The sequence below is a fragment of the Mobula birostris genome, chromosome 28 (genome assembly GCF_030028105.1).
Source record: "Mobula birostris isolate sMobBir1 chromosome 28, sMobBir1.hap1, whole genome shotgun sequence".
Lineage (NCBI taxonomy): Eukaryota > Metazoa > Chordata > Chondrichthyes > Myliobatiformes > Myliobatidae > Mobula > Mobula birostris.
In genome coordinates, this window is record NC_092397.1 from 39,446,805 (window position 1) to 39,590,983 (window position 144,179).

Sequence of the window (144,179 nt, forward strand, 5' to 3'; positions counted from 1 at the left end):
GTGTTCCCATCCCAGGCTGTGATGCAGCCAGCCATGGATGATAAAAAAAAAAAATGGGAGGCCTATGTAGGAGGGAGGGATGGAATGATCTTGGAGTAGGCGTAACAGTGGGCTGAAAGGCCTGTATAGTGTTAATGTGTTCTTGGATTGTTATAACATCTGTTGAGATTTGGATGAAAACTCAGATGAATTTGCAAAGAGCATGTTTTTTTTTGACAAGGACCAGCAGGCACCCGAGTGGTTGGATGGTACCCTGTAAACTGTGCGATTCCTTAGTGCTGAAAGGCGTGTGAGAGAGTGAGTGTGTTGATTTCTGAAGTTTTGTTCTTGCCGCTGAGATGTAGCAGGTGGTAGAGAGGAAAAGGCAGGAATTGATCCAGAGGAGGAACCGATGGATCTTGCAGCATTAACAGAACTAATTTTCATAAAGACGTTATACACTAAAGAGCAGTAGGCTCTCCCCTGTCCTCTGTCTCAATGTCTGTCTATCATAAAGTACTGTGCAAAAGTCTTGGGCACTTTCAAAAATAAATTCTGTAAAGCAAAGATGCATTCAAAAATCATCTTAATGTGACATGGGCGATCGTGGTCTTTCCGTGACCGTGATTGTTCTTGGCAAATTTTTCTACACAAGTGGTTTGCCATTGTCTCCTTCTGGGCAGTGTCTTTACAAGATCCCAGCCATTATCAATACTCGTCAGAGATTGTCTGCCTGGCGTCAGTGGTCACATAACCAGGACTTGTGATCTGCACTGGCTGCTCGTACGACCATCCACCACCTGCTTCACATCACCCTGATCGGGGGCTAAGCAGGTGCTACACCTTGCCCAAGGGTGACCCGCAGGCTAGCAGAGGGAAGGAGCACCTTACACCTCCTTTGGTAGGCACGTATCCCCACCCTGTCACCCAAAGTAATGAAATTAAGTTTCTAAATATCAAATTACCATAAAGTAAACAGTAAGTAAAAACCTAAATCAAAATATTTGTGTGACCACCCTTTGCCTTTTCAAACTGCATCAGTTCTCTGAGGTATGCTGTCATGCAGTTTATAAGAAAGCCAGCTGGTCCGTTGTTCCCAGCATCTGGGACTTACCACGGTTCTTCTGCAGACTTTGGCTGTCTCGCTTGCTTCTGTCTCCAGGTGATTCCAGAGAGCCTCGGTGATGTTGAGATCAGGGCTCTGTGGAGGCTAAACCATATTTATTTTTTAAAAGATTGAGGGTGACTCAGACCTTTGCACAGTACTGTAGACCTGCATTTATAAGGTTAATGTATCAAATGTAAAATACATTTTTGTTATGGATTTATTGTTTATATTAAAATTTAAAAATTTAGTCTGTGTTAATTCTCTGCCTGTGGTGGGTGGAGGGGTGAAGAAATCCAATGGGTACATCTGTACATCTGCAAATCTCTAATCAGCCAATCATGTGGCAGCAACTCAATGCATAAAAGCATGCAGACAGTCAAGAGGTTCAGTTGTTCAGCCCAGACATCAGAATGGGGGAGGAAATATGATCTAACTGACTGTTGGTGCCAGACGGGGTGGTTTGAGTATCTCAGAAACTGCTGATTTGGGATTTTCACACACAACAGTCTCTAGAGTTTACAGAAAATAGTGCAAAAAAATCCAGTGAGTGGCAGTTCTGTGGGTGAAAACACCTTGTTAATGAGAGAGGTCAGAGGAGAATGGCCAGACTGGTTCAAGCTGATAGTAACTCAAATAACCACACGTTACAACAGTGGTGTGCAGAAGAGCATCTCTGAACACACAGCACGTTGAACCCTAAAGTGGGTGGGCTACAGCAGCAGAAGGCCACACTGGGTTCCACTTCTGTAACCAATAAAGTGGCTGTTTGGCCTCTGGATCTTCCCCTTCCCCCACTCCATTGAGAAGATGTCCAGGCTCAGAGCTAATAGGATCAGTATCCCACCCAGACCACTACATTCCTTGTCCCTCTCCCAACTTAAATGCCTCCACACTGTGGGGCTTTGGCCACTTCGCCATTCCTGCGCTCCTGTCCACACAGTTGCAAGCTACCTGGTGGACAAGTAGGGTGATGAATTCGTGAAATTTGCCACCACAGACGGCTGTGGGGGGTAAGTCCAGGTTCAAGTTGAGTCGTCCTTCAACCATACGTGAATACAGACAAATGGAACAGTGTTACTCTGGGCCAAGGTGCACAACACAGAACCAACAGTCACACACAGCACATATGAGACAGCAAACATATCTAAGATACCAGTAAATGCAATCACACAAAAGTAATATAGTTCAAGTCCCTGGGTCCATGAATCTTGCAGCAGTCTGCAGTTGAACACAATTCATCTTGTCTTCTGCTGAACGAACACTGGGGGGGGGGGGGGGGGGGGGGAGGGCAGCACTGACTCCAGCCCGGACTGTCTCCTGTAGATTGCACCAACCAACCCCCAATACCTCTTCCCTGGGTGGCTGTCAACAGGTGACACGGCAGCTTGGGGCCCAGTCCTTGCTACGACCGAGGCCAGGTAGCTCCCCTGCCAATAAATCAGCGAGTCGGACTTTCAGCATTCCACATTAACAATGTCCAACAGACAATCACTCGCTGTTAGACTGCACACTGCCTTTGCGTACCGACGCCCCTCTGACATTGTCATTATGTCCTTGGGTATATTTAAAATGAAGGTTGATTGGTTCTTGGATCATAGAACAGTACAGCACAGGAACGAGCCCTTTGGCCTGCAGTGTTGTGTCTACCCAGCTCAAAAGCCAATCAAAAACACCCAAAAGCTAATCTCTCCCTCCTACACCATGTCCATGTCCCTCCATCTTCCTTATGAGCCTATCCAAACATCTCTTAAAAGCCTCGAGTGTATCATACCAGGCAGTGCATCCCAGGCACCCACCCCTCACATCGCCTTTCAAATTACCCTCCCTCACCTTCATTGCATGATATTAGTCATTTCAACCCTGAGAAACTCTCTGTCTACGCCTCTCGTAATCTTGTAAACCTCTATCAGATCTCCCCTCAGCCTCCGACGCTCCAGAGAAAACAACCCAAGTTTATCCAGCCTCCCGTGATGGTGCACCCTCAAAACCAGGCAACACCCTGGTAAGCCTCTTCAACACCCTCTCCAAAGCCTCAACTTCCTCCCTACAGTGGGACGACCAGACCAGATGTGGCCTAACCAGAGTTTTATAAAGCTACAACGTGTATTACTAAGGGTTATGGGGAGAAGGCAGGAGAATGGGGTTGAGCAGGATAATAAATCGGCCATGATGGATTGGCAGAGCAGACTCGATGGGCCGAATGGACTAATTCTGCTCCTTTGTCTTGTTGTCTTAGTATAATGTCCAAGGCTTCACTTATGTGGCTGCATTTGAAATATTGATTACCCGCTATAGGAAAGATGCCATTAGGTTGGAAAGACTGCAGAGAAGATTTTGGAGGACTTAGCCAGGATTATAGAAGGAGGTTGAGAAGGTTGGACTTCATTCTCTGGCATGTAGGAGACTGAGAACCAGAATGTGGTTTATGGTCACTGACACGTGCCATGAGCTTTGTTGTTATGCCGTGCAGGATGGGTTCGACTGCTATTCTTTGAAGTTTATAGAAGTGAGGGGTAATGTTAGCAAAGCATCTCAGACCCTGAGGGGGACAATGTGGAGAGAGATGTGGAGATGTTGCCACCCGTGGGAGAGTCTCAGACGAGAGGATGTCATCAGAGGATTAGGGGATAGTCACCTCAAGTTGAGGTGTGGAGGTGTGATCTTTGAACTTCCCTGTCCCAGAGATTCATGACTGTAGGTAATTAGAATCAGAATCAGGTTCATTTTCACTGACATGAAATATGTTGCTTTGTGGCAGCAGTGCTAAAAAACGCTGGAGGAACTCAGCAGGCCAGGCAGCATCTATGGAAATTGGTGCAGTTAGCATTTCGGGCTGAGACCCTTCATCAGGAAGGGGAAGAAGCTGTTCCTGAATCATTAGGTGTGTGCCTTCAGACTCCTGTACCTCCTCCCTGATGGTAGCAATGAGAAGGGGGCATGTCCTGGGTGGTGGGGGTCCTCAATGATGGATGTCCTGGATGCTGGGAAGGCTTCAGCCCATGCTGGAGCTGGCCAAGTCTACAAGCTTCTGCCCATGCTGGAGCTGGCCAAGTCTATAAGTTTCTGAAGGGGTGATCTTATTAAGGGGTATAGATAGGCTGGAAGCACATCATGTTTTTCTCCCCAGGGTCGGGGAATCGAGAAGTAGGGGGCAGAGTCTAAAGGTGAGGGCGGAGAAAAGGTGGTCGATATTTGGAATGAGGCATGAGAGGAAGCAGCTGAGGCAAGTATTGACAACATTGAAAAGGCACTCGGACAGGAGAAGGTTATGGACCAAGCGCAGGCAAATGGGACTCGATAGATACTGAATCTTGGTCAGCACGGACAAGTTAGTCTGAGGAGTCTGCTTCTGTGCTGCGAGACCCCATGAACTGAAATTCTCCTGCCTAGATTCCCCATCCCTAATCAAACCCTCCTATCATTCTCCTGGCAGCAGTTCATCTGAAGGGTATGGCTGGCTCCTGGGACAACGTATCCCAGCAATGCCTCCATAGTATTGGAATCTTGGACTCCAGCTCACTGACTCCCTTGAGCAATGGACTCTTACTGCAGAGGTGGACACTTGGGTTCCAGCATCAGCTGCCACACACTAACTGCATATTTAATTCTTTAAAATTAAAGTTATGTAGTTGGTCTCACCCACTGTTCCCTCTAAGCTGAGCAGGTGCACAGCCGCACGGTAACTGAAATGCTCCCGCGCACATAGCCTTTGTTGCTGTGCAGGTGGAATTTTCTTTTATATAGCATTAATATCATTTTGAAATCTATGTTAATACAATTGTGAAATATGCCTGTAATTAATTTTGTGTTAATGAATATAATCCGTAAATTTGCTGAATGATAAAAGTACAATGACCTTTGGAACATTTTAGAGCTTCAACATATTTACATTGTCAGTGTTGCAAGTTACAACACTGTTACAAATTGTAACAATAAACACAGAATGGAAGTCGATAGTTCATTATTAATAAACCGCTGGCCGGCTGAATGCCAACGCCACCTAGTCAAAACATTTTATTTTTGTCATTGTGCCTGCAGTTGGTTTGTCAGTGTGACATTGTTTACTTGTGTTGTGAGTTGTGGTTTGTGTTCGTTTGATGTGCATATTACCAAAAACAACACATTTAAAGTACCGCGCATTTTTCCTGCTCAGAGCAATGGTTGGTCCGTGCTGCAGCAAAACAAATTAGAGGGAATGTTGTTTTCAACTCACTGAACCCTTTCAGTCACCAGAGTTCATACCTTCAGAACACTTGAATTAGAGAGGATAGCATGCCCTCCGAAACCAGTGAAAACCCTCCCATAAAGCCCTTCTGCCCAAATCGTCTGTATTGAACTATTATTCCCCCCACTCCCATTGATCTGAACCCAGACCATGTCCCTCCATACTCCTCCCATCCATGTACCCATCCAAACTTCTCTTAGAGAAGGCAAGACAGCGGCTATACTTCATTAGGAGTTTGAAGAAATTTGGCATGTCAACATTAAAGGCATCCGTTAGTCTTGCTAGACCATGGATCTGCGCCTGGAAAGTCTTCACTCTCCAGGGCGCAGACCTGGGCAAGGTTGTATGGAAGACCGGAAGTTGCCCATGCTGCAAGTCTCCCCTCTCCATGCCACCGATGTTGTCCAAGGGAAGGGCATTAGGACCCATACAGCTTGGCACCGGTGTCGTCGCAGAGCAATGTGCGGCTAAGTACCTTACTCAAGGACACAACATGCCAAGGCTCGAACTAACAACCTTCAGATCACTAGACGAACGTCTTAACCACTTGGCCACGTATTAGGGTATTGCAGAGTAAATGCATTGGGGTATTACAGAGGTAATGTATTGGGGATGGGAGGATTAATGTATTGGGGTGTTACAAGGTCAATGAATTGGGTGTTACAGGGTTAATGTATTGGGATATTGCAGAGTAAATGCATTGAATTGAATTGACTTTATTTCTTACATCCTTCACATACATGAGGAATGAAAACCTTTACGTTACGTCTCCATCTGAATATGCAATGTGCAAATTATAGTAATTTGTAATAAATAGTATAGCAAATAGAATAGTTTTTGTAATAATACAGTAAGATATACAACAGAACAGTCAATACAACATCAAAATACAGTTGTGTCAACATGAATTAATCAGTCTGATGGCCTGGTGGAAGAAGCTGTCCCGGAGCCTGTTGGTCCTGGCTTTTATGCTGCGGGACTGTTTCTCGGATGGTAACAACTGGAACAGTTTGTGGTTGGAGTGACTTGGGTCCCCAATGATCCTTTGGGCTCTTTTCTCACACCTGTCTTTGTAAATGTCCTGAATCATGGGAAGTTCACAACTACAGATGTGCTGGGCTGTCTGCACCACTCTCTGCAGAGTCCTGCGATTGAGGGAGGTACAGTTCCCATACCAGGCAGTGATGCAGCCAGTCAGGATGCTCTCAATTGTGCCCCTGTAGAAAGTTCGTAGGATTTGGGGGCCCACACCAAACTTCCTCAACTGTCTGAGGTGAAAGAGGTGCTGCTGAGCCTTTTTCACCACTCAGCTGGTGTGTACAGACCACGTGAGATCCTCAGTGATGTGGATGCCGAGGAACTTATAGCTGTTCACCCTCTCAACCCCAGATCCACTATGTCAATAGAGGTTAGCCCGTCTCCATTCCTCCTGTAATACACAACCAGCTTCTTTATTCCTGCGACATTGACGCAGGGGTTGTTTTCTTGACACCACTGTGTCAGAGAGATGATTTCTTCCCTGTCGGCCACCTCATTATTATTTGAGATAAGGCCAATCAATGTAGTATCATCAGCAAATTTAATTAGCAGATTGGAGCTGTGGGTGGTGGCAGTCATAAATATACAGGTAGTAAAGAAGGGGGCTTAGTGCACAGCCCTGAGGGGTTCCTGTATTGAGAGTCAGGTGGGTAGAGGTGAGGGAGCCCACTCTTACCACCTGCCGGCAATCCGACAGGAAGTCCAGGATCCAGCTGCACAAGACAGGGGGAAGGCCGAGGTCTCTGAGCTTCTTGTCAAGCCTGGAATGCTGAACTGTAGTCCAAGAACAGCATTCTCAGACCAGCATCCTTTTTCTCCAGGTGTGTAAGGACGGTGTGTAGAGCAGTGACTATTGCGTCATCTGTCGATCGGTTGTGTCAGTAGGCAAACTATAGGGGGTCAGTCTGGGTGGTAGCAAGTTGCAGATGTAGTCCTTGACCAGCCTCTCAAAGCATTTCCTTATTATTGAGGTGAGTGCGACAGACACCAGTTGTTCAGACATGTTACCTTGATCTTTTTAGGTACATGATCAAAGCAGGAGGGCACTCTACACTGGGAGAGGAAGATTGGGGTGTTACAAGATTAGTGTATTGTGGATGAGGGGATTAATGGGTATTGCAGGGTTGATGGATTGGGTATTACAGGGTTAATCTAATGGGAATGAGAGGGTTAATGTATCGGTATCACAGGGTTACTATATTGGCAATGAAAGGGTTAATGTATCAGGTGTTACAGGGTTAATTGTATTAGGGATGAGAGGGTTAATGTATTGGGGATGAGAGCATTAATGTATTGGGGTGTTACAAGGTTAATGTATCGGGGATGAGAGGATTAATGTATCAGCTATTACAGGGTTAATATAGTGGGGATGAAGGGGTTAATGTATTGGGTGTTACAGTGTTAGTTGTATTGGGGATGAGAGGGTTTGTGTGTTGGGGATGAGAGGGTTAATGTATGAGGATGAGAGTTAATATATTGAGGTAACGCAGGGTTAGTGTATTGGGAATGAGGGGGTTAACATACTGGGGTATTACAAAGTTATTGCATAGCGGCTCTGCACAGTGACGGGGTATTACAGGGTTAATGCTTTGGGACGAAGGTCTAATGCTCTGAGGTATTGCAGGGTTAATGTATAGGTGTATTACATAGTTATGTAGTGTTACAGGGTTAATGCACTGGAGATGAAGAAGTTAATGTACTGGGGCATCACAGGGTTAATGCATTGGGACTGAGAGGGTTAATGCCTTGTGCTGTTGCAGGGATAATGTATTGAGGAAGGTGTTTGAGGTATAGCAGGGTCAATGTGAGCGTTGATGTACTGGCGAATGGGGAGATATGGAGATGAAGCTGTAGGGGATGGGAGAGTTAAGCTACTCAGTTTGAGAATAACAGGTTGAGTTGGGGAAGGGCGTCTGTGGTGAGGGGCTTCACCCATGGCTGGCACTCTCTCCTGCCTGCAGAGACAAGTGTGAGTGCTGGTCGAAGACTGCAGTGGTCAGCCAGCCCTGGCCAGGTCATGCCAAGGGGCCACAGAGCCCTGAGAAAAGTCAGTCTCAAGTGCTCTTAAGGGAAAAAAAAATAATTCATCGGAAACAAAAAAGTCCAGAAGCCCAAATGCACCTCATTTACGAAAAGTCGAAGCGCAGCGGTTGAGCGGGGAAAAATTCCCATGCTGACTAGATGAAGGTGCAAAGCAGCCCAGAGTATCAGACTGGTATTGTACCTCAAGGACGTCAGCGATTACAGCTTCCTCTCAAGATCAAGAGCTGCAGCTGGAGCTCAACTACCTGCCCACCAGCAAACGCCTCCTCGCATCCTGTTTTGACGAGCTTTCCAGTAAGTTACCTCGATGAGAATTTTGGGCGCTTAGGAAATGGCAGATGTGACATCGCCTTTCTACTGCATAAATTCCACTCCCTCAGACCGGTTGTTTACAGACCGGCAGCGGCAAAGTGTGTCCAACTGCCTGGGGCTTTTTCTGCACAGAATAGCAACACAGTGCAAAACATCCTTCAGGTCAGCTGGAGTATTGTGTCCACTAGGCTTTAACATAGAACATAGAATAGTAGAGCACAGTACAGGCCCTTCGGCCCACAATGTCGTGCTGACCCTTAAACCCTGCCTCCCATATAACCCCCCACCTTAAATTCCTCCATATAATATGATATATGTGTACAGTACCTGAAATACATCTTATGGAAATGTTTGTTTGATGATGAAATTCAATAAAAAATAAATTACAAAAAAAAAATTCCTCCATATACCTGTCTAGTAGTCTCTTAAATTTCACTAGTGTATCTGCCTCCACCACTGACTCAGGCAGTACATTCCACGCACCAACCACTCTCTGAGTAAAAAACCTTCCTCTAATATCCCCCTTGAACTTCCCACCCCTTACCTTAAAGCCATGTCCTCTTGTATTGAGCAGTGGTGCCCTGGGGAAGAGGCGCTGGCTATCCACTCTATCTATTCCTCTTATTATCTTGTACACCTCTATCATGTCTCCTCTCATCCTCCTTCTCTCCAAAGGGTAAAGCCCTAGCTCCCTTAATCTCTAAATAAAAGAAGGGCAGATTTGAACGAGCTATACAAAATTATGAGTGGTGTCCAAGCAGGCTGGGTGAGGCTACAACTAGAGGTCATGGGTTAAGGGTGAAAGGGGAACATCTTCACTCAGAGGGTGGTGACAGTTAGGGTCGAGCTGCATGCCCAAGTGGCGGGTGGGGGACTGACTTCAACATTTCAGAGACGGGTCAGGTGGCGGGGTGGAGATACGCCTCAGTAAAGACGCTCCTTCCCTCCGCTGGCCTGCAGGTCACCCATGGGCAAGGTGGAGCTCCTGCTTACCTCCCCTACCCCCGGTCAGGGTGACGTGAAGCCGTGGGAGCAGGTGGTGGGTGGTCGTATGAGCAGCCAGTGCAGATCGCAAGTCCTGGTTATGTGACCACTGACACCAGGCAGACAATCTCTGACGAGTATTGATAATGGCTGGGGTCACCCATCTTGTAAAGACACTGCCCAGAAGAAGGCAATGGCAAACCACTTCTGTAGAAAACTTTGTCAAGAACAGTCAAAAACCATGATTGCCTATGTCATATGACTTGGCACATAATGATGATGTCAAATGACATGGCGCATAATGATGAGTATGGAGGGCTAAGGTCGATGGAACTAGGCAGGTTAACAGTTTGACATGGACTAGATGGGCTGAAGGGCCTGTTTCAGTGCTGTGACTCTGTGGCATGAAGATCCCGGAGAGGCTGACCAGAACGGTTCAGAGGTTAAGGCAGTTCAGCACCAGGGCCGGACAGGCGAAGCTGGGCTGAAAGAGGGAAGATTGGGCACAAGTCTGACAGAGGTGGACCAGATGGGAACTGGTTTAGACAGGGGAGATAGAGGGAAGTCATTCTCATGGTTCAGGTACTAGAGGGGTTGGGATGGATGCAAAAGATTCATCAAACTAGAAGCATAATGGGAGGAAAACCTTTTCACGGATGTAGGTAGGATCTGGAACTCAAATGCTTGTTTGTAGAGATAACGGGTACACAGGCAGAAACACTGGAGATCGTGCAAATGCTGGAAATCCAGGGCAACACACACACACACACACACACACACACACACTTACATACAGCAACACAAACACACACACTTACGTACAGAAACATAAACACACAAACACACACACACACTTACATACAGAAACACAAACACACCCACACACACACTTACATACAGAAACACTCACACACCCACACACACTTACATACAGAAACACACACACACACTTACATACAGAAACACAAACACACACACACACAGACACACTTACATACAGAAACACAAACACACACACACACAGACACACTTACATACAGAAACACAAACACACACACACCCACACACACTTACATACAGAAACACAAACACACACACACACAGACACACTTACATACAGAAACACAAACACACACACACTTACATACAGAAACACAAACACACACATACACAGACACACTTACATACAGAAACACAAACACACACACACACACACACACTTACATACAGAAATACACACACACACACACAGACACACTTACATACAGAAACACAAACACACACACACACACACACACACACTTACATACAGAAACACACACACACACACACACACACACACACACTTACATACAGAAACACACACACACACACACATACAGAAACACAAACACACGGACACAGACACACACACTTAATGTTTCAAAGTTTCAAACTAAATTTATTATCAAAATACATACAGTTCTGTGCAAAAGTCTTAGACACATATATATAGCTGGGGTACTGTTGTAATTTTATGTATTCCACTGTACTGCTGCCACAAAAAAAAGTGTCATGACATATGTGAGTGATGATAAACCTGATTCTGATCTGGGTCTCTATTGTGGACTGAGAGTGGGAAGGGGGCAGGGAGAGGGGAATCATGGTTGGGAAAAGGGGACGGGAGAGGGGAGGGAGCGGGAAGCACCAGAGAGACATTCTGTAATGATCAATAAACCAATTGTTTGGAATCAAATGACCTTGCCTGGTGTCTCAGGGCTGGGTGTGTCTGTATCCACCTCTGACACTCCTTCTCTGCCACCTGTCCCACACCCCTCCCACAGTGCCCCACCCTCACCATTCCTGACATCCTTTGCTCCCACCAGATTTACGAACTCGCTCTCCGCTCCACGTTGACAAACACAGGACTGTGTGAAGGTCTCAGCCTCCTAAGCTGTATATGTGTGCCTGAGTCTTGTACGTCACCATATTCTACCCTGAGATTGTCTTCTCGCAGAGCTTCTCAGGAAAATAAAGTGTCATTTATGAAAAACTATACATAAACAAACACTGACAAAAAATGAATGTGCAAAAGACAAACTGTGCAAAAATAAGAAAGTACATAACTAATACTGAGAACATGAGTGGTAGAGTCCTTGAGAGTCAGTCTGTAGGTTGTGGAATCAGTTCAGAGTTGAGGTTATCCCCTCTGGTTCAGGCGCCTGATGGTTGAGGGTAATAACTGTTCCTGAACCTGGTGGTGTGGGACCTGAGGCTCCTGTACCTCCTTCCTGATGGAATCAGTTCAGAGTTGAGGTTATCCTCACTGGTTCAGGAGCCTGATGGTTGAGGGGTAATAACTGTTCCTGAACGTGGTGGTGTGGGACCTGAGGCTCCTGTACCTCCTTCCCGATGGAATCAGTTCAGAGTTGCGGTTATCCCCTCTGGTTCAGGATCTTGATGGTTGAGGGTAATAAATGTCCCTGAACCTGGTGGTGTGGGACCTGAGGCTCCTGTACCTCCTTCCCGATGGAATCAGTTCAGAGTTGAGGTTATCCTCACTGGTTCAGGAGCCTGATGGTTGAGGGTAATAAATGTCCCTGAACCTGGTGGTGTGGGTCCTGAGGCTCCTGTACCTCCTTCCCAATGGAATCAGTTCAGAGTTGAGGTTATCCCCTCTGGTTCAGGAGCCTGATGGTTGAGGGGTAATAACTGTTCCTGAACCTGGTGGTGTGGGTCCTGAGGCTCCTGTACCTCCTTCCTGATGGAATCAGTTTAGAGTTGAGGTTATCCTCACTGGTTCAGGAGCCTGATGGGTGAGGGGTAATAACTGTTCCTGAACCTGGTGGTGTGGGTCCTGAGGCTCCTGTATCTCCTTCCTGATGGAATCAGTTCAGAGTTGAGGTTATCCTCACTGGTTCAGGAGCCTGATGGGTGAGGGGTAATAACTGTTCCTGAACCTGGTGGTGTGGGACCTGAGGCTCCTGTACCTCCTTCCCGGTGGAATCAGTTCAGAGTTGAGGTTATCCCCTCTGGTTCAGGAGCCTGATGGTTGAGGGGTAATAAGTGTTCCTGAACCTGGTGGTGTGGGTCCTGAGGCTCCTGTACCTCCTTCCTGATGGAATCAGTTCAGAGTTGAGGTTATCCTCACTGGTTCAGGAGCCTGATGGGTGAGGGGTAATAACTGTTCCTGAACCTGGTGGTGTGGGACCTGAGGCTCCTGTACCTCCTTCCCGATGGAATCAGTTCAGAGTTGAGGTTATCCCCTCTGGTTCAGGAGCCTGATGGTTGAGGGGTAATAACTGTCCCTGAACCTGGTGGTGTGGGACCTGAGGCTCCTGTACCTCCTTCCCGATGGAGGAAATGCTGGAGGTCATCAGCAGGTCAGGTACCATCCATGGAGGGAAGTCAAACAGTTGACATTTTGGGCTGAGACTGTTCATCAGGCCTGTGGGGAACAGGAGGCCTATGATCCTTTCACCAGGAAACACGGAGCTCTCTTACTTAACTTACGTGAGAACAAAAGAAGGCTCTTTCTGCTGCCAATAGCCCTTCCTCCGGTGATTCTATCATATTGTGTAAGAGTATAAGATCGTAGGACACAGGAGCAGAATCAGGCCATTCAGCCCATTGAGTCTGCCCCACTATTCTATCATGGCTGATTTATTTTCCCTCTCAACCCCATTCCCCTGCCTTCTCCCCATAACATTTGATGCCCTGACTAATCAAGAACTTATCAGCTTCCACTTTAACTCTCCCCAGTGGCTTGGCCAACATCTCCATGTGTGGCAATGAATTCCACTGATTCACAATCCTCTGGTTCAAGAAATTCCTCCTCATCTCTGTCCAGAAGGGATGTTCTTCCGTTCTGAGACTGTGCCTTTTGCTCCTGGAAACCCCCCCCCCCACTGTTGGAAACATCCTCCCCACATCCACTCCACCTGGCCCTTCCAATATTTGATTGGTTTCAATGAGATCCCCACTCATTCTTCTAAACTCCAACCAGTGCAGGTCCAGAGCCATCGTGTGATTTGCAGGATCATTGTCATGAACTTCCTCCGTACCCTCTCCAATCCCAGCCCTTCTTCTCTTAGATAAGAGGCCCAAAATGCTCATGATTTATACAGTGCCTTGACCCCCTGTAAATCCACTCAGTGGCCACTTTATTAGGTACACCCGTACACCTGCTTGTTAATGCAGATATCTCATCAGACAATCACAAGGCAGCAACTCAATGCATTAAAGCATGCAGACACAGTCAAGAGGTTCAGTTGTTTAGACCAAACATCAGAATGGGGAAGAAATGTGATCTGAGTGACTTTGACTGTAGGAATGATTGTTGGTGCCAGATGGGGTGGTTTGAGTATCTCAGAAACCGCTGATCTCCTGGGATTTTCACGCACAGTTTACAGAGAATGGTGTGAAAAACCAAAAAAACACAGCCAGTGGGCAGCAGTTCTGTGTTAATGAGAGAGGTCAGAGGAGAATGGCCAGACTGGTTCAAGCTGACAGTAACTCAAATAACCACACGTTACAACAGTGGTGTGCGGACGGACAGCTTTGAACGCAAAACGCGTCGGAGCTTGAAGTGGACGGGCCACAGAAGCGGAAGACCATGAACATACACTCAGTGGCCGCTTTATTAGGGACAGGAGGGACCTAGTGAACTGGCGGCTGAGTGTTTTCCTAGATTAAAGACAGGCTGGAATACCTTGTGAACCTTTTAAACTAGTTCCCTTTGACAAATCGCTGCCTCGGTAGGTTCTGTGGAAATGCCATCATTTCCGTTTGGCATTGCATAGGCTCTGCCTGACCCGCTGAGTGATCCAATCATCCTCTTGCCTAACGCACACAGAATGGTGGAGGAAAGCAGCAGGTCGGGCAGCGCCGGTAGGGACGAATAACCGGCCTTCATCGTGACTCCCGAGCTCCTCCATCACCTTGTGCGTGTTACTCTGGGTTTTCTGCACCTGCAGAAGCTCTCGAACTGGGCACCTCGCTTAGCGCGACGATATGACAGCTCGCCGGGCGCCGGGCTTCGGGACCTCCCCGTGGAATACGTGGGTTTCCCCCCGGGCACTCCGGCTTCTTCCCACAGTCCAAAGATGAACCGGGACGGATGAATGGTGGTGGCAAATCGTCCCGTGGGTTAAAATCGGAAGTTGCTGGGCGGCGCGACTTGCGGGTCTGGAAGGGCCTTCATCCGGAATACAAGGTGTTGCCCCTCCGCCAGAGTCCGATGATGAGCTGGATGCCGTTAGCAGACGCGGTGATAACGACGCCAAGCAGCGCCTCGGAGAGGCCGGTGTCCTCCGGTGCCCTGCTGTTCCCCATAGCACGACTGGAGACGAGAAGCCGAGAGAATGAGTGAAATGTTGATTTAAATAAAATATACCTTGGCCTGATCTACTAAGATCCCTAAGGAAGTGTCTGGTTGTCTGTACAGAGTCACGCCAAAGACAACGACGCTAACGAACACGTCGAACGAGTGCGGAATGTTCCCAGACGTTAGCTCTACAAGTGGGGACGCCCGTCTTAATAAATGTTGTTGTAAATAAGTTGCAACTGAGGTTAAAGGAAAATATTTACTGTTAATTGTGTGAATGAGAGACTTCGGTAAAAGTTCGAGTGTCTTAACACAGAATCCTCGAGCCAATCAAAGTAAACTTAACGAAGGTAAACAGGCGGCGCCGGGAGACCCGCATTACAGACAGCGAGTCGCTGAGTCCCTTCAACTTTCCGAGAGTGGTCGTGGGTGTTGGTCTCCTGCGGTAGTTCAGGTGGCGGGGTGGAGGTACGCCTCTACCAAAGGCGCTCCTTCCTGCAGGTCACCCTTGGGCAAGGTGTGGCACCTGCTCAGCCCCCGATCAGGGTGACGTGAAGCCGTGGGATCAGGTGGTGAATGGTCGTATGAGCAACCGGTGCAGATCACAAGTCCTGGGTATGTGACCACTGACGCCAGGCAGACAATCTCTGATAGTGGCTGGGGTCACCCGTCCTGTGAGGATGATTTCCCCAGAAGAAGGCAGTGGCAATCCACTTCTGTAGAAAAATTGACCAAGAACGATCACCCACGTCATACGGCATGAAGCATAACGAAGAAGTCAACAATGACGATGAATACAGGACTGAAGACGTTGTATTTGAATGTGTGTAGTGTACGGAATAAGGTAGATGACCTTGTACTGCAGTTAGAGATTGGCAGGTATGATGTTGTGGGCATCACTGAGTTGTGGCTGAAGGAAGATCATAGTTGGAGCTTAAATCTAAGGATACATCTTGTATCGAAAACACAGGCAGCTAGGCAAAGGGGGAGGCATGAGTGTGGGTAAAAAACCAAATCAAATCCTTAGAAAGAGGTAATATAGCATCTTATAGGCATCTGTTAGTCTCATGAGACCATGGATTTGCACCTTAGAAGGTTTCCAGGGTGCAGGCCTGGGCAATGTTGTATGGAAGACCAGCAGTTACCCATGCTACAAGTCTCCCCTCTCCACAACACCGATGTTGTCCAAGGGAAGGGCACTAGGACCCATACAGCTTGGCACCGGTGTCATCGCAGAGCAATGTGTGGTTAAGTACCTTACTCAAGGACACAACACGCTGCCTCAGCCAAGGCTCGAACTAGCAACCTTCAGATCACTAGACGAACACCTTAACCACTTGGCCATGTGCCAACATATGGCATCAGAAGAGGCAGAATTGTTGTGGGTAGAGCTAAGGAACTGCAAAGGTAAAAAAGACTCTGATGGGAGTTTTATACAGGCTTCCAGGATGTGGGCAACAAATTACAATGGGAGATAGAAAAGATATGTAAAAAGAGCAATGTTGCATTAGTCATGGGGGATGTCAATATACAGATAGATTGGGAAAATTAGGTTGGTGCTGGATCTCAAGCGGGGGAATTTGTAGAATGGCTTTTTAGAGCAGCTCACAGGGAAATCAACTATTCTGGATTGGGTGTTGTGTAAGGACCCAGATTTGATCAGGGAGCTTAAGGTAATGGAACCCTTGGGGGACAGTGATTGTAATATGATAGAATTTACACTGCAAGTTGAGAAGGAGAAGCTAAAGTCAGATGTATCAGTATTACAGTGGAGTAAAATGAATTAGAGAGGCATGATCGAGATGCTGGCCAAAGCTGATTGGATGGGGACACCAGCAGGGATGACAGCAGAACAACGACGACTGGAGTTTATGGGGGCAATTCAGAAGTTGCAGGATAGATACATCCCATAGAAGAAGTATTCTAAGGACAAGATGACACAACTGTCACTGAGAAGGGAAATCAAAGTCAATGTAAAAGCCAGAGAGAAGGCATATAATTACAGCAAAAATAAGTGGGAAGATGGGGAAACTTTTAAAAACCAACAGAAGGCAACTAAAAAGTCAAAAAGAGGGAAAAGGTGGAATACAAAAGTAAGTGAGCCTCAAAGAGGATCCTGAAAGATAGACTGTACATAGAGTAAAGGGTGGTGAGGTAGATATCAGACCGCTGGAAAACGACACTGGAGAGGTAGTAATGGGAGACAAGGAATTGGCAAATGAACTGAAGGAGTATATTGCATCAGTCTTCACTGTGGAAGCCACTAGCGGTATGCTGGAAGTTCAAATGTGTCAGGGGGTAGAGGTAAGTGAAGTTGCCATTACTAAGGAGAAGGTGCTTGGGAAGCTGACTGGTCTGAAGGTGGATAAGTCACTTAGTCCTAATGGACTACAGCCCAATGTTCTGAACAAGGTGGCCAAAGAGATTGTGGAGGCATTGGTAATGATCTTTCAAGAATTCTGGAATGGTTCTGGAGGACTGGAAAATTACAAATGTGTCTCCACTCTTTAAAAAGGGAGGGAGGCAGAAGAAAGGAAATTATAGGTCAATTAACCTGATTTAGTAGTTGGGAAAATGTTGGAATTCATTATGAAGGATGAGATTTCAGTTTACAGACAAGCTCCCACTGCTAAATAAATGCTCTTCATGGCGTGCGTCTCAAACAGCCTCTGACAACCAAGTCCAGCTCCTGACCTTCACATGTGGCACAGTTCTCAGGCCCGGCGGAGCTGCTCTCACTGACAGGAGAAGGGGCAAAGGCGGGCCACTGGTGCTCCGGGCAGATGGGGCTCGTTAACCACAGATGGCAGCTCATCTAGGAGAGGGAAACTCCGATTTCAAACCTCCGCTGCCTTGCGGCTATACCCGCTCACGGGAAAGGCTTTGGGAGTAAACCCCAAGGAAAATCCGGAGTCAGGGTCCCGAAGGCGTCTGACTGCTGTACCCAGCACCGAAGCGGCAACTCCTGCGATGCTGCTGGGACCAAACTGTACTGACTCTCGTCGTTCCTTTGGGCCTGTCATCAGCACGGAGAGCGGGGTCCCACTGCATGGGCAACAGACGGATCTCCATATCAACTCTGCCCTGGCTTGTGCCCTAGAGAGGCCATAACCAGTGACTACCAGAGGCGCAGTACATGGTAAAATAGGCTGTAGTCAGCATGGTTTCCTCAAGGGGGAGTCTTGCCTGACCAGTCTGTTGGAATTCTTTAAAGAAATAACAGTGGATGTTGTTCATTTGGAATTGAGAAGGAAATGGATCAGTCATGATGGAATAGTAGAGAAATCTCGATGGGCCAAATGGCCTAATTTTGCTCCTATATCTGATTGTCCTACATGAGGTTTGGGATTCCCTCCTGGAGAGGTGGGCATGCTTGGGGAAAGGGGGAGGTTAAAGGTCAGGAAAGGGGCGTGGAGACTTCAGTGGGCGGGGTCTGTGGGGAGGGGCTGAGCGTTCCTGATTGACGGCAGGGGGCGGAGCCTGTGCGCGGCCTGGTTCAGGGCAAGGGGCGGGGCTCAGGGCTGATACATGACGGACAGCAGTGGGCGGGGCTAATGGCCAGCCTGGACGGGCGGCCGAGGGGCGGGGCCGGGGGCGGGGCTTGTGGTCGGCCGCGCTCCCTCAGCGGAGTCGGCGGGAAATTTTAAATGGCGGCGCTGCGCTGAGGTTCCGCGGGTTTGAAGTAGATGTCTTGTCTTTCCTCCCCTCCCACCCTCATTCGGCCGGGTCCAGGCGCTAGCGCCGAGTAAGTGGGCCCTGGTGTGGGTTTGGTAGCTGTGAGTCTGGACACCCTGAGGACCAGGTCCTGCCCATGCCCGGGGGGCCTGGTCTGATGTGGACACATTAAAACTGAGGGAGAAATAGCCCCCGGGAGGGGGGGAATAGGGTAAGGGTGGGCACTGGGTGTGGTTTAAGGCCCCCGGGGTAAGGCTGGGCTTTGTAATGGGTATAGGCCCTCTGGAATAAGGATGGGTATTGAGATGTGGTAAAAAGCCCCATGGAGTGAGGCTTGGCACTGGGATGAGATATAAGGAGTGCTACAGACTGGCTAGGTACTGAGGTGGAGTATAAGGCCCTCTGAGGTGAGGTTGGGCACTGGGAAGGGGTAAGATACCCCCTGGGTTAAGGCTGGGCTCTCGGATAGTGTATGTCTCCCTTGGGCACTGGGATGGGGTGTAAATCCCCTGAGGTAAGGCTGGGCCATGGGATAGGGTAGGCTGGGCACATCTGACAGGGTGTAAGGGCTAGGTTCTGCCTGGGCTGGTTTCTTCACACTTAACTCTGGAGTTCAGGTTGATGCCTTGTACCTCTGAGCGGATTGGGCCCTCGACCAATGCACAGTTTCGTGATGGCCTCAGGTGGATGTGGGCACCGTGGACTTTTGAGATAAGATTGGGCATTATGAGCCCTAGGTAGATTTGGGTAATGTTAATGTCTCTTTCCTGTCTCCTTGTAGTAACGGCATAATGGGTTTGAAAGCCTTCATGTACCCTCTGCCAGAGACACGGTTGATCCATGCGGGGAGGACCGTTTACAAACTCAAAATGCGATACAGTCACCACATCAGGTAAGCTCACTGAAAAACACTGGCCCAAACCATCAAATGGTTGTTAATTTTTTGGCTTTCAGGGTGCATACCAACCCTGAAGTCAATGAGGAAGTCTGCATTTGCTAGAAATCCAAAGCAACTAGGTTGCCTCCAACCCGATTTCATGAATATCAATTTTTCCTTCTGGCAAAAAAACCCCACTTCCCTCACCTTCCCCTCTTCTTCTATTCTGCACATTGGTCTCTTACTTCTTCTCACCTGCCTATCACCACTGTGGGTCCCCTCTTCCTTCCCTTTCTCCTACGGTCCACTCTTCTGTCCCATCAGATTCCTTCCTCTCCAGCCCTTCACCTTTCCCACCCACCCGGCTTTACCCATCATCTTCTAGCTACCCGCCTTCCCCTCACCCCCACCTTTTTATTCTAGCGCCTTCCCCCTTCCTTTCCAGATCTCAAGAAGGGTCTCAGCTCAAAAAGTCAACTGTTTATTCATTTCCGTTGATGCTGACTGACCTGCTAAGTTCCTCCAGCATCTTGTGTGTTTTGCAGTTGAAGTTGAGTTTATTGTCATATGCGCAAGTGCAATGAAAAACTTACTTGCAGCAGCACCATGGGCACGTATCAGCTCCTGCCTGAGAGACAACTAGGATCCGCTCCAATTTGCCCACCTGGGCAACAGGTCCGCAGCAGATGCCACCTCATTGGCTCTTGACTCAATCCTGGAACATCAGGACAGCAAAGATACATACATCAGGATTCAGTATTCAATACCATCATCCCTTTAAAACTAATCAATATGCTCGAAGACCTCAATACTTCCTTGTGCAATTGGATCCTGGACTTCCTCCTTTGCAGACCCCAGTCAGTTACGATTGGCAAAAGCATCTCCTCCACGATCTCCATCAGCACAGGCTGTGTGCTTAGCCCCCAGCTCTACTCGCTGTACACTTCGGACTGTGTGGCGAAGCACAGCATATTCAAGTTTGCTGATGACACAAACATCGTGGACTGAGTCAGAGGTGGTGATGAATCAGCAAATAGGAGGGAGACTGAAAACCTGGCTGAGCGGTGTCGTAACAACACCCTCTTACTCAATGTCGGCAAGACCAAGGAACTGATTGTAGACTTCGCAAGAGGGAAACCAGAGGTCCATCACCTCCTCGGAAGATCAGAGGTGGAGAGGGTTAGCAACTTTAAATTCCTGGATGCTACACTTTCAGAGGACCTGTCCTGGACCCAGCACATAAGTGTAGTTGCAAAGAGAGCACGGCAGTTCCTCTACTTCCTTCGGAGTTTGCAGAGAAGTGGCGTGACATCTGAGACTATGACTAACTTTATAGTTGTGTAGTGGGAGAGTGTATTGACTGGCCTGGAATGGAAACTCTGACAAAAAGTAGTGGATTTGGCCCAGTCCATCACAGGTAAAGTCCTCCCAACCGTTGAGCACATCTACACGAAACACTATCACAGGAAAGCTGCATCCATTATCAGGGACCCCCACCACCGAGGCCAGGCTCGTTTCTCGCTGCTGTCATCAGGGAGGAGGTACAGGTGCCTCAGGACTCACATGACCAGGTTCAAGAATGGTTACTACACACGACCATCAGACTCTTGACTAAAGGGGATAATTACACTCAACTTCACTTGCCCAATCATTGAGATGTTTCCACAACCTAGGGACCTTCATTTATTGCTATTTACTTATATTTGCATTTGCACGGTGTTGCCTTCTGCAATCTGGTTGATCTTTCATTGATCCTGTTATAGTTATTACTCTATAGATTTGCTGAGGGTGCGCTCCGGAAATTGAATCTCAGGGTGACTTGTATGTACAGGTCCACAATCCCTTATCCAAAATTCTGAAATTAAAAGCTCCGAAAACTGAAATTTTTTTTGCCGACAGCTGATGTCACTCAGCTGTTGGCGAAAAAAACTTCATTTGCTGTTCGCTGTGTGCTCACTGTTGACTTTGTGCTCAATTTCACTGTGAAAATGTCAAAAAGAGCTGCAGATACCCCTATGGGTAACAATGAGAACAAGAGAAGGAAGCATCTATCACGATCAATAACGCAGAAAATGGAGTTATTGCAGAAGCTGAGCGTGGTGTATCTGTGCGGCACCTTACTGAAGAATATGGTGTCAGAACTGCTACTGTATATGATTTAAAGAAACAAAGACAAGTTACTGAAGTTTTATAGTGACAATGATGACCATAAACTAATGAAAGATAGGAAAACAATGCATAGGGCAAAAAATGAAGATCTTGACTGTGTGTTGATTGAGTGGATTAGACAAAGAAGAAGCGATGTACGCCGCATGTTGATCATGAAACAAACTAGAATATACCATGAAGAACTGAACATTGACGGTGAGTGTCAGTATTCAGAGGGTTGGCTGCAGAAATTTAAGAAGTGTCATCGTGTAAAATATCTGAAAATCTGTGGTGGAAGAAGCTTCTGCTGATCACGAAGCAGCTGAAAATTACGTTGACGAATTTGCCAAGATAATCTCTGATGAAGACCTGAACAAATTTATAGTGCTGATGAAACAGCTTTGTACTGGCACTACCTTCCTAGAAAAACATTAACAATGGCTGATGAGGGAGCACCAACAGGTTTTAAGGATGCTAAGGACAGGTTAACTATTCTTGGGTGTGCCAATGCAGCAGGCACACACAAGGTGAAGTTGGCAGTGATTGGATAAAGCCAACATCCGAGATGTCTGAAAGCTGTACGCAATTTACCTGTGCATTATTATGCAAACAAGAAAGCATGGGTAACCCGAGAAATGTTTTCTGACTGGTTCAATAACCACTTTGTACCAGCGGCACGAGCTCATTGCAGGCAAGCTGGGCTGGAAGAAAACTGTAAAGTTTTATTGCTCCTGACAACTACTCCGCACATCCCCCTGCCGAACTTCTTGTGAAAGGTGATGTTTTCGCAGTTTACTTGCCCCCCACCCCACCCCCGCCCCCAGGGTGACATCTATTTGGCATCAGCCTTGTGACCAAGGAATTTTACGCTCCATGAAGAACAAGTATAAAGACTATTTTTTGAATTGTATGCTTTCTGCAGTCAACAGAGGAGTAGAAATCCAAGACTTCCTGAAAGAGTTCAATGTTAAGGATGCCATTTACGCAGTTGCTAATGCTGGGAATGATGTTGATAGATTAACATTAACAAATGCTTGGCACAGACTTTGGCCTACAACGATGTTTGATGTAAACGAACCTACAGATCAAGACTTTGAAGGATTTCGTGTCACTAGTGAGAAGATGATGATATCAAACCTCGTAACTTACACTAAAATGTTAACGAACAAAAGTGTAAATAAGTTAGAGGAAGCTGACATCGAAGAAACGCTGAACAGTGACAATGATGCACCTGTTGTGTATTCCTTGAGTGATGGAGAAATTGCTGAAATGGTGTTAAGTACAGATAATCATGAAGATAGTAGTGATGATGATGACATAGTGAGCACAGGTGAGAAAAGCCCCATAGACAATATGGTGAAAATGTGTGATCAGTTAATTGCTGGCCTTGAACAACGTGCATTTATCAGTGAGCGAGAGATTATGGCAGTTTACTTAGTTAAAGAGAGATTGCTTAGGCATAAATCTATGTTAATGAGACAGATGACACTTGGAGAAGTCTTTCAAAAATGTTGTCTGTCGTAGTGCTGCTTCACAACTTGAGAATCCTATTCCTGGCCCATCAGGTACCTGTAGAGTACTTAGCTTTGTTTGCCAGAAGTAATGCAACTTAACTAGCTTAGTTTGAACCTGTATATGTCCTATAGTATTTAAGTTATTTACCATGTGTTTGATTCGGTTCGTTTGAAGCTGTATATTTTTATGTTTTATTGAATGTTTAATAAAACTGTAATAGTATTTGTAGTCTTTATTTATCCCACTTAACTATATGTTTTGTGTTCACTGTTGACTTTGTGTTTAATTTCACTGTGAAAATGTCAAAAAGAGCGTGGATCGGGAAAACCCGGAAGTTCTCTCTCCAGCACACGTTGTTTGAGCATGCATAGACTTTTTTTCTTGTCAGTATTCCCTAAACAATACAGTATAACAACTATTGACATAGCATTTACATCGTATTAGGTATTATAAGTAATCTAGAGATGATATAAAGTATACGGGAGGATGTGCGTAGGTCCGGAGCTCTCCCGGGTCGTAAAGTCCACCCGCACTGAGACAGGTTAATTATCAATATAATCATCAATTTTCTTAAATCCAAAAGCTTCTGAATTCTGAAATGCAACCGGCCCCAAGAATTTGGGATAAGGAATTGTGCACCTGTACTTTGATAATAAATTCACTTTGAACGTAGCATTGGATACACAACATTCACAAGAAACATTAATTAACAGCATAAATTATGTGAGGAAAAACACAAATTAGAACAAAAAAGAGCCTTTGGTAATACAAAATGGTCATTGTGCCTCTTCTCGTTACTGCCATTGGGCTGACAGTACTCATTCAACAATTGGGATGTTTCTCTGCCTACACCATCAGGTTATTGTGTGGCCCATGAACATTACCTCTTTACTGCAGTATGTATTTTTGTACTTTATATTAATTGTACTTCTTATGTACTGCTACCACAAAACAATAAATTTCACCTTATGCTTAGTAGTTAGCGCGACACTGTTACGACTTGGGGTGTTGGAGTTTGGAGTTCTATTCTGGTGTCGTCTGTAAGGAATCAGGTTTAATATCACCGGCATATGACAAGTGTCCTTGAGCAAGGCACTTAATCACACGGTGCTCTGCGACGACACCGGTGCCAAGCTGTATGGGTCCTAATGCCCTTCCCTTGGACAACATCGATGTCATGGAGAGGGGAGACTTGCAGCATGGGCAACTGCTGGTCTTCCATACAACCTTGCCCAGGCCTGTGCCCTGGAGAGTGAAGACTTTCCAGGCGCGGATCCATGGTCTCGCAAGACTAATGGAGGACGTGATATTTGTTAACTTTACAGCAGCAGTACTATAATAGAGAGAGAAAAAAGCTGTGAATTACAGTAAATAACATGTAGACACAGACACACACAATAGTTAAATAAGTACTGCAAAAAAGTAGTGAGGTGGTGTGGTGGGTTCAATATCCACTCTGAAATCTGACGGCAGAGGGGAAGGAGCTGTTCCTGAATTGTTCAGCGTGTGCCTCCTGTCCGAATATCCACTCTGAAATCTGACGGCAGAGGGGAAGGAGCTGTTCCTGAATTGTTCATCGTGTGCCTCCTGTCCGAATATCCACTCTGAAATCTGACAGCAGAGGGGAAGGAGCTGTTCCTGAATTGTTCATCGTGTGCCTCCTGTCCGAATATCCACTCTGAAATCTGACGGCAGAGGGGAAGGAGCTGTTCCTGAATTGTTCATCGTGTGCCTCCTGTCCGAATATCCACTCTGAAATCTGACAGCAGAGGGGAAGGAGCTGTTCCTGAATTGTTCAGCGTGTGCTTCCTGTCCGAAGGTAACAATGGGAAGTGGGCATGTCTTGGGTGGTGGGGGTCCTTAATGATGGGCGCTGCCGTTTTGATGGAGCTGACTAAGTTTAGGACTCTCTGCATCTTACTTTGATCCTGTGCCGTAGTGCCCCCATACTAGAGAGTGATGTAGCCTGTTAGAATGCTCTCCACTGTACTACTGTAGAAGTTTGCAAGTGTTTAGGTGACATACCAAATCTCCTCAAACTCCTAATGAAGTATAACCACTGACTTGCCTTCTTTATAGCTGCATCAATATGTTGGGTCTGGGTTAGGTCCTCAGAGATACTAACACCCAGGAACTTGAAATTTCTCACTCTCTCCACTACTGATCCCTCTATGAGGACTGGTGTGTGTTCCCTCATCTTACCCTACAATCAGTTCTTTGGTCTTGCTGATGTTGAGTGCAAGGTTGTTGCTGCCTCACCACTCCACTAGCTGATGTATCTGGCTCCTGTACACCCTCTGGTCACCACCTGTACACCCTCTGGTCACCATCTGGCTCCTGTACACCCTCTGGTCACCATCTGAGATTCTGCCAACAATGGTTGTATCATCAGCAAATTTATAGATGGCATTTGAGCTGTGCCTGGCCGCACAGTCTGCACCTCCTCCCCGTAGAATGTGTGGGTTTTCTCCGGGCGCCCCAGTTTCCTCCCATGGTTCAAAGACGTACTGGTTAGTGGTTGGTCATTGTAAATTGCCCCCACCCGATTACGCTGGAAATTAATTTGGGTTGCTGGGCGGAGTGGCTCGAGGGGCCAGAAGGGTCTGTTCCATGCTGTACCTCTACAGAGATAAAAAAAAAAAAAGAACCATAAGTCATTAGAACAATTCTGACTCTGATCCTGAGGCAGCAATGAGTTCGGTAGGCTGGCTCAACAATGACCGAGTTATTGAAAGAGCTGAGAAAAATGAAAGTGACAGCAATCCGAAAGCAAAATGCAGAAACTCTGAAAATACTGGAAGCACTCAGCAGGTTAGACAGCAATTCTGAGGATGGAAGTAGACGAATGCTTCAAGTCAATGGTTCCTTTTATCAATGGATGAACCATGGCAACCTTAATTGGGTAACCTGTCAAGAAAAAAAAGTATAAATTCAATGCACAAAATCAGTCTCAGTGTGGTTTTCATGCTCGAATGACAGGAATTACCCAACTCTATCTGGCTGTGGTGTTGTCATCATGCACGGTTAATAATGAAAAAAGCACTGTCAGATGGAATGGAAAAGTGAACACCATTTCTCTCTCTCTTTTTAACTTCATTTTATATTTTTATTATACATGCAACGGAAACTTAACTAGGTACACTTGCTCGTTAATGTAAATATCCAATCAGCCAATCATGTGGCAGCAACCCAGTGCATAAGAGCATGCAGACACGGTCAAGAGGTTCAGTTGTTGTTCAGACCAAACATCAGAATGGGGAAGAAATTTGATCCAAGTGACTTTGGCCGTGGAAGGATTGTTGGTGCCAGACGGGGTGGGATTTTCACACACAGCAGAATCTAGAGTTATAGAGAATGGTTTGAAAAAGTGCAGAAAACATTTGGTGAGTGAATATGTGTTGTTAATAAGAGAGGTGAGAGGAGAATGTTCAAACTGTTTCAAGCTGACAGAAAGGCAACAGTAACAAGTAATCACAGGGTACAACAGTGGAGTGCAGAACACACAACACATCGAACCTTGAAGTGGATGGGCTACAGCAGTAGAAGACCATGAGCGTACACTCAGTGGCTGCTTTATTAGATATAGGAGGTAGCGAATAAAGTGGCCACTGCGTGTATTTTCTTGTGGATGGGCGGTTGTTCTAGAAAGTAATGGCGGGCTGTGCAGGTGGTAGAAAGTTACAGAACCTGGTAGTGGAGCAGGGATAGAGTTGTGGGGCTGTGAAGGGCAAATGTCCATAAGACCATAAGACAAAGGAGCAGAAGTAGGCCATTTGGCCCATCAAGTCTGCTCCGCCATTTTATCATGAGCTGATTCATTCTCCCATTCAGTCCCACTCCCCCGCTTTCTCACGGTAACCTTTGATGCCCTGGCTACTCAGATACCTATCAATCTCTGCCTTAAATACACCCAATGACTTGGTCTCCACTGCTGCCCATGGCAACAAATTCCATAGATTCACCACCCTCTGACTAAAAAAATTTCTTCGCATTTCTGTTCTGAAAGGGCGTCCTTCAATCCTGAAGTCATGCCCTCTCGTACTAGACTCCCCCATCATGGGAAACAACTTTGCCACATCCACTCTGTCCATGCCTTTTAACATTCGAAATGTTTCTCTGAGGTCTCCCCTCATTCTTCTAAACTCCAAGGAATACAGTCCAAGAGCGGACAAACGTTCCTCATATGTTAACCCTCTCATTCCCGGAATCATTCTAGTGAATCTTCTCTGTACCCTCTCCAACGTCAGCACATCTTTTCTTAAATAAGGAGACCAAAACTGCCCACAGTACTTCAAGTGAGATCTCACCAGCACCTTATAGAGCCTCAACATCACATCCCTGCTCCTATACTCTATTCCTCTAGAAATGAATGCCAACATTGCATTCGCCTTCTTCACTACCGACTCAACCTGGAGGTTAACTTTAAGGGAATCCTGTACGAGGACTCCCAAGTCCCGTTGCATCTCAGAACTCTGAATTCTTTCCCCATTTAAATAATAGTCTGCCCGTTTATTTTTTCTGCCAAAGTGCATAACCATACACTTTCCAACATTGTACTTCATTTGCCACTTCTTTGCCCATTCTTCCAATCTATCCAAGTCTCTCTGCAGACTCTCCGTTTCCTCAGCACTACCTATCTTCACCTATCTTCGTATCGTCAGCAAACTTAGCCACAAAGCCATCTATTCCATAATCCAAATTGTTGATGTACAATGTAAAAAGAAGCGGCCCCAACACTGATCCCTGTGGAACACCACTGGTAACCATCAGCCAACCAGAATAGGATCCCTTTATTCCCACTCTCTGTTTCCTGCCAATCAGCCAACGCTCTATCCACGTATGTAACTTTCCTGTAATTCCATGGGCTCTTATCTTGTTAAGCAGCCTCATGTGTGGCACCTTGTCAAAGGCCTTCTGAAAATCCAAATATACAACATCCACTGCATCTCCCTTGTCTTGCCTACTGGTAATTTCCTCAAAAAATTATCAGGCAGGATTTTCCTTTAAGAAATCCATGCTGAGTTCTGCCTATCTTGTCATATGCCTCCAGGTACTCTGTAACCTCATCCTTGACAATCGACTCCAACAACTTCCCAACCACCGACGTCAAGCTAACAGGTCTCTAATTTCCTTTTTGCTTCCTTGCCCCCTTCTTAAATAGCGGAGTGACATTTGCAATCTTCCAGTCCTCCGGAACCATGCCAGAATCTATCGACTTTTGAAAGATCATCGCTAATGCCTCCGCAATCTCCACAGCTACTTCCTTCAGAACACGAGGGTGCATTCCATCTGGTCCAGGAGATTTATCAACCTTTAGCCTATTCAGCTTCCTGAGTACTTTCTCTGTCATAATTGTGACTGCGCACACTTCTCTTCCCTGCCACCCTTGAGTGTCTGATATCCTGCTGTCTTCCTCAGTGAAGACTGATGCAAAATACTTGTTCAGTTCCTCTGCCATCTCCTCATCTCCCATTACAATTTCTCCAGTATCATTTTCTATCCGTCCTATATCTACTCTCACCTGTCTTTTACTCTTTATATACTTGAAAAAGCTTTTAGTATCCTCTTTGATATTATTTGCTAGTTTCCTTTCATAGTTAATCTTTTCTCTCTTAATGACCTTCTTGGTTTCCTTTTGTAAGGTTTTAAAAACTTCCCAATCCTCTGTCTTCCCACTAATTTTTGCTTCCTTGTATGCCCTCTCTTTTGCTTTAACTTTGGCTTTGACTTCTCTTGTCAACCACGATTGCATCCTTTTTCCACTCGAAAATTTCTTCTTTTTTGGAATATACCTGTCTTGCACATTCCTTATTTTTTGCATAAACTCCAGCCACTGCTGCTCTGCCATCTTTCCCGCCAGTGTCTCTTTCCAGTCAACTTTGGCCAGTTCCTCTCTCATGCCACTGTAATTTCCTTTACTCCACTGAAACACCGACACATCAGATTTCGGCTTCTCTTTTTCTAATTTCACAGTGAACTCAATCATGTTATGATCACTGCCTCCTAAGAGTTCCTTCACCTCAATCTCTCCAATCACCTCCGGTTCATTACACAATACCCAATCCAGTACAGCCGATCCCCTAGTGGGCTCAACAACAAGCTGTTCTAAAAAGCCATCTCGCAGACATTCTACAAATTCTCTCTCTTGAGATCCAGTGCCGACCTGATTTTTCCAATCTACTCGCATGTTAAAATCCCCGACAATTATCATAACACTGCCCTTCTGACAAGCCTTTTCTATTTCCAGTTGTAATTTGTAGTCCACATCCCTGCAGCTGATTGGAGGCCTATAAATAACTGCCATCAGGGTCCTTTTACCCCTGCTATTACTTAGCTCAACCCATAAAGATTCTGCACCTTCCGATCCTATATCACCTCTTTCTAATGATTTAATATCATTTCTTACCAATAAAGCCACGCCTCCTTCTCTGCCGACCTTCCTATCCTTCCGATACACCGTGTATCCTTGGACGTTCAGCTCCCAGAGACATGCATCCTTTAGCCAGGTCTCAGTGATGGCCACAATATCATACCTGCCAATCTGTAGCTGTACAACAAGATCATCCACCTTATTCCTTATGCTGCGTGCATTTAAGTACTCCATACATTTAAATCCATACTCAGCGCAGGTGTCCCTGTACACAATTCCTGCAGCTTGGTTGTGCTGTTCAGTGTATGCTATCCCTGCCTGCATCTTGCACCCTGCTATTATGTGCTGGATGGTTTCAGTGGGTTCTTTAACAGCCTGGGTCTTGTCTGGTGTGGTTGACCCCTGCTTCTAATGCTCCTGTGCTCAGATCCTGTCCTTGTGCAGCCATGAGCAGTACCTCTGTGCTGTCCCTTAGCCCTGCCATTTCCAGCCATTGGGAGGCCTTTCTTATGTCAGCCACCTCTGATATCTGGCAATGGTACATCCCGTGCAGGGGCTTGTCCTGCCATGGCCTTTGGTCCTCTGGCTCTGCTTCACCCACTTCCATTTCCATGTCCCCTGCCTGCTGTCTGAGGTGTTCTCCCAGCAGGCCGTCCTCATGGGCCACCTTCCTGACCTACTCATGGATGTTTCACATTTCTTCCAGGACTGTGGCCTTGGCACTTCCAAGTCCCCATCCTCCTTTATTCCATTGGGTGTGCAGTCGCTCGACATTGGACTTTGGATGGAATCTCCATGTATCCTTAGTAGATTCTGGGACTTGATGTCAACGGCTTCTAGTTCCAGTTCGGTCCTTGGCCAGCACACTATTGCGGCTGGGTATCTGATGACTGGTAGATCCAATGCGTTGATGGTTCTGATCTTGTTCTTCCCATTCAGCTGTCTCACTCTTTGGAGATACTTGGATGTTGCAGCCTTCCTTGTGTCCTCTTTCCATGCACCTGCAGGATCCCCAAGTATGTGTAGCCATCCTGTTCATCTGGTATGTGGTCTTCAGGTATCTCGACTCTTCAGTCTTGATGAGTTTGCCTCTTTTCCAGTCCAAGTGACATCTGGATGTCACTGGACATCAGGTGGATCAGTCAGTCAATGTCTCTTTCATTCCTGGCATATAGCTTGATGTCATCCATGATGGCTGATGGTCACTCCACTCTTGAATCTGTACCCATATCCACTCTTTGAGATGCTCTGGCTCAGGGATCGGGTTCAAACCTATGCAGAAAGGCTGTGGGGATGGTGTATCACTCTGGTATACTCCACATCTGACGGTCACTTGTGCTTCGAGTTAACTTCTAGCATGGGCCATTGAGTTCTTGATGAAGGTCTTTCGTGTCTTGTTGACAGAGGCAGGAATTCCAGGACCCATGTGTGGGGCACTGAGTCGTATGCTGTCTGGTAGTCATTCCAGGCTGTATTTGGGTTGGTTTGCCTGGTCTGGAGTCTTGCAAGACTGTTTTGTTGGTGTTTGAAGCCTCTGGTTCCAATACCAATCCCCCTCTGAGCAGGGCTCAGGAATTTACACATATTCCTTCAGCTTGGTGGCTAAGATGCCTGACAGGAGCTTCCATGTTGTTGCCAGGCAGGTAATATGCCGGTAGTTTGAAGGTGTTACTCCTTTTGAGGATCCTTGAGTTAATCAGTCAGGGCGGGAGCCCACTTCAAGCAGCGGGTTCATTTGAGCTGCCAGTCGTGTATGTAATGCTGTTAGCTTCTTCAGCCAATGGGTGTGGATCATGTCAGGCCCAGTTCTTCATACTTGCTACCCGTTGCTGTCGTTGGCGCTCTAATATTGTTATGCTACCATGCTGTACACTCTCTTGAATTACTTCATGTTCAGAATGAACACAATACCCGAGTCTCCACAGCCTCCAAATATTCATCTTCAAGTAAATAAATTTCTCCTCATCTCAGTTCTGAACAGCCAGCCCTTTATTCTGAGGCTGTGGAGCTAGGGTACACAGTACTATATTTATCAACATGGAGCGGAGAGTGAGTTTGTAAATCTGGCGGGAGTGAAGGATGTTGGGGATGGTGAGGGTGGGGCACCGTGGGAGGGGTGAGGGACAGGTGGCAGAGGAAATGTGTCAGTGGGTGAGTCAGGGCATTGGAGCCATGCTGTTGTAAGAATAGAGCAGGGGGCTAAACATGCAGCCCCAAGGAGGAGAGGAGGTTTCCATTCCGTACTGATTGTGTTCTCCCAGTGAGGGAGTGGAAGATCCAATTGCAGAGGGAGATACAGAGGCCCAGGTTTCGGAGCTTGATAATAAGATTTGAGGGGATGATGGTGTTGAATGTTGTGCTGTAGTCAATGTTTGTGTTGTCCAGCAAGACAGCCACTGCTGTAGACCTATGGTAATAGGTGAATTGAAGCTGGTCCAAGTCCTTGCTGGGACAGGAGTAGATCTGAGCCGTAACCAACCGCTCAGAGCACTTCATCACAATGACGTAAGCACAACCAGACGGTAGCTCTTGATGCAAGTCACTATTAGAAAAGATGCTATCCTGAAGCAGGCCTTAGGAGAGAGAGGTTAAAGATGTGTCTGAACACTCCAGACAGTTGGCCAGTGCAGGTTTTTAAACACTCGAGACCAAGGACACCATCAAACCTTGATACCCTCCTGAAGAATGTCCAAGACTGAGATGACGGGGTTATCGGGTACCGAGGGGGCTCATGCAAGTGTATTGTTATTCACCCGATCAAAGGGACTAGGTTCATCAGAGAGGGATGCTTCATCGCCATTTGTGATATTCACTCCCACCTTGCAAACCAGAAGGTAGATGAGATTCCTAAAGATGGGCTTGGCAACAGCAGAGCGGTGGAGTCGCGGGCAGAAAAGTTAGAGTGGTGACAGGTAACTCAAGGCTTAGGGTCCACTCTCCAGATTCAACCAAAATTGCTCTGCAAGGCTGCCCCTAATCTGTGCGTGGTTTCAGGAGACCACAGTGCTCCTTCATCTTGGGTCCCTGATATCAGTAAGGGATGAGATAAGAGCATGGAAAAATACCTGGAGAAGAGGGAGTTGGGGAGTTGGTGAAGAGGGAAGAGCATTCTGATCACTATGAACCGAAGTTATTGACTTCTCTGCCAAGAGAAATAGATGCTTACTTTTCACCTTGTCTAGGCTTCCCATAATTTCATACATGTCCATCTCTGTCACATCTGCCCAAAAGAAAACAACTGTGCAAAAATCTTGGGCACATACAGTGCCTATAAAAAGTATTCAACCCCCCCCCCCACCCCAGAAGTTTTCTTGTTTTAACGTTTTACAGTATTGAACCACAGGGGATTTAATTTGACTTTTTTTTTAACACTGATCAACAGAAAAAGACTCATTTGTGTCAAAGTGAAAACAGATCTGTGCAAAGTGATCTAAATTAATTACAAATATATAATATAAAATTATTGATTGCACACCTGGAGTATTGTGTGCAGTTTTGGTCCCCTAATCTGAGGAAAGACATCCTTGCCATAGAGGGAGTACAGAGAAGGTTCACCAGATTGATTCCTGGGATGGCAGGACTTTCATATGAAGAAAGACTGGATGAACTGGGCTTGTACTCGTTGGAATTTAGAAGATTATGGGGGGATCTGATTGAAACGTATAAGATCCTAAAAGGATTGGACAGGCTAGATGCAGGAAGATTGTTCCCGATGTTGGGGAAGTCCAGAACGAGGGGTCACAGTTTGAGGATAAAGGGGAAGCCTTTTAAGACCGAGATTAGGAAAAACTTCTTCACACAGAGAGTGGTGAATCTGTGGAATTCTCTGCCACAGGAAACAGTTGAGGCCAGTTCATTGGCTATATTTAAGAGGGAGTTAGATATGGCCCTTGTGGCTACGGGGGTCAGGGGTTATGGAGGGAAGGCTGGGGCGGGGTTCTGAGTTGGATGATCAGCCATGATCATAATAAATGGCGGTGCAGGCTCGAAGGGCCGAGTGGCCTACTCCTGCACCTATTTTCTATGTTTCTATGTTAAGTATTCACCTCCTTTAATATGACACACCAAATCATCACTGGTGCAGCCAATTGGTCTTAGAGGTCACATAATCAGTTGAATGGAGATCACTGTGTGCAGTCAAGGAGTTTCAATTGATTGTAGTAAAAATACACCTGTATTTGGAAGGTCCGACTGCTGGTGAGTCAGTATCCCAGCAAAAACTACACCACAAAGACAAAGGAACACTCTAATCAAATCCGCGAAAAGGTTATTGGAAAGCACAAGTCGGAGATGGATACAAGAAAATTTCCAAGTCACTGAATACTCCTTGGAGAACAGTTAAGTCAGTCATCAAGAAATGGAAAGAATATGGCACAGGTGTAAATCTGCCTAGAGCAGGCCGTCCTCAAAAACTGAAGGGGGCTAGTGAAGGAGGCCATCAGAATCAGGTATGTGACGTGAAATTTGTTAACTTAGCAGCAGCTGTTCAATGCAATACATAATAGCAAAGAGAAAAAAATAATAAATAAAATAAAACACAATAATAATAAACAAACACGTAAACCAATTACGTACATTGAATAGATTAAAAAAGCATGCAAAAACATAAATACTGTATATTAAAGAAAAGTGAGGTAGTGTCCAAAGCTTCAATGCCCGTTTGGGAAATGGGTGGCAGAGGTGAAGAAGCTGTTCCTGAATCACTGAGTGTGTCCCTTCAGGTTTCTGTACCTCCTACCTGATGGTAACAGTGAGAAAAGGGCATGCCCTGAGTGCTGGAGGTCCTTAATAATGGGCGCTGCTTTTCTGAAACACTGCTCCTTGAAGATGTCCTGGGTACTTTGAGACCTATGACAATTCCAGAGGAGTTACAAGCCTCAGAGGCTGAGATGCAAGAGACTGCACATACAATTGTTGCCTGGGTGCTTCACCAGTCGCAGCTTTATGGGAGAGTAGCAAACAGAAGGCCACTCTTGAAAAATACTCACATGAAATCTCGGCTGGAGTTTGCCAGAAATCAGCTGGAAGAAGGTTCTTTGGCTGATAAAACCAAAATTGAGCTTCTTGGCCATCAGACTAAATGCTATATTTGCCGTAAGCCAAACACTGCACATCATCAAAAACACACCATCCCCACCGTGAAGCATGGTGGTGGCTGCATCATGTTGTGGGGATGCTTCACTGCAGCAGGCCCTGGAAGGCTTGTGAAGGTAGAAGGTAAAATGAATGCAGCAAAATACAGGGAAATCCTGGAGGGAAAACCTGATGCAGTCTGCAAGAGAACTGCGACTTGGGAGAAGATTTGTTTTTCAACAAGCCAAAGCTACACAGGAATGGCTTATAAAACAACAAAATTAATGCCCTGGAGTGGCCAAGTCAGAGTCCCGACCTCAATCCAATTGAAAATTTGTGGCTAGACTTGAAAAGAGCTGTTCACGCACGATGCCCATGCAATCTGACAGAACTTGAGCAGTTTTGTAAAGAAGAATGGGGGAAAACTGCAGTGTCCAGAAGTGCAAAGCTGACAGAGACCTATCCACACAGACTCAAGGCTGTAATTGTTGTCAAAGGTGCATCTACTAAATACCGACTTGAAGGGGGTGAGTAATTATGCAATTATTATGTGTTTAATAATTGTGATAACTTTGTAGAAATCCGTTTTCACTTTGACACAAAAGAGTCTTTTCTGTTGATCAGTGTCAAAAAAGCCAACTTAAATCCACTGTGAGTCAATGTTGTAAAACATTAAAACATAAGAACTTTCAAGGGGGTGAATACTTTTTATAGGCATTGTATATATGGCTAAGTCGTCTAAGACTTTTACGCAGTACTATAGTAATTTTATGTATTGCGCTGTATTGCTGCCCCAAAAAAAAAACAAATTTCATGACATATGTGAGTGATGATAAACCTGATCCTGATATGTGGACTGAGAGTGGGAAGGGGGCAGGGAGAGGGGAATCATGGTTGGGAAAAGGGGAAGGGAGAGGGGAGGGAGCGGGAAGCACCAGAGGGACATTCTGTAATGATCAATAAACCAATTGTTTGGAATCAAATGATCTTGCCTGATGTCTCAGAGCTGGATGTGTCTGAACTCTCTCCACCCACTCACCCCTGACACATTTCCTCTGCCACCTGTCCCTCACCCCTCCCACGGCGCCCCACCCTCACCATCCCCAACATCCTTCACTCCCGCCAGATTTACAAACTCACTCTCCGCTCCATGTTGATAAATATAGTACTGTGTACCCTAGCTCCACAGCCTCAGAATAAAGGGCTGGCTGTTCAGAACTGAGATGAGGAGAAATTTATTTACTTGAAGATGAATATTTGGAGACTGTGGAGACTCGAGTATTGTGTTCATTCTGAACATGAAGTAATTGAAGAGAGTGTACAGCATGGTAGCAGAACAATATTAGAGCGCCAACGACACAGGTTCAATACCCGCCATCATCCCACTGTCTGTAAGGACTTTGCACACTCTCCCCGTGACTGTGTGGGTTTCCAAAGACCTACAGTTACTAGGTTAATCGGTCTCATGGGTGTAATTGGGCTCACAGGGCCAGAAGGTCCTGTTACCGTGCTGTCTCTCTGAATCAGGGGTTCACGGACCCCTTACTTAATGGTATTGGTGCATGGCATAAAAAAGGTTACTCTAATAAAATTGTGCAGGGAGTTCTGGAAGAGGGTGTCGTAGTTGAAGATCTGTCTGGAGAAGGGTCAATGAGCTAGATGGCTAATTTCATCTGCTCCCTTTCCAAATCTTGGTGACCAATATCTCTGGCTCTTGAGAGCCTGTTGGTACACACAGAGTGCTGCGGTAAGGCAAATTGATTCTTTATAGTTCTCACAGGACATGACACCATTGATGTTGTGAGGTTTGCCCTTGTGAGAGTCCTGACTCAGGCAGTACAGCTTGTGGATCAGGAGCTGGTCACTTGGAGAGTCCTGACCCAGGCAGTACAGTTTGTGGATCAGGAGCTGGTCACCCGGAGAGTCCTGACCCAGGCAGTACAGCGTGTGGGTAAGGAGCTGGTCACTTGGGGAGTCCTGACCCAGGCAGTACAGCTTGTGGGTAAGGAGCTGGTCACTTGGAGAGTCCTGACCCAGGCAGTACAGCTTGTGGGTAAGGAGCTGGTCACTTGGAGAGTCCTGACCCAGGCAGTACAGTTTGTGGATCAGAAGCTGGTCACTTGGAGAGTCCTGACCCAGGCAGTACAGTTTGTGGATCAGGAGCTGGTCACCCGGAGAGTCCTGACCCAGGCAGTACAGCGTGTGGGTAAGGAGCTGGTCACTTGGGGAGTCCTGACCCAGGCAGTACAGCATGTGGGTAAGGAGCTGGTCACTTGGAGAGTCCTGACCCAGGCAGTACAGCTTGTGGGTAAGGAGCTGGTCACTTGGAGAGCCCTGATCCAGGCAGTACAGTTTGTGGATCAGGAGCTGGTCACCCGGAGAGTCCTGACCCAGGCAGTACAGTTTGTGGATCAAGAGCTGGTCACCCGGAGAGTCCTGACCCAGGCAGTACAGCATGTGGGTAAGGAGCTGGTCACTTGGGGAGTCCTGACCCAGGCAGTACAGCGTGTGGGTAAGGAGCTGGTCACTTGGAGAGTCCTGACCCAGGCAGTACAGCTTGTGGGTAAGGAGCTGGTCACTTGGAGAGCCCTGACCCAGGCAGTACAGTTTGTGGATCAGGAGCTGGTCACCCGGAGAGTCCTGACCCAGGCAGTACAGTTTGTGGATCAGGAGCTGGTCACCCGGAGAGTCCTGACCCAGGCAGTACAGCTTGTGGGTAAGGAGCTGGTCACTTGGAGAGCCCTGACCCAGGCAGTACAGTTTGTGGATCAGGAGCTGGTCACTTGGAGAGTCCTGACCCAGGCAGTACAGTTTATGGATCAGGAGCTGGTCACTTGGAGAGTCCTGAGCCAGGCAGTACAGCTTGTGGGTAAGGAGCTGGTTACTTGGAGAGCCCTGACCCAAACAGTACAGCTTGTGGGTTGGGAGCTGGTCACTTGGAGAGTCCTGACCCAGGCAGTACAGTTTGTGGATCAGGAGCTGGTCACTTGGAGAGTCCTAACCCAGGCAGTACAGCTTGTGGGTCAGGAGCTGGTCACTTGGAGAGTCCTGTCCCAGGTAATACAGATTATGGATCAGGAGCTGGTCACTAGGAGAGTCCTGACCCAGGTAATACAGATTATGGATCAGGAGCTGGTCAGTTGGAAAGTCCTGACCAGGTAATACAGATTATAGATCAGGAGCTGGTCACTTGGAGAGTCCTGACCCAGGTAATACAGCGTGTGGGTAAGGAGCTGGTCACTAGGAGAGTCCTGACCCAGGTAATACAGATTATGGATCAGGAGCTGGTCACTAGGAGAGTCCTGACCCAGGTAATACAGATTATGGATCAGGAGCTGGTCACGAGGAGAGTCCTGACCCAGGTAATACAGATTATGGATCAGGAGCTGGTCAGTGGAAAGTCCTGTCCCAGGTAATACAGATTATAGATCAGGAGCTGGTCACTTGGAGAGTCCTGACCCAGGTAATACAGCGTGTGGGTAAGCAGCTGGTCACTTGGAACTGACAGTAAGGGAAAGATTTTCACAAAAATGTGAATTTCTCTATGGAAGCTCAATTAGTGTGGATGTTAAAGATTCACGTCGATAGATTTTGGTCCTGAAGGACTCAGAATCAGAATCCAGTTTATTATCACACACATATGTCGCAAAACCTGCTGTTTTGAGACAAACGTACAATGGAATACACAGAAAGGTTACAAAAATAAATAGATAAATAGTGCAGAAAAAGAGCAAAATAGTGAGGTGGTGCTCACGGATCATTCTGGAATCTTGTGCAGAGGGGAAGAAGCTGTTCCCCAAACATTGAGTGTGTGTCTTCAGGCTCCTGTACCTCCTTCCTGATGGTAGCAATGAGAAGAGGGCCTGTCCCAGACGGTGAGGGCCCTTTGTGATGGTGCCACCTTCAGGAGGCACCACCTTTTGAAGACGTCCTTGATGGTGGGGAGGACTGTGTCCATAATGGAGCTAGCTGTGTGTACAGCTTTTTCTTTCAGTTCTGTGCATTGGAGCCTCCACAGCAAGCAGTCAGAATCCACAGTACGTCTGTAAAAAGTCTTTCATGTCACAGCAAATCTCTTCAAATGCTACATGAAGTATAGCCACTGTCAAGCCTTCTTCTAAGGTAGGATTGAATAGGATCCAGACTTGCTGGGCCACATGGACTTGTCCTCTTATTCCTCTAGCTGCTTTTCCAGAGCCACACCCCTCCCCGTATGTCATCCTGGAACAGACTTGAACCGGAGGTGATTGGAGAGATTGGTAATATCTGAGGAAGGCTATGTTTGTCATGAAGGACCCTCACCATTTGGGACACCTGTCTTCTCGATAGAGCCATTAGACAGGATGTACTGGAGCCTGAAGACTCACATCTCAAGGTTCAACAACAGCTTCTTCAACGGACCAGAAAAACACAAATTCTAATTCGGACTACTCAACTTGCACTAATATCATGTTTATTTTTGTATATTCTGTCGTGAAAGTTATGTGTGACTTACCATGAGTGCCGCCGTGGTGTAGCAGTTAGCACAGCTCAGGGCGTTCCGGAGTCCGGAGTTCGATTCCGGTACTGTTCCGTAAGGAGTCTCTGTACGTCATCCCCGTGGGACGTGGGGGCTTTCTCACACAGTCCAAAAGCGTACCGGGTAGGTTAACTAGTTATTGTGAACTGTCCTGTGATTTGGTTAGTCTTAATCGGTGTTGTGCGGTTGCTGGGGCGGGGCAGCTCGAAGGGCCAATGTATCGCTAAATAAACAAAGTATAACTTATGTTAGTTGAAGTTTATGGAAATTATGTCATGTTTGTAATGCACACTACTTCTGCGGTAAAAAGCCAGCTTTCATGCCATTTATACTCATCGAGTTTATGGTCCTACACACATCTATACACAGGTGCAATGCAAATCTTACCTGCAGCCACGTCACAGGTACAGAGCAGTATTCAGAAGAGAAGCAGAAACTACACACAATTTTTACAAGAAAGAACACAATTAAAACAAAGAGAGTCCATTTTAATGTAAAGAGTTGCCAAACTGTAGTGATTAGGGCTGTGTTGGTGGGTTCAAGAACCAAATGGTTGAAGGGAAGTAGCTGTACTTGTGCTGTGGGATTTCAGGCTTCTGTGCTTTCTGCCCAGTGGAGACCCTTCAGATGAAGAGGAATTAACAGTCGATGTTTCAGACCGAGTCATTTCAGATGAAGAGGAATTAACAGTCGACGTTTCAGACCGAGTCATTTCAGATGAAGAGGAATTAACAGGCAATGCTTTGCACCGAGACCCTTGACTGTTCATTCCTCTCCTTGGATGTTGCTTGACCTGCTGAGTCCCTCTAGCATTCTTTGTGTGTTACACTTCACGGCAATCCGGTTCACACCCCATCGGAGATATTCCCTTGTACCATACATCCCTTCCCCACCCTCTGTCCAATTTAAACCTAATTTGTTTGCTCTCTCTCCCAGCTCTGAAAAAGGGAGTTTTAATCCCCGCCCCTGGCATTGTTTCTCTGCCCCCTGTCCCACACCCCTCCTGCGGCGCCCCACCCTCACCATTCCCAACATCCTTTGCTCCCACCGGATTTACAAGCTCGCTCTCCGCTCCACATTGATAAATACAATACTGTGCAAAGGTCTTAGGCACCCGAGCCATAAATAAATAAATAAATATTTATCTATCTATCTATTTATCCATCTCCTTTTTGTTTTGACTGTCAAATCAATGAAATAGGGTTCCCAGATTTAGTGATAAAATTCCATCAGACCGCATGTTAGAAGCAGCCAATGAAACACCACTCACAATTGCGATCTCCAATGTAACGGAGACCTATAACCTGATACATGCATTGGCAGCAGCAGTCCTAGAAATGCTGGGCTACAAAATGAAATACAGTGGAGAGTACTGTTATAACCCCCCCTCCCCCAGAGACAATGATAGGAAACCAAGATGAAAATCACAAGGGCAGAGGTCAGCAGACTGACTGAGCTTCGGAAAGGTGTGAATATCAAAGTCTCATATCAGCTGCTAAGAAAGTACAGAAGAGGTATGTCTATAGCTGAAGTCCTGGAAACTGCCAAGCACCAGTTAGCAGCTCTGGCTACCAGACCACAGAGGTACACTAAGGACGCAAAGGCCAAGCGAATAAATGCCCTCTTCTCCAGCGAACCAGGAAAAGTATTTGCACAGTTCCAGAGCAACAACACACTAGTACCTGAACCAACCAAAACAGCAACTGAGGAGTACGGGAAGAGTATATGGGAGAAAGAAGCATCAGATAACTCCAGTGCCCAGTGGCTGAAAGACTGACAAGCAGGCCTCTGCAATCTCCCAGGGGAAGAACCAGTCACCATCACAGCACCGTGTCCAGCAAAGGGTAGCAAGTATGAAGAAATGGGCCTGACATGATCCACACCCATTGGCTGAAGAAGCTAACAGCATTACATACACGACTGGCAGCTCAAATGAACCCGCTGCTTGAAGTGGGCTCCCGCCCTGACTGATTAACTCAAGGATCCTCAAAAGGAGTAACACCTTCAAACTACCAGCATATTACCTGCCTGGCAACAACATGGAAGCTCCTGTCAGGCATCTTAGCCACCAAGCTGAAGGAATATGTGTAAATTCCTGAGCCCTGCTCAGAGGGGGATTGGTATTGGAACCAGAGGCTTCAAACACCAACAAAACAGTCTTGCGAGACTCCAGACCAGGCAAACCAACCCAAATACAGCCTGGAATGACTACCAGACAGCATACGACTCAGTGCCCCACACATGGGTCCTGGAATTCCTGCCTCTGTCAACAAGACACGAAAGACCTTCATCAAGAACTCAATGGCCCATGCTAGAAGTTAACTCGAAGCACAAGTGACCGTCAGATGTGGAGTATACCAGGGTGATACACCATCCCCACAGCCTTTCTGCATAGGTTTGAACCCGATCCTTGAGCCAGAGCATCTCAAAGAGTGGATATGGGTACAGATTCAAGAGTGGAGTGACCATCAGCCATCATGGATGACATCAAGCTATATGCCAGGAATGAAAGAGACATTGACTGACTGATCCACCTGATGTCCAGTGACATCCGGATGTCACTTGGACTGGAAAAGAGGCAAACTCATCAAGACTGAAGAGTCGAGATACCTGAAGACCACATACCAGATGAACAGGATGGCTACACATACTTGGGGATCCTGCAGATGCATGGAAAGAGGACACAAGGAAGGCTGCAACATCCAAGTATCTCCAAAGAGTGAGACAGCTGAATGGGAAGAACAAGATCAGAACCATCAACGCATTTGATCTACCAGTCATCAGATACCCAGCCGCAATAGTGTGCTGGCCAAGGACCGAACTGGAACTAGAAACCGTTGACATCAAGTCCCAGAATCTACTAAGGATACATGGAGATTCCATCCAAAGTCCAACGTCGAGTGACTGCACACCCAATGGAATAAAGGAGGATGGGGACTTGGAAGTGCCAAGGCCACAGTCCTGGATGAAATGTGAAACATCCATGAGTAGGTCAGGAAGGTGGCCCATGAGGACGGCCTGCTGGGAGAACACCTCAGACAGCAGGCAGGGGACATGGAAATGGAAGTGGGTGAAGCAGAGCCAGAGGACCAAAGGCCATGGCAGGACAAGCCTCTGCACGGGATGTACCATCGCCAAATATCAGAGGTGGCTGACATAAGAAAGGCCTCCCAATGGCTGGAAATGGCAGGGCTAAGGGACAGCACAGAGGTACTGCTCATGGCTGCACAAGGACAGGAGCTGAGCACAGGAGCATTAGAAGCAGGGGTCAATCACACCAGACAAGACCCAGGCTGTTAAAGAACCCACTGAAACCATCCAGCACATAATAGCAGGGTGCAAGATGCAGGCAGGGATAGCATACACTGAACAGCACAACCAAGCTGCAGGAATTGTGTACAGGGACACCTGCGCTGAGTATGGATTTAAATGTATGGAGTACTTAAATGCACGCAGCATAAGGAATAAGGTGGATGATCTTGTTGTACAGCTACAGATTGGCAGGTATGATATTGTGGCCATCACTGAGACCTGGCTAAAGGATGCATGTCTCTGGGAGCTGAACGTCCAAGGATACACGGTGTATCGGAAGGATAGGAAGGTAGGCAGAGAAGGAGGCGTGGCTTTATTGGTAAGAAATGATATTAAATCATTAGAAAGAGGTGATATAGGATCGGAAGGTGCAGAATCTTTATGGGTTGAGCTAAGGAATAGCAGGGGTAAAAGGACCCTGATGGCAGTTATTTATAGGCCTCCAATCAGCTGCAGGGATGTGGACTACAAATTACAACTGGAAATAGAAAAGGCTTGTCAGAAGGGCAGTGTTATGATAATTGTCGGGGATTTTAACATGCGAGTAGATTGGAAAAATCAGGTCGGCACTGGATCTCAAGAGAGAGAATTTGTAGAATGTCTGCGAGATGGCTTTTTAGAACAGCTTGTTGTTGAGCCCACTAGGGGATCGGCTGTACTGGATTGGATATTGTGTAATGAACCGGAGGTGATTGGAGAGATTGAGGTGAAGGAACTCTTAGGAGGCAGTGATCATAACATGATTGAGTTCACTGTGAAATTAGAAAAAGAGAAGCCGAAATCTGATGTGTCAGTGTTTCAGTGGAGTAAAGGAAATTACAGTGGCATGAGAGAGGAACTGGCCAAAGTTGACTGGAAAGAGACACTGGCGGGAAAGATGGCAGAGCAGCAGTGGCTGGAGTTTATGCAAAAAATAAGGAATGTGCAAGACAGGTATATTCCAAAAAAGAAGAAATTTTCGAGTGGAAAAAGGATGCAATCGTGGTTGACAAGAGAAGTCAAAGCCAAAGTTAAAGCAAAGGAGAGGGCATACAAGGAAGCAAAAATTAGTGGGAAGACAGAGGATTGGGAAGTTTTTAAAACCTTACAAAAGGAAACCAAGAAGGTCATTAAGAGAGAAAAGATTAACTATGAAAGGAAACTAGCAAATAATATCAAAGAGGATACTAAAAGCTTTTTCAAGTATATAAAGAGTAAAAGACAGGTGAGAGTAGATATAGGACGGATAGAAAATGATACCGGAGAAATTGTAATGGGAGATGAGGAGATGGCAGAGGAACTGAACAAGTATTTTGCATCAGTCTTCACTGAGGAAGACAGCAGGATACCGGACACTCAAGGGTGGCAGGGAAGAGAAGTGTGCGCAGTCACAATTACGACAGAGAAAGTACTCAGGAAGCTGAATAGGCTAAAGGTTGATAAATCTCCTGGACCAGATGGAATGCACCCTCGTGTTCTGAAGGAAGTAGCTGTGGAGATTGCGGAGGCATTAGCAATGATCTTTCAAAAGTCGATAGATTCTGGCGTGGTTCCGGAAGACTGGAAGATTGCAAATGTCACTCCGCTATTTAAGAAGGGGGCAAGGAAGCAAAAAGGAAATTATAGACCTGTTAGCTTGACGTCGGTGGTTGGGAAGTTGTTGGAGTCGATTGTCAAGGATGAGGTTACAGAGTACCTGGAGGCATATGACAAGATAGGCAGAACTCAGCATGGATTCCTTAAGGGAAAATTCTGCCTGACAAACCTATTACAATTTTTTGAGGAAATTACCAGTAGGCAAGACAAGGGAGATGCAGTGGATGTTGTATATTTGGATTTTCAGAAGGCCTTTGACAAGGTGCCACACATGAGGCTACTTAACAAGATAAGAGCCCATGGAATTACGGGAAAGTTACATACGTGGATAGAGCGTTGGCTGATTGGCAGGAAACAGAGAGTGGGAATAAAGGGATCCTATTCTGGTTGGTTGCCGGTTACCAGTGGTGTTCCACAGGGATCAGTGTTGGGGCCGCTTCTTTTTACATTGTACATCAACAATCTGGATTATGGAATAGATGGCTTTGTGGCTAAGTTTGCAGACGATACGAAGATAGGTGGAGGGGCCGGTAGTGCCGAGGAAACGGAGAGTCTGCAGAGAGACTTGGATAGATTGGAAGAATGGGCAGAGAAGTGGCAAATGAAGTACAGTGTTGGAAAGTGTCTGGTTATACACTTTGGCAGAAAAAATAAACGGGCAGACTATTATTTAAATGGGGAAAGAATTCAAAGTTCTGAGATGCAACGGGACTTGGGAGTCCTCGTACAGGATTCCCTTAAAGTTAACCTCCAGGTTGAGTCGGTAGTGAAGAAGGCGAATGCAATGTTGGCATTCATTTCTAGAGGAATAGAGTATAGGAGCAGGGATGTGATGTTGAGGTTCTATAAGGCGCTGGTGAGACCTGACTTGGAGTACTGTGGGCAGTTTTGGTCTCCTTATTTAAGAAAGGATGTGCTGACATTGGAGAGGGTACAGAGAAGATTCACTAGAATGATTCTGGGAATGAGAGGGTTAACATATGAGGAACGTTTGTCCGCTCTTGGACAGTATTCCTTGGAGTTTAGAAGAATGAAGGGAGACCACATAGAAACATTTCAAATGTTAAAAGGCATGGACAGAGTGGATGTGGCAAAGTTGTTTCCCATGATGGGGGAGTCTAGTACGAGAGGGCATGACTTCAGGATTGAAGGGCGCCCTTTCAGAACAGAAATGCGAAGAAATTTTTTTAGTCAGAGGGTGGTGAATCTATGGAATTTGTTGCCACGGGCAGCAGTGGAGGCCAAGTCGTTGGGCGTATTTAAGGCAGAGATTGATAGGTATCTGAGTAGCCAGGGCATCAAAGGTTATGGTGAGAAGGCGGGGCAGTGGGACTAAATAGGATAAGATGGATCAGCTCATGATAAAATGGCGGAGCAGACTCGATGGGCCGAATGACCTACTTCTGCTCCTTTGTCTTATGGTCTTATGGATTGGACACTCCCAAGTCCAAATGGGAAACACCCGAGAAGGTCGTGGAGAATGACAGAGCTAAGATCCTGTGGGACTTCCAGATACAGACTGATAAGCAGGTACTGGCCAGCCAACCAGACATAGTAACACTGGACAAGCAACAGAAGAAAGCAATGGTAAAAGGTGTGGCAATCCCAAATGACAGTAACGTCAGGAAGAAAGAATATGAGAAGCTGGAGAAGTACCAGGGCTTGAACGAGCAGATAGAAAGGATGTGGAAGGTTAAAGCCAGTGTAATCCCAGTGGATATAGGAGCACTTGGAGCTGTGACACCTGGACTGGGAGAGTGGCTCCAACGAATCCCAGAACAACATCTGAGATCTTCGTTCCGAAGAGCGCACTAGTAGGAACGGCAAGGATACTGTACTGAACCCTCAAGCTCCCAGGCTTCTGGTAGAGGACCCAAGATTGAGGGAAAATACACATACACACCACCCACCAGGGGTGAGAAATTTAAACGTGTCTGAGACAGTATTAGTTGCTGCATGGCTGACGTTTGTATTATTGTACTATTCTGTTATCTGGATAAGGGCTATAATCTGGGAATGAGACCTGAACTCAAGTTTAATTTTTCAACGGGTGTGTTCCAAACATAAATTAAAGCCGTTAAGACAAAGTGGTTTGTATAGGGAGCGTGGGAGTTAAATTCATTGCATTAAATGTTGCTCATCTAAGGCAGAGGTTAGATCGTTTGACCACTATCCTCATGTTCTCTTGCACTGTTTATACAATATGCAAATGTAAACCGGTATAATTTGCAACTTTTGTTGAATAAATGAGTCATCCCAATCTTGTACATGGTCGCTTCGATTTTTATGCTATTTAACGATGTTTTCTTTTTTAATTTCATGGTATACAGTCCTGTGCAAAAGTCTTCGGCACATATATATAACCAGGGTGCCGAAGACTTTTGCACAGTACTGTAGTAATTTTATGTATTGCACTGTACTGCCATTGCAAAAAAGAAGCAAATTTCATGACACGTGTGAGTGATGATAAACCTGATTCTGATATGGGTCTGCATTGTGGACTGAGAGTGGGAAGGGGGCAGGGAGAGGGGAATCATGGTTGGGAAAAGGGGAAGGGAGAGGGGAGGGAGCAGGAAGCATCAGAGAGATGTTCTGTAATGATCAATAAACCAATTGTTTGGAATCAAATGACCTTGCCTGTTGTCTCAGGGCTGGATGTGTCTGCATCCACGCCACCCCGCACCTTTGGCACTCCTTCTCTGCCACCTGCGCCTCACCCCTCCCACGGCGCCCAACCCTCACCATTCCCAGCATCCTTTGCTCCTGCCAGATTTACAAACTCACTCTCCGCTCCACGTTGACAAATACAGTACTGAGCCAAAGTCTTAGACATCCTAGCAATACATATGTGCCTAAGACTTTTGCACAGGAATGTACATTAATTATATAAATACATTTTTTGACTTCTGCATTAGATGTGGAGTTACCTGGTATCACTAATTCAAAACTTTTCCATTTTTACAGAGAAGACTTGGGAATCAACAGAGAGCAAGTTGGACAAGAGTTAGAGGTATGTTCAAAATATTTTGGCAAACAAATATTTAAATTTGATAGATGGTATTTCTTTGATAATTAACAAGGTGAATGCCAGACCCCCACTGCATGGGAAGGTGGAAGTATTGACATAGTTGATAGTGGCCGAGAAATCCAATCTCAAAACTGGAAAGTCTATCCACCTTCCACAGGGCACAGTAACTGAATTAGGCCATTCAGCACATCAAGTCTGCTTTGCCATTCGATCCTGGGCTAATTCATTATCTCTCTCAACCCTTTTCTCCCCATAATCTCTTACACCCTGACAAATCAAAAATCTAATAACCTCCGCTTTAAATGTACCCAGTGACTTGGCACCCACGGCCATCTGTGACAAGGAATTCCACAGATCTCCCCCCGTTGGCTAAGTAAAAATTCCACCTCGTCTCTGTTCTAAATGGGTATCCCTCTATTCTAAAACGGTGCCTTAAGGTCCTTGACTCTCCACTATAGGGAACACCCTCTCCACATTCACTCTATCTGCGCCCTCTGATCCTGGACTCCCCCACCACAGGGAACATCCTCTCCACATCCACTCTATCTGTGTCCTCTGGTCGTAGATTTCCCCCACTATAGGAAACATCCTCTCCACATCCACTGTATCTGTGCTCTCTGGTCCTGGACATCCCCACTATAGGAAACATCCTCTCCTCGTCCACTCTGTCTGTGTCCTTTGATCCTAGACTCCCCCACTGCATGAAACATCCTCTCCACATCCACTCTGTCTGGGTCCTGTGGTCCTAGACTCCCCCACTATTGGAAACATCATCTCCACATCCACTCTATCTGTGCCCTCTGGTCCAACCCTCACTCTCGGAAACATCCTTTCCACATCCACTCTGTCTGTATCCTCTGGTTCTAGACTCCCCCACTATAGGAAACATCCTCTCTACATCCACTCTATCTGTGTCCTCTGGTCCTAGACTCCCCCAATATAGGAAACATCCTCTCCACATCCACTCTATCTGTGTCCTCTGGTCCTAGACTCCCCCACTATAGGAAACATCCTCTCTACATCCACTCTATCTGTGTCCTCTGGTCCTAGACTCCCCCACTATAGGAAACATCCTCTCTACATCCACTCTATCTGTGTCCTCTGGTCCTAGACTCCCCCACTATAGGAAACATCCTCTCCACATCCACTCTATCTGTATCCTCTGGTCCTAGACTCCTCCACTACAGGAAACATCCTCTGCTTGTCCACTCTATCTAAGCCTTTTAGTATTTGATAGTATGTGATCATCGGATCACTGAACTGCTTTGGATGTCCTTGGGTAATTCAGTATAGTCAGTAGCCCAGGAGTGTGAAGTTACTAACTTGCTTCACGGCTGATCCATCAGTGAAAGTTACCACGTAGTCACCGGCGGCCCCCCTCTCCTTTTTCCAGTCACTGATTTGTCCCATGGTACTGTTGACACTGGTACTGTCGACACTGAGTGAAAGGTTGATCGTGTGGCACCACTCATCCAGGTTTTCTATCCCATAATTGGTTAAAAAAAAAACAAAACACTGAGGCCATCAAAGTTTCAAAGTAAATGGGGTGTCATGGTCACCTGGCGGTTAGCACGACGCTATTGCAGTTGGAGTTCGGAGATCGATTCCAACACTGCCTGTGAGAAGTGATTCTTGTGAGCGTGTGAGGTTTCCTCCCACAGGTCAAAGACGTACTAGTTAGTGGATTAACTGGTCATTGCAAATTGTCCCGTGATTAAACTCGGGTGAAATCGGTGGGTTGTGGGTGGCGTGGCTCATTGGGCTGGAAGGGCTGTTCCATGCTGTATCTCGAAATAAATACATGAATTTATTATCACTGTACATGTATATCACCATGTACTACCTCGAAATTCATTTCTTATGGGCATCCACAAGAAAATAACGCAGTACTATAGAATTTATGAAAAGCCACGCATAAGCAAACATCCGATGTGCAAAAGAAGAGAATCGTGGAAATATTAAAACAGATAACTAACTAATACTGAGAGCATGTGTTGTGTAGGTCTTGAAAGTGAGTCCGTAGGTTGTGGAATCATTTCAGTGTTGTGGTGAGTGATGTTATCCCCTTTGGTTCAAGAGCCTGATGGTTGTAGCTTTCTTCAGTCTACTAGCGTGAAACATTTCGAACGTCCAACCATAAGAGCTGATGAAGGGCGTAGCTCATCTTGAGATTGGTATCTCAGTCCTAACTGGAAGTGTGAGTCTAGACGTTATTGCCCAAGTACATGACTCAGGCTTCTGGCTTAGCGATAAGCCTGCCTCCCACAGCTGATGCAGCTACAGGAAGTAATGCTCTAACGTTCTGAGTTGTCAGAGGCATCTACAGAGTTGCTGGTGTGGTATGGGTTTCGGGCAGATAGGGCTCATCAGCTGTGGTTGGCAGTTCATCAAGGAGAAGGAAATCTCTTGATCTCAAACCTCCGCTGCCTTGCGGCTATACCCACGCGTGGGAAAGGCTTCGGGAGTAAACCCCAAGAGAAAAATCCGGAGGTGGAGTCCTTAAGGCAGTCCCACGTTGAGTTCAACACTGACTGGCAGCACCTGCTACGCCACTGATGCGAAAGTGTATCGGTATCTGCTGATGATCAGAGGGGGAGCTTGCTGCATGGGCAACAGCTGGTTCTCCATATTGTACTGCCCTGGACTACATATCTTGTAGACAGCTAGGGCGCAACATCCAGTGGTCAACCCCAGCGAGTGGAGGGCGTCACAGAGGAGGTGGCTGCCGAGTGTGAGGCTCTGCAAAAGAGCCTGAGAGTCTCTATAAAATTTAGCTTCCAGATTGGCACTGGGAATAAGGAAAGAGTTTTGGGGTGTTGCTACAGTGGAAAAGAGAGGAAGAAAGCTGTGGTTTAGTTGGTCATACGAGACTTTGTGGTGTGGATTGGAATCCCATTGCAGCCAAGGGGGATTCTTAAATTAAGGAGATCCTAACAGGAACCTCAGTCTGCTCTCAAAGATAGAAGTAAAGGATGTCAAAAGGAAGCACACATTTTTAATATATTTAGGGTGGTGGTGAGTATTGGTAGCTCATCAAGGCGTTTGATGTTCAGGCGTTCGCCGAGCTTGGCAACTAGCTTACAAACGTTTCATCACCAGTCGAGGTGACACCCTCAGTGCGCAGATGTTGGTGTTTCTCTCTGGGAGTTTACATGGCTCGCTTGCGTCGGTCCTGATTGGCCAGTCCTTCAGTTGACCTTTGAATTCTATTGGCTGACATTTCTTTGGCTCTTCGCGGTTCGTAGATGGCGCTGATTACGATATGTTTGTTTCGTACAGAAGAGTTTCTGGCGCAGGCAAACACAAAGCAGGCACGAGATTTTTAAATTTATTTTTCTTATTGTAATTTATAGTATATTTTATCTATTTATTGAGATACAGCGCAGAATAGGCCCTTGCGGCCCTTTGAGCTGCGCCACACAGCAACCCCCACTTTAACCCTAGCCTAGTTACAGGACAATTTAAAATGACTGTTATGAACTGTTAACGTTTTAGAAACAAACCAGCAGCAAGAGATTTCACACTGAGTCAGGTTTTAATGTTTAAACTACTATCTTTATTAGTATCTACTTATAGTAACTCAACCAAGATGAACAAAAGTTAACAGTGTTATGTGTATGTGTGTGTAAATATAACTCCTAAACTATTAAGCTTGGGGGACACAAGGCTTAGAGTCTTGAGATGGTAAAGTAAGAAAGTTCAGTAATCCACGAAATAAACGATGAGAGAGACATATTTGTAATCCACAGAGAGAGAAGGCAAGTACGAAGTACTCCACAAGTTCCGCGCTGGTAAAACGAGATAACAGTCACCGTAGATCTTGTCCGTCCTGATGTTCCAAATCCACATACGAATTGTCACCGAAAGTGACCTGTCACAGGAATATCGTCTTCCAGTGGTTACCACACAACATACCCAGGAAAGGGCTGCACAAGTGGTCCCACAAGATATCCCAAAATCCACTCCTATGGATTATACGAAGTGACAGTCACACACTCATTGTGCACCGTGTGCTGATGTTTAACCCAATCTTTCGGGCTTGTAAGAGTTCCAAACATCACAGTGACCAGCCTAAGTTCTGGCAACTGGTCTCCTCTCTCTCTCTACTACGACTGAAGGTCTCTCTCTCTCTCTCTCTCTCCCTCTGTCTGTGTAAAAATCTGAAGCAAACTCCTTCAGCCTGTGACTAACGTCATAGTCCCGCCTCACTCAGGCGTTTAAAGCGACAGTCCACAGTAAACGAAACCTGTGGGTTCGTAACATGACCAACCAACCTACCAGCGGGGACATCTCTGGACCAGGATAAAAACCTCTTCCTCAATGTCAAAAGAACAAAAGAGCTGATTGTGGACTACAGGAGGAACGGAGACAGGCTCGGCCCGATCAACATCAGTGGGTTTGCAGTTGAGAGGGTGAGTAGTTTCAGGTTCCTCGGTATACACATCACCAGTTATCTCACCTGGACTGTACACACCGGCTGTGTGGCAAAAAAACACAACAGCATCTCTTCCACCTCAGGCGACTGAAGAAGTTTGGCATGGGCCCCCAAATACTCAAGACCATCTACACTGAGAGCATCCTGACTGGCTGTATCACCACCTGGCACGAGAACTGCACCAACCTCGATTGCTGGGCACTGCAGAGAGTGGTACGGACAGCCCAGTGCATCTGTGGATGTGAACTTCCCTCCATTGAGGACATTTACAGCAGCAGGTGCAGAAAGAAGGCCTGGAAGATCATCGGGGACACCAGTCACCCCAACCATAAACCGTTTCAGCTGCTTCCGTGTGGCAAATGCTAACGCAGCATTAAATCCAGGACCAATAGTCTACGGGACAGCTTCTTTCTACAAGCAATTAGACTTTTAAATTCACATGTCTGTACATTGCAACGGAGTTAGAATGCAAAGATTTTTACTCCCTCGCATGTGGGATGGATGTAAGATTTAATAAATTCTAAACTCTAAAGGAAACCGGAGTGCCCAGAGGAAACCCACGCAGTCCACGGGGAGGATGTACCGACTACCTGCAGATGAAGCTGGAATTGAACTCCGAGCTCTGGCTTACTAAACTGAACAGCATCGTGCTACTATGGTGCTTGAGTATTGCACTGTACCATAAGAGGGTACAACAGGGCATATAACTCATCAGGTCAGCTCCACTATTCCATCATGCTGATTTATTATCCCTTTCAACCCCATTCTCCTACCTTCTCCTGGGAACTTTTGATGCCCTGACTATTCAAGAACCTATCAACCTCCACTTAAAATATACCCAAAGTCTTGGCCTCCACAGCCATCTGTGCAAATGAATTCCACAGATTCACCACCCTCTGGCTAAAGAAATTCCTCCTCCTCTCTGTTCTAAAGGGACATTCTTCTATTCTGAGGCTTTGTCCCAGACTGCTCCACTATAGGAAACATTCTCTCCACATCCACTCTATTTGTGTCCTCTGGTCCTAGACTCCCCCACTATAGGAAACATCCTCTCCACATCCACTCTATCTGTATCCTCTGGTCCTAGACTCCCCCACTATAGGAAACATCCTCTCCACATCCACTCTATCTGAGCCTGTCAGTAAGATAGCTCCACTGACCAAAGGTGACATTTAGCATACGATACACAAAGCTACTAGATATTCTTCTAAGTATACAGTACTGTACAGTTTTAGGTAGATATATATATAGCTAGGATGCCTGAGACATTTGCACAGTACTGTATTTGTCAATGTGGAGTGGAGAGCCTGCTTGTAAACCTGGTCCCTCACTGAAGCTTCTACATCCTTCCCATGATGTGGCAACCAGAACTGAACACAATACTCCCAGTGTGGTCAGACCAGGGGCTCACAGAGCTGCAACATTACCTCATGCCTGATGTTTATGTTTTTCTTGTCATTGCTGATTGTATGATGGTACGTTCCTATGATGCTGCTGCAAGTTTTTCATTGCCCCTGTGTTTACAGTACTCTGCAAAAGTCTTAGGCACAAAAAAAAACTAATTTCATGGCAAACTTGAGTGATGATAAACCTGATTCTGATATGGGTCTCTATTGTGGACTGAGAGTGGGAAGGGGGCAGGGAGAGGGGAGGGAGCGGGAAGCACCAGAGAGACATTCTGTAATGAACAATAAACCGATCGTTTGGAATTAAATGACCTTGCCTGGTGTCTCAGGGCTGGCTGTGTCTGCACCTGTGTCACCCCCCCCACCCACCCCCCTCCCTGGCACTCCTCCTCTACCACCTGTCATACATCCCTCTCGCGGCGCTACCCTCTCACCATTCCCCACATCCTTTGTTCCCACCAGATTAATAAACTCACTCTCTGCTGCACGTTGACAAGTGACACTGAAAGTGACACTCGCTCTCTGCTCCACATTGACAAGCAAATTGACACTGTGCAATTGTCTACATATGTGCCGAAGTCTTTTTGTGCAGTACTTTATCAAATACAGTGCATAAAATAATATTAACACTTTGTATATGCTTTGATAATAAATTTACTTTGAATTTATTCTAATGTTGCTTTGTTGCAGGAATCTATTCGTGCAGTGCTTGGAAATCTAGACAATCTGCAACCATTTACCACAGTGCATTTCACCATCTTCCCGTGTATCCTTTTTAGCCTGTTCTGGAAGGACTGGGGTGAATTCTCTGAGAACGCTGCTATCCACTTAAGGAATATTGTTCGAGCCACAGCTGATGTTTTACAGAAAGTGATGGTAAACGTATAATACACTAGCAAATTAGCAAAGTTGTGCTTTCCAGTTCCGCTGCAGTAATGTTGGATTTTACATTGCGGGATATCTGGCAATACCTGTGGAGGGAAGTGGGCAGTCAACACTTTGGTTGGAGTCCCTTCATCTGAATGGATGAAGTCAATTGTATCTGTTGTCACAGGAAGTTCCAAAGCAACACAGACACACACAAGATGCTGGATAGCTCCACAGGTCAAGGTGCATCTATGGAGAGGAACAAATGGTGGACATTTCGGGCCAAGGCCTTTATGGGGGCTGGAAAGGAACGGGTGCAGAAGCCAGAACCAGAGGTGGGGGGGCAGGGAAGGTGCACAAGCCGGCAGGTGAGGGGGAAAGAAGGGTGAGTGGGCATACTGTAAGAAACTGGGAGGAGGTAGGTGGGAGAGGTAAAGGGCTGGAGGAGGAGGAGGAATCTGATAGGAGAGGAGAGTGGAGCGTGGAATAAAAGGAAGGGGAAGGGGAACTAGAGGAAGATGATCAGCAGGGCTTGGGAGCGGGAGAAGAGAAGGGGTGAGAAGGCACTAGGACGGGGGAAAATGTTGTTCATACCTGGCCTATATGAGATGCCTGCCCCACAGCACCATGATTGCCTCTTAAATAGAGTCAAATGAAACTGCAGCAGAGAAACAGGCCCTTTAGCCCATTTGGTCCATGCTGGACCCTGATGCCCATTGACACGGGTTTGCAAGCCACCCTGTTGTTTCAGGTGCTCTGAATGGTTGGGAAGCATTTCAGAATATCATGAGTAGGAAAGCTGTTCTGCAAATTTAAGTTTTATTTTGGTTATTTGAGGCACAGATAGGGTGGAGGCACTCAGTCTTTTCCCCAGCATCAGGGAATCAAGAACCAGAGGGCACAGGTTGAAGGTGAGAGGGGAGGTTTTTCTTAGGAACTTGAGGGTTTTATCGCTACGACCATTGAGGAGTTACTTTTTACACAGAAGACAGTCCATATATGGCTTGGGCTGCCAGGGGAAGTGGTTGATGCAGATATAGTACTGTGCAAAAGTGTTAAGCACATGTAAAAAAAAATCTGTAAAGCAAAGATGCTTTCAAAAACAATTTAAAATTTCTAAATATTATTATAAAGAGCCGTAAAAAAACGAAATCAAATCAATATTTGGTGTAACCACCCCTTCGCCTATGCATCAATTCTCTCAGGTACACTGTCGTGCAGTTTTATAAGAAAATCGGCTGGTTGTTCAAAACGCCTCGGAGAACTTGCCACAGTTCTTCTGCAACTTTGGCTGTCTCCCTTGCTTCTGTTTCTGCAGGTAAACCCAGACAGCCTCCATGACGTTGAGATCCGGGATCTGTGGAGGCCAAACCATTTGCTGCAGAACTCCTTCACCAAAGGTAGTTCTTTATGAACTTGGCCGTGTGCTTGGGGTGATTTTCCTGCTGCAGAATGAAATTGGGACCAATCAGACACCTGCCTGGTGGTATTGCGTGATGGATGAGAATCTGCTTGTTTCCTTTAATTCTGACCAGATCACCAACTTTATTGGCAGAGGTACCTCAAATCTGCAGTGAACCTCCACTGTGCTTCACTTTTGGCTGCAGACCCTCATCTATCCAGCTCTTCTGCACACAAATCTTTGACTCGTCAGTCCAGAGCACTTCTACCTTTGTTCAGCACCCCAATCCTTGAGTTTTTGTGCATGGGTGAGTCTCTTGGCTTTGCTTCCACTTCGGAGGAATGGATTTTTGGCAGCACCACTGTAGAGGGGTGTACTAGGGTCCCAGTGGTTTCCGTGAGTGAGCTGATAGCAGTGCTGGACGTCTGCTATAGAAGGAACGTCAGTTTGATGTATCTCTCGACTGCTGCATTCAGTTTCCGTGGCTGACCTTCGTGTTTCTGGTTCTGAAACTTGCCTGTTTCTGCATGCTTCTTCGGAGGAGCTTGGACTGCTCATCTTGAAACCCGTGTCTCCTGCAAAATTTCTGCCTGGGAGAGACCTTGCTGATGCAGGATGACTACCTTGTGTCTTGCTGCTGTGCTCCCTCTTGCCATCGTGTAAGAATTGTTGATTTGTAGGTTAAACTGTCACATCCGCCATATCCTCACCGTTTAGTTTGGTTGTCCTTCACCCAGACTGATTACTTCTACACCTGTTTCTGTTTCAGTGAATTAGTTTAGTTCATTCAACTCATTATGCCACTGATCATTATCTTTCTTTAATCAGGCACTGGGCTAAATCTACCTACAAAGTCATCAAGTTTTTATTTGAAAACTCAAATATTACCAAATAAATTACTTCCTTTAACAAAATACAAAAAAAGACTCTGTAACATTTAATATTTTGGAAAATGAATGTTTGGAAGTCTAAAATTTGCTCTTTTCTCTTGACACACTAATGCAGAAAACAAAAGTAAACACTTCAAACATAAATATAAAGTGTGTAAGACTTTTGCACAGTAGTAGTAGGCATCCATTAGTCTCGTGAGACCATGAATTTGCACCTTGGAAGGCTTTCAGGGCGCAGGCCTGGGCAAGGTTGTATGGAAAACTGGCTGTTGGGCATGCTGCAAGTCTCCCCTCTCCACGACACTGATGTTGTCCAAGGGAAAGACATTAGGGCCAATACAGCTTGCCACCGGTGTCGTCACAGAGCAATGTGTGGTTAAGTGCCTTACTGAAGGACACAACACGCTGCCTCAGCTGAGGCTTGAACTAGCGACCTTCAGATCACTAGACCGATGCCTTAACCACTTGGCCACGCGCCACAAGTACTTTACATTTATAATATTTAAAAGGCATTTGGAAAGGATCATAAGTAGAAAATCTATGTAAGTGGAATGAGCTGCCAATGGAAATAATTGAGGCAAGTACTATTACAATACTAAAAGAGACTTAGACGGGTACATAGGTGGCAGGGTCTCTACCAAAGGAGGTGTAAGGTGCTCCTTCCCTCCTCTAGCCTGCAGGTCACCCTTGGGCAAGGTGTAGCAGGTGGTCTTATAAGCAGCCGGTGCAGATCACAAGTCCTGGTTATGTGACCACTGATGGCAGGCAGACAGTCCCTGAAGAGTGTTGATAATGGCCGGGGTCACCTGTCTTGTGAAGACATTGTGCAGTAGAATGCAATGGAAAACCACTTCTGTATAAACATTTGCCAAGAACAATCATAGTCGCCCAGATCATTCGAAATGGCACATAATGATGATGATGGACAGTATAGGGTCAGAAAAGATTAGGGGCCAAATGTGGGCAAATGGGACAAGCTTGGATGGGTATCTTGGTGGACCAAGTGGCTATCAATCCATACTTCCTGTGAATAATATCCACTGTTGACCCATGGAATGAGAGGGACTGTATTCTCCTTGACTGCTTGAACCGCAAGATAAAAACAAGTGGGAAAGGTTGTCAGAACTGCGGTTTAAACAAGGAAGCAGGGTCCTCATCTCTTATCCATATGTGTGCACCTTGTATATTGAACTGAGAGCCAGTCAACAGCATTCATATGCAGGTAGATACCCTTTTTCCTTCTTATAAACAAGACCCAAAGGTAAAACGTTACCATATGAGATATTTTTGTTTTTGATTTTCAGAGACTTCACATTTACTTCATGTTCTCCTCTTTCTGTTGAGTGCCAAGACTTATTCTTTACCTGGAACAAAGGGTATTTGTTTATCTTGGGCCAGAGGTTGTCCACTGCTAATCTACAGCTGGAGCAAGTATAGGGTGGGGTGATTCAACCAAAGGGTTCAAAGGTACATTTAATGTCAGAGAAATGTATACAATATGCATCCTGAAATGTTTTTTCTTTGCAACGATCCACAAAAACAGAGGAATGCCCCAAAGAATGAGTGACAGTTAAATGTTAGAACCCCAAATCTGCCCCCAGCTCCCCCCTCCCATGTATAAGCAGCAGCAAAGCCACGACCTCCCCTCCCCCCACCAGCAAAAAAAAGCATCAGCGCCCCCCCCCACCAAGCAGTCAAACTTGCAGCAAAGACACAGACTTTGCAGTATCCCAAAGACCACTCGTTCACTCTGGAGTTTTCCCACAGTAGTCTTCCCACAGACAGCCATGAAACAAGAAACACCAGAGAACCTGTTCAAAGAAAACTCACTCGTTTCCCTTATTCGACATAAGGGAAAAAGAGGTGTCTCCATTTCACAGCAAGAGGGAGGACATAACAAACAGCTCGCTGATTTATGGTATTAAAAGTCTGTTGTGTCGCTTTTTCTGAGCTCTGTGCCCAAAGAACTCAGGTCTCTGGACACACAGCCAGCAACCTGCTTTCGATCTTTCATCTCCCACGACACACTGATTCCCTGCGGAGACACCGACCTCGAGTCCACCTGCCTCCAGGGCCACGAAATCCCGAAACTCCAAAAGCAAGCTAATCTTCTAGGCCGCGTCCTTGGCATATTGAATAATGGCCAGTTGTGAGACTCTGAAAGCGGGTCCCATTCCCGCAGAGAGCCGAAGTCAGCACGTAACTCCAGGTCAGGGTCTTCAAAAGAACCCTGAAAGGGAAAAATAGAGATATTAAAGATAGAAATAGAAATGTTTCCAAAGATGCAAGCAGAGGAGTTGCCATTAGGCGCCTTTGTCTCCTAAGCTCCACCCCATTGCAATTTTACCTACATTCTGACCACTTTATGAGGCACCCCATATACCTAATAAAATGGCCGCTGAGTGTACGTTCCTGGTTTTCTGCTGCCGTAGCCCATCCACTTCAAGGTTTGATGTGTTGTGCATTCAGAGATGCTCTCCTGCACACTGCTGTTGTAACGTGTGGTTATTTGAGTTACTGTCGTCTTCCTGTCAGCTTGAACCAGTCTGGCCATTCTCCTCTGACCTCTCTCATTAACAATGTGCGTTCTCAAAGATTCAAAATACATTTATTATCAAAGTATGTATGCAGTATACAACCCTGAGATTAGTCTTCCCACAGACAGCCACGAAACAAGAAACACCAGAGAACCTGTTCAAAGAAAACATCAAACACCCAACATGCAAATAAAAGAACGAGTGAATCTCACCCACAGAGCTGCTGCTCACTGGATGTTTTTTTTGTTTTTCACACCCTTCTCTGTAAACTCCAGAGACCGTTGTGTGTGAAAATCCCAGACGATCAGCAGTTTCTGAGATACCCAAACTCCGGTCTGGCACCAACAATCATTCCAGAGTAAAAGTCACCCAGATCACATTTCTTCCGCATTCTGATGTTTGGCCTGAGCAACGACTGAACCTCTTGATCGTGCCTGCATGCTTCACTGCATTTTGGTTGCTGCCATGTAATTGGCTGATCAGATGTTTGCATTAACAAGCTGGTGTACAGGTGTACCTAATAACATTCCCGCTGCGTGTACAGAACCTGAAGATATAGTGTCAGCTGAAGCTATGATTTCTAGATCTGGGAGGAACTGCAGGCTAACGTTGCAACAACTCGATGAGAATAGGCGAAGTCGATTCCCCTTCCTTCCATTGACACTATCCACATCTTAATGTTCACAAGATTATTAATAGCTGCGAGTAATGCCTCAGACACTGCTGTGGTTTAGACACTAGACTAGTTCTTCTATTTCCATTACCGCCAACTTGCATGCTAAACTTTCCGACTTTGGCATGAGAACAGCAGATCTAAAGCAATGATTCTCTGCTCCAAAGCCAAGTTGTCCTTCAAACATCAAAGGTTCATCTTGTTAGAGGACCTCCGAGGATGCTGCAGACATTTGAGAGATGACTCTGTATCAGTACAAAGTTATTATCAACTATATACAACCCTTTCTTGCCTGTGTACTCAGTAAATCCAAGAACCATAATAGAAACAATGAAAGACTGCACCAACAGAGCAGACAACCAGTGTGCAAAAGACAACACACTGTGCAAATTCAAAATAACATAGGAGAAATAATAATAAATAAATCAGCAATAGATATCGAGAACATGAGACAAGGAGTCCATGAAAGTGAGGCCATTGGTGGTGGGAAAGTTTCAGTGATGGGGAGAGTGAAATTATCCTCTCTGGTTCAGGAGCCTGATGGATGAGGGGTAATAACTGTTCTGAGCCTGGTGGTGAGAGTCCTGAGGCTCCTGTACCTCCTTCCTGATGGAATCAGTTCAGAGTTGAGGTTATCCTCACTGGTTCAGGAGCCTGATGGTCGAGGGGTAACAACTGTTCCTGAACCTGGTGGTGTGGGACCTGAAGCTCCTGTACCTCCTTCCCGATGGAATCAGTTCAGAGTTGAGGTTATCCTCACTGGTTCAGGAGCCTGATGGTTGAGGGGTAATAACTGTTCCTGAACCTGGTGGTGTGGGACCTGAGGCTCCTGTACCTTCTTCCTGAAGCCAACAGTGAGAAGAGAGCATGTCCTGGCCGCTGGAGTCCCTGATGATGGATGCTGCTTTCCTGTGACAGTGCTCCATGTAGATGTGCTCAATGGTGGGGAGGGATTTACCCATGATGGACTGGGCCGTATCCACTGCTCTTTGTAGGATTTTCCATTCAAGGGTGTTTGTGTTTCCATAGCAAGCTGTGACACAGCCAATCAGTAGACTCTCCACTACACACCAGAGGAAGCTGTGAGGTGTCATGGATGCACATTATTTCGACCACAGTGAAGGGGCAGGGCATTTTGAAGGGGGTAGTACTGGGCAAAAGTCTTAGGCGCATATACATAGCTAGGGTGCATAAGATCTTTGCACAGTACTGTAGTAATGTTATGTATTGCACTTTACAGTGGAGCACCAGAGAGATATTCTATAGTGATCAATAAACCAATTGTTTGGAATCAAATGACCTTGCCTGGTATCTCAGGGCAAGTGTGTCTGCACCCACACCACCTCCCACCCCTGGCATTCCTTCTCTGCCCCACTGTCCCTCACCCCTCCCACGGCACCCCACCCTCACCATTCCCAACACCCTTTGCTCCCGCCAGATTTACAAATCCGCTCTCTGCTCCACATTGACAAATATAGTACCTTGCAAAAGCTTCAGGCACCCCAGCTGTACACAGTATATGTGCCTAAGACTTTTGCACAGTATTTTACATAGGAAAGATACAGGACAAGTGGTGTAGCTTAGTTGGGCTGAACTAACACTAGAACCATGAACTACAAAAGGTTTACCAGTTGGCACTCTGTAGCACCACAAGGTTCTTTCGGCAGTAACCTCAAAGTGTGTATTCTTTCCAGAATCAGAATCAGATTTAATGCCTCTGTCATGAAAGTTGTTAACTTTACGGCAGCTACTACTACTACTATGTCGACTCAAGCCTAGGGGGCCGGCGTCGGGCACGATGACGGACTCTCCACTTCTCCCTCTCCCTCATCAGAGTGTTCAGTTCATCTACATCAGCCATGCCGCAGTCTTCTAGGAGCGTGTTGACCATAGTCTTGGGAGGGCGCCCAGGGTTCATCCTCCCGTGCTTGGGCTCCCATATGATGACTAGGCTGGCAGGTAGCTTGGGGTGACGTAGACAGTGCCCCGCTAGTTGCAGTCTTCTCACCTCGATTTTAGTGGAGAGCATCGGTAGGTTGTTATAGAGCTCAACGTTCATCATGTGCTGTTGCCAACTCACGTCAAGAGCCATCCGGAGCATTCGTGTATAGCAACCATCTAGAGAATTTCGCATAGTCTTGGTGAGGGTCCACGTCTCGCATCCGTACGTGAGAATGGCAGCAGTACAATGAAATACATGATAAATAAATATAGAGAAAAACCTGAGTTACATTGAGTAAATATGTGTCTATTAAATAATTAAGTTAAAATAAGATGTGCAAAAAACCAGAAATAAAAACTAGTGGGGAGGTGTTCATGGGTTCACTGTCCATTTAGAAAACAAATGTCAGAGGAGATGAAGCTGTCCCTGAATCATTGAGTGTGTGTCTGCAGGCTCCTGTACCTCCTCCCTGATAGTAACAATGAGAAGAGGGCATGTCCTGGGTGACAGGGGTCCTTAATAAGGGATGCAGCCTTCCTGGGGCATCAGTCCTTGAAGATGTCTTGGATACTACAGAGGCTAGTACCCATGATAGAGCTGACTAACTTTACAAGTTTTTGCAACTTATCTTGATCTTGTGCAATAGACCCCCCCCTCCTCCACAATACCAGACTGTGGTGCAGCCAGTCAGAATGCTCTCCATGGTACATTTGTAGAAGTTTTCAAGTGTTTTAGTTGATAAACCAAAACTCCTCAACTCCTAATGAAATATAGCTGCTGTCTTGCCTTCTTTATAGCTGCAACAATATGTTGGGACCAGGTTAGGTCCTTGGATATATTGACACTCAGAAACTTGAAGTTACTCACTCTCTCCACTTCTGATCTCTCTGTGAAGATTGGTATGTGTTCCTTTGGCTCACCCTTCCTGAAGTCCGCAATCAGCTCTTTCGCCTGACGTTGAGTGCCAGGTTATTGCTGCGGCACCACTCCACTAGCTGGCATATCTCACTCCTGTACGTCCTCTTGTCACCACCTGAGATTCTACTAACAATGGGTTTAATCATCAGCAAATTTAGAGATGGTATTTGAGCTATGCCTAGCCACCCAGTCATGGGTATAGAGAGAGCAGAGCAGTGGGCTAAACATACACCCCTGAGGTGCGCCAATGTTGATCGTCAGCAAGGTGGAGATATTATTTCCAATCTACACAACTTCTGTTTAGGAAGTTGAGGATCCAGTTGCAAAGGGCCCAGGTTTTGTTGCTTTTTGATCAGGACTGCAGGAATGTTGGTGTGAAATGCTGAGATGTAGTCAATAAACAGCATCCTGAAGTATTTGCATTGTCCAGGTGATCCAAGGCTGTGTGGAGAGCCATTGAGATTGTGTATGCTGCAGACCATTTGCAGCAATAGGCAAATTACAGTGGGTCCAGGTCCTTCCTGAGACAGGTGTTGATTCTAGCCGTGACCAACCTCTCAAAGTATTTCATCACTGGATGATGGTCGTTAAGGCAGCTCACACTGCTGTTCTTGGGCACTGGTATAACTGTTGCCCTTTTGAAGCAGATGGGAACTAGCAGTGAGAGATTGAAAATGTTTTTGAATACATCTACGAGTTGGTCGGCACATGTTTTCAGAGGTTCACCAGTTACTGGGTAATCCATCGGGTCTTGTTGCCTTGTGAGGGTTCACCTGTTGAAAGACTGTTTAGGGAGCAACACACAGCCAAGCACTTTCATATTCTTCATTGGGCTTAATTCCAGAGAATGTTTACTGTCATAGAAGGGGGACGGTTCAGGAACATCTTGAAGATGAGTCAGGGCAAGATGATCATATCCTTACATGACTCTGGGGCAAGATCTTGTCCTCTGTTATATTTCCTGCTATTTCACCCATGTGAGAATGTTTTATCTGAAATGTTTCACAGATTTGCATGCCATCCCATAATAATATTATATTCAGTTCTGATCGTCTCATTATAGGAAGTCTGTGGAAGTTTTAGAGAGGGTGCAGAGACGATTTACCAGGATGCTGCCTGGATTAGAGAGGGTGTAGAGGAGATTTACCAGGATGCTGCCTGGATTAGAGAGGGTGCAGAGGTGATTCACCAGGATGCTGCCTGGATTAGAGAGGGTGTAGAGGAAATTTACCAGGAGACTGCCTGGATTAGAGAGGGTGCAGAGGAGATTTACCAGGATGCTGCCTGGATTAGAGAGGGTGCAGAGGAAATGCACCGGGACGCTGCCTGGATTAGAGAGGGTGCAGAGGAGATTTACCAGGATGCTGCCTGGATCAGAGCGGGTGCAGAGGAGATTTACCAGGATGCTGTCTGGATTAGAGAGCGTGCCTTACAAGGATGGGTTGAGTGAGCTTGGGCTTTTCTCGTTGGAGTGAAGTAGGATGAGAGGTGACTTGATACAGGTGTACAAGATGATAAGAGGTGCAGATCGCTGTGGAGGTGAAGTCATTGGGTACATTTAAATCGGAGGTTGATAGGGTACCAAAGGTTACGGGAAGAATAGGCTTGAGAGGGATAATAAATCAGCCATGATGAAATGGCGGAGCAGACTCGATGGGACCAATGGCCTTATTCTGCTCCGATCTTATGGCCTCTGATGTCTCTGCTGTGGCCTGTTATGCGACCCAATGCAAGTTCGAGGAACTACCCTCACCTTCAATCTGGGACGGCCTACAGAGAGGAGGTGGAAGAGCTTGAGGCCTGGTGTCAGGTAAGTAGCCTTTTCCTCAATGTCAATAAGACAAAGATTCTTCTAGCTATCCTCCTTTCCCTCCCCCCTCCACCTTTTTATTCTGGCATCCTCCCCCTTCCCTTCTAGTCCTGAAGAAGGGTCTCGGCCCAAAGCATCGACTGTTTATTCATTTCGATAGATGGTGGCTGACCTGCATTTCGTGTGTGTTGAAAAGGAGATGGTTATTGACTGCAGGAGGACTCACTCCACTCACACCCCTCTTTATATCTTTGGCACAGTGGTGCAAACTCAGAGCAATTTCAAACTTCTGGGAGTGCACATCTCACATAATCTCTCATGGTCCCAGAACATGTTCCACGCAATCAGGAGAGCTGGATTTTGCAGATCATTCTACAGACACGCAGTGGAGAGCGTGACAGGTCACATTGTACAATAGGTAGTCAAAACCGTCCAGTGTATCAGCTTACCACCATCAGGGACACACAGTACTGAGCAAAAGTCTTCGGTACATATATATAGCTATGAGTTTTGCATAGTTCTGTAGTAATTTTATGTATTGCACTGTACCGCTGCCACAAAAAAAAACAAATTTCATGATGTGTGAGTGATGATAAACCTGATTCTGATATGGGTCTCTGTTGTGGACTGAGAGTGGGAAGGGGGCAGGGAGAGGGGAATCATGGTTGGCAAAAGGGGAAGGGAGAGGGGAGGGAGCAGGAAGCACCAGAGAGACATTCTGTAATGATCAATAAACCAATTGTTCGGAATCCAATGGCCCTGCCTGGTGTCTCAGGGCTGGGTGTGTGTGCATTTGTGCCACCCACACCCCTGGCACTCTTTCTCTGCCACCTGTCCCACACCCCTCTAGTAGTGCTCCACCCTCACCACTCCCAAGAGAATCTTTGCTCCTGCCAGATTTACAAACTCACTCTCTGCTCCACATTGACAAATGCAGTATTTGTGTCTAGGATTTTTGATCAGTGTTGTACATAGAGAAAGGTGCCGGAAAAGGGAACCAATGCCCAGGTGACTAGAATCCACCGTACTCTGTTCCTGTATTCCCACTAAGCTCACCTCTTAAGCAAATTTAATCCTTGTTTCACTAAATGTGGTTCTTAGGATTAGAAAATTCATAGAACACAGAACAGTACAGCACAGGAACAGGCCCTTCAGCCCTCCGTGTATGTGCTGACCTCATTCCACCTGTCTACATCTGATCCAGATCTCTATTCCAGGGGTTCCCAAACTTTTTTTTACGCTGTGGACCAATACCTTTAGGCAAGGGGTCTGTGGACTGCGGGTTGGGAACCCCTGCTCTATTCTCTACTGGTTTGTGCGCCTGCCTAAATCCCTTTTCAATGGCACTATTGTGTCTGCATCCACCACCTCCCCTGGTATCAACAACTCTCGGTATTCAAAAACAAACTTACCCCCAAAATCTCCTTTAAACTTTCCCCCTCTCACCTTAAAACAGTGTTCTTTAGTATTTGACATGTCCATCCTGATCAAAAGACTAACTACCTAGGCCTCTGGTAATTTTATATACTCCTTATTTTATAAGGTCTTTACTCTGTTGTCTTCCCCCTTCCTTTCCAGTCCTGATGAATGCCCTTGGGCCAAAACGTCGACTCTTTATTCCCCTCTGTAGATGCTGCCTGACCTGCTGAGTTTCTCCCGCATTTTGTGTGTGTTGCTGTGGATTTCCAGCATCTGCAGAATCTCTCATGTTTACATTCTCCTATCAGGTTGCCTCAGCCTCCAGCGGCTCCAAGCTTGACCACCTCTCCGTATAAGTATTGTTCTCTAAAGAGGATCTTGGCCCTTTGCTCCGCTGATCTTCTCTTTCAGTGCAGTTCTCCAATGAGACTGTGTGTTTATTTATTTACTGATACAGCATTGAATAGACCCTTCCAGTCCTTCGAGCACTCCCGACAAGCAAACATTCAAAGGTTCATTCATTATCAAAGTATACAACTCGGAAATTCTTCTTCACTAGATAGCCATGAACCCGAGAAAGGAAAGAATGGCGGCAGGACCATCAACTCCCCCCAGATCAAAATATTCTGTTAATTTATTTATAATTATGAATGCTGCTTCTCTGACATTATATGACAGTGATGCTGCCACAAGTAAGTTTTTCAAAGCACCTGTGCATACGTGCACTTGTGTAGAAGACAAACTCGACTTTGGGGTATATAAAACACACCTCTATCAAGTCACTTTTCATCCCTCTTCATTCCAAAGAGAGAAGCCCAAGCTCACTCAAGCCATCTTCAAAAGACATGCCCTCTGTAATGAAAATTGTTTTAAAATTTGTCTGTGTTCTTTCCTGGTTTCACAAAGGAGACACTGCACGTGTGTTAAAACAAAACACCTTATTAAAACTATTACAATTTCAATACATAAAGAAAAACATGTCTACAGTAGTAGCAGTACAGAAATCAAAATAGTACTGATCATCCACTAAGCAAACCGATTTCAGTGTTGGAGGGGGCCACAGATCCGACAACCTTACACGCAGCCTGTTTCCTCTCTCTCTCCAAGTCTAACTCTGACTCAACATACTCTGTCTCTCTCAACGTACAGTTTCCGTATCTTAGCACGAGTCACCAGCCGTGACCAAGTCTAGGACAAACCTGTCTCCCCCTTGAACCAGGAAGGTGCCCCTTTCATGCCCTCCAAAAGCTCTTATCTCCATGCATTTGGGTACCTGCACCTGCACAGTGAACTAACCTTCCCACGAGAAACATATTTTTCACCATTTTCCACTGGTATGTCTGTAGACTTGTACTCCTCTAACTTTCTCAAACCCTTGTTGTAGACTGCTTGTCTTGTACTTTCTCAAAACAACCCCACACCAAGTTAACACTGCTTTGTGTTACAGACTTCCATTTTATTTCAGCATCAGCCAAGGAGGAATCACAGTTAACTCTTTCCTTACACCCTTTCTCTGGGCAGCCTAGTGGTAAATCTCCCCTGCACCCTCTGAAGCTTTCGCATCCTTCCTATAATGAGGCGACCAGAACTGAGCACAATATTCTCAGTGTGGTCTAACCAGGATATTATAGAGGTGCATAACTTGGATCTGTGCAGATCTATATGGACTCGATTTCTTTCCCTCAAGGATGGGACTTCTTGGGGGTGGTGGGGGTGGTCTTGTGGGGACAAAGTCCTGTATTCCCATTGATAAAACAGCCACGATCATGATATGTGGCACTGAGGCACGACTTTTATGGAACGGATTAAAAACACCCACCAGCTCAAGACCAGGTCTCCCATTGAACCATGATCTGCACTGAATAGTCTGTAGCCTCTAGGCCTGGTACATCGCTCACAGCTATTGCTATCAAGCAGGCAGGAGTGTGGGAAAGTATGCCGAGCACGGCACAACATGTGTCTAACATTGTGGTCGGCTGCAATAAAGTTGAAAGTAAATTTATTATCAAAGTACATATGTGTCACCATATACAACCCTGAGATTCATTTTCTTGCAGGCATCCTCAATAAATCTCTAGAATAATCGCCAGAACAGAATCAATGAAAGACCGCACCAACTTGGGCCATTCAGCAAGTATGGACAAGACAACACACTGTGCAAATACAAACAGAATGAAATAATAATAATACATAAATAAGCAATAAATGTTAAGAATATGAGATGAAGAGTCCTTGAAGTCCTGAGAATGTGGGAACTTTTCAATGATGGGCCAAGTGAAGTTGCCCACTCTGGTTGGAGGGCCTGGTGGTTGAGAGGCAGCAATTGTCTCCATCGCTGCCTGGCTGAGACCCATTCAGCTCATACTGGGAAATGAAACTGTACTCTCTGATTCAAGCGGTTCAGCTCAGTTGCCCTGTGAGGTGTTATTTTTAATTTGTGTTGCAGCACGGCAGTCAGAGTGTTGCACAACCCAGGCCAGGGCAAGTTACCAAATAAACCACATGTATGTTTCAAGATGAAAATAGTTCAGACGAGACCCAGCACTTTTCCCACGTCATGTTAGTAAGTCATTTTGTACTTTCTCCCTCTTTAGTTTAGTTTTGTCCAGGACATGGCTGGCAAGGGAAGCATTTCATAAACACGGGAAAGTCTGTAGATGCTGGAAATCCTTGCCAACACACAAAATGCTGGAGGGACTCAGCAGGTCAGGCAGCATCTATGGAAACGAGTAAACAGTCGGTATTTCGGGCTGAGTCCCTTCTTCAGGGTTGGAAAGGAAGGGGGAGGGAATGTTATGTTTTGTAGCTCCAAAACATTGAACCAACTCAAAGGATGACACGAGAGGTCCAACTTCATGTTCACTTTTAAGCAATGTATGCAGAGACACATGGTAGCGTGATGACGCATGCAATTCATTTATTTTTACATATAACCCGTAATTAATTATTTAAAGGAACAACGAATGTTTAATCAGTATATCATGGGTAAAACTCTCCCAGCCATTGAGCACATCTATATGAAGCGTTGCCATCAAAAATCCTCACCACCCAGGCAATGCTCTTTTCTCACTCCTGCCATCAGGTAGAAGGTACAGGTGTCTCAGTACTCGCACCAACAGGTTCAAGAAGAGTTACCACCCTTCAACCATCATAAAAGGGGATAACTACACTCACTTAAGGACATGCTCGTTATTTATGTTGTCCTTTGATCCTGTTGACTGTTCTCTGGATTTGCCTGCAGGAGAAAGAATCACAGATTTGTGTGTGGCATCATATATGTACTCTGATAATAAATTTTACTTTGAACTAATCAACAACATATTTACAAGATTTCTCAAATATTTCTGAAATTTCTGAAATGGTTTTTCACACCATTCTCTGTAAACTCTGCATGACAATTCCAGGAGATCAGCAGTTTCTGAGATACTCAAACATGGCCCCACCAATCATTCCAGGGTCAGAGTCACTTTCGTCACATTTCTTCCCGATTCTGATGTTTGCTCTGAACAACAACTGTTTCAATGGTACTGTGATGTTTTCTATTCGGTGTTTTTGGCTGTTTGTGTGATTTGTTGGTTTTTTTGCATGTTGAGTGTTTGATGCTTTCTCTGAACGAGCCCCATGGTGTTTCTTTGATTTATGGCTGTCTGTGGGAAGACCAATCTCAGGGTTGTATACTGCATACGTACTTTGATAATAAATGTACTTTGAATCTTTAAAATGAATGTTTTGACCATGTCTGCATGCTTTTATGCATTGAGTTGCTGCCACATGATCGGCTGACTGGCCACTGAGTGTATGTCACTATATAAGACCATAAGACATAGGAGCAGAATTAGGCCCTCTGGCCCATCGAGTCTGCTCCGCCATTCAATCATGGCTGATCTTTTTTTCTATCTCCTCCTCAACCCCAGTTCCTGGCCTTCTCCCCATAACCTTTGATGCCATATCCAATCAAGAATCTATCAATCTCTGCCTTAAATACACCAGACGACCTGGCCTCCACAAATTCACCACCCTTTGGCTAAAGAAATTTCTCCATATCTCCATTTTAAAAGGACACCCTTCTATCCTGAAGCTGTGCCCTTGTCCTAGACTCTCCCACGATGAGAAACATTCTTACCACATCTACTCTGTGTCTGGGCCTTTCAACATTTGAAAGGTTTCAATGAGATCCTCCCCTCACCCCTCTGAATTCCAGCTACCTGGCACTCATTTTCTTGCAGGCATTCACTGTAGAACAAAGAAATAGAATAGAAGCAGTGAAAAACTACAAACAAAGACCAATAAATAGTCTAGTAAGGGAAAAGAATTTTAACAAAGATGAAGGTCTCACTCTAAGTAAGAACTAGAATTTGATTATAAACAAGGTGGGACAGTGTGAACCTGATTGGATGAGGACTGACCAATCAGGAGGGATGGACGACGGGGGTATAAATACCGCTGGACATCATCATATATGGCCAGACATCATCCCTGAAGAGGATGGCAGGGTTTGTCATTGAAATGTCAGTTACTATCTATACCTGTACTCGGCTGGAAGTCCGAGAAGAGTTTATTCATCATAGACGCTGGGAAAGCACTAGGTCCTTTTTCAATACTGAGAACATGAGTTATAGAGTCCATGAAAGTGAGGTTGTGGAATCTGTTCAGAGTTGAGGGGAGTGAAGTTATCCATTCTAGTTCAGGAGCCTGATGGTTGTAGGTTAATAGCTCTTCCTGACCCTGGTGGTGTGAGACCCAAGGCTCCTGTACCTCTTACCAGTCTTGGATCGATAGACATACGCCACATGTACCACTTTAAGAAAAGCATACCCTTGCCCGTAATGACCTTAAAATGCATCACTTAGAAGGTAACTGTAAAGATGTGGAAGAGACTTTGAGAAACATCTATAGGTGTGTAGTGGAGAGTATATTAACTGGCTGCATCACGGCCTGGCATGGAAACACCAATGTCCTTGAGTGGAAAATCCTACAAAAAGTAGTGGATTCAGACTCGTCCATCATGGGAAAAGCCCTCCCCACTTGGCACATCTACATGGAGCGTTGTTACAGGAAAGCAGCATCCAACATCAGTGACCTGCACCACCCAGGACATACTCTCTTCTCTCTGCTGCCATCAGGAGGAAGTTACGGGAGCCTCAGGTCCCACACCAGCAGGTTTAGGAGCAGTTATTACCCCTCAACCATCAGGCTCCTGAACCAAAGGGAATAACTTCACTCAACTTCATTTGCCCCATCACTGACATGTTCCTACATCTATGGACTCACTTTAAAAGACATCTCATGTTCTCGATATTTATTGCTTAATTATTTATTATTATTATTTATTTCTTTTTGTAATTGCACAGTTTGTAGGCTTCTTCACAGTGGTTGGACACAAAGTTGGTGCGCTCTTTCATTAATTCTATTATGGTTATTTTTCTATTATGGATTTATTGAGTATGCCTTCAAGAAAATGAATCTCAGGGTTGTAGATGGTGACATATATGCAGTTTGATAATAAATTTACTTTCAACTTTGTCTTAAAGACTTTTTGCACCCCATCACACCACTACACAGTTTAATGTCAATGGCAAAGTCTGCTCAGGAACAGCTTGTCCCCTCTCATGAGGGAGGAGGCTACGTAGCATTGCACAGGATCGAAATAAGCTGCAGAGAGTTGTAAACTCAGTCAGCTCCATCATGGGCACCAGCTTCCCCAGCACCCAGGACGTCTTCAAGGAGCGATGCCTCAAAAAGGCAGCATCCATCATTAAGGACTCACGTCACCCAGGACAGGCCCTCTTCTCATTGCTACCATCAGGGAGGAGGGACAGGAGCCTGAAGACACACACTCAACGATTCAGGAACAGCTTCTTCCCCTCTGACATCTGATCTCTGAATGGACAGTGAACCCATGAACACCACCTCACTAATTTTTCCTCTCTTTTTGCACAACGTATTTAACTTAACTTTTTAAATATATAAAAAGTATACATGCCAGTGATATTGAACTGATTGTGAAATAAATAAGCAATAAATATTGAGAACATGAGATGAATAATCCTTGAAAGTAAGTGTACAGGTTGTGGGAATATTTCAGTGATGGGACAAGTGAAGCTGAATGAAGTGGATTTATCTCCTTTCGTTTGAAAGCCTGATGGTTGAGGGGTAATAATTGTTCCTGACAATTTAAAAAAAAGTGAGTGGTCGGGCAAATACATGACAGATATATTATGTTGATAATTGTGTATTTGTTCACTTTAGTTTGAAATACAATATTATACAACCGGGGCGACTTTATTAATTACAGGAGGTGCCTAATAAAGTGGTCACTAAGTATATGTTTGTAGTTTTCTGCTGCTGTAGCCCATCCACTTCAAGGTTCGACGTGTTGTGTGTTCAGAGACCCTCTTCTGCACACCACTGTTGTAACGTCTGGTTATTTGAGTTACTGTTGCCTTCCTGACAGCTTGAACCAGTCTGGCTATTCTCCTCTGACTTCTCTCATTAAAAAGGTGTTTTCATCCACAGAACTGCCACTCACTGGACTTTTTTTTCTGTTTCTTGCAACGTTCTCTGTAAACTCTAGAGCAGCGGTTCCCAGTCTGGGCTTCATGAACCCCTTGGTTAATCGTAGGGGTCCCTGGCATAAAAAATGTTGGGAACCCCTGCTCTAGAGGCTATTGCGCGCAAAAATAATGGAATGGTGGAGCAGACTCGATGGACTGAATGGCCTAATTCTGCTCCTATGCCATGATCTTATGTAATTGACAGATGCTGGTAAATGTACAAGGGAGGCGATCGTAGAGCTGAGATGCTGAGGAGAGCTGTCCCACAAATAGAGGCAGAGGAATTGTGGTCAATTCCGATAAGGAGAATTTCATTTTATGCAGAGCATTGTAAATCTTCTAATTCATCCAGCACAGTCTTCTCCAAACTAAGTTCAAAGTGAAGTGTACAGTGTGTGTATGGCCTGGTGAAGCTGCAGTCAAATTAATATTACACAAACAACTTTATAATTCACGCTGCTAGACAACAGTGTATTTACTGTACACTTTTAGAGTCAAATCGTCACAGAGTGCAGAAATAGGCCCTTTGGCCCATCTAGACTGTGCCAATCTGCCTAGTCCCAGCAATCATACCTATACAAACTTCTCTTAAATATTGAAATTGAACCCGCATCCACCACTTCTGCAGGCAGCTCATTCCACACTCTCATGACCCTCTGAGTGAAGAAGTTTCCACTCACTTAAACATTTCACCTTTCACCCTTAACCCATGACCTCTAATTCCAGTCCCACCCAACCTCCGTGGAAAAAGCCTGATTGCACTTACCCATCTATAAGTACCTAAGAAAATAGGAGCAGGAGTCGGCCATCTGGCCCGTCAAGCCTGCTCCACCATTCAATAAAATCATGGCTGATCTGACCACTGACTCATCTCCACCTACCTGCCTTTTCCCTATAACCCTTAATTGCCCGACTATGTAAAAATCTACCCAATCTTGTCTTAAATATATTTACTGAGGTAGCCTCCGCTGCTTCATTGGGCAGAGAATTCCACAGATTCACCACCCTCTAGGAAAAGCAGTTCCTCCTCAACTCCGTACATACACCTCATAATTTTGAATATCTCTATCAAATTTCCCCTTCGAAGGAATAAAGACCGAACCTATTCAACCTCAGTTCCCCAAGTCCCGGCAACAACCTTGTCAATTTTCTCTGTACTCTTTCAATCTCATTTACATCTTTCCTGTAGGTAGGTGACCAAAACTGCACATGGTACACCAAATTAGGCCTCACCAATGTCTTAAAAAACTTCAACATAACCTCCCGTCTCCTGTACTCAATACCATTCAAGAGAAAATCTGCAGACGCTGGAAATCCAAGCAACACACACAAAATGCTGGAGAAACTCAGCAGGCCAGACAGCATCTGTTGAAAGGAGTAAACTGTCGGCTGTTCAGCCCAGACCCTTTATCAGGACTGGAGAAAAGGATGACAAATCCGAGTAAGAAGGCAGGTGGGGAGGAAGGAAGGAAGAAGTAAAAGGTAGGTGAAACTGGGAGTGGGGGGGGGAGAGATGAAATAAAGAACTGGGGAGTCGATTGGTAGAAGAGATACAGGGCTGGAGGAGGGGGAATCTGATAGGAGAGGACAGAAGGCCATGGGGAAAAAGGGAAAGGGGAGGAGCACCAGAGGGAGGTGATGGGCAGGTGAGAGAGGAAAAAGGGTAATAGTGAAGGAGAGGAAAGCAATTACCAGAAATTTGAGAAACCGATGTTCTACACAACTCCCTTGTCCATTCGTCCCTCCCCCATAATCTCCCTCCTGGCACTTACCCTTGTAAGCAGAACAAGTGCCACACCTGCCCCTACACCACCTCCCTCACCATTCAGGACCCCAAACAGTCCTTCCAGGTGAGGCAACACTTCACTTGTGAGTCTGTAGGGGTCATCTACTGTACCCAGTGCTCTCGGTGTGGCCTCCTGTATATTGGTGAGACCTGACGTAGATTGGGAGACCGCTTCTCTGAACACCAACACTCTGTCCACCAGAAAAAGCAGGAGCTCCCTGTGGCCACCCATTTTAATTCCACATCTCATTCCCATTCCAATCTGTCAGTCCTTGGCCTTCTCTACAGCCGTGATGAGGGCACACTCAGGTTGGAGGTGCAACACTTTGTATTCCGTCTGGGTAGCCTCCAACCTGATGGCATGAACATTGACTTCTCTAACTTCTGGTAATTGCCCCACCAGCCCTTCACCATTCCACCATTTACATTTCCCTTTCTGACCTTATTTCCTTACCTGCCCATCGCCCTCTCCCTTTCCTGGTTTCACCCATCACCTCCTACCTTGTACTCCTTCATCCCCTCTGACTTCTCATCTTTCTTCTCCAGTCCTGCTGAAGGGTCTTGGTCTGAAACGCTGACAGCTTACTCTTTTCTGTAGATGCTGCCTGGCCTGCTGAGCTCCCCCAGCATTTTTGTGTGTGTTCCTGTACTCAATACTTAGATTTATGAAGGTCAATGTGTCAAAAGCTCTCTTTGCAACACTATCTACCTGCAACACCACTTTCAAGGAATTATGGAGTTGTATTCCCAGATGCCTCTTCTACTGCACTCCTAAGTCGTCCAAATCAACATTTCAACCGTTAACTGAGAAACATTTTCCTTTTCAGGAAGTGTGGATGGACCATTGACTGATTGGTATTTTCTCTCTTTCAGCTAAGGATGAGAGTCCTCTGACTGATTGTGTAAGTACTGATATTTTCTCACAAGTTCCACAAAAAAGCAGTGAAGTTCGCTCGTGCCGGCGAGAGAAGTAATAGCACCTCCAATACATTGTGACATGAAGTTGTTTCTAAAATGTGAAGGGGAGGCCTGATAGATACAAGATGAATTTATTTTTTCAGTTCCCTTTCAAAACAGAGAAGCAGTTTCTCTTCTATCCGAGGCATGCGGGCTTCCCCCCAGAGTCTTTCCTAAAAGGGTGGGAATTCCAATCATGGGGCAGAGTTGCGGGCAAGAAATAGTGGAACTAACTGAGTTGCAGAATAGATAAGAAAAATGAAATACTTTCATTTATAACTTGACTTTGTTTTACTGGCACCTCGCAGAATTCAGGTTGTACCTGACAGTTTTCAGCTTAACCGCCATGATGCGAAATCAGATCTAACAAACCAAACACCAGCCACTGCTGGTCTGCCTGCAAAAGACCATAAGGCATGGGAGCAGACCTGGGCCATTTGCCCCACCGAGTCTGCTCTGCCAGGTCCACTCTATCTAGCCCTTTCAATATTCGATAGATTTCAATGAGATCCTCCCCCGTTCTTCTAAACTTCGGCAGATACAGACACAGCGCCATCAAATGCTCCTCATATGTTAACCCTTTCATTTCAAAGGTTTCAAAGGTACATTTAATGTCAAGAAATGTATGCAATATACATCCTGAAATGTTTTTTCTTCACAACCATCCACGAAAACAGAGGAGTACCCCAAAGAATGAATGACAGTTAAATGTTTGAACCCCAAAGTCCTTGCCCCCCCAGCTTCTCTCTCTCCCGCACGTAAGTGGCAGCAAGCAACAATGCCCCCCCCCACCAGCAAAAAAATGCATCGTCACCCACCACCGAGCGTGCAGCAAAAACAACAGCAAAGACACAGACTTGCAGTACTCCAAAGACTACACATTCACCTGGTATTCGACTTACCACAGGTTCTCTCTCTCTCTCCCTAATAAGGGAGAACGAGGTGTCTCCGTTTCACAGCGAGAGGGGAGACATAACAAACAACTCGCTGGTTTACGATGTTAGAAGTCCGTTGCATCGCTTCTTCTGAGCTCTATGCCCAAAGATCTCAGGTCTCTGGCTACACAGCCAACGATGTTCCAGCTCCCACAACACACCGGTCCGGGACACCGACCTTCGATCCGCCCGTCTCCAGAGCCCCGAGATCCTAGGCCTCCAAAGGCGAGCTGAACTCTTAGGCCCGCCCTTAGCATGGCGGTTAACGGCCAGACGTGACACCCCGAGAGTGGGTCCCATTCCCGCAAAGAACTGGTCAGCGTGTAACTCCAGGTCAGGATCTTCAGAAGGGAAAAATAGAGGTATTAAAGATGGAAATGGAGCTGTTTCCAAAGATGCACGCAAAGGAGTCGCCGTTTAGTGCCATCTTGACTAAGGGATTATTCTCCTGAACCTCCTCTGGACCCTCTCCAATGCTTTCTCATCTTGGTTTCCACCAGGCAACCATCCTCAGGACTCACGTCACCGGTTACAGGATTGTATATGGTGACATATATGTAATTTGATAATAAATTTGCTCTGAATGCCTTGCGATTTTGAAACTTAACAGTAAGAACATAGAACAGGGGGATCTGGGAGTACAGATCCATAATTCCTTGAAAATGGCATCACGGGTAGATAGGGTTGAAAAGAGAGCTTTTGCCACGTTGGCCTTCGTGAATACAGGTTCGAGTACAGAAGTTGGGATGTTATGTTGAAGTTGTATAAGATGTTAGTGAGGCCTAATTTGGAGTACTGTGTGCAGTTCTGATCACCTACCTATAGGAAAGATTGAAAGAGTACAGAGGAAAATTACAAGGGCGTTGCCAGAACTTGAGGATCTAGTTGTAGGGAAAGGTCAAATAGGTTCGGACTTTATTCCTGGGAGCGTAGGAGAATGAGGGGAGAGTTGATAGAGGTATGCAAAATTATGAGGGGTATAGGGAGGGTAGCAGGCTTTTTCCACTCAGGTTGGGTGAGAGTGGAACTAGAGGTCATAGGTTACGGGTGAAAAGTGAAATGTTTAACGGGAACCTGAGGGGGAACTTCTTCACTCCTAGATGGTGCGAGTATGGAGCGAACTGGAGCTGCCAGGGGAAGTGGTGGGTGTGGCTTCGATTGCAGCATTTCGGACAGGTAATGGATGGGAGGGGTGTGGAGGTTTATGATCCAGGATCGGGTTCATGGGAGTAGGCAGAATAATAGTTTGCACAGACAAAAGGCCTGTTTGAGTTCTGTGGTGTTCTATGACTGACTCTGCAGGATAATGGCCTGGTTTTTTTCTCATTAACTCCTGGCTCTTGGAATATCTTTCTGTGCTTTGCAAAACACCCCCCCCCCAACAACTTCTGCTGTGGGTACATCTTGTTTAAATAGCTCAAAGTGCAGAGGTGGCTCCGTGTTTCAACCTCTTGCTTTCATTTTGCAGAGCCTTGCCGAGAATTTGACCGGAGAGGCAGTGGCCACAGTGGCGAACGGAGCGAAGAAGAAGGAAGTAGAGAAGTCACAGTTGCAGCGGAGCAGGAAAAGGTCAGTGACCCTGAAATCAGCGCCGAGAAACAGGCCCTTTAGCCCATCCTGACCATTCAAGTCCAATCTCTGGTGCATGAACCCACTTTGCATACGATCTGCAAACAGGACGTGTAATCCCTTCCAGAACCCTGACCCCGTTTCTAATACCATTGTGAAAGAACTTTCGTTACAACTGGTAAAACATCAAGAACTTGCATTTGTGTAACTCTTTTAGTAAAATGTCTGAAGGCATTTCACCTCCTTGTTCAACAGGTACATTTAATGTCAGAGAAATTATACAATGTACATCCTGAAATTCTTTTTCTTTGCAAACATCCACGAAAACAGAGGAGTGCCCTGAAGAATGAATGACAGTTAAATGTTAGAACCCCAAAGCACCCCCCCAGCTTAGAGAGAATAATATGAGGCAGTGAACATTTCAAATCATAAAGTTCAAAGTTTGAGGTAAATTTATTATCAAAGTGCGTGTATGTTAACATATACCACCTTGAGATTTATTTATTTATTTATTGAGCTGCAGTGTGGGACAGTCCTTCTGGCCCTTTGAGCTGTGGCTATGAGCAATCCCCTGATTTACCCTTAGCCTAATCATGGGAGAATTTACAATGACCAGTTAACCTACCAACCGATACATCTTTGGACTGTGGGAAGGAACTAGATCACCCAGGGAACGGGGAGAGTGGACAAACTCCTGACAGGAATTGAAACTGGGTTGCCTGCTGTAAAGCGTTGTGCTAACTACTACACTACAGTGACCTGTCTGTCTTATCGGCAGTCAGAGTAGAACAGTGAAATGGAGTGGAATCAATGAAAGGCCACACACAAACGAAGAGTGACAAACAACCGGTGTGCAAAGGAAGATAATCTGTGCACATACAATAAACAGCACCCTAAATAATCAATAAATAAATAATACTGAGCTCATGAGCTGTGAGTGAAAGTGAGTCTGTAGGTTGTGGAATTGGTTCAGTGTTGAATTGAGTCAGGTCACCCACGCTGGTTCAGGAGCCTGATGGTTCTGAACCTGGAGGTGTGGGACCTCGAGCTCCTGTGCCTGCCTCCTGAAGGCAGCAGCATGATGGGAGCATGGTTTTAGTTCTGTCTTGATTTCACTGAAGGGCTGCGACAGGCTTCCTATCACCTCAGTGGAGATAAGCAGCCATGGAAAACACTGGCAGGGATAAAAGATGGCGACTTTGTCCAGATGTTGAGAGACGGCCATTTTAGAATCAGAATCAGAACTGTGTTTATCTTCACTGAAGTGAAATCTGTTGCTCTTTGGCAGCAGGACAGTGCAACGCAAATAACAGTTACAGTAAGAACTATAGAAAAAGTAAATAGTGCAAAGAGAGAGCAAACTGGTGAGGTACAGAACTGTGCAACAGTCTATATATTGTACATCGCCAGGGCGACTGAAACTCTTGCACAGTACTGTAGTAATTTTATGTATTGCACTGTACCACTGCCACAAAAAAAAACAAATTTCATGACATATGTAATGATCAATTACAACAGATAATAGGTGCAGGAGTAGGCCATTCGGTCCTTTGAGCCAGCACCGCCATTCACTGTGATCATGGCTGATCATCCACAATCAGTATCCAGTTCCTGCCTTATCCCCATAACCTTTGATTCCACAATCTTTAAGAGCTCTATCCATCTCTTTCTTGAAAGCATCCAGAGACTTGGCCTCCACAGCCTTCTGGGGCAGAGCATTCCACGTATCCACCACTCTCTGGGTGAAAAATTCTGCAATGACCTTCTGTAATGATCAATGAGCCAATTGTTTGGAATCAAATTACCTTGCCTGGTGTCTCAGGGCTGGGTGTGTCTGTACTCACCCCGACACTCCTTCTCTGCCCCCTGTCCCTCACCCCTCCCACGGTGCCCCACCCTCACCATCCCCAACATCCTTTGCTCCCACCAGATTTACAAACTCACTCTCTGCTCCACATTGACAAATACAGTACTGTGCAAAAGTCTTAGGCAAATACAAAAGTGCTGAAGACTTTTGCATTGTAGTGTTTCTGGGTTCATGGACCATTTGGAAATCTGATGGTGGAGGGGAAGAAACTATTCAAAAGCACTGAGTGTGTGTCTTCTGGCTCCTGTACCTCCTCCCCAATGGTAATAACAAGAAGAGGGCATGTACCAGACGGTGAGGGTCGTTCTTGAAGATGTCGTCGATGGTGAAGGAGGTTCTGCCCATGATGGAGCTGGCCCTGTCTACAACTCTCGGCAGCTTTTGTCGGTCCCGTGCTTTGGAGCCTCCATTGCAGAATGCTCTCCACGGTACAGCTGTAGAAATTTGCAAGAGTCTTTGTTGACATACCAAATCTCCTCAAGCTCCTGATGAAGTGTTGCCACAATGTGCCCTCTTCCTGACTGCATGGATATGTTGGGCCCAGGATATATCCTCAGAGATGTTAACACCAGGAACTTGAAACTGCTCACCCTTTCCACTGCTGACACCTCGAAGAGGACTGGTGTGCGTTCCCTCGACTTCCCCTTCCTGAAGTCCACAATCAATTCCTCATTTTTACTGATGTTGAGTGCAGGGTTGTTGTGACACCACTCAACCAGCCTGATCTGTCTCTCGCGTAATTCTGCCAACGACAGTTGTTCCATTGGCAAATTTATAGAATGCGTTTAATCTGGCCAGGCACAGCTAAGCTCTGAACATCACATCAGATGTTCTTTGGCAGAGTCCTAAACATCGATTAGGAAGGAAGTTTGTGGTTTTTCACTACCTTGAATGGTTGCTCTCAGCAACCATCAAAATTGGGGAGTGTGCAATGCCGGTGGGCAGTCTATTAGTACATATAGCAGAGACAAGATGTAAGATGTAGCAGAGGTACTGCAAGATGGCACCAGCAAACAACAAGACCAACAGCGACGTCCTGCTGACAGTACACAAAACTACTTCTTTTACTGTGATCTACATTTTGATGGTGAGTTTGGGGCCACCCACACCAATTAAGCGATCTGGTGCCTTGCTGTCTCTGAGGGAGTTCGGTGAGGTTTGGAGAGAAGTGTACGGTCCCAAGGCCTGGAAACCTGGAGACAGGCCCATGATCGACTCCATTGCTTCTCTTCGGCTGAGGTGTCCAGAGTGAGAGTCCATGATCGACACCATTGCTTCTCTCTGATTGAGACGTTGAGGATGTCTGGTTTATTGATCATTACAGAATGTCTCTCTGGTGCTTCCCGCTCCCGCCCCTCTCCCTTCCCCTTTTCCCAACCATGATTCCCCTCTCCCTGCCCCCTTCCCACTCTCAGTCCACAATAGAGATAGATAGATAGACATACTTTATTGATCCCGAGGGAAATTGGGTTTCATTACAGTTGCACCAACCAAGAACAGAGTATAAATATAGCAATATAAAACCATAAATAATTAAATAATAATATGTCAATTATTATTATGCCAGATGGAAATAAGTTCAGGACCAGCCTAATGGCTCAGAGTGTCTGACCCTCCAAGGGAGGAGTTGTAAAGTTTGATAGCCACAGGCAGGAATGACTTTCTATGACGCTCAGTGTTGCATCTCGGTGGAATGAGTCTCTGGCTGAATGTACTCCTGTGCCCACCCAGTACATTATGTAGCGGATGGGAGACATTGTCCAAGATGGCATGCAACTTGGACAGCATCCTCTTTTCAGACACCACCGTCAGAGAGTCCAGTTCCATCCCCACAACATCACTGGCCTTACGAATGAGTTTGTTGATTCTGTTGGTGTCTGCTACCCTCAGCCTGCTGCCCCAGCACACAACAGCAAACATGATCGCACTGGCCACCACAGACTCGTAGAACATCCTCAGCATCGTCCGACAGATGTTAAAGGACCTCAGTCTCCTCAGGAAATAGAGACGGCTCTGACCCTTCTTGTAGACAGCCTCAGTGTTCTTTGACCAGTCCAGTTTATTGTCAATTCGTATTCCCAGGTACAAACTATTGGTAATCCTCCACCATGTCCACATTGACCCCCTGGATGGAAACAGGGGTCACCTGTTTAGCTCTCCTCAGGTCTACCACCAGCTCCTTAGTCTTTTTCACATTAAGCTGCAGATAATTCTGCTCACACCATGTGACAAAGTTTCCCACCGCAGCCCTGTACTCAGCCTCATCTCCTCTGCTGATGCATCCAACTATGGCAGAGTCATCAGAAAACTTCTGAAGATGACAAGACTCTGTGCAGTAGTTGAAGTCCGAGGTGTAAATGGTGAAGAGAAAGGGAGACAAGACAGTCCCCTATGGAGCCCCAGTGCTGCTGATCACTCTGTCGGACACACAGTGTTGCAAGCACACGTACTGTGGTCTGCCAGTCAGGTAATCAATGATCCATGACACAGGGAAGCATCCACCTGCATCGCTGTCAGCTTCTCCCCCAGCAGAGCAGGGCGGATGGTGTTGAACGCACTGGAGAAGTCAAAAAGCATGACCCTCACAGTGCTCGCTGGCTTATCCAGGTGGGCATAGACACAGTTCAGCAGGTAGACAATGGCATCCTCAACTCCTGTTCGGGGCTGGTAGGTGAACTGGAGGGGGTCTAAGTGTGGCTAACCATAGGCCGGAGCTGCTCCAGAACAAGTCTCTCCAGGGTCTTCATGATGTGGGAGGTCAATGCCACCAGTCTGTAGTCATTGAAGCCGCTGGGGCACGGCGTCTTCGGCACAGGGACGAGGCAGGATGTCTTCCACAGCACAGGAACCCACTGGAGCCTCAGGTTCAGGCTGAAGACTTGGTGAAGTACTCCACACAGCTTGGGGGCACAGGCTATGACCCAGATCAGAATCAGGTTTATCATCACTCACATATGTCAAGAAATTTGTTTTTTGTTGCAACTGCAGTACAATGCAATGCATAAAATTATGACAGTACTGTGCAAAAGTCTTAAGTACCCTAGCTATATATATGTGCTGATGACTTTTACACAGTACTGTATGTCTCGGGTTAACGTCCCTCTGAATCTTGTCTGGTCACAGTACATATACAGGCCTTTCGGCCCATCTAGTCGGTGCCATACTACAGTGCTGCCACATCCCATTGTTCCTGCGGTGTGACATTCTAGTCTAATGTTGTTTTGTTGGTGACCGTGCAGTAGGGTCCCTGTAGCCTGGAGTCCTGACGCAGCTACTTTCCCCATCAGCAGGGGGTTGCTGCATGCTTGCATACACACCCCAAGCAGAAGGAAGGGGAAGGGGAAGGGATCAATAAATCTCTGATTCTTGTTTATTCTGAAAGGGCGAGGAGTGCCACTGACATCAATGATAAAGAGCACATGAACGACTCAAGCAAGGCAGGCAGGAAGAAGAGACAGGTGAGCATGTATTTTCACTCATCCCTGCAGCAAAGCACGATGAGAGGCGATTTGATAGAGGTGTACAAGATGGCAAGAGGTACCGATTGAGTGGGCAGCCAGAAACTTTTTCCCAGTGTGGAAACAGCTGTAATTATAAGGTGATTGGAGGAAAGTATAGGGGGATTTTCAGAGGTGCAGAAGTCTGAAATATATATTGCTAGGGTGCCTAAGACTTTTGCACAGTACTGCAGTAATTATATGTTTTGCACTGTACTGCTGCTGCCAAAAAACAAATTTTGTGACATATGTCAGTGATGATAAACCTGATTCTGATCTGGGTCAGAATAAACCAATTGTTTGGAATCAAATATCCTTGCCGGGTGTCTCAGGGCTGGGTGTGTCTGACACTCCTTCCCTGCCCCCTGTCCCTCACCCCTCCCACAGTGCCCCACCCTCTCCATCCCCAACATCCTGTGCTCCCGCCAGATTTACAAACTGGCTGTCCGCTCCACGTTGACAAATACCGTTCTGTGTAAAGGTCTCAGGCACCCTGGCTGTATGAATGCGTCTGAGACTTTTGCATCGTACTGTTTAGCACAGTAACAGGCCTTTCCGGCCCAACGAGCCGGCGCTGCCCAGTTACACCTGTGTGACCGGTTAACCTTCTGACTGGTAAGTCTCTGAGACGTGGGAGGAAGCTGGAGCACCAGAGGAATCAGTCACGGGAAGAATGTACAAACTCCTTACAGGCAGTGATGGGAATTGAACCTGGCACTGGCACTGTAAACTACTACGGTACCCATCCACTCCTCAAATCCTCTTACCCCTTACCTTAAATCTGCTTGTAGATGCCTCCACTGTGGGGAGACGTTTGCTACTGTCTCATTATATTTTACACCACTAAACCTCTACCACTCCAAGGAAAACAAGTCCAGCTTTTCCAGTCTCTCAGGCAGACGTACGCAGTCATCCACCCAGTGTTGTAGAAATTGATACCACATACCTCCAGCTCTAATATTCTGTTAACAAGAGATTTTGCAGATGCTGGCAATCCAGAGCAATGCACACAAAATACTGGAGGAGCTCAGCAGGTTAGGCAGTATCTAAGGAGGGGAATAAGCTGTCAACGTTTCGGACCAAGACCTTGATGAAGGGGCTCAGCCCATCGACTGTTTACTCCTCTGCATGGATACTGCCTGAACTGTTGAGTTCCTCCAACATTTTGTGTGTGTTACTCATATTCTTTGATGTGTCGAGGTGAAGACACGTCTCTACCAAAGGAGGTGTAAGGTGCTCCTTCCCTCCGCTGGCCTGCAGGTCACCCTTGGGCAGGTGTAGCACCTGCTTAGCCCCCGATCAGGGTCACGTGAAACCGTGGGAGCAGGTGGTGGATGGTCGTATGAGCAGCCAGTCCTGGTTATGTGACCACTGATACCAGGCAGACAATCCCTGAAGAGTATTGATCATGGCTGGGGTCACCCGTCTGGTGAAGACATTGCCCAGAAGACAGCAATGGCAAACCACCTCTGTGGAAAAATTTGCCAAGAACAATCATGGTCATGGACCATGTTCGCCCACTTCATACGACATGGCACAGAATGGTGATGAAGATTCATATTCTGTTTCCCAGCCAATGAAATTAGGTACCCATTCCTGATGAAGGGTCTTGACTATCCAGTCCCCTCCATAATTGCTGCCCAACCCGCTGAAGTCCTCTGGTAGGTACCTTTTGTGTGATTTCTAGCGTCTTCAGTCCTTGCGTCTAGGCTCTGGAGTATCTGATGTGCATTCTTCATTACATTTTTTTTAGCCTGTACTGCCACCTCCGGGTGTACCTGGAAACTGTACACCGAGATCCCACTATTCCCCTGTGCTCGTTCAAGCCCAACATTCATCCTGCATGTCCCGTCCTGGCTGTGCTCACACCACACTTCCCAGGGTTAAGGTCCATCTCCCTTCATTCAGCCCATCGTACTGACTTGCTAGTGTTGCCCAATAAACAAGCCACAAGAGGGGCAACACACGCAAGATGCTGGAGGAACTCAACAGGTCAGGCAGCGTCTATGGAGGGGAATTCTCCCTCACATCACCACCCGCACACTAAGGGGAGCCGTTTACAGTGACCAATTAACCCACCAACCCTGCACGTCGTGGGGATGTGGGAGGAGAGGGGAGCACTTGGGGGAATCATAGAGAGAACGTGGGAACTCCATGCGGACAAGGCTCGAGGCTGGATTCTGATGTTTTTAATCCAAGGTTCTTTTGGAACTCAGGAAAGAGGCACAAAATTTTTTGCTTTACAACCGATAATAAAGCAAAGAGAATTGGAAACGTACGTGGAGATGCAAAAGTCTAGTAGTTAATACAAACAACAGGAAAGGCTTGTTTGTAGGTTGTTCGCCCAGCCCAGAGTTTAGCTCACAAACCTTCCGTCACCAGCGAAGGTGATGACACCATCAGTGCGCAATTGAGTATTGTTTCTGCCGAGTTTATATTAGTCTGATTCATTGTTCTGATTGGTTGGCTGTCGTACCGGCTGCTAGTCTCCGCTTGGTCCCAGCCAATCGGAGAGGTGAGTAATATCCACTGGCCCACATCCCTGGTTATAGGTCATTGTGACCATTGGTTCCCCGGGTGTCCACAGCTCACCCCTCAGCCCTGAACCAATCAGAGCGACTTCGACCAATATAAACGTGAGCACTCAGCAGAAACAGCACTCAACTGTGCACTGATGAGGTCAGCTCGCCCGGTGACAAAGTGTTTGCGACCTAACCTCCAGGTTCAGCAAACGATCCAACAAGCAAGCAGCCAACCCGAGCTAGCCATCTTCTCTTTCATTTCAAACGGAATCAGAATCGGGCAACACACATCAAAGTTGCTGGTGAACGCAGCAGGCCAGGCAGCATCTCTGGGAAGAGGTACAGTCAACGTTTCAGGCCGAGACCCTTCGTCAGGACTACACTGAAGGAAGAGTTAGTAAGGGATTTGAAAGTGGGAGGGGGAGGGGGAGATCTGAAATGATTGGAGAAGACAGGAGGGGGAGGGATGGAGCCAAGAGCTGGACAGGTGATTGGCAAAGGGGATATGAGAGGTCCGGGGAGAAAGACAAGCGGGGGGGAACCCAGAGGATGGGCAAGGGGTATAGTCAGAGGGACAGAGGGAGAAAAAGGAGAGTGAGAGAAAGAATGCGTGTATAAAAATAAATAACGGATGGAGTACGAGGGGGAGGTGGGGCATTAGCGGAAGTTAGAGAAGTCGATGTTCATGCCATCAGGTTGGAGGCTACCCAGACGGAATATAAGGTGTTGTTCCTCCAACCTGAGTGTGGCTTCATCTTTACAGTAGAGGAGGCCGTGGATAGACATGTCAGAGTGGGAATGGGATGTGGAATTAAAATGTGTGGCCACTGGGAGATCCTGCTTTCTCTGGCGGACAGAGCGTAGGTGTTTAGCAAAGCAGTCTCCCAGTCTGCGTCGGGTCTCGCCAATATATAGAAGGCCACATCGGGAGCACCGGACGTGGTATATCACCCCAGCTGACTCAGGCGAAGTGTCGCCTCACTTGGAAGGACTGTCTGGGGCCCTGAATGGTGGTAAGGGAGGAAGTGTAAGGGCATGTGTAGCACTTAATCCGCTTACAAGGATAAGTGCCAGGAGGGAGATCAGTGGGGAGGGATGGGGGGGGACGAATGGACAAGGGAGTCATGTAGGGAGCGATCCCTGCGGAAAGCGGGGGGGGGGAGGGAAAGATGTGCTTAGTGGTGCAGACTGGGAGACTGCTTTGCTGAACAAGTGCTACACATGCCCTTACACTTCCTCCCTTACCACCATTCAGGGCCCCAGACAGTCCTTCCAAGTGAGGCGACACTTCGCCTGAGTCAGCTGGGGTGATATACCGCGTCCGGTGCTCCCGATGTGGCCTTCTATATATTGGCGAGACCCGACGCAGACTGGGAGACTGCTTTGCTAAACACCTACGCTCTGTCCGCCAGAGAAAGCAGGATCTCCCGGTGGCCACACATTTTAATTCCACATCCCATTCCCATTCTGACATGTCTATCCACGGCCTCCTCTACTGTAAAGATGAAGCCACACTCAGGTTGGAGGAACAACACCTTATATTCCGTCTGGGTAGCCTCCAACCTGATGGCATGAACATCGACTTCTCTAACTTCCGCTAATGCCCCACCTCCCCCTCGTACTCCATCCGTTATTTATTTTTATACACGCATTCTTTCTCTCACTCTCCTTTTTCTCCCTCTGTCCCTCTGACTATACCCCTTGCCCATCCTCTGGGTTCCCCCCTTCCCCCTTTTCCTTCTCCCTAGGCCTCCTGTCCCATGATCCTCTCGTATCCCCTTTTGCCAATCACCTGTCCAGCTCTTGGCTCCATCCCTCCCCCTCCTGTCTTCTCCTATCATTTTGGATCTCCCCCTCCCCCTCCAACTTTCAAATCTCTTACTCACTCTTCCTTCAGTTAGTCCTGACGAAGGGTCTCGGCCTGAAACCCCGAATGTACCTCTTCCTACAGATGCTGCCTGGCCTGCTGCGTTCACCAGCAACTTTATGTGTGTTGCTTGAATTTCCAACATCTGCAGAATTCCTGTTGTTTGCGGAATTAGAATCAGGTTTATTATCACTGGCATGTGATGTGAAAAGACGAACGGATAAAGATTAACGATGGCAGGGCAACGTGTTCAGTTCTTTTTATACCATATCAAAGGCATTCCATTCAAGTATGTAGATAAAAGTCAATGAATCAGATAGCCCCTATTCAAATAATGCAATACCAAGAGAAGTCAGGTTGAAATCGGCAAGGGTGTGCCTCCTGCCTGCATTTGACCAGTCTCCCTCCCCCTCTCCCTCTCACTGACTGCTGCCGGAGGAAGGTGCAGGAGTCTTGGATCCCACGCCACGGGGTTTGATTGGTTCAGCTGTGGCTGTGGACTCTGGCTCATGTGTTTCTGATTTTTGGTTAATCTTATTTTTTGCTAGTTTGCGTGATTTGGTTGCGGCGTTTCGGAGTGGACTGGCTTTGTGGCCTGAAATCACAGCGCTAAACTGAACACTTCCCGATTGCTTCCAGGGCTCTGTGGTTCAATGTTTCATGTCCTGGGTGGCATTTGCTTTTTTTTTTTACCATTTGTGCGATTTGTTCCTTTTTCTTTGAACGGGTTCGATTGTCTTGTGGCTGCCTGAGACAGGACGAATCTCAGAGTTATATTCTGTATACATGCTTTGATAATAAATGTATTTTGAACCTTTGGAAGGACAACAGGCTGGTGATTAGGAGAGCCAATGGAAGTTACCCATGGGGAGGTTTGAGTACAGCGGCTAGGAAATCCTTTTTCACTGTACGGGGCCTTGGTGAAACCACACCTGGTGTATTGCAGTGAACACAGGAGACTGCAGACGCTGGAGTCTGGAACAACAAGCAATCTGCTGGAGGAACTGAGTGGGTCGGGCAGCATCTGTTGGGAGAGAGGAATGTTTCATCTCCACCCAAAACGTCAACAATTCCTCCCCCCCCCCCCCGACCCCAACTGCTGCTCATCCTGCTGAGTAACTTCTGCAAGGTGTTGGTTGCCCACAAGGTATAGTGTTCTGGTCTCCTTAATTAAGAAAGGAAGTACTTGCCAAAGGGGAAGCCTTACGAAGAACCGTCCAGGTTTGCCGCAGCAAGAGAGAGTGAGCAGACTGGGACCTTATCAGATGTCATCGAAACTTTTTGAGTTCTTGAAATGTGTGGCGGGCCGTGTGCAAGAAGGTTGCTTCAACATAAACCTGGAGAAATACTCACAAAATTCTGGAGGAACTCAGCAGGTCAGGCAGCATCTATGGAGAGGAATAGACAATTGATGTTTCATCAGGACTGGAAAGGAAGGGGGCAGGAACCAGAATGGGGGAGTTGTGTGGAATACAACCTGGCCAGGTGATAGGTGAGACCAGGTGAGGGGGAAGGTGGGTAAGTGGGGGAATGAAGTGAGCAGCTGGGAGGTGATTGTGGAAGAGGTAGACATCTGAGGAAGAACAAATGTGATAGTAGTGGACCAAGGATACAGTGTAAGAGGTGGAGAACCAGAGGGAGATGATGGACAGGTCATGAAGGCCGGAGAGGAGAAGGGAAGGGCTGGGGGGGTAACTGGAATGGGGAATGGCAAGGGTGAAAGGGGTGGAGGAAGTTATTGGAAGTTAAGAGAAATCGATGTTGCTGCCATCAGGTTGGAGGCTTTCCAGCCAGAATATGAGGTGCTACTCCCCCAGCTTCTGACTGATGAACCAAGGACAAGAGGGTGTGGTTTGATAATTAACAAATCTGGCATTTCTGATCCTGACTGCCTCTGAAAGTTGACCGATAGTCATTCAAAACAGAGAACTGGTAGATTTGGGGCACTAAAGGGATCGAGGAGTTTGGGTAAGATTCTGAGACATACAGCACTGTGCAAAAGTCTTAGACACACACACACACACACACACACACACACACATATGTGTACTGTAGTAATTTTATGTATTGCACTGTACTGCTGCCGCAAAAACAAATTTCATGACGTATATGTAGCTGGATCCTGGACTTCCTGTCAGATCGCCAATCGGTGGTAAGAATGGGCTCCCTGATCTCTGACCCTCTGACCCTCAACACAGGTGCCCCTTAGGGCTGTATACGAAGCCCCCTCCTTTACTCTCTGTACACCCATGTCGCCAAGCACAGCTCCAATCTGCTAATTAAATTTGCAGACGATACTACATTGATTGACCTTATCTCAACTAATAACGAGGCAGCCTACAAAGAAGAAGTCATCACCCTGACACAGTGGTGTCAAGAAAACAATGTTGCAAAAACAAAGGAGCTGGTTGTGGATTACAGGAGGAATGGAGACAGGCTAACCCCCATAGACATAAATGGATCTGGGGTTGAGAGGGTGAACAGCTTTAAGTTCTTCACAGCAGCTTAGACGGTTGAAGAAGTTCATTATGGGCCCCCAAATCCTAACAACTTTCTACAGGGGCACAATTGTGAGCATCCTGACTGGCTGCATCACTGTCTGGTATGGGAATTGTACCTCCCTTAATCGCAGGACTCTGCAGAGAGTGGTGTGGACAGCCCAGCGCATCTGTAGTTGTGAACTTCCCACAATTCAGGACGTTTACAAAGACAGGTGTGAGAAAAGAGCCCGAAGGATCACTGGGGGCTCGAGTCACCTCAACCACAAACTGTTCCAGCTGTTACCATCTGGGAAACGGTACCACAGCATAAAAGCCAGGACCAACAGGCTCCAGGACAGCTTCTTCCACTGGGCCATCAGACTGATTAATTCACGCTGATACAATTGTATTTCTATGTTATATTGACTGTCCTCTTGTACATACTATTTATTACAAATTATTCATTGTACATTTAGACGGAGACATAACGTATAGATTTTTACTGCTCATATATGTGAAAGATGTAAGAAATAAAGTCAATTTAATTAATTTGTGAGTGATGATAAACCTGACTCTGATATGGGTCTCTTTTGTGGACTGAGAATGGGGAATCATGGTTGGGAAAAGGGGAAGGGAGAGGGGAGGGAGTGGGGAGCACCAGAGAGACATTCTGTAATGATCAATAAACCTATTGCAAACTAATGAAAAATATAAAACACAGAAAATGCAGAGAGTAAATGACCCTGCCTGGTGTCTCAGGGCTGGGTGTGTCTGTACCCACTCCTGACACTCCTTCTCTGCCACCTGTCCCACACCCCTCCCACGATGCCCCACCCTCACCATTCCTGACATCCTTTGCTCCCGCCAGATTTACAAACTCGGTCTCTGCTCCACGTTGACAAATACAGTACTGTGCAAAAGTCTCAGGCACCCTCTCTATATATGTGTGCTTATGACTTGTGCCCAGTACTGTAGATCAGAGATTATGTTGATGATGCTAAATCATGCTGAACACTCTTATGGCCTGTTCCTGCTTCAGTTCCCAAATTTTTTATGTAATGTCTTCTTACCTTCAGTGCCAACTACATCACGAACTGTCTTCATTCTTTCCAGCCTTTATTCCATCTTTCCATCTTTATTCCCAGTCCTTCCTTTTGACCTTTAGCCTGTTCCTGTCCTGATCATTTCTCCGGCCACAGACGTTGTCAGACCTGTTGAGCGCCTCCATTTTCATCCTGCTTCTTGGACCTGGCCAAGTCGACAATGCGCGTGGCAGGCAGACCAGCTCAGCTGTTCTGTGGAAACACCCGACGTGTGTAAGCACATTAAATCATTTGGGAATTGAGTGATTGGGAGGGGGGCAGGGATTAAAATGCAACCAAAGGAGCCAGTCAACAGCAGCAGGTATTGTTAGCTTACAGAAGAGTTAGGTCTCACACCAGTCGGTTCAGGAACAGTTATTACCCCTCAACCAAAGTGGACATCTTCACTCACCTCAGCTTTGAACTGATTCCACAATCTCTGGATCACTTTCAAGTACTGTACCCTATAACCCATGTTCTCAGTATTATTTATTTACTCAGTTCTCAGTATTATTTATTTGCACAGTTTGACTTTGCATGTTGGTTATTTCTCAGTGTAATTTTTCATTGATTCTATTGTATTTCTTTGTTCTACTATAAATGCCTGCAGCAAAATGGTGACATATGCAATCCATACTTTGATAATAAATGTGTTTTTAACTTTAAACTGAGATAATGTTCTAACAAGAAAACATTTTATTTTATATCCAGAAACAAGTGAAGAGACCGGCCCAAGTCAACACCCCATGTGGCAGGCAGACCAGCTCTACTGTGTCCGGTTGGTATATTCTCACCAGGCCAGAGTTCGGTGCTCAAAATTGTTCCAGTCATTTAGCCAGCTATTTATTTATTTACCTGTTTATTTATTGAGATAAGACCATAAGACATAGGAGCAGAATTAGGCCATTTGGCCCATCAGTCCGCTTCTCCATTTAATCATAGCTGATCTATTTTTTCCCCTCTTCAGCCCCAGTCCCTGGCCTTCTCCCCATAACCTTTGATGCCATGTCCAATCAAGAACCTATCAAGCTCTGCCTTAAGTGCACCCAACGACCAGGCCTCCACAGCTGCCTGTGGTAACAAATTCCACAAATCACCACCCTCTGGTTAAAGAAATTTCCCACATCTCTGTTTTAAATGGACACCCCTCTATCCTGAGGCTGTGCTCTCTTGTCCTAGACTCTCCCACCATGGGAAACATCCTTTCCACATCTACTCTATCTAGTCCTTTCAACATTCAAAATGTTTCAATGAGATCCCCCCAGCCCATCTTTCTAAATTCCAGTGAGTGCAGACCCAGAGCCATCAAATATTCCTCATATGATAAGCCTTTCATCCCCGGAATCATCCTTGTGAACCTCCTCTGGACCTTCTCCAATACCAGCACATCTTTTCTTAGATGAGGAGCCCAAAACTGTTCACAATATTCAAGGTGAGGCCTCACCAGTGGCTTACAAAGCTCAGCATCACATCCCTGCTCTTGTATTCTAGATCTCTTGAAATGAATGCTAACATTGCATTTGCCTTCCCCACCACAGACTCAACCCTCAAGTTAACCTTTAGGCTGTTCTGCACAAGGACTCCCAATCCCTCTGCATCTCACATTTTTAGATTTTCTCCCCATTAGTCTGCACATTTATTTCTACTACCAAAGTGCCTATCTGTTTCCTCAATACTACCTGTCCCTCCACCAATCTTCATATAATCTGCAAACTTGGCAACAAAGCCATCTATTCCATCATCTAAATCATTGATAAACAGCATGAAAAGAAGCAGTCCCAACCTGCAGAACGCTACTAGTCACTGGCAGCCAACTAGAAAAGGATCCTTTTATTCCCACTCGCTGCCTCCTACCAATCACCAATACTCTAACCATGTTAGTAACTTTCCTGTAATACCATGGGCTTTTAACTTGGTAAGCTGCTTCATGTGTGGCACCTTGTCAAAGGCCTTCTGAGAGTCCAAATATACCATAGAACCATAGAAACTACAGCACAGAAACAGGCCCTTTGGCCCTTCTTGGCTGTGCCGAACCATTTTCTGCCTAGTCCCACTGACCTGCACACGGACCATATCCCTCCATACACCTCCCATCCATGTATCTGTCCAATTTATTCTTAAATGTTAAAAAAGAACCTGCATTTACCACCTCGTCTAGCAGCTCATTCCATACTCCCACCACTCTCTGTGTGAAGAAGCCCCCTCTAATGTTCCCTTTTCCCCCCTCACCCTTAACCCATGTCCTCTGGTTTTTTTCTCCCCTTGCCTCAGTGGAAAAAGCCTGCTTGCATTCACTCTATCTATACCCATCATAATTTTATATACCTCTATCAAATCTCCCCTCATTCTTCTACGCTCCAGGGAATAAAGTCCTAACCTATTCAACCTTTCTCTGTAACTGAGTTTCTCAAGTCCCGGCAACATCCTTGTAAACCTTCTCTGCACTCTTTCAACCTTATTTATATCCTTCCTGTAACTTGGTGACCAAAACTGAACACAATACTCCAGATTCAGCCTCACCAATGCCTTATACAAGCTCATCATAACATTCCAGCTCTTATACTCAATACTTTGATTAATAAAGGCCAATGTACCAAAAGCTCTCTTTACGACCCTATCTACCTGTGACGACACTTTTAGGGAATTTTGTATCTGTATTCCCAGATCCCTCTGTTCCACTGCACTCCTCAGTGCCTTACCATTAACCCTGTATGTTCTATCTTGGTTTGTCCTTCCAACGTGCAATACCCCACACTTGTCAGTATTAAACTCCATCTGCCATTTTTCAGCCCATTTTTCCAGCTGGTCCAAGTCCCTCTGCAGGCTCTGAAAACCTTCTTCACTGTCTACTACACCTCCAATCTTTGTATCATCAGCAAACTTGCTGATCCAATTTACCACATTATCATCCAGATCATTGATATAGATGACAAATAACAATGGACCCAGCACTGATCCCTGTGGCACACCACTAGTCACAGGCCTCCACTCAGAGAAGCAATTCTCTACCACCACACTCTGGCTTCTTCCATCGAGCCAATGTCTAATCCAGTTTACCACCTCTCCATGTATACTGAATTTTCCTAACTAACCTCCCATGCGGGACCTTGTCAAAGGCCTTACTGAAGTCCATGTAGACAATATCCACTGCCTTCCCTTCATCCACTTTCCTGGTAACCTCCTCAAAAAACTCCAACAGATTGGTCAAACATGACCTACCATGCACAAAGCCATGTTGACTCTCCCTAATAAGCCCCTGTCTATCCAAATGCTTGTAGATTCTGTCTCTTAGTACTCCCTCCAATAACTTACCTACTACTGACGTTAAACTCACCGGCTTATAATTTCCCGGATTACTTTTCGATCCTTTTTTAAACAACAGAACAACATGAGCCACTCTCCAATCCTCCGGCACTTCACCCGTAGACAGCGATATTTTAAATATTTCTGCCAGGGCCCCCGCAATTTCAACACTAGTCTCCCTCAAGGTCCGAGGGAACACTGTGTCAGGTCCCGGGGATTTATCCACTTTAATTTTCCTCAAGACAGCAAGCACCTCCTCCTTTTCAATCTGTACAGTTTCCATGGTCTCACTACTTGATTCCCTCAATTCCATAGATTTCATGCCAGCTTCCTTAGTAAATACAGACGCAAAAAACCTATTTAAGATCTCCCCCATTTCCTTTGGTTCCGCACAAAGCCGACCACTCTGATCTTCAAGAGGACCAATTTTATCCCTTACAATCCTTTTGCTCTTAATATACTTATAAAAGCTCTTTGGATTCTCCTTCACTTTGACTGCCAAGGCAACCTCGTGTCTTCTTTTAGCCCTCCTGATTTCTTTCTTAAGTATTTTCTTGCACTTCTTATACTCCTCAAGCACCTGATTTACCCCCTGTTTCCTATACATTTCATACAACTCCCTCTTCTTCTTTATCAGAGTTGCAATATCCCTTGAGAACCAAGGTTCCTTATTCCTATTCAATTTGCCTTTAATCCTGACAGGAACATACAAACTCTGCACTCTCAAAATTTTCCCTTTAAGGCTTCCCACCTACCAATCACATCTTTGCCAGAGAACAACCTGTCCCAATCCACGCTTTTTAGATCCTTTCTCATTTCTTCAAATTTGGCCTTCTTCCAGTTCAGAACCTCAACCCTAGGACCAGATCTATCCTTGTCCATGATCAAATTGAAACTAATGGTGTTATGATCACTGGAACAAAAGTGCTCCCCTACACAGACTTCTGTCACTTGCCCTAATTCGTTTCCTAACAGGAGATCCAATATTGCATCCCCTCTAGTTGGTCCCTCTATATACTGATTTAGAAAACTTTCCTGAACACATTTTACAAACTCTAAACCATCTAGACTGCTAACAGTATGGGAGTCCCAATCAATGTATGGAAAATTAAAATCCCCTACCACCACAACTTTATGTTTCCTGCAGTTGCCTGCTATCTCTCTGCAGATTTGCTCTTCCAAGTCTCGTTGACTATTGGGTGGTCTGTAATACAATCCCACTAATGCGGCCATACCTTTCCTGTTTCTCAGCTCCACCCATAAGGACTCAGTAGACAAGCCCTCTAATCTGTCCTGCCTGAGCACTGCTGTAATATTTTCCCTAACAAGCAATGCTACTCCCCCACCTTTCATTCCTCTGCCTCGATCACATCTGAAACATCGCAACCCTGGAATATTAAGCTGCCAGTCCTGCCCCTCCTGTAGCCAAGTTTCACTAATTGCTACAACATCATAATTCCACGTGTCAATCCACAGCCAATGCATCTCCTTTATCTATCCTACATGTACTCTTCTCAAAGAATTCCAAAAAGTTCATCGGGCAAGGTTTTCCCTAAAGGAAACTTTGTACTATCTTGTCTGGTGTCACCAAGTACTCCATAACCTCGTCCTAAACAATTGATTCCAACATCTTCCCAACCACTGAGGTCAGGCTAACTGGTCCATAATTTCCTTTCTGCTGCCTTCCTTCCTTCTTAAAGAGTGGAGTGATATTTGCAATTTTCCAGTCCAATGATTTTTTTGAAAGATCATTACTAATGCCTCCACAATCTCTTCAGCTACCTCTTTCAAAACCCTAGGGTGCAGTTCATCTGGCCTGGGTGACTTAGGTCTTTCAGTTTTTTGAGCACCTTCTCCCTTGTAATAGTAACTGCACTCACTTCTCTTCCCTCGCACCCTTCAACATCTGGCACACTGCTAGTGTCTTACACAGTGAAGACTGATGCAAAATACTCACTTAGTTCATCAGCCTTCTCCTTGTCCCCCATTACTATTTCTCTGGCCTCATTTTCTAGCGGTTCTATATGCACTCTCATCTCTCTATTTTTTACAATTTTATAAAAGCTTTTACACTCCATTTTGATATTGTTTGCTAGCTTGCTTTCACATTTCAATTTTTCCCTCCTAATGATTCTTTTAGTTGCTCTCTGTAGGGTTTTAAAAGCTTCCCAATCCTCTGTCTTCCCACTAATTTTCCTACCTATTTTGTTAACACTTATATTAATAAGCGTCCCTCACAGGTCCCTTAAGCATTCTTACAAAAATTAACTTCTAGAAGATTGAATCCCTTCCGAGAAAGTTTCAAACACTGTCTAAAAAGGCACCACAGTGCAGAGGGTAAAGAGTTATCTGTCTCTTTTGAAGTATCTCTGTTGCAAACTGTTGGCTGCTACTAGTTTATTATACACAAAAGGTATTAAAGTATCTTTGTGACCAAACCACTCGGTGTTAAATTGTACAGTGCAATAACTCCTTTCCCACTGTTATGATCTCAGTATGATACGGACCTCAGTATGATAAAATAGACCTTAACCTCTCAATCTACAGTACGGTACAAAAGTCATAGGGACATATATGTATATAGCTGGGGTGCCCAAAGTTTTTGCACTGTCCTGTATTTGTCAACGTGGAGCGGAGAGTGAGTTTGTAAATCTGGGGAGCAAAGGACGTTGGGAATGGTGAGGGTGGAGCACCGTGGGAGGGGCGTGCACCCTCTCTGTAGCTGTTACACTTTATTCTGCATTGTGTTACGGTTTTCCTTTCTACTAACTCAGTGCACTGTGTAATGATCTGATCTGTGTGAACAGTGTGCAAGACAGGCTTCTCTACATCTGGGTACACCATCATCACAATGTGCCACGTCGTATAAAGTGGGTGAAAATGGTCCACGGCCGTGATTGTTCTGGGCAAAGTTTTCTCCAGAAGTGGTTTGCCATTGCCTACTTCTGGGCAGTGTCTTTACAAGACGGGTGACCCCAGCCATTATCAATACTGTTCAGAGATTGTCTGCCTGGTGTCAGTGGTCACATAACCAGGACTTGTGATCTGCACCGGCTGCTCATACGGCCATCCACCACCTGATCCCACGGCTTCACGTGACCCTGATCGGGGGCTAAGCAGATGCTGCATTTTAATTCTGATTTCTGTTCTCATTCCTACATTTTGATCTATGGCATTCTCTTGTGCCACAATGAGACCACCCTCAGGGTGGAGGAACAACACCTTATATTCCGTCTGGCTATTACCTCCCCTGGGTAATATTTTTTAAGCGTACATGGGGATGGACCTGCCAAAGATGAGAAAATCTGCAGATGCTGGAAATCCAAGCAACACACACAAAATGCTGGAGGAACTCAGCAGGCCATGCAATTCTGCTGAAGGGTCTGGGCCCAAAACGTCGACTGTACTTTTTTCCACAGAAGCTGCCTAGCCTGCTGAGATCCTCCAGCATTTTGTGTGTGTCGCTAATATGGATGCCTTCGGTTTTGTCCTGGCTAAGTAGCTCAGTCCCTCTGGCCTAAGCAAGAGGCAGGGAATGATCTCCAAGAGGACCACAACCTTGTTGTGGTTTGGAGGCTTGCGTGCCTCAATGCCCCGGAGATCTGTGCTGGCTGGAGTCAGGGCCCTTTGCTTTGGATCTTGGTAGGGTCACCCATGCCAAACAGGTCAAAGGGTCTCCACCTTGGACCACCAGACTGGTCCTCCAGGTTTGGGGGTTCAGGTCACGTCTAACAACCTTGACTGGTCAAACAAAACTGTTACGGAAACAGCAATGAAGAATCCTTCTTCATCTGGATGGCCAAGGGCAGAGATGGAGGATCTTCATTGCTGCCCTAAACACCAGTGGTATAATGGCATAAGTATCCTGTTAGAAGAATGTCAGCACACCATTGCCAGAGAGCATAGAAAATGCATCATCAACTCTGCTGCCCTAACAGACAACACAACAGATGAGAGTCAATTGAGAGAAGAAGTTGGATGGTTGGCCCACTTTGCAAAAGGAAGCTGTCCCTGTGTGTCTAGAACTGATCCGTGAAGGAGATGGATGGTTGGCCCGCTTTGCAAAAGGAAGCTGTCCCTGTGTGTCTGGAACTGATCCGTGAAGGAGATGGATGGTTGGCCCGCTTTGCAAAAGGAAGCTGTCCCTGTGTGTCTGGAACTGATCCGTGAAGGAGATGGATGGTTGGCCCGCTTTGCAAAAGGAAGCTGTCCCTGTGTGTCTGGAACTGATCCGTGAAGGAGATGGATGGTTGGCCCGCTTTGCAAAAGGAAGCTGTCCCTGTGTGTCTGGAACTGATCCGTGAAGGAGATGGATGGTTGGCCCGCTTTGCAAAAGGAAGCTGTCCCTGTGTGTCTGGAACTGATCCGTGAAGGAGATAGATGGTTGGCCCGCTTCGCAAAAGGAAGCTGTCCCTGTGTGTCTAGAACTGATCCGTGAAGGAGATGGATGGTTGGCCAGCTTCGCAAAAGGAAGCTGTCCCTGTGTGTCTAGAACTGATCCGTGAAGGAGATGGATGGTTGGCCCGCTTCGCAAAAGGAAGCTGTCCCTGTGTGTCTAGAACTGATCCGTGAAGGAGATGGATGGTTGGCCCGCTTCGCAAAAGGAAGCTGTCCCTGTGTGTCTAGAACTGATCCGTGAAGGAGATGGATGGTTGGCCCGCTTCGCAAAAGGAAGCTGTCCCTGTGTGTCTAGAACTGATCCGTGAAGGAGATGGATGGTTGGCCCGCTTCGCAAAAGGAAGCTGTCCCTGTGTGTCTAGAACTGATCCGTGAAGGAGATGGATGGTTGGCCCGCTTCGCAAAAGGAAGCTGTCCCTGTGTGTCTAGAACTGATCCGTGAAGGAGATGGATGGTTGGCCCGCTTCGCAAAAGGAAGCTGTCCCTGTGTGTCTAGAACTGATCCGTGAAGGAGATGGATGGTTGGCCCGCTTCGCAAAAGGAAGCTGTCCCTGTGTGTCTAGAACTGATCCGTGAAGGAGATGGATGGTTGGCCCGCTTCGCAAAAGGAAGCTGTCCCTGTGTGTCTAGAACTGATCCGTGAAGGAGATGGATGGTTGGCCCGCTTCGCAAAAGGAAGCTGTCCCTGTGTGTCTAGAACTGATCCGTGAAGGAGATGGATGGTTGGCCCGCTTCGCAAAAGGAAGCTGTCCCTGTGTGTCTAGAACTGATCCGTGAAGGAGATGGATGGTTGGCCCGCTTCGCAAAAGGAAGCTGTCCCTGTGTGTCTAGAACTGATCCGTGAAGGAGATGGATGGTTGGCCCGCTTCGCAAAAGGAAGCTGTCCCTGTGTGTCTAGAACTGATCCGTGAAGGAGATGGATGGTTGGCCCGCTTCGCAAAAGGAAGCTGTCCCTGTGTGTCTAGAACTGATCCGTGAAGGAGATGGATGGTTGGCCCGCTTCGCAAAAGGAAGCTGTCCCTGTGTGCCTGGAACTGATCCGTGAAGGAGATGGATGGTTGGCCCGCTTCGCAAAAGGAAGCTGTCCCTGTGTGTCTGGAACTGATCCGTGAAGGAGATGGATGGTTGGCCCGCTTCGCAAAAGGAAGCTGTCCCTGTGTGTCTGGAACTGATCCGTGAAGGAGATGGATGGTTGGCCCGCTTTGCAAAAGGAAGCTGTCCCTGTGTGTCTAGAACTGATCCGTGAAGGAGATGGATGGTTGGCCCGCTTTGCAAAAGGAAGCTGTCCCTGTGTGTCTAGAACTGATCCGTGAAGGAGATGGATGGTTGGCCCGCTTTGCAAAAGGAAGCTGTCCCTGTGTGTCTAGAACTGATCCGTGAAGGAGATGGATGGTTGGCCCGCTTTGCAAAAGGAAGCTGTCCCTGTGTGTCTAGAACTGATCCGTGAAGGAGATGGATGGTTGGCCCGCTTTGCAAAAGGAAGCTGTCCCTGTGTGTCTAGAACTGATCCGTGAAGGAGATGGATGGTTGGCCCGCTTCGCAAAAGGAAGCTGTCCCTGTGTGTCTAGAACTGATCCGTGAAGAAGATGGATGGTTGGCCCGCTTCGCAAAAGGAAGCTGTCCCTGTGTGTCTAGAACTGATTCGTGAACCAGCTTACAGCATTCCCTTTTGCCATTTTTCACCGTCCTTTGCCTCAAGCTTAACGAGCTCAGGGCTTGATGGTGACCAGGGCATCAAGAAGAATTTCATCTCTGACGTTGACCAAGTTCTCATCTTCGCCTGAAGGAGAACAAGATCACCACAGTACCAGTGTTGGTATGACTGGGACATCTGGGAGGCAGTCGGGTACAGAAGGTTAAAAAAAAAAGGGCAGAATTTCTGACTGGGGTCAAATTGGCCATGAACTTTTTGCATCCATGACCAGGGAGCAGCCAATGACGGCTGGACAGGCAATTGTCCCAACAGCCCTTCCATGGGACATTCAGCTCACTCGGAGGCTCTGAAGGCAGCTGGGGACTCTATGATTATGAGGACATGCAGTCCCCTTTTATTGTCATTTAGTAATGCATGCATTAAGAAATGATAGAGATGTTTTTCCAGAGTGATATGACAAAAACACATGACAAACCGACTTAAAAACTAACAAAAACCACATAATTATAACATATAGTTACAACAGTGCAAAGCAATACCGTAATTTGATAGGAACAGACCATGGACACAGTAAAAGTCTCAGAGTCTCTCGAAAGTCCCATCATCTCACGCAGACGGTAAACGTCCAGCACCGCCAACTTGCCGATGCAGCATCCCGGAAGCATCCGACCACAGTCCGACTCCGAGTTTGTGCAAAAAACTCTGAGCCTCTGACCAGCTCTCCGACACCGAGCACCATTTCTGCCGTGCGCTTCGACCCCGGCCCCGGCAACAGGCTATACGCAAAGCCGAGGATTTGGGGCCTTCGTCTCTGGAGATTCTCGATCGCACAGTAGCAGTGGCAGCGAAGCAGGCATTTCAGAAGTTACTCCAGATGTTCCTCCGTACTTCTCATGGCTGTCCCCATCAAATCTGGATTGTGCACGGCACCCCTAGTTACACATATCGATATTCATTCGGAACGGCCGCGCGCACTACCAGACCTGGTGGAAATATCTGCAAACTATCTGCCGCGCACTCAGTCTTCGGTAATGTTGAGGGGTCTTCACTATTCCTCTTTTGCCCTACCTATCTATCATCTATTAGTTTGTCTTTTGGTTATTAATTACAACTTATAGTGATCTTTATGCCTTGCACTGTACTGCTGTCACTAAACAACAAATTTCACAACATGCAGTACCATGCAAAAGTCTCAGACACATTTATGTATCAGGGGTGCCTGAGACTTTTGCACAGGACTGTAGTAATTTTATGTATTGCACTGTACTGGTGTCACAAAAAAACAAATTTCATGACATACGTGAGTGATGATAAACCTGATTCTGATATGGGTCTCTATTGTGGACTGAGAGTGGGAAGGGGACAGGGAGAGGGGAATCATGGTTGGGAAAAGGGGAAGAGAGAGGGGAGGGAGCGGGAAGCACCAGAGAGACATTCTGTAATGATCAATAAACCAATTGTTTAGGATCAACTGGCCTTGTCTGGTGTCTCAGGTCTGGGTGTGTCTGTACCCACCCCTGACACTCCTTCTCTGCCACCTGTCCCTCACCCCTCCCACGGTGCTTCACCCTCACCATTCCCAACATCCTTTGCTCCCGCCAGATTTACAAACTGTCTCTCCACTCCACCCGGCTATATGTATATGCCTAAGACTTCTGCATAGTACTGTGTGTCAGTGATTCTAAGGCACTGGGTGGACTCCCACGAGGCACCTGCTGAATCCAGAGAATTCTTGCTTCACATTCCGCACCAATTCATATGGAGACCGGCTGGCATCACAACTATGCTGGCTCTCAGAGGAAATCTATCAGCCCCTTGCACCCCACCCCCAGGCAGCTGGAGGGAGAACATTGAGAGGCCAGGACACAGGACTGGAACCTGGGCTGTTGTGGTGTGAGGCAGTATATCTCGATTAGATGATTTTATTTAGAGATAGAGCACAGAATTGACCCTTTTGGCCCTTCAACTGCACCGTCAGCAATCCCCAATTTAACCCTAGCCCGAATGACAGGACAATGTACAATGACCGATTAACCTTCTGACCATAAGAGCAGAAGAGACAGGAGCACAGTTGGGCCATTCGGCCCATCATGCCTGCCCTGCCATTCCATCATGGCTAAATAAGGGACCCAGTACATCTTTGGCTGCCAGCTGGTGACGTAGTGGCTTCAGTGCCGGACTTCGGAGCGAAGGCTCCCGAGTTCAAACCCAGCCGGCTCCCCAGGCACGCTTTCCATCCGTGCTGGGTTGAGCGACGAGCTAGCAACTCGACCTCGTAAAAAAATCAACCAAAAAAAGTTGCTGGCCTATGCTCCCCATGAGTTTAAAAAGGCAATTTCCTTCCTTCCTGACATCTTTGGACTGTGGGAGAAAACCAGAGCACCTGGAGAAAACCTATGCATTCCACAGGGTGGACGTCCAGAGACCTCTTACAAAGGATATTAGAATTGAGTTCTGAACTGCACCCGGATCCCCCCACCCTTTACCAAGCTGTAGGGAGGGAGCGGGACCCCCCCTTCACCAAGCTGTAGTAGTGTCCTGCTAACTGCTACGCTACTGTGGGGCCATGCATTATGCACCAACATATCTGTGTGGGGCGGCTTGTCTTTTAGCAAACCAGTTATCGGCCTCAGTCTAGGACTTTTCCCTTTCTCCCCAGACAAGACTCCTGATGCCATGGTCCTTTCCAATGACAAAGACTGCAAGGAGCCAACCAATTGCCAGCAACAGCCAAAGCCCGGCTCACTGAAGACCATCGCGGGAGGAATCCTCAAGTTTTTAAGCAGGTGACGAACTAATGCCATTGCTGTTTAGTTATTCCTGATGTTTTAAACTCTTCAGTTGTTTATTGGGAGCTACAGTGCTGTGCAAGATTCTGAGGCACCCATTTTATATATATATATACACACACATACATCATGTAGTCTATTAGGCTAGAGTTTATATATATATATATATATGTATGTGTGTGTGTGCGAGCGCGCGTGCGCGCCTAAGACTTTTGCACAGTACTGTAGTAATTTTATGTATTGCACTGTACTGCTGCCACAAAAGAATCTCAAATGTTATGACAGATGTGAGTGATGATAAACCTGATTCTGATATGGGTCTCTGTTGTGGACTGAGAGTGGGAAGGGGGCAGGGAGAGGGGAATCATGGTTGGGAAAAGGGGAAGGGAGAGGGGAGGGAGCGGGAAGCACCAGAGAGACATTCTGTAATGATCAATAAACCAATTGTTTGGAATCAAATGACCTTGCCTGGTGTCTCAGGGCTGGGTGTGTCTGTACCCACCCCGGCACTCCTTCTCTGCCACCTGTCCCACACCTCTCCCGCAGTGTCTGGCTGGTGCTTCCCTTCCCCTTTTCCCAACCATGATTCCCCTCTCCCTGTCCCCTTCCCACTCTCAGTCCACAACAGAGACCCAGATCAGAATCAGGTAAAGCCCTCGCCACTATTGAGCACATCTGCATGAAACACTGTTGCAAGAAAGCAGCATCCATCATCAGGGACCCCCACCACCCAGGACATGTTCCTTCTCACTGCTGCCATCAGGAAGGAGGTACAGGAGCCTCAGGACCCACACCACCAGGTTCAGGAACAGTTATTACCCTCAACCATCAGGCTCCTGAATCAGAGAGGATAACTTCACTCAACTTCACTTGCCCCATCACTGAACTGTTCTTACAACCTAGGGACTCACTTTCGAGGACTCTTCATCTCATTTTCTCAATATTGTTTGCTTGCTTGTTTGTTTGTTTGTTTATTCATTCATTCATTCATTTATTCATTCTCAGTTCACGCAGAGGAAATTTGGGACAATATTACCCACACTTAAGGACCTGAATTGCAGGGAAATGTTGAATAGGTTGGACTTCACTCCCTGGAGCGTAGGAGAATGAGGGAATAGGCTGGGTAAATGCAACCAGGCTTTCTCCACTCAGGCTTACTGAGACTACAACTAGAGGTCATGGGTTAAGGGTTAAGGGTGAAAGGAAATATTTCAGGGGGACCTGCAGTGGATCTTCTTCACTGGTGAGAATGTGGATCAAGCTGGCAGTGGAATCGATTTCAACACTGAAGAGAAGTTTGGACAGGAAGGGTATGGTCCGGGTGCAGGTTGATGGGACTAGGCAGGTTAAAGGTGGGGCACAGACTAGATGGTTCAAATGGCCTGTTTTGGGTGCTGTAGTCCTCTATGACTATGACTCTGCAGCCCATCGAGTTGACATTGACTATCAACCAGCTATTTTGTGTCACAATAATCCGATTTCCTTCTTCCTCAGCAACACACACAAAATGATGGAGCAACTCAGCAGGCCAGGCAGCATCTATGGAAAAGAGTACAGTCAACGTTCCGGGCAGTGACCTTGAAGAGTCTCGGGCCAAAACGTCCACTGTTTACCCTGAGTTCCTCCAGCATTTTGGGTGTGATGCTTTGATTTCCAGCATCTACACATTTTCTTGTGTTTTTCCCTTCTTCCCCATTGGCTTTCTCCCCAACCTCTATACCCACCTCACCTGCATACTGGGGAGGGCAATTTATAGTGGGTGATTAACCCCTCAGCCCCGCTGTCACAGGGAGGACATGCAAACTCCACACAGACAGCACCAGAGATCTACCAGCGGTGCCACGCACAGAAGAGGAAGGGTGGGTGAGGAAAGTGGGGTGGCTGCAGAGCTTCCTATTGTGTTGTAGAATCAGACAGCAGTCCCCTTCGGTCCATCAAATCTGTGCTGACCATCAACTGCTCATTTGCACTCATCCCACTTTATTCTCCCCTCATTCCCATGGTGGAGGTTGACAACCATGTCAATCATGTTTGTGATAAGTCAGGATGTGATGGTTACGGGGAGAATAGGAGTGAGAGGGAAATGGATCAGCCATGATGAAATGGAAGAGCAGATTCGATGGGCTGAATGCCCTAGTTCTGCTCCTATGTTTTATGACCTTATTTGTAAATTGGGGGACCGCTTTGTCAAGCACCATCCAGCAAAAGCTGAATTTCCCGGTGGCCAACCATTTTAATTCCTCTCTCTGTTCTCATCCCGACATGTCGGTCCGTGGCCCCCTGTTTTGCCATGATGAGGCCTCTCTCAGGGTGGAGGGACAACACCTCTTATTCTGTCCAGGTAGCCTCCAACCTGATGGCATGAATATCGATTTCTCCTTCCAGTAAATTGTCCCTCCCCCTTCCTCCTCCTTCCATTCCCCAGTCTGGCCTCTTACCTCTTCTCACCTGCTTATCACCTTCCCAAGGTTCCTCGAAGCGTCGACTGTTTATTCATTTCCATAGATGCTGCCTGAACTTCTGTGTTCCTCCGGCATTTTCTGTGTATTTCCCATGAACACCCCTCAGATTCTACCCCTCCCACACACACAGAGGGGCAACTGTTTGGTCTGGCAGGGTGAAGACACGTCTCTACCAAAGGAGGTGTGAGGTGCTTCTTCCCTCCGCTAGCCTGCAGGTCACCCTTGGGCAAGGTGTAGCACCTGCTTAGCCCCCGATCAGGGTGACGTGAAGCCGTGGGAGAAGGTGGTGGATGGTCGTGTGATCAGCCGGTGCAGATCACAAGTCCTGGTTATGTGACCACTGACACCAGGCAGACAATCTCTGGAGAGTATTGATAATGGCTGGGGTCACCCGTCTTGTAAAGACACTGCCCAGAAGATGACAATGGCAAACCACTTCTGTAGAAAAATTCGCCAAGAACAATCATGGAAAGACCGTGATCACCCACGAACATAATGAACCAATGAACGTTGACAGTTCTGTTTGCTGCTTTTCTATTTGCAGCGCCTTCCTCCCATTCCACATGATTTTTGGCACAAAGCGACCACAATAGCAGCTGCCGCCTCCAAGCTGTGAGGATAGAGGGCTTCAGATGTCTGCTTCAACACTGACTGTTTGCATTGTTCAGGACTGTTACCTTGGCCAGGTTTCTTTCAAAATGCATTTGGAAATATTGTAAGTATGATTCGTGGTTATTTAATTGGAATGTCACTGTGGGCAGAAGTGATTTCTGTCCGTCTTTGTTATGTTTTTTGTGAGTGTATTTGAGGAATAATTTTACCGTGACTGTCAAACAGATGAGTATAGTTAAACCCAGCTCTCTACCTGCACCCTCTTCCCTTTGCAACCATGGTACTGGTCCGGAATCTATTCTGATCCACCTCCTTCTGTGGCAGGAGAATGGTCGACCCCCTCCTTTCTTTGACCTAGGGGTACTTAGGTCCTGTCGGTGCCCTAGCCCTGATCGAACCTGTGGTTTCACTGTTCATTTCACATTGAGAGAGTTTCCCATCTTGTTAAAATGTCCTTTCGGTGAAACATGTGGCTGATATAAAGCTGGTGTTGCCTTCTGTGTCGTTTCTTGTATAATAAATAAACCTGTTTGGAGGACACTCGTATCTCAGCCCTCCCTCCTCAACTGCCAAAGCACACTGGAAGCACTTCACACAGAGCTGCAGAGTCAAAGTCACGTTCATTGTCATATGCACAAAACCAACAAGGAACAACTTTGTTCACCATCTACACTCAACAGCCACTTTATTAGGTGTACCTCATATGAGTGTGATTAACATAGAACATAGAAATCTACAGCACGTCACAGGTCCTTCAGCCTACAATGTTGTGCCGACCGTGTAACCCGCTCTAGAAACTGCCTAGGATTTCCCTAACGTATAGCCCATCTATATATATTTTTCTATGCTACGTGAACCTACCTAAGGCTCTTAAAAGACCCTATTGTATCCGCGTCCACCTCTGTCGCTGGCAGTGCCTTCCACACACTCACCACTTTGTGTGGAAAAACTTACCCTGACATCCCCTCGGTATCTGCTTCCAAGCACCTTAAAACCGTGCCCTCTTGTGTTAGCCTCTGGCTATCCACATGATCAATGCCCCTCATCATCTTACACACCTCTATCAAGTCATCTCTCATCCTCCGTCGCTCCAAGGAGAAAAGGCCAAGTTCACTCAACCTATTCTCATAAGGCATGCTCCTCAATCCAGGCAACATCCTTGTAAATCTCCTCTGCACTCTCTCTATAGTATCCACCTGATCACACCTGTTTGTTCGTAAAAATATTAACTCAGCCAACTCAATGCATAAAAGCATGTAGGTGTGGTCATGAGGTTCAGTTGTTGTTCAGACCAAACATCAGAATGGGGAAGAAATGTGATCTAAGTGACTGACGGTGCAATAATTGTTGGTGCCAGACGGGGTGGTTTCAGTAATTCAGAAACTGCTGATATTCTGGGATTTTCATGCACGGCAGTCTCTCGAGTTTACAGAGAAAAAAGAGTTTATAAACACAAAAAAAACATCCAGTGAGCAGCAGTTCTGTGGGTGAAAACGCCTTGTTAATGAGAGAGATCAGAGGAGAATGGCCAGACTGGCTCAAGCTGACAGTAACTCAAATAACCACACGTTACAACAGTGGTGTGCAGAAGAACGTCTCTGAACACACAACACATCGAACCTTGAAGTGGACGGGCTACAGCAGCAGAAGACCATGAACATCCACAACAGCAGCCACTTTTTTGAGCACAGGAGGTATTAATTACTTAATTAATGGCTTTGTCTGTCTAAGTAGCCAATGGATGCACCCGGTTTTCCGGGGCGCAGACCTGGGATATGAATATGGAAATCCTGGGCTGCCCAGACATCAAGATCCCCCTCTCGGCCTCGCGGATGTGATCCATAGGAATGCAAAGCAGTACATTTGGCATCAGCTTGGCTGCAGGAGCTGCCGGGAGGTGACGTGATACGTCCTCCAACCGCCTTAGGGGCTCCACTCTGGATTTGTGTAGGGTTTACTCCTCAGCCTTCTCTTCTCCCGAAGATACCCACAAGGCAGTGGGATCCGTAACCCTGGATAGGGGCCCATACTGGGTACTGTCAGCCGGAGCCAGCTGAGCCCGGGACTCGTGTAAGGCAGGGTCGTCACGCCCTGTAGTAGTGACATATGGAGCCACGACCCACTACCCACAGGATGTATATGTACTAGGAATTTGGTGTGGTAGCTCTATCGCCCGGTAGCACTCACATCGACAGTGATAAAATGCTTTGAGAGGTTGGTCATGACTAGACTGAACTCCTGCCTCAGCAAGGACCTGGACCCATTGCAATTTGCCTATCGCCACAATAGGTCAACGGCAGACGCAATCTCAGTGGCTCTCCACACGGCTTTAGACCACCTGGAGAACACAAACACCTACGTCAAGATACTGTTCATTGACTACAGCTCAGCATTTAATACCATCAGTCCCACAATCCTGATTGAGAAGCTGCAGAACCTGAGCCTCTGTACCTCCCTCTGCAATTGGATCCTCGACTTCCTAACTGGAAAACCACAATCTGTGTGGATTGGTGATAACACATCCTCTTCATTGACGATCAACACTTAGCCCACTGCTCTACTCTCTGCATACACATGACTGTGTGGCTACGCATAGCTCAAATACCATCTACAAATTTGCTGATGATACAACCATTGCTGATAGAATCTCAGGTGGTGATGACAGGCCGTACAGGAGTGAGATATGCCACCTAGTGGAGTGGTGCCGCAGCAACAACCTGGCACTCAACATCAGTAAGACAAAAGAGCTGATTGTGGACTCCAGGAAAGGTAAGACGAAGGAACACATACCAATCTTCATAGAGTGATCAGAGGTGGAGAGAGTGATCAGCTTCAAGTTCCTGGATGCCAAGATCTCTGAGGATCTAACCTGGTCCCAACATATCGATGCAGTTATAAAAAAGGCAAGACAGCAGCTATACTTTATTAGGAGTTTGAAGAGATTTGGCATGTCAACAAATCAACTCAAAAATCTCTGTAGTTGTACTGTGGAGAGCATTCTGACAGGCTGCATCACTGTCTGGTGTGGAGGGGCTACTGCACAGGACCGGAGGAAGCTGCAGAAGGTTGTAAATCTAGTCAGCTCCATCTTGGGTATTAGCCTACAAAGTACCCAGGACATCTTCAGGGAGCAGTGTCTCAGAAAGGCAGCGTCCGTTATTAAGGACCTCCATCACCCAGGGCATGTCCTTTTCTCACTGTTACCATCAGTACAGAAGCCTGAAGGCACACACTCAGCGATTCAGGAACAGCTTCTTCCCCTCTGCCATCCGATTCCTAAATGGATATTGTACCTTGGACACTACCTCACTTTTTTTTAATATACGGTATTCCTGTTTTTGCACATTTTTTAAATCTATTCAATATATGTAAGTGATTTACTTGCTTGTATTATTATGTTTTATTTTATTTATTATTAATTTTTTGCTCTCTGCTAGATTATGTGCTGCATTGAACTGCTGCCGCTAAGTTAACAAATTTCACATCACATGCCGGTGATAATAAACCTGATTCAGGTGTCTTGGTGTGACGTGCAAAAGAAAGGAAAAGCATTCAACATTTATAAAGAATAAACAATTATATAAGAATAAAGTTAGACGTTAAAGGATGGAACTGGAATAAATTGTGCATAAATATCGTAGAAGATTGGTGCAGCAAGGTAGTGTAGTGGTTAGCACAAGGCTTCTCAGTACCTATTCATCCTTTTCCTGTAACACAGGTCCTCAAATCCCAGCAATATCCTTCTAACCACTTTCAATCTTATTGATACCTTTCCTGTAGGTAGGTGACAATACTCACCAATGTCTTATGCAACCTCAATTTAACACCCCATCTCCTGTACTCAATACTTTGATTTATGAAGCCCAACGTGCCAAAAGCTCTTATCTGCCTGTGACACCACTTTCAATGAATTGTGGACCTGCATTCTCAGATCCCTCTCATTTATTTCCCTACCCTGGTTTGTCCTTAACCTCCTAAGAAAGCAAAGACTTTCCAGTGCTGGAACCCGTTCTGACTTCACAGTTCAAATTCATTTGTGCGTTAGTAGCTAAAGATGTCTGTGCCCGCATGCACACCTTAGAGGGAACAAGGCTGCTGCCACAAAAAAACAAAACAAATTTCATGACATACGTGAGTGATGATAAACCTGATTCTGACCTGGGTCTCTATTGTGGACTGAGAGTGGGAAGGGGGCAGGGAGAGGGGAATCATGGTTGGGAAAAGGGGAAGGGAGAGGGGAGGGAGCGGGAAGCAGCAGAGATACATTCTGAAATGATCAATAAACCAATTGTTTGGAATCAAATGACCTTGCCTGGTTTCTCATAGTTTTGCACAATACTGTATGTCTTACGGGTTCTGTGTGTCACTACTTACCCAGCCTTGGCGGTGGACATGGCCCCAAGTAGCTCCTACTGCTCTCAGTGTTATAACCATATAGTTCTTCCCAGTGTTCATCAGCTGGGGTAAAGTAAGCAGTATTGACAGGCGGGATGTTCATACACTTTGTCGTGACATCTTGAGGACTCCTAAGGACCTTGCCCTAAATTTGGTATGCACCTGTATCAGATGATGGAGGTGTCGCAGATGTGGACTCTAAGGTATGTAAGGCAGGCCGTAACCCTGATGGTAAGGCTGTTTCCTAACTGGTCCATGAGACACATCTCCCAATCCTGGCACTGGTTCCCAAGTGTTCTCCGGAAACTCTCCACCACCTTGTCAGTGTTTGTAATTCATTGACTTTGATAACTTGGCAGATTGAATAGTCACTTTACCGATTGGATTCAATTCCTACCATTGTCTGTAAGGAATTTGTATGTTCTCCCCGTGACCATGTGAGTTTCCTCCAGGTGCTCCAGTTTTCCTCCCACATTCTGAGGTTAAGGTTAGTAAGTCAAGGCTTTGGCACTACCTCCCAAACCCACAAGACCATGAGATATAGGAGCAGAAGTAGGCCATTTGGCCCATCGAGTCCATTCCACCATTCAGTCATGGGCTGATCCAATTCTTCCAGTCCTCCCCACTCCCCTGCCTTCTCCTCGTACCCTTTGATGCCCTGGCTAATCAAGAACCTATCTACCTCTGCCTTAAATACACCCAATGACTTGGCCTCCACAGCTGCTCGTGGCAACAAATTCCACAGATTTACCACCCTCTGACTAAAGTAAATTCTCCGCATCTCTGCTCTAAATGGACGTCCTTCAATCCTGAAGTCGTGCCCTCTTGTCCTAGCATCCCCTACTATGGGAAATAACTTTGCCATATCTAATCTGTTCAGGCCTTTTAACATTCAGAATGTTTTTAGGACATCTCCCCTCATTCTCCTGAACTCCAGGGAATACAGCCCAAGAGCTGCCAGACGTTCCTCGTACGCTAGCCCTTTCATTCCTGGAACTCCTGCCACCAGGAGACAGCTCATGGGCCCCCACACAAGCTAGGCACCCTTTCCCAACCGACACAGGTGACACAGAAGCATAGTGGTTAGCACAATGCTTTACAGGAATCACCCATCGGGATTAGATCGTGTCACTGTCTGTAAGGAGTCTGAACATTTTTCCTGTGACTGTGGGTTTCCTCCCTCGTCCCAAAGACGTATGGGTTAGAGTTAGTGAGTTGGTATGCTGTGTTGGTGCCAGAGGTGTAGCAACACTTGAGAACCGTGCTCAGCACAATCCTGGCTGGTTTGATTTGTCACAAGCGTCACATTTCACTGCCTGTTTCAATGGATGTGTGACAAGTAAACATGTAAGATTCTGCAGAGGCTGGAAATCCAGAGCAACACATACAAATTGCGCGTCAGGCAGCATCTATTGAGGGGAATAAACAGTGGATGTTTTGGGATGAGACACTTCATCATGAGAAATAAAACTAATCTCTCTAATCTTCTACCTACTGGATGCTTCTTTTCCCACGATTAAAAAAGGACAGGGTTAAAATAGAATTGGTCAGTTGGAGATGTGCTTCAGGACAACCCCAGGACACAAAATGTATGGAAAATCCTGCAAGTCCTTAGACATCTCTACTGTATGCTTGTAACCAGCTGAAGTGGATGGGTTAGTGTTTAATCCAAGGTGTTTAACTGAAACAGGTTAACATGGCATCGAGAGTGAAGTATGCTGCCTGAGTTTGACAAACTTCTATGGATGTGTGGCAAAGAGTTTATTGACTGACTGCATCACTGCCTGGTATGGAAACACCAATGCCCTTGAACCAAAAATCCTACAAAAGGCAGTGGATACGGCCCAGTCCATCACGGGTAAAACCCTCTCCGTCACTGAGGACATCTACATGAAACATTATCACAGGACAGCAGCGTCCATCAGTAGAGACCTCCACCACCCAGGACCTGCTCTCTTCTCACTGCTGCCATCAGGTAGAAGGTACAGGAGCCTCAGGTCCCACACCACCAGGTTCAGGAACAGTTATTACCCCTCACCCATCAGGCTCCTGAACCAGTGAGGATAACCTCAACTCTGAACTGATTCCATCGGGAAGGAGGTACAGGAGCCTCAGGTCCCACACCACCAGGTTCAGGAACAGTTATTACCCTCAACCATCAGGCTCCTGAACCAGAGGGGATAACCTCAACTCTGAACTGATTCCATCGGGAAGGAGGTACAGGAGCCTCAGGTCCCACACCACCAGGTTCAGGAACAGTTATTACCCCTCACCCATCAGGCTCCTGAACCAGTGAGGATAACCTCAACTCTGAACTGATTCCATCGGGAAGGAGGTACAGGAGCCTCAGGTCCCACATCACCAGGTTCAGGAACAGTTATTACCCTCAACCATCAGGCTCCTGAACCAGTGAGGATAACCTCAACTCTGAACTGATTCCATCGGGAAGGAGGTACAGGAGCCTCAGGTCCCACACCACCAGGTTCAGGAACAGTTATTACCCTCAACCATCAGGCTCCTGAACCAGTGAGGATAACCTCAACTCTGAACTGATTCCATCGGGAAGGAGGTACAGGAACCTCAGGTCCCACACCACCAGATTCAGGAACAGTTATTACCCCTCAACCATCAGGCTCCTGAACCAGAGGTGGCCTCCAGGAGAATCAACATCAGTGTTGAGCAGTGTAACCCTGGAGAGAATGGTGCTAAATCCACACTCGGGCCACCCTGATGACTTGATGCACTGTGGCTTGTATTTTCCTACACCAAGCCTTGTGTCGATGGTGAGCACGGATGTGATGGGCCGTAGGGCCTGATTCCATGCCGTATCTCTCTGACTCTATGACAGAGTGGTCTCCTTTGACCAGCAGCCCATGCACGTGCCCAGGCTCTCTTTCCCTCCAACACCAGTGCACTGCCCATGATCTTGCCCACAGGATTTACCCCACAAGGCTTCGGCAGTACCTCCCATGAGTCCTGCCACTGAGAAGAGCAAAAGTGACAGCTCATGTGCCCCCACACAAGCTAGGCACCCCTTCCCAACCCATACAGGTGACACAGTAACATAATGTCTAGCATATCGCTCAACAGCAATCATTGATCGGGGTTCGAATACCGCCGCTGTCTGTAAGGAGTTTGTACGTTCTCCCCGTGACCGTGTGGATTTCCTCCTGATGATCCTGTATCTGCCCACAGTCCAAAGACGTATGGGTTGGAGTTTGTGAGTGGTGGGCATGCTATGTTGGCAGCAGAAGTTTGGTGACGATTGCGGACTGCGTCGCACATGATCCTCGCTGATTTGATTTGACAGCAAACGATGCATTTCACTGCATGTTTCAATGTCTGTGTGACATAAAGCTAATATTTTTTAATCCTAATCAAAAGCTGGAAATTGACCCTCTCCTTTCATTGTCTTTGGGTCCAGGTCCTGAACCTCTATCCTCTCAGGGACATCTAGGCGTGGGAAACACCCACATCCTGGGAATGAGTACTAGGAAATCCACCCGGTCACATTGAAATAATGCACTGCCCAACCTCTCGCAGAGAGAGGGTTGCCAGTGTCTCTCACCACAGTCCATGCAAGGCAAAAAGTGACCATGGCAAAACACTCGGTAGGTCAGGCAGCCTCTGCGGGGGGAGAAACAGCACCAATGTTTCAGCTTGACGAACTTTCATGCCCGCTCGGAGATCTTTCTGTCTCCCTCGCGCAGACCTGATGAAGGGTCTTGGCCTGAAGCTTTACTGTTTACTCCTCTCTCTATAGATGCTGAGCCTCTCCGGCAGTTTGTGTGTGCAGACTTTGAGCAGTTTTATGGTTTTGTTTTAAATGTTATATTTCTGGTGTCTGCAGCTTGTGCGGCCTCCGTTGGTCAGGGTCGACCATGGACATTGCATCCTGGCTGTCGATGCGACACACAAGCCCGGGCCGGACGATACAGAGAGCAAGCTGCTGCCCCTGCAGCTGATCAGGAACTTGTATTGATAAAAAGCTAACCAAACTAAATTAGCGATATAGTGACCTCAGCATTCAAATCTAAGCATTCTAACTAGATATATACTAAGTGTATTTAGCAGTCAAACTAATTTAGTGTTCCAATCAGCAAAGTTAGTGTACTTAAGCGGTTTACAAAACTATCATCCCCCGTGGCTCACTCCCTCAGGCTAACAACTAGTCCAAGAGTGAATGTGTAACTGTACTTATTTGCTTCTACCACACCCTTTACCATAATAAATGGACCACAACATACAGTACAGACAGAAAATAGATACCTGGCCCCTACAGACCAAAAAATAACATAGGTACCTGATTCCCACACCAACCCAGGTTAATTTCCCACCACTGTCTGTAAGGAACTTGTACATGTTCCCTGTGACCGTGTGGGTCTTCTTCGGGTGCCCTAGTTTCCTCCCACATCTGAAATCCACGATTAAAAGAGGACAGGGTTGAAATAGAATTGGTCAGTTGGAGATGTGCTTCAGGACAACCCCAGGACACCAAATGCACGGAAAATCTTGCAAGTCCTTAGACATCTCTACTGTATGCTTGTAACCAGCTGAAATGGATGGGTTAGTGTGCCTTTATCCAAGGTGTTTAACTGAAACAGGTTAACATGGCATGGAGAGTGAAGTATGCTGCCTGAGTTTCAAAATTAGCATCCATTCTTCATCTGTAGAAGTTGGTCAAACTAAAACTTTGACAAACTTCTATTAGTGTGTGGTGAGAGTATATTGACTGGCTGCATCACAGCCTGGTATGGAAACACCAATGCCCTTGAACCAAAAATCTGACAAGAGGCAGTGGATACGGCCCAGTCCATCATGGGTAAATCCCTCCCTGTCACTGAGCACATCTACATGAAACATTGTCACAGGACAGTTAATGGGTCACTTGGGTGTAAACGAACAGCAGAGGCCCTTTGGGCCAGAAGGGCCTGTTACTGTGTCGTATCTCTAAATAAACAAAATTAAATTCTCCCAACCTTTTATCCAAGTCCTTCTGCAGACTCCCTGTTCCTCAACACTACCTGCCCCTGCCATCAATTCTGTCATCCAGATCACTGACATATAACTTGAAAGGTAGTGGACTCAGCACTGACCCCCAGGGTACAGAGAACATAGAACAGTACAGGCCCTTCGGCCCACAATGTTGTGCCGACCCTCACACCCTGCCTCCCATATAACCCCCCACCTTAAATTCCTCCATATACCTGTCTAGTAGTCTCTTAAATTTCACAAGTGTATCTGCCCACTAGTGACTGGCAGCCAACCAGGAAAGGCCCTTTTATTCCTTCCCATAGCTTGTCAGTCAGCTGATCTTCTCTCACACCGCATTGCCCCTCCTCCTCAATTCACAGTCCCAACAGCCTTCTCCCTAGTACCACACCTTTCCATCTCTTTGGGAGACACATGGGTCATTCTGACAGCAACCTTCAAGCCTTCACTGGTCTCAGGTGCTAGATAGCTACAGGACAAGTTCGGACCTTTGTTCAAGAAGGGCCCGAAGAATAATCCATAGAATTAAAGACTGGTGAGTGTTATATCCGTGGTAGGGAATTTATTGGCTACCTTTTAAGGGATAGGATTAATCTGCACTTGGAGAGGCAGGGATTGATTAGGATATTCAGAATGGTATCGTAAGGGAAGATTCCATTTAATTAATCAGATTAATTTTTAATCATATTGACTCGGTGGTTAACATGACTACCTTTGACAAAGTCCCACATGGGGGACTCATCTTGAAAGGCCCTTGTGATCCAGATAATCTAGCAAATTGGATCTGAAATGGTTTTGGTGATGGAAGGGAGATGCTGAAGGCAAAGTATAGATTTTATGATTGGAAACCTGTGGTATGCCAGAAGGGTTGGTGATAAGACTCTGTGTTTATTTTAGATAATGATAATCTGGATGTGAATGGAATTGGTATTGAAGGCTGGTTCTTCACTTGAGAAGATCAGGAGGGGAAAGGGGTCCTCAGGAGCACGGCACCATTGTTGGTGACTGTAGAGGCCAGTTCTGGATCTGCAGACTCTGGACCAGTGGGGACAAGGGAACTTGGGCAGTAGGATTCTTCCCGTGCCTCCTCTTCTCTTCAGCAGTCGCTGTTCTGGATTCCTCAAAATTCTGGTATTGATATTAACTAGTTTGCAATTGCTGTTGTTGATCGTGAAAGTAGTCGTGGGCGCCACACGATCGAGGATTGGTTGGATGCACAGAGAAACAGCAGGTGGAGAAAAGTGAGGAGATGTATTTTTGGAGGATTGATCATTGATGAGCAATGAACCACCACACAGTCATACCCCACCCCATCACCCTCCCACAGAATCAGGGGTACAGCAATGGAAACGGGGTCTCCGAGTTCAGGCCAAACATCAACCACCTATTTACATTAATCCAATGTTCATTTTTCTTGTCCTCCCCACATTCACATTAACCACACTTCCCCCACCCCACACACACACGATTTGATCACTCACCTACAAACTAGGAGCGTTAACCTTCAATCCCAATTGTGAAACAAAAACAGAGACATGGGGTCACAGGGAGAACAAGCAAACTCCACGTAGACAGCAGGGACCTCACAGACCCACATTTGGCTCTAGGGTAAGCAAAGGCCTCGAATGGGCCCTTTCCCATTTCTCTAACCCTGTCACTCGACAATCCTCCCCAGTAACAGAATCCCCCTTGGCTGCAATGGGATCCCAAACCACACCACAAAGTCTGGTATGACCAACTAAACCACAGCTTTCTTCCTCTCTTTTCCACTGTAGCTACACCCCCAAACTCTTTCCTTATTCCCAGTGCCAATCTGGAAACTCATTTTTAGAGAGTCTCAGGCTGTCTTGCAGAGTCTCACACTTGGCAGCCACCTCCCCTGTGACGCCCTCCGTTCACTGGGGTCGACCATTGGATGTCGCATCCTAGCTGTCTACAAGATAAGTAGTCCAGGGCAGTACAGTATGGAGAACCAGCTGTTGCCCATGCAGCAGGCTCCCCCTCTGACGAATCCAAAGGATTGGCAGAGACCAATACAGTTTTGCATCAGGGGCCTCGCAGGAGTTGCCACTTAACGTTGGACTGCCAGCTCCAGGTTTTTATGAAGCCTCCCCTATGAGTGGGTGTAGCTGCAAGGCAGCGGAAGTTTGAGATCAGAGTTTTCCTTCTCCTGGATGAGCTGCCAACCGAGGCTGATGAGCCCCCTCTGCCCGAAGCGACTGGTTATAAGGTGCCCCTCCCCTGTCAGTAGAAACGGTTCCGTGGGGATTAGCTAGTAAGCCACCCATGGACTGGGTTGTCAGAGGCTATTTGAGACGCATGCCATTGGGAGCATTTAATAGGTAGTGGGAGCTTGTCCCCATTACCATCTCTGGTTACCTGAAGTAAGTTTATTTTAGCTATTTTATTCGGGTTTCTGCTTGGCACCCTGGCATAGCAGTTTGTGCAATGCTTTATGATTGGAAGATCAGGGCTCAATTCCCGCCACTGTCTGTAAGGAGTTTATATGTTCTCCCCGTGACCGTGTGGGTTTCCGCCGCGTGCTCTGGTTTCTCCCCACAGTCCAAAAGTTAGAGAGTAGCGGGTGTGCTGTGTTGATGCCCGATGCAGGGTGACAATTGCGGGCTCTCCTCAGCCTGTGTTGGTCATTGCCGTGCAAATAATGCACGTAGAACATTACAGCACAGTACAGGCCCTTCGGCTGGCAATATTGTGCCAACCTTTCAACCTAAGATCAATCTAAGATTCTTCCCTCCACTTCTCTATCACCCACGTGTCTATCTAAGAGCTTATTAAATGCCTCTGATGCATTTGCTTCAGCCATCACCCACAAGTGAGAATGACACTAATCTTCAAAGTTCTTTAATCTTTAGATATTTTGATTGACACCTGTAGTTTTTAAAAATTATTTATTATTTAGTGATACAGCACGGAGCTGACCCTTTGAGCCTCGCCACACTTCGATTTAACCCTGACCTAACCACGGGACAAATTATAATCACTGATTCACCGTCTTTGGACTGAGGGTGAAAACCGGAGCACCCAGGGAAGTCCCACGCATTCCGCGGGGAGGACGTACAGAGACTCCTTGCGGAGGGCGCTGGGATTGAACTCAGAACTCCAGGTTGCCCCGAGCACCTCACTAACCGTTACGGCTACCCTGGCGCCCTCAAGAGGTAACGTATGCTCCAGGTAGGAGGAGTGATTGGTAATAAACCCAACAGAAGGCCTTTGGTGGGGGGGGGGGACTGATTGTCATTATTCCCCTCTCAAAAGACACTTCGATATTGCGTGAGGGAATCTCGAAACAAGAATTATCATGATCCAGTGCAAGAATTTTAATCCATTACTCAACAGGGACTCGCCTAACCTGGTCCAAGGGTTTGAGGATTCTTTAAACTTTAATGAAGATTATGTTCCTGTGTAAGCAAGCATGGGCATGATGGTTGGGTGGGGATTCCCATGGAAACAACCGCAGTCCCCAAAGTCCTCCTGCATGAAGCAGTCACCCCAGCTTTCCCGCTGATCAACGTAGAACAGGGGCAGATCCTTCAGCCCATCATATTTGTGCTGGCTGCGAAGCTAATCTAATCACATCTGCCTGCACGTGGTCAGAGTTCAAAGTAAATTTATTATCAAAATACATGTAAGACCCTCAGAGATGGGACAGAATTAGTCCAGAATCGAGTCTGCTCTGCCATTCCAGCTCAGCTGATCCATTTTCCTCTCAACCCCATGCTTCTGCCGTCTCTCTTCATGCCCTGACCTATCAAGAACCGATCAACCTCCGCCTTAAATGCACCCAGAAACCTGGCCTCCAGAGCTGCCTGTGGCAATGGACCCCTCTGGCAAAACAAACTCCTCCTCATCTCTGTTCTTCTACTCTGAGGCAGTGCCCTCTGGTCCTGGTCTCCCCCACTATAGGAAACATCCTCTCTATATCCACTCTATCTGTGTCCTCTGGTCCTAGACTCCCCCACTATAGGAAACATCGTCTCCACATCCACTCTGTCTGTGCCCTCTGCTCCTGGACTCCCCCACTATAGGAAACATCCTCTCCACGTCCACTCTATCTGTGTCCTCTGGTCCTAGACTCCCCCACTATAGGAAACATCCTCTCCACATCCACTCTATCTGTGTTCTCTGGTCCTAGACTCCCCCACTATAGGAAACATCCTCTCTACATCCACTCTATCTGTGTCCTCTGGTCCTAGACTCCCCCAGTACAGGAAACATCCTCTCCACATCCACTCTATCTGTGTCCTCTGGTCCTAGACTCCCCCACTATAGGAAACATCTTCTCCACATCCACTCTATCTGTGCCCTCTGGTCCTAGACTCCCCCAGTACAGGAAACATCCCCTCCAGATCCACTCTATCTGTGTCCTCTGGTCCAAGACTCCTCCACTATAGGAAACATCCTCTCCACATCCACTCTATCTGTGCCCTCTGGTCCTAGACTCCCCCAGTACAGGAAACATCCCCTCCAGATCCACTCTATCTGTGCCCTCTGGTCCTAGACTCCCCCACTATAGGAAACATCCTCTCCACATCCACTCTATCTGTGTCCTCTGGTCTTAGACTCCCCCACTATAGGAAACATCCTCTCCACATCCACTCTATCTGTGTCCTCTGGTCCTAGACTCCCCACTATAGGAAACATCCTCTCCACATCCACTCTATCTGTGCCCTCTGGTCCTAGACTCCCCCACTATAGGAAACATCCTCTCCACATCCACTCTATCTGTGCCCTCTGGTCCTAGACTCCCCCACTATAGGAAACATCCCCTCCACATCCACTCTATCTGTGCCCTCTGGTCCTAGACTCCCCCACTATAGGAAACATCCTGTCTACATCTGCTCTATATTGGCCTTTCAACATTTTAATGAGATCCCCCCCCCCATTCTTCTAAATTCCAGTGAGTACAGACACACAACCATCAAATGCTCCTCATACGATTACCTTTCATTCCCAGAATTATTCGCATGAACCTTCTCTGGTCTGTCTCCAATGTCAGCACCTTCCTCTCTTAGATAAGGGGCCCACATCTGCTCACAATACTCTGCCTTAGAAAGCCTCAGCATCACATCCTTGCTTTAATATTCCTTGTCCTCTCAAAATGAAGGCTAACATCACACTTGCTTTTCTCACTGCCCACTCAACCATAAGTCACCATATATTACCCTGAGTTTAATTTTCCTGCAGGTATTCCAAGCAGAACAGAGGTCCATGTCCCTACAGTTCATGTGTCTGTCTTAAATTTGTTCCCCCTGACAGCCCACTCCGCGTACCTAACAATCTCTGTGCAAAAAAAAATTAGTTAGCAACTCTCTACGGTACCGTGCCAAAGTCTTCGGTATATATTGTGGACTGAGAGTGGGAAGGGGACAGGGAGAGGGGAATCATGGTTGGAAAAAGAGGAAGGGAGAAGGGAGGGAGTGGGAATCAACTCCATTCTCCTGCCTTTTCCCCGTAACATTTCATGCCCTTTCTAATCAAGAACCTATCAACCTACGTCAGGGGTAAATTTTTTTTACGCAGAGTGGTGAGTGCGTGGAATGGGCTGCTGGCGACAGTGGTGGAGGCAGATGGGATAGGGTCTTTTAAGAGACTCCTGGATAGGTACATGGAGCTTAGAAAAATAGAGGGCAATGGGTAATTTCTAAGGTAAGGACATGTTCAGCACAGCTTTGTGGGCCAAAGGGCCTGTATTGTGTTGTAGGTTTTCTATGTTTCTAATCTGGAAGAGTTACAAGCCTCAGTGGCTGAGACAGGAGAGATTGCACATACAACAACTGTTGCCTGGGTGCTTCACCGGTCACAGCTTTATGGGAGAATGGCAATGAGAAAGCCATTGCTGGAAAAAAACACATGAAATTCAGCTGGAGTTTGCCAGAAGGCATGTGGGAGACTCCGAAGTCAGCTGGAAGAAGATTCTGTGGTCTGATGAAACCAAAATTGAGTTTTTTGGCCATCAGGTTAGGCGCTATGTTTGGTGTAAACCAAACACAGCACATCATCAAAAACACACCATCCCTACTGTGAAACATGGTGGTGGCTGCATCATGTTGTGGGGATGCTTCACTGCAACAGGCCCTGGAAGGCTTGTGAAGGTAGAGGGTAAAATGAATGCAGCAAATACAGGGAAGTCCTAGAGGAAAACCTGATGCAGTCTGCAAGAGAACTGCGACTTGGGAGAAGATTTGTTTTCCGGCAAGACAATGACCCCAAGCATAAAGTCAAAGCTACACAGGAATGGCTTAAAAACAACAAAGTTAATACCCTGGAGTGGCCAAGTCAGAGTCCAGACCTCAATAGTCATGCAATCAATTTGTCACTTTGACACGAAAGAGTCTTTTCTGTTGATCAATGTCAAAAAGCCAAATTAAATCCACTGTGATTCAATGTTGTAAAACTATAAAGCATGAAAACTTCCTGGGCGGGGCGGTGAATACTTCTTATCGGCAATGTATGTTCCTCAGACTGTTAAGTGCCTGTCCCCGGGAGTATCTGCTACTCCTTCTCTCCGGGCATGTCCTACAGCAGATGTTATCACAGGTATCTTAATACTTGCTGAGTGGTACATCCGAGATCTGATCCGATCAGAGATACTTCCTTTGCCCGATCTATCCCTGCTACAATTTAGATTTAGCAACACAGCGCGTTAACAGACCCTCCCGTCCAAACGGGCTGGCACTGCCCAGTTACATCTACGCGACCAATCAACCTACAAACCAGTGCGTCTTTGGGCCGTACGTGGAACCGGAGCACCCGGGGGAAACTCACGCGGTCACGGGAGGACATACCAGAACTTTACTGAATTGAACCCGAGTCGGCAGCGTTGCAATCGCGTCACGCTAACTGCCACGTTACTGCTCCAATGAAAAATCGATCTGCATATTAATCTCTCCCAGTGCTAAATAATGTTTCAACCCAAAAATGCTTCTCTCTCACAGACGCGGTTTTACCTTCTGAGGGTTTCCAGCACTTTCTAAAATCCCTGTGCTGTAACCCTCGAACCCGAAAGCCTCCCTGGTCCTCAGGGCCGTTACTTCATTAGTGCCGGCTCTCCCAACAGCGTACGTACCGGTGCCAAAGGTGGAGTCGTCCTTAACGACTGCAGAACATAATGAAACACACTTCAGCCTAACTGTTCAGGGAGTCGACCACACCAGAATCAAACCCGGAGTGGCCGGGATTCCGCGGATCAAGACCTGCCAGGTTGGGAAGGAGCGCTGCAGGGAGTGTCCCGACCCTGATTTACTTAACCCAGAGCTCGCAGCGCAGAGGGCCGATCCCCACCCAGTGTTTACGGTGGCTGTAGGTTCCCGTCTGGGTCGGGGGTAGGACATGTATCCTGATTTTGTATTCTGCGTGCGTTGCGAACGCCAGTGTGATTATATTCAACGTGTGTGTGCCGAGTGTTTGTTCTGTGTGTGTGTCTGGTGTTTTTTCTTAATGTGTCTGTGAGTGCCGGGTGTTTTGTCTCACTCACACACATTCAGAATAAACACCGGACACACACACATAAACACACAAAATAGACACCCGGCACACACACAGGTACATTCTCAATGTGTGTGCGCCGGGTGTTTATTCTTAATGTGTGTGCGCCGGGTGTTTATTCTAAATGTGTGTGCGCGCTCGGGTGTTTATTCTTAATGTGTGTGTGTGTGCCGGGTGTTTATTCTTAATGTGTGTGTATCGGGTGTTTATTCTTAATGTGTGTGCGCGCTCGGGTGTTTATTCTTAATGTGTGCGCGCCCGGGTGTTTATTCTTAATGTGTGTGTTGGGTGTTTTCTCTCTCTTTCTCTCTTACACACATGCAAATTGAGTATAAACACCCGACACCCACACAGACAAAGTGTGCGGTGCTTATTCTCAATGTGTTTGTGACAGAGTGTGCGCGCGTGTGTGTGTGTGTGTGAGAGAGAGAGAGAGAGAGAGAGAGAGTCTGTGTGTGTCGGGTATATATTCTGTGTATACGCCTAGTGTTTATTTCTCAGTGTGCGTGTCTGTTTATTCTCCGTGTGTGTGTGTGTGTGTGTGTGTCTCGGTGATCGGGCATTCTCAGTGTGTGTGTGAGAGAGTCTGTGTGAGAGAGAGAGAGTCTGTGTGTGTGTGTGTGAGAGAGAGAGAGAGAGAGTCTGTGTGTGTCGGGTGTATATTTTGTGCCTAGTGTTTATTTCTCAGAGTGCCAGTATCGTGTTTATTCTCGGTGTGTGTGTGTCTCGGGTGTTTATTCTCAATGTGTCTGTGTTTTTTTCTCTTTCCGGCCCTCACCAGGCTTTCACCGGACGACCGTGATGTCCGGAATTCGGATCTTGCGTATCTTTGGACTCATTCTCGGTTCCGTCGCCCAGAGCCCGGAGCTCGCAGCCGGCTGTCGGCTCTATCGTGAGTGCCCGATCAGTGAAAATGAGGTGGAGCGGGGACAGGGAGAGAGGAGGGAATGTGGAGAGGGGATAGGGAGAGAGGAGGGAGCGGTGAGGGAAAACCTGAGGGGCGCTGGAGAGGGGAGGGGACGGAAGAAGAGATGAGAGAGGAATGGAGTGAAGAGGAAAGGTGGTGAGGGGAACGGGAGGAATCAGGAGGAGAGAGTGACAGGAAAGGGGGAGAGAGGGAGGCAGAGGTGAACAGAGAGAGAAGCGGGAGCAGCGAAGGTGTCCGGGGAACAGGAACGGAGAGGCTCTGGGGTTGAACCTCTGGTCTCTGTCGCAGCGTTTAACGTGACCATCCGGAGCGGCGGGCAGAGCAGCTGCCGCGGGAGCCACGTCAGCCACGCGTGTGTGGGTCACTGCGAGTCCAGCGCCTTTCCCTCCAAGTTCTCGGTGCTGCAGGCCAGCGGGTTCAGGCACAACATCACCTCGGTGTCTCAGTGCTGTACAATCGGCAAGCTGGAGAAGGTGCGTGGACCTCGCCAGTCATGTCCCCTCCCCTCCCTCGCTTCCTCTCCCGCACTCTCTCGCCCTTCTCCCTCCCTCTCTCCCCTTTCCTGGACGCGCCCTCCACTTTCCCTGGGCTCACCTCCGCCCCCTATCTCTGTGCGCCCTCCCTCCACTCCCTTATCTCTGGGTGCACGACCCCCCCTTTCCCTGGGCGTGCCCTCCACTTTCCTCCCTCACCTCTGGAGCTCTTGCCCCTTTTCTTCCTTCCATGGCCCCCAGCTCTTTACTTCATCCCTCCCCACTGCCTCCTTTTTTTTTTACCCAGTCCTGCTGGTTTAAACTGGAGCCTGTTGAGCTCCCCCAGCGTTTTCATTGGTCATGATTTTTCTACAGAAATAGTTTGCCATTGCTTTTACAAATCGGGGCGACCCCAACCGTTATTAATTGTCAGTGTCACATACCAGGACCAGCTCATACGACCGTCCACCATCTACTTTGGTAGAGACCCCGCCGCCACTTCTACCCGGGGGAAACTCCTTCACTGTAATGTAGAGCTGACGCCTCCACGACCAGGCAGCATCTTGGAAAAGAGCAGAGTCTCACCTCGTCAGGAACAGACTTGTTCGCCCTCGGACAGAGAAGAGGGGCGCGACCTTTCCAGTCCTGGAACGACTGACCCCTTTCTGTCAAAGCTCCGAGACTGTCACCAGTCCTCCCCCTGTGTCTCTCCTGTCAGGTGGATAAGGAGAGACTCCCCTTCTCCTTGCCTCCAAACTGCCTACTCCGTACTTCCACACTCTCGCCACCCTCCGAGTGAAGAAGTTTCCCCTCATCTTCCCATTACACTTCTCACCTTTCACCCTTAACCCACGACCTGCGGTTCTAGTCCCACCCAACCCGCTTGCATTTAGCCCTCAGCCCTCTGTCAAAACTCTCCTCATCACTCCAGGCAAACTTTCTCTGCAACACACATGAAGTTGCTGGTGAAGGCAGCATCTCTAGGAAGAGGTACAGTCGACGTTTCAATTCTCTGCACTCTTTACATCTTCTCTCCTCACCGGTTACTCTACGACATAAACCACCCTCGGCCGCTGTCTCCCCCCTCCCGCCGTCTCCTTCAACCTTTCAGCTTCCTGCCCTCTCCCTATCCGTGGATCGGTCTCGCTTCTCGTTCTCCAGGTGAGGGTGAGTCTATCCTGCGGCGAGAGGACGGAGGAGCTGGACATCTTCTCGGCCCGGAGCTGCCGCTGTGACATGTGCCGCCAGTCGCGCTACTGAGGCTCCGACTGACCCCACCGGGAGCACACCGACCGCCCCAGGGACACGGGGTGGGGGGAGTCACTTCACTGACAGACCCAGGGACACGGGGTGTAGCGGGGGGGGGGGAAGAGAGTCACTTCATTGACAGACCCAGGGACACGGGGTGTAGCCGGGGGGGGGTCACTTCATTGACAGACCCAGGGACACGGGGTGTAGTGGGGGGGAGTGGTCACTTCACTGACAGACCCAGGGACACGGGGGGTAGCGGGGGGGAGTGGTCACTTCACTGACAGACCCAGGGACACGGGGTGTAGCGGGGGGGGGGGAGTGGTCACTTCACTGACAGACCCAGGGACGCGGGGTGTAGCGGGGGGGGGAGTGGTCACTTCACTGACAGACCCAGGGACATGGAGTGTAGCGGGGGGGGGTCACTTCACTGACAGACCCAGGGACACGGGGGGTGCGGGGTCACTTCACTGACAGACCCAGGGACACGGGGTGTAGCGGGGCGAGGGGGGGTCACTTCACTGACAGACCCAGGGACGCGGGGTGTAGCGGGGGGGGGGTCACTTCACTGACAGACCCAGGGACACGGGGTGTAGCGGGGCGAGGGGGGGTCACTTCACTGACAGACCCAGGGACATGGAGTGTAGCGGGGGGGGGTCACTTCACTGACAGACCCAGGGACACGGGGGGTGCGGGGTCACTTCACTGACAGACCCAGGGACATGGAGTGTAGCGGGGGGGGTCACTTCACTGACAGACCCAGGGACACGGGGTGTAGCGGGGGGGGGTCACTTCACTGACAGACCCAGGGACATGGAGTGTAGCGGGGGGGGGGGGTCACTTCACTGACAGACCCAGGGACACGGGGTGTAGCGGGGGGGGGTCACTTCACTGACAGACCCAGGGACACGGGGGGTGCGGGGTCACTTCACTGACCAACCCAGGGCACCATGGCCAGCTGCTGTAGAGCCTGAGTGAGTCCCATGTCCCTTGATGTGACTGTGCACAAGGGAAGACTATCTCATTTCTCACCCGGGGCTCCACGACCACGGAACGATTCCCCACCTGTGCCCTCTGCAGCAGACCGTACCCCCGCTCCCCTCCCACCGCCCGGATTTGTGAGTTGTAATTCCGCAAAAGCCTGATAAAGAAGTCCAATAAATACACGGCCATCCAGCAGTCTGTTCACTGCACACCAGGGTGGGGTCGTCCTGTTCCCCACACTCACACGGGTTCAGTGTCCCTCAGTGTGTGGGTGAGGGGGAGATGTCGGAGATAAAAATGGGACCAGGACACCAAATTTCAGGGGAAGGCTCACAGTCCCAGAGTGACGAGGTTGTACACCACCAGGCACCAGGAAATCTGCAGATGCTGGAATTTCAAGCAACACACATCAGAGTTGCTGGTGAACGCAGCAGGCCAGGCAGCATCTGTAGGAAGAGGTGCAGTCGACGTTTCAGGCCGAGACCCTTCGTCAGGACCAACTGAAGGAAGAGTGAGTAAAGGATTTGAAAGTTGGAGGGGCAGGGGGAGATCTGAAATGATAGGAGAAGACAGGAGGGGGAGGGATGGAGCCAAGAGCTGGACAGGTGATTGGCAAAAGGGATACCAGGCTGGAGAAGGGGGAGGATCATGGGATGGGAGGATAGGAGCACCAGAGGAAGGTGGAGAGCAGGCAAAGAGTTACTATTAGAGGGCCCGAGAAAGAAAAGGGGAAAATAAATAAGGGATAGGGTACGAGGGGGAGGTGGGGCATTAGCGGAAGTTAGAGAAATCGATGTTCATGCCATCAGGTTGGAGGCTACCCAGATGGAATATAAGGTGTTGTTCCTCCAACCTGAGTGTGGCTTCATCTTGACAGTAGAGGAGGCCGTGGATAGACATGTCAGAATGGGAATGGGATGTGGAATTAAAATGTGTGGCCACTGGGAGATCCTGCTTTCTCTGGCGGACAGAGTGTAGATGTTCAGCGAAGCGGTCTCCCAGTCTGCGTCGGGTCTTGCCAATATATAGAAGGCCACATCAGGAGCACCGGATGCAGTATATCATCCCAGCCGACTCACAGGTGAAGTGTCGCCTCACCTGGAAGGACTGTTTGGGGCCCTGAATGGTGGTAAGGGAGGAAGTGTAAGGGCATGTGTAGCACTTGTTCCGCTTACACGGATAAGTGCCAGGAAGGAGATCAGTGGGGAGGGATGGGGGGGACGAGTGGACAAGGGAGTCGCGTAGAGAGCAATCCCTGCGGAAAGCAGAGAGGGGGTGAGGGAAAGATGTGCTTAATGGTGGGATCCCGTTGGAGGTGGCGGAAGTTACGGAGAATAATATGTTGGACCTGGAGGCTGGTGGGGTGGTAGGTGAGGACCAGGGGAACCCTATTCCTAGTAGGGTGGCAGGAGGATGGAGTGAGAGCAGATGTGCGTGAAATGGGGGAGAGGCGTTTGAGAGCAGAGTTGATGGTGGAGGAAGGGAAGCCCCTTTCTTTATAAAAGGAGGACATCTCCTTCCTCCTGGAATTTTAAAAAGGGAAGACATCTCCTTTGTCCGACTGTACTTCTTCCTATAGATGCTGCCTGGCCTGCTGCGTTCACCAGCATTTCGTGTGTGTTGTTTGTATGACACCAGGGTACGGTACCGGTGGGGACGGGCCTGTCACTGTGTGACCCCAGGGTACGGTACCGGTGGGGACGGGCCTGTCACCGTGTGACCCTGGGGTACGGTACCGGTGGGGACGGGCCTGTCACTGTGTGACCCCGGGGGACGGTACCGGTGGGGACGGGCCTGTTACTGTATAACACCGGGGTACGGTGCCGGTGGGGACGGGCCTGTCACTGTGTGACCCCAGGGTACGGTACCGGTGGGGATGGGCCTGTCCCTGTATAACACCAGGGTACGGTACCGGTGGGGACGGGTCTGTCACTGTATAACACCGGGATACGGTACCGGTGGGGACGGGCCTGTCACCGTATAACACCGGGGTACGGTACCGGTGGGGATGGGCCTGTCCCTGTATAACACCAGGGTACAGTACCGGTGGGGACGGGCCTGTCACCGTATAACACCGGGGTACGGTACCGGTGGGGACGGGTCTGTCCCTGTATAACACCGGGGTACGGTACCGGTGGGGACGGGCCTGTCACGGTGTGACCCCAGGGTACGGTACCGGTGGGGATGGGCCTGTCCCTGTATAACACCGGGATACGGTACCGGTGGGGATGGGCCTGTCCCTGTATAACACCGGGGTACGGTACCGGTGGGGACGGGCCTGTCCCTGTATAACACCGGGGTACGGTACCGGTGGGGACGGGTCTGTCCCTGTATAACACCGGGGTACGGTACCGGTGGGGACGGGCCTGTCACAGTGTGACCCCAGGGTACGGTACCGGTGGGGATGGGCCTGTCCCTGTATAACACCGGGATACGGTACCGGTGGGGATGGGCCTGTCCCTGTATAACACCGGGGTACGGTACCGGTGGGGACGGGCCTGTCCCTGTATAACACCGGGGTACGGTACCGGTGGGGACGGGTCTGTCCCTGTATAACACCGGGGTACGGTACCGGTGGGGACGGGCCTGTCACTGTGTGACCCCAGGGTACGGTACCGGTTGGGATGGGCCTGTCCCTGTATAACACCAGGGTACGGTACCGGTGGGGATGGGTCTGCACTGCGGTACCGTACCGGTGTGAACAGTTAGGTCAGATCAGGTGTCTCTCAATTCATATTACTCCAGACAAGGTCCATTTGTCGAAGTTCTGTTCGAAGCTCCCACTGCCCTTGCCAGACAGTCTCCCTCCCGCTCGCCAAAGCCTTCACACCTGTCCCGTAACGCGGTGCCCAGATCTGCTCTCAGAAGAGTTGTGTTGCTGTCACGTGAACTGCTGCCTGATGAAGGCTCCTGTCAACCTGTCCAGCCACTTACATGGAGGTGTGGGAATGGCGCCGAGAGAACGCAGAGGTTTTCATGATGCTATGAGAGCTCAGGGCGCCGGAGTTCCCAGTTCAATTCCTGTGTCCTCTGTGAGGAGTCTGTACGATCTCCCCGTGACCGCGTGGGTTCCCTCTGGGTGCTCCGTCCTCTCCCATGTCTGAAAGGCTCGGTTAATTGGTCATTGTAAATCGCCCCCTGGGTTCCATGCCGTATTGCTCAACAAACTGAACCCTTTGAAGGGCACAGCAGGTACGAGGCCAGACAAAAAGGCAGAAGCTCAGTGTTTTTGGAAGTTTATTGCACTCAAGAGGAGCGAGGTGGTGGGGTGGGGCCCCCAGCCTGTGAGTGGCAGCCCCCCTGCTGCGGCAGAGTCGGGGGAGGGGGGAGCTCGTCAGAAAGTGAGGGGCGTCTCTTCCATTCACCTGATCTATACATTGCACTGGTGGGACAGGGGCTGCAGGTGACTGGAGGGTGGAGGGTGGAGGGTGCCGGGGGTCGTCTGGGAAGTTGGGGGGTGCGAGACGAGGGATGAGCAGGCAGACATCAGGAGATGAGCGAGATGGGGAGGGTGGTGTTGGAGACCGGAGGATGGGGTGTAAAGAAGCAGGGGAGGGGCAGATCTACGGGTGGGAGGGGGAAACGAAGAGGCCCCGGGACAGGGTCTGGGCCCACCAGCCAGTCCCGCTGGGGTTCACTACATCTGGGGAGGGGAGAGGATGGGAGCCGGATCAGGTAACCTAGGGAACTAATGCAGCTCCAACCCCCTCCACCCCTCCCACCACCTGCCTGGACACCCCCCGCCACCTCGCCTCATACTGATGGCTGCCCCCTTGTCCCACTGTGGCTCAGCACTGACAGCAGGTCCTGGCGTGAGTGCGGCCGATGTCCCAGCCCACTGACCGGGACCCTGAGTGCCCCTCCCCAAAGCTTCTACACCTCTGAGGAGTTGCTGAGTTTGTAACAGTGACCTCTCATCTTTGATCCTCCCAAGGCCCCGGTCACCCAGCCCAGCCATGACAACCCCTCACCCTTGGAGGTCCTGGGCTGGGATGTCATATGCCCATCTCTCGTCAGGTCCCTACTCCCTGGGGAGGGGGCAGGAGATACCTCACGACCCCAGCTGTCAAGCAGAGTGCATGGCTGGTGAGCACCAACCGTCACCGGACTGTGGACGTGATGTGGTGGGAAGAGACAGGATTTGAGTGGACAGGTCAGCACCTGGACTCTCCTCGCCCTCAGACCCACCGCCAGGACCTTGACCCCGACCCCGGCCTCCATATCCACCGCCAGGACCTCGACCCCGACCCCGGTCCCCAGATCCACCTCCAGGACCTCGACCCCAACCCCGGCCCCCAAGGCACCTCCAGTTCCAGAAGCTTGCTCCCTCGAAACTTCCACCCCGCCGGCCGTCTCCCGAACAGCCCTTTTCTTCACCAAGCTCCTGGGTGTGACCCGCCCCTCCGGGAAAGATGGGGAGGGGGTGCATTCCGTCTCTGGTTGTAAAGAAGCACGATCCAACACCTCTCCCGCTCCCCTGATTTGGTGGGGGGGGGGCACGATGGGAGAGATGTTCACAGCTCACTGAGGGAGTATGGACCCCTTTCCCTGGATTACATCAGCTCCCTCTCTCGACATTCCCAGCTCTTACCCAGGGGAAACTGACTGCCTCCCCAACATCTCCTCCCCATTTCGAGGGCAGAACCACCCCCCTGCTCCCCACCCTCCGCCCTTCTCCATGTCACCCACCTCCCAGTGAAGGGTCCGGCTGGAGGGAGGGGCAGAAGCAGAGATGTCCGCCTCGCCTCTGGCGGTGTTGGCTGCGGGAAGGGACAGGCCGGATGCATGAGCTGTCCGTGGCAATGGCCCTGACCAACACTGCCCAAGGAGAAGGTCCAATGTCCTTTACATCCACATGGGGTGATAGAGGGAGGGTGCAGGTGTGGCAAACACAGGGAAGAGGGAGTGAACAACAGGTTAATATTCCGCAAGAGGCGTTCTACTAGATAAATGTTTCAAATTACTGTTTTAGAAGATTCAAAATACATTTTCTCTCCTTGAGGAGGGGAGAGTGTCGTCTAGACATTTAACAAAGATTGCCAACATATCTGGTGCCGAGCCCTGGAACTCATCAGCCACTGTCACTAATCAGCTCATTGTCACTGGACTGGGGAGACGGGGTGGTGGTGGAGGGCAGGGTCAGGGAGGCTGGGGCACCTTTGCCTGCGTGGTCACCCTGGCACTCGGCTGCTAGTCGGGACAGTGGACACTCTGCCCGTTGTGAAGCTCGTCTAGGTCCTCCAAAGCCTTCATCTTCCTCAGCTGCAGGTCGTCCAGCCTCCGCCACAGCTCCTCCCTCTCCCGTTCTTTCTTGATCTCCCTGCAAAAAACAAGGCAGCTGAGTGCTCAGAGACAGGCTGCACGGCACTAGGCTGTGGGGCTGCGGCCACTGACTGACACATATTCGCCAAGCAGAGTTCTGCAGGATGCAAAAGATCCTGCGGATGATTGAGACTTTGGGGCAACTCGTAAAAACGCTGGAGGGACTCAGCTGGTCAGGGGGCATCAATTCTAAGAAATAAACAGCCGATGATATATATCTGCCTGAGACTTTTACACTGTACTGTAGTAATTTTATGTATTGCACTGTATCAGATTCCTCTGTGTCTCTGTCCCCCCTAACCTTATCAATCTCTATCAGCTGTCCCGTGTCTCTTTCTCCCCAACCTTATCAATCTCTATCAAATCTCCCCACTGTCTCTGTCTCCCCAACCTGATCACTCTCTATCAAATCTCCCCACTGTCTCTGTCTCCCCAAACCTTATCAATCTCTATCAGCTGTCCCGTGTCTCTATCTCCCCAACCTTATCAATCTCTATCAGATCTCCCCTGTGTCTCTGTCTCCCCTAACCTTATCAATCTCTATCAAATCTCCCCACTGTCTCTGTCTCCCCTAATCTTATCAATCTCTATCAGATCTCCCGTCTCCCCAAACTTATCAATCTCTATCAGGTCTCCCCACTGTCTCTGTCTCCCCTAACCTTATCAGTCTCTATCAGATCTCCCCTGTGTCTCTGTCTCCCCTAATCTTATCAATCTCTATCAGATCTCCTGTCTCCCCTAACCTTATCAATCTCTATCAGATCTCCCGTGTCTCTGTCTCCACTAATCTTATCAATCTCTATCAGATCTCCCCTGTGTCTGTCTCCCCAACCTTATCAATCTCTTTCAGATCTCCCCAGTGTCTGTCTCTTCTAACCTTATCAATTACTATCAGATCTCCCATCTCCCCAACCTTATCAATCTCTATCAGATCTCCCCACTGTCTCTGTCTCCCCTAAACTTATCAATCTCTATCAGATCTCCCGTCTCCCCTAGACTTATCAATCTCTATCAGATTTCCCCGGTGTTTCCGTCTCCCCTAACTTTATAAATCTCTATCAGATCTCCCGTCTCCCCTAACCTCATCAATTTCTATCAGACCTCCTGTCTCCCCTAACCTTATCAATCTCTATCAGATCTCCCTACTGTCTCTGTCTCCCCTAAACTTATCAATCTCTATCCCATCTCCCCTGTGTCTGTCTCCCCTAACCTTATCAATCTCTATCAGATCTCCTGTCTCCCCTAAACTTACCAATCTCTATCAGATCTCTCCTCGGTCTGTCTCCCCTAACCTTATCAATCTCTATCAGATCTCCCCTGTGTCTGTCTCCCCTAACCTTATCAATCTCTATCAGATCTCCTGTCTCCCCAACCTTATCAATTTCTATTAGATCTCCCGTCTCCCCTAACCTTATCAATCTCTATCAGATCTCCCGTCTCTCTGTCTCCCCTAACTTTATCAATTTCTATCAGATCTCCCATCTCCCCAAATTTATCAATCTCTATCAGATCTCCCCACTGTCTCTGTCTCCCCTAACATTATCAATCTGTATCAGATCTCCCCGGTGTCTCCTCTAACATTATTAATCTCTATCAGATCTCCCCACTGTCTCTGTCTCTCCTAACCTTATCAATCTCTATCAGATCTCCCCACTGTCTGTCTCCCCTAACCTTATCAATCTCTATCAGATCTCCCGTCTCCCCAACCTTATCAATTTCTATCCGATGTCCCCACTGTCTCTGTCTCTTCTAACTTTATCAATCTCTATCAGATCTCCCACTGTTTCTGTCTCCCCAACCTTATCAATTTCTATCAGATGTCCCATTTCCCATAACCTTATCAATCTCTGTCAGATCTCCCATCTCCCCTAACATTATCAATCTCTATCAGATCTCCCATCTCCCCTAACCTTTTCAATCTCTATCAGATCTCCTGCCTCCCCGAACCTTATCAATTTCTATCAGATCTCCCGTCTCCTCTAACCATATCAATCTCTATCAGGTCTCCTGCCTCCCCTAACCTTATCAATCTCTATCAGATCTCCCGTGTTTCCGTCTCTTCTAACCTCACCAATCTCTATCAGATCTCCCGTCTCCCCAACCTTATCAATTTCTATCAGATCTCCTGTCTCCCCTAACCTCATCAATCTCTATCAGATCTCCCCTCTCTCCAACCATATCAATCTCTATCAGATCTCTCCTCTGTCTGTCTCCCCTAAACTAGTCAATCTCTATCAGATCTCCCCTGTGTCTCTGTCTCCCCTAACCTTATCAATCTCTATCAGATCTCCGCTGTGTCCCTGTCTCCCCTAACCTTAACCATCTCTAACGGGTCTCCTGTCTCCCCTTACCGTATCAATCCCCATCAGATCTCCCCTCTGTTGTACTAACCTTATCAATCTCTATCAGATCTCCCGTGTCTCTGTCTCCCCTAACCTTATCAATCTCTATCAGATCTCCCCACTGTCTCCTCTAACATTATCAATCCCTATCAGATCTCCCCACTGTCTCAGTCTCCGCTAACCTTATCAATCTCTATCAGATCCCCATCTGTCCCCCCACCTTATCAATCTCTAGCAGATCTCCCCGTCTCCCCTAAACTTATCAATCTCTATCAGAACTCCCGTCTCTCGGTCTCCCCTAACCATATCAATTTCTATCAGATCTCCCATCTCCCCAACCTTATCAATCTCTATCAGATATCCCGTGTCTATGTCTCACTAACCTAATCAAAGTCTATCAGATCTCCCCACTGTCTCTGTCTACCCTAACCATATCAGTCTCTAACAGAACTCCCGTCTCTCTGCCTCCCCTAACCTTATCAATCTCTATCAGACCTCCCATGTTTCCCTCTCCCCTAACCTCACCAATCTCTATCAGATCTCCCATCTCCCCAACCTTATCAATTTCTATTAGATGTCCCATCTCCCCTAACCTTATCAATTTCTATCAGATCTCCCATCTCCCCTAACCATATCAATCTCTATCAGATATCCAGCCTCCCCAACCTTATCAATTTCTATCAGATCTCCCATCTCCCCTAACCATATCAATCTCTATCAGATCTCCCGCCTCCCCTGACCTTATCAATCTCTATCAGCACTCCCCTCTCCCCAACCTTATCAATCTCTATCAGATCTCCCCTCTGCCTGTCTCCCCTAAACTAATCAATCTCTATCAGATCTCCCCGGTGTCTCTGTCTCCCCTAACCTTATTAGATCTCCCCTGTGCCTCTGTCTCCCCTAAACTTATCAATCTCTATCAGATTTCCGCTGTGTCCCTGTCTCCTCTAACCTTAACAATCTCTAACAGGTCTCCTGTCTCCCCTAACCGTATCAATCCCCATCAGATCTCCCCTCTGTCTTACTAACCTTATCAATCTCTATCAGATCTCCCATCTCCCCTAAACTTATCAATCCCTATCAGATCTCCCCTGTGTCCCTCTAACCTTATCAATCTCTATCAGATCTCCCATCTCCCTAACCGTATCAATCACTATCAGATCTCCCCCGTGTCCCCTCTAACCTTATCAATCTCTATCAGATCTCCTGCCTCCCCTAACCTTACCAATCTCTATCAGATCTCCCGTGTTTCCATCTCCCTAACCTCACCAATCTCTATCAGATCTCCCGTCTCCCCAACCTTATCAATTTCTATCAGATGTCCCATCTCCCCTGACCTTATCAATCTCTATCAGGTCTCCTGCCTCCCCTAACCTTATCAATCTCTATCAGATCTCCCGTGTTTCCGTCTCCCCTAACTTTATAAATCTCTGTCAGATCTCCCGTCTCCCCTAACCTCATCAATCTCTATCAGATCTCCCTCTGTCTGTCTCCCCTAAACTAATCAATCTCTATCAGATCTCCCCTGTGTCTCTGTCTCCCCTAACCCTATTAATCTCTATCAGATCTCCCTTCTCCCCTAACCTCTCCAATCTCTATCAGATGTCCCCTGTGTTTCCGTCTCCCCTAACTTTATAAATCTCTATCAGATCTCCCGTCTCCCCTAACCTCATCAATCTCTATCAGATCTCCCCTCTGTCTGTCTCCCCTAAACTAATCAATCTCTATCAGATCTCCCCTGTGTCTCTGTCTCCCCTAACCTTATCAATCTCTATCAGATCTCCACTGTGTCCCTGTCTCCCCTAACCTTAACAATCTCTAACAGGTCTCCTGTCTCCCCTAACCGTATCAATCCCCATCAGATCTCCCCTCTGTCTTACTAACCTTATCAATCTCTATCAGATCTCCCGACTATTTCTGTCTCCTCTAACCTTATCAATCTCTAACAGATCTCCCATCTCCCCAACCTTATCAATTTCTATCAGATGTCACATCTCCCCTAACCTTATCAATTTCTATCAGATCTCCCGTCTCCCTAACCTTATCAATCTCTATCAGATCTCCCATCTCCCCAAACTGATCAATTTCTATCAGATGTCCCATCTCCTCTAACCTTATCAATCCCTATCAGATCTCCCGTCTCCCCTAACCTTATCAATCTCTATCAGATCTCCTATTTCTCTCTCTCCTCTAACCTGATTAATCTCTATCAAATCTCCCCACTGTCTCTGTATCCCCAACCTTATCAATCTCTATCAGATCTCCCGCCTCCCCTAACATTATCAATCTCTATCAGATCTCCCATCTCCACAACCTTATCAATCTCTATCAGATCTCCCGTGTTTCCATCTCCCCTAACCATATCAATCTCGATCAGATTTCCCGCCTCCCCAACCTTATCAATTTCTATCAGATCTCCCCATCTCCCCTAACCATATCAATCTCTATCAGATCTCCCGCCTCCCCTGACCTTATTAATCTCTATCAGATCTCCCGTCTTTCCGTCTCCCCTAACTTTATAAATCTCTATCAGATCTCCCGTGTTTCCGTCTCCCCTAACTTTATAAATCTCTATCAGATCTCCTGTGTTTCCGTCTCCCTAACTTTATAAATCTCTATCAGATCTCCCGTCTCCCCTAACCTCATCAATCTCTATCAGATCTCCCCTCTCCCCAAACTTATCTCTATCAGATCTCCCCTGTCTGTCTCCCCGAAACTAATCAATCTCTATCAGATCTCCCCTCTCCCCAACCTTATCAATCTCTATCAGATCTCCCGTCTCCCCAACCTTATCAATCTCTATGAGATCTCCCGTCTCCCCTAACCTCATCAATCTCTATCAGATCTCCCCTCTCCCCAACCTTATCAATTTCTATCAGATCTCCCATCTCCCCAACCTTATCAATCTCTATCAGATCTCCCCACTGTCTCTGTCTCCCCTAACATTATCAATCTGTATCACATCTCCCCTGCGTCTCCTCTGACATTATCAATCTTTATCAGATCTCCCCGCTGTCTCTGTCTCCCCTAACCTTATCACTGTCTATCAGATCTCCCCACTGACTCTGTCTCCCTAAACCTTATCAATCTTTATCAGATCTTCCATCTCTCCAACCTTATCAATCTCTATCAGAATCTCCCGCCTCCCCTAACCTTATCAATCTTTATCAGATCTCCCATCTCCCCAACCTTATCAATTTCTATCAGATGTCCCCACTGTCTCTATCTCTTCTAACTTTATCAATCTCTATCAGATCTCCTGCCTCCCCTAACCTTATCAATCTCTATCAGATCTCCCGTGTTTCCGTCTCCCCTAACCTCACCAATCTCTATCAGATCTCCCGTCTCCCCACCTTATCAATTTCTATCAGATGTCCCATCTCCCCTAACCTTATCAATCTCTATCAGGTCTCGCCTCCCCTAACCTTATCAATCTCTATCAGATCTCCCGTGTTTCCGTCTCCCCTAACCTCACCAATCTCTATCAGAGCTCCCATCTCCCCAACCTTATCAATTTCTATCAGATGTCCCATCTCCCCTAACCTTATCAATTTCTATCAGATCTCCCATCTCCCCTAACCATATCAATCTCTATCAGATCTCCCGCCTCCCCTGACCTTATCAATCTCTATCAGATCTCCCCTGTGATTCCGTCTCCCCTAACTTTATCAATCTCTATCAGATCTCCCGTCTCCCCTAACCTCATCAATCTCTATCAGCTCTCCCCTCTCCCCAACCTTATCAATCTCTATCAGATCTCTCCTCTGTCTCCCCTAACCTTATCAATCTCCATCAGATCTCCTGCCTCCCCTAACATTATCAATCTCTATCAGATCTCCCCACTATTTCTGTCTCCGCTAACCTTATCAATCTGTATCAGATCCCCCTGTCCCCCCACCTTATCAATCTCTCTCAGATCTCCCATCTCCCCTAAACTTATCAATCTCTATCAGATCTCCCCCGTGTCCCCTCTAACCTTATCAATCTCTATCAGATCTCCTGCCTCCCCTAACCTTACCAATCTCTATCAGATCTCCCGTGTTTCCATCTCCCCTAACCTCACCAATCTCTATCAGATCTCCCATCTCCCCAACCTTATCAATTTCTATCAGATGTCCCATCTCCCCTGACCTTATCAATCTCTATCAGGTCTCCTGCCTCCCCTAACCTTATCAATCTCTATCAGATCTCCCGTGTTTCCGTCTCCCCTAACTTTATAAATCTCTGTCAGATCTCCCGTCTCCCCTAACCTCATCAATCTCTATCAGATCTCCCCTCTGTCTGTCTCCCCTAAACTAATCAATATCTATCAGATCTCCCCTGTGTCTCTGTCTCCCCTAACCTTATCAATCTCTATCAGATCTCCGCTGTGTCCCTGTCTCCCCTAACCTTAACAATCTCTAACAGGTCTCCTGTCTCCCCTAACCGTATCAATCCCCATCAGATCTCCCCTCTGTCTTACTAACCTTATCAATCTCTATCAGATCTCCCGACTATTTCTGTCTCCTCTAACCTTATCAATTTCTATCAGATGTCCCCACTGTCTGTCTCCCCTAAACTTATCAATCTCTATTAGATCTCCCCACTGTCTCTGTCTCCCCTAAACTTATCAATCTCTATTAGATCTCCTCTGCGTCTCTGTCTCCCCTAACCCTATTAATCTCTATCAGATATCCCACTGTTTCTGTCTCCCCTAACCTTATCAATTTCTATCAGATGTCCCATCTCCCCTAACCTTATCAATCTCTATCAGATCTCCCTTCTCCCCTAACCTCTCCAAACTCTATCAGATGTCCCCTGTGTTTCCGTCTCCCCTAACTTTATAAATCTCTATCAGATCTCCCGTATCCCCTAACCTCATCAATCTCTATCAGATCTCCCCTCTGTCTGTCTCCCCTAAACTAATCAATCTCTATCAGATCTCCCCTGTGTCTCTGTCTCCCCTAACCTTATCAATCTCTATCAGATCTCCGCTGTGTCCCTGTCTCCCCTAACCTTAACAATCTCTAACAGGTCTCCTGTCTCCCCTAACCGTATCAATCCCCATCAGATCTCCCCTCTGTCTTACTAACCTTATCAATCTCTATCAGATCTCCCGACTATTTCTGTCTCCTCTAACCTTATCAATTCCTATCAGATGTCCCCACTGTCTCTGTCTCTTCTAACTTTATCAATCTCTATCAGATCTCCCACTGTTTCTGTCTCCCCTAACCTTATCAATCTCTAACAGATCTCCCATCTCCCCAACCTTATCAATTTCTATCAGATGTCACATCTCCCCTAACCTTATCAATTTCTATCAGATCTCCCGTCTCCCCTAACCTTATCAATCTCTATCAGATCTCCCATCTCCCCAAACTGATCAATTTCTATCAGATGTCCCATCTCCTCTAACCTTATCAATCCCTATCAGATCTCCCGTCTCCCCTAACCTTATCAATCTCTATCAGATCTCCTATTTCTCTCTCTCCTCTAACCTGATTAATCTCTATCAAATCTCCCCACTGTCTCTGTATCCCCAACCTTATCAATCTCTATCAGATCTCCCGCCTCCCCTAACATTATCAATCTCTATCAGATCTCCCATCTCCACAACCTTATCAATCTCTATCAGATCTCCCGTGTTTCCATCTCCCCTAACCATATCAATCTCGATCAGATTTCCCGCCTCCCCAACCTTATCAATTTCTATCAGATCTCCCATCTCCCCTAACCATATCAATCTCTATCAGATCTCCCGCCTCCCCTGACCTTATTAATCTCTATCAGATCTCCCGTCTTTCCGTCTCCCCTAACTTTATAAATCTCTATCAGATCTCCCGTGTTTCCGTCTCCCCTAACTTTATAAATCTCTATCAGATCTCCTGTGTTTCCGTCTCCCCTAACTTTATAAATCTCTATCAGATCTCCCGTCTCCCCTAACCTCATCAATCTCTATCAGATCTCCCCTCTCCCCAAACTTATCTCTATCAGATCTCCCCTGTCTGTCTCCCCGAAACTAATCAATCTCTATCAGATCTCCCCTCTCCCCAACCTTATCAATCTCTATCAGATCTCCCGTCTCCCCAACCTTATCAATCTCTATGAGATCTCCCGTCTCCCCTAACCTCATCAATCTCTATCAGATCTCCCCTCTCCCCAACCTTATCAATTTCTATCAGATCTCCCATCTCCCCAACCTTATCAATCTCTATCAGATCTCCCCACTGTCTCTGTCTCCCCTAACATTATCAATCTGTATCACATCTCCCCTGCGTCTCCTCTGACATTATCAATCTTTATCAGATCTCCCCGCTGTCTCTGTCTCCCCTAACCTTATCACTGTCTATCAGATCTCCCCACTGTCTCTGTCTCCCTAAACCTTATCAATCTTTATCAGATCTTCCATCTCTCCAACCTTATCAATCTCTATCAGATCTCCCGCCTCCCCTAACCTTATCAATCTTTATCAGATCTCCCATCTCCCCAACCTTATCAATTTCTATCAGATGTCCCCACTGTCTCTATCTCTTCTAACTTTATCAATCTCTATCAGATCTCCTGCCTCCCCTAACCTTATCAATCTCTATCAGATCTCCCGTGTTTCCGTCTCCCCTAACCTCACCAATCTCTATCAGATCTCCCGTCTCCCCAACCTTATCAATTTCTATTAGATCTCCCGTCTCCCCTAACCTTATCAATCACTATCAGATCTCCCGTCTCTCTGTCTCCCCTAACCATATAAACCTCTATTAGATCTCCTGTCTCCCCTAACCTTATCAATCTATATCAGAACTCCCCGTCTCTCTGTCTGCCCTAACCTTATCAATCTCTATCAGATCTCCCGTGTCTGTCTCCCCTAACCTTATCAATCTCTATCAGATCTCTCCTCTGTCTCCCCTAAAGTTATCAATCTCTATCAGATCTCCTGTCTCCCCAACCTTATCAATTTCTATTAGATCTCCCGTCTCCCCTAACCTTATAAATATCTATCAGATCTCCCTTCTCCCCTAACCTTATCAATCTCTATCAGATCTCCCGTGTTTCCGTCTCCCCTAAGTTTATCAATCTCTATCAGATCTCCCCTCTGTCTGTCTCCCCTAAACTAATCAATCTCTATCAGATCTCCCCTGTGTCTCTGTCTCCCCTAACCTTATCAATCTCTATCAGATCTCCACTGTGTCCCTGTCTCCCCTAACCTTAACAATCTCTAACAGGTCTCCTGTCTCCCCTAACCGTATCAATCCCCATCAGATCTCCCCTCTGTCTCTTCTAACTTTATCAATCTCTATCAGATCTCCCACTGTTTCTGTCTCCCCTAACCTTATCAATTTCTATCAGATCTCCCGTCTCCCCTAACCTTATCAATCTCTATCAGATCTCCCATCTCCCCAAACTGATCAATTTCTATCAGATGTCCCATCTCCTCTAACCTTATCAATCCCTATCAGATCTCCCGTCTCCCCTAACCTTATCAATCTCTATCAGATCTCCTATTTCTCTCTCTCCTCTAACCTGATTAATCTCTATCAAATCTCCCCACTGTCTCTGTATCCCCAACCTTATCAATCTCTATCAGATCTCCCGCCTCCCCTAACATTATCAATCTCTATCAGATCTCCCATCTCCACAACCTTATCAATCTCTATCAGATCTCCCGTGTTTCCATCTCCCCTAACCATATCAATCTCGATCAGATTTCCCGCCTCCCCAACCTTATCAATTTCTATCAGATCTCCCATCTCCCCTAACCATATCAATCTCTATCAGATCTCCCGCCTCCCCTGACCTTATTAATCTCTATCAGATCTCCCGTCTTTCCGTCTCCCCTAACTTTATAAATCTCTATCAGATCTCCCGTGTTTCCGTCTCCCCTAACTTTATAAATCTCTATCAGATCTCCTGTGTTTCCGTCTCCCCTAACTTTATAAATCTCTATCAGATCTCCCGTCTCCCCTAACCTCATCAATCTCTATCAGATCTCCCCTCTCCCCAAACTTATCTCTATCAGATCTCCCCTGTCTGTCTCCCCGAAACTAATCAATCTCTATCAGATCTCCCCTCTCCCCAACCTTATCAATCTCTATCAGATCTCCCGTCTCCCCAACCTTATCAATCTCTATGAGATCTCCCGTCTCCCCTAACCTCATCAATCTCTATCAGATCTCCCCTCTCCCCAACCTTATCAATTTCTATCAGATCTCCCATCTCCCCAACCTTATCAATCTCTATCAGATCTCCCCACTGTCTCTGTCTCCCCTAACATTATCAATCTGTATCACATCTCCCCTGCGTCTCCTCTGACATTATCAATCTTTATCAGATCTCCCCGCTGTCTCTGTCTCCCCTAACCTTATCACTGTCTATCAGATCTCCCCACTGTCTCTGTCTCCCTAAACCTTATCAATCTTTATCAGATCTTCCATCTCTCCAACCTTATCAATCTCTATCAGATCTCCCGCCTCCCCTAACCTTATCAATCTTTATCAGATCTCCCATCTCCCCAACCTTATCAATTTCTATCAGATGTCCCCACTGTCTCTATCTCTTCTAACTTTATCAATCTCTATCAGATCTCCTGCCTCCCCTAACCTTATCAATCTCTATCAGATCTCCCCACTATTTCTGTCTCCGCTAACCTTATCAATCTGTATCAGATCCCCCTGTCCCCCCACCTTATCAATCTCTCTCAGATCTCCCATCTCCCCTAAACTTATCAATCTCTATCAGATCTCCCCCGTGTCCCCTCTAACCTTATCAATCTCTATCAGATCTCCTGCCTCCCCTAACCTTACCAATCTCTATCAGATCTCCCGTGTTTCCATCTCCCCTAACCTCACCAATCTCTATCAGATCTCCCATCTCCCCAACCTTATCAATTTCTATCAGATGTCCCATCTCCCCTGACCTTATCAATCTTTATCAGGTCTCCTGCCTCCCCTAACCTTATCAATCTCTATCAGATCTCCCGTGTTTCCGTCTCCCCTAACTTTATAAATCTCTGTCAGATCTCCCGTCTCCCCTAACCTCATCAATCTCTATCAGATCTCCCCTGTGTCTCTGTCTCCCCTAACCTTATCAATCTCTATCAGATCTCCGCTGTGTCCCTGTCTCCCCTAACCTTAACAATCTCTAACAGGTCTCCTGTCTCCCCTAACCGTATCAATCCCCATCAGATCTCCCCTCTGTCTTACTAACCTTATCAATCTCTATCAGATCTCCCGACTATTTCTGTCTCCTCTAACCTTATCAATTTCTATCAGATGTCCCCACTGTCTCTGTCTCCCCTAAACTTATCAATCTCTATTAGATCTCCCCACTGTCTCTGTCTCCCCTAAACTTATCAATCTCTATTAGATCTCCTCTGCGTCTCTGTCTCCCCTAACCCTATTAATCTCTATCAGATATCCCACTGTTTCTGTCTCCCCTAACCTTATCAATTTCTATCAGATGTCCCATCTCCCCTAACCTTATCAATCTCTATCAGATCTCCCTTCTCCCCTAACCTCTCCAATCTCTATCAGATGTCCCCTGTGTTTCCGTCTCCCCTAACTTTATAAATCTCTATCAGATCTCCCGTCTCCCCTAACCTCATCAATCTCTATCAGATCTCCCCTCTGTCTGTCTCCCCTAAACTAATCAATCTCTATCAGATCTCCCCTGTGTCTCTGTCTCCCCTAACCTTATCAATCTCTATCAGATCTCTGCTGTGTCCCTGTCTCCCCTAACCTTAACAATCTCTAACAGGTCTCCTGTCTCCCCTAACCGTATCAATCCCCATCAGATCTCCCCTCTGTCTTACTAACCTTATCAATCTCTATCAGATCTCCCGACTATTTCTGTCTCCTCTAACCTTATCAATTTCTATCAGATGTCCCCACTGTCTCTGTCTCTTCTAACTTTATCAATCTCTATCAGATCTCCCACTGTTTCTGTCTCCCCTAACCTTATCAATCTCTAACAGATCTCCCATCTCCCCAACCTTATCAATTTCTATCAGATGTCACATCTCCCCTAACCTTATCAATTTCTATCAGATCTCCCGTCTCCCCTAACCTTATCAATCTCTATCAGATCTCCCATCTCCCCAAACTGATCAATTTCTATCAGATGTCCCATCTCCTCTAACCTTATCAATCCCTATCAGATCTCCCGTCTCCCCTAACCTTATCAATCTCTATCAGATCTCCTATTTCTCTCTCTCCTCTAACCTGATTAATCTCTATCAAATCTCCCCACTGTCTCTGTATCCCCAACCTTATCAATCTCTATCAGATCTCCCGCCTCCCCT

At 47.1% G+C, this 144,179-nt stretch overlaps 4 protein-coding genes across 5 annotated transcripts in view; 3 read left to right on the forward strand and 1 right to left on the reverse strand.

The window, feature by feature from the left end:
- The window catches only part of LOC140189360 (basic leucine zipper transcriptional factor ATF-like), a 7,957-nt gene extending 6,634 nt beyond the window's left edge, over positions 1–1,323 (forward strand). Inside the window, exon 3 of the mRNA XM_072246103.1 lies at positions 1–1,323. This exon is cut by the window's left edge and continues 1,868 nt beyond it. The gene's annotated coding sequence lies outside the window, so the exon portion shown is untranslated.
- Positions 1,324–18,648: 17,325 nt separating this feature from the next.
- On the forward strand, positions 18,649–106,249 carry LOC140189091 (uncharacterized). Of its 2 annotated transcripts, none has more exons than XM_072245792.1 (11): positions 18,649–18,739; positions 19,451–19,561; positions 47,023–47,068; positions 53,618–53,693; positions 57,183–57,308; positions 74,599–74,627; positions 77,086–77,186; positions 82,436–82,511; positions 91,213–91,279; positions 102,516–102,642; positions 105,652–106,249. In XM_072245792.1, exons 1-11 carry the CDS (start codon positions 18,681–18,683, stop codon positions 105,698–105,700), a joined length of 867 nt encoding a protein of 288 aa, XP_072101893.1. In that variant the 5' UTR covers positions 18,649–18,680; the 3' UTR covers positions 105,701–106,249. The 2 variants fall into 2 exon arrangements, with proteins under 2 accessions (XP_072101893.1, XP_072101892.1); XM_072245791.1 differs by having other exon boundaries at positions 105,689–106,249.
- A 15,846-nt stretch (positions 106,250–122,095) lies between these two features.
- Positions 122,096–125,301, forward strand: gpha2 (glycoprotein hormone subunit alpha 2). Its single transcript, XM_072245826.1, has 4 exons — positions 122,096–122,327; positions 123,394–123,504; positions 123,829–124,013; positions 125,175–125,301. Exons 2-4 carry the CDS (start codon positions 123,414–123,416, stop codon positions 125,271–125,273), a joined length of 375 nt encoding a protein of 124 aa, XP_072101927.1. The 5' UTR covers positions 122,096–122,327; positions 123,394–123,413; the 3' UTR covers positions 125,274–125,301.
- A 6,134-nt stretch (positions 125,302–131,435) lies between these two features.
- The window catches only part of ppp2r5b (protein phosphatase 2, regulatory subunit B', beta), a 244,383-nt gene continuing 231,639 nt past the window's right edge, over positions 131,436–144,179 (reverse strand). Inside the window, exon 3 of the mRNA XM_072245916.1 lies at positions 131,436–131,565. Within this exon, the coding sequence (XP_072102017.1) occupies positions 131,436–131,565 (130 nt within the window). The remainder of the gene's footprint in view (positions 131,566–144,179) is intronic.

Coding starts and splice junctions, on each gene's coding strand:
- LOC140189091 (XM_072245791.1), top strand. CDS start 18,681: ATGTCTTGTCTTTCCTCCCCTCCCACCCTCATTCGGCCGGGTCCAGGC. Junction 47,069..53,617: donor AAGTTGGACAAGAGTTAGAG/GTATGTTCAAAA, acceptor GCTTTGTTGCAG/GAATCTATTCGTGCAGTGCT. Junction 53,694..57,182: donor GCATTTCACCATCTTCCCGT/GTATCCTTTTTA, acceptor TTGAACCGCAAG/ATAAAAACAAGTGGGAAAGG.
- gpha2 (XM_072245826.1), top strand. CDS start 123,414: ATGTCCGGAATTCGGATCTTGCGTATCTTTGGACTCATTCTCGGTTCC. Junction 123,505..123,828: donor AGCCGGCTGTCGGCTCTATC/GTGAGTGCCCGA, acceptor TCTCTGTCGCAG/CGTTTAACGTGACCATCCGG. Junction 124,014..125,174: donor CAATCGGCAAGCTGGAGAAG/GTGCGTGGACCT, acceptor CTCGTTCTCCAG/GTGAGGGTGAGTCTATCCTG.